The sequence below is a fragment of the Anopheles marshallii genome, chromosome 3, assembly GCF_943734725.1.
Source record: "Anopheles marshallii chromosome 3, idAnoMarsDA_429_01, whole genome shotgun sequence".
Lineage (NCBI taxonomy): Eukaryota > Metazoa > Arthropoda > Insecta > Diptera > Culicidae > Anopheles > Anopheles marshallii.
In genome coordinates, this window is record NC_071327.1 from 28,989,980 (window position 1) to 29,134,158 (window position 144,179).

General features: G+C 42.1%; 5 protein-coding genes across 5 annotated transcripts; 2 read left to right on the forward strand and 3 right to left on the reverse strand.

Annotated features, from left to right (window-relative positions):
- Positions 1-43,612: 43,612 nt before the first annotated feature.
- Positions 43,613-45,865, reverse strand: LOC128715175 (protein cup). The gene is given in 3 exon segments (XM_053810057.1): positions 43,613-44,999; positions 45,077-45,500; positions 45,754-45,865. Coding segments are annotated over 3 exon segments (1,923 nt in total).
- A 6,877-nt stretch (positions 45,866-52,742) lies between these two features.
- LOC128711599 (cytohesin-1) lies at positions 52,743-98,423 on the reverse strand. The gene is made up of 10 exons (XM_053806481.1): positions 98,348-98,423; positions 96,772-96,845; positions 60,527-60,659; positions 59,098-59,196; positions 55,218-55,317; positions 54,966-55,140; positions 53,532-53,618; positions 53,332-53,450; positions 53,140-53,251; positions 52,743-53,029 (listed from the first exon to the last, which is right to left on the reverse strand). Exons 1-10 carry the CDS (start codon positions 98,421-98,423, stop codon positions 52,775-52,777), a joined length of 1,230 nt encoding a protein of 409 aa, XP_053662456.1. The 3' UTR covers positions 52,743-52,774.
- An 836-nt stretch (positions 98,424-99,259) lies between these two features.
- LOC128715169 (SUN domain-containing protein 3) lies at positions 99,260-100,314 on the reverse strand. The gene is made up of 5 exons (XM_053810050.1): positions 100,183-100,314; positions 99,834-100,118; positions 99,609-99,770; positions 99,353-99,531; positions 99,260-99,287 (listed from the first exon to the last, which is right to left on the reverse strand). The coding sequence occupies exons 1-5, from the start codon at positions 100,312-100,314 to the stop codon at positions 99,260-99,262; spliced, it is 786 nt and encodes a 261-aa protein (XP_053666025.1).
- A 917-nt stretch (positions 100,315-101,231) lies between these two features.
- On the forward strand, positions 101,232-104,118 carry LOC128712451 (uncharacterized). Its single transcript, XM_053807344.1, has 6 exons — positions 101,232-101,511; positions 101,633-103,320; positions 103,388-103,459; positions 103,530-103,724; positions 103,793-103,928; positions 103,991-104,118. The coding sequence occupies exons 1-6, from the start codon at positions 101,232-101,234 to the stop codon at positions 104,116-104,118; spliced, it is 2,499 nt and encodes an 832-aa protein (XP_053663319.1).
- A 2,118-nt stretch (positions 104,119-106,236) lies between these two features.
- On the forward strand, positions 106,237-107,414 carry LOC128715182 (testis-specific serine/threonine-protein kinase 4-like). The gene is made up of 4 exons (XM_053810065.1): positions 106,237-106,374; positions 106,443-106,612; positions 106,734-107,175; positions 107,259-107,414. Exons 1-4 carry the CDS (start codon positions 106,237-106,239, stop codon positions 107,412-107,414), a joined length of 906 nt encoding a protein of 301 aa, XP_053666040.1.
- The last annotated feature ends 36,765 nt before the right edge of the window (positions 107,415-144,179 follow it).

Sequence of the window (144,179 nt, forward strand, 5' to 3'; positions counted from 1 at the left end):
AAAACATTTCCATAAAACTTTGATACTAATATTTGTTTAAAGTGAGTGACCATGTTCGACTGGAATAGAACATAGCTCATCATCACCTGTTGGGCAACTTCGCCAGAGTTAAATCAAATAAGAGTCCTCAACTCCACTTTGTTGTGCAAGGACGATCTCTACTGATGTTTGGATTACGACTCAGAGAGCTTTCTTGCACAAATGAGCTCAGATCGTGACACTTGCCGATGATCTTCTCTATCTATCAACCTCAGAGGCCAAACATTTAAAAGGCAGAAGATAACATCAGAATACATATTTTGAAATTAAAGACAACTACAACAAATTCACTGTAATATGTGTCACAACTGAATTAAATTGGTGTGATTTTTGCAATAAAAAGCTTTCATTCACTTCTACGTATCAGATGAATAAGCTTAAATTGCTCAAAATCTCAATAATCTCAATAAACAAACAAAACTTCGACCAGATATGCTTTATCTACAGTTCTGTTTCCTCTTTCAAAACATTAATTTTCTATTCTTTTGCTTTATTTTTATAAATTGCGCAGTCAAACCTTCAGCTTCAATGCTTGCCCATTGCTTTGATACGAATCGTTGTTAACCTTACAGGCGAAGGAAAAATGCTCATGACTCTGATCCATTGCTGAATGCATTTTAATTTCAATCATTGCCATATTCCGGCTGCAACTACATTCCACCAGCACGGATGATATTGCACGTTCGGTGCGTACGCGCTACAATCTTATACGTCTCGCGTGGCCGTGTGGTGCAATTTTCTGCACACATAATCGAGTTACAGCTCCGAGGTTCCAGTAACCTCGTTTTCTTCGTGCAACGTGCCGCTAAGAATCGGCGCTTTGGCCCGTCAGCTTCCGGTGGTTTGTGTGTGTGTTTTTTTTTTGCACACTCCCGCACGACCAAGCAGCATCTTCACGTACCGTGAGCGAGGACTGTACACGTGCATATATAGAGATATATTTATGAACCAAAATGCTGTATCTTTCCCAACACGGCGCTGGGGATGAATGGAACGAGACGTTCCCACACGTACATTGCGTGCCCTTCGGTGTTGAATGTTTTTCCTTCCTGCTTTCCCAGCATAGTGGCATAAGGTTGCTGGCTAAAGGTTCTACCACACGCGCTTTCCCTTCCTTATCCGCCCTCCGACAAGCTGCAGAACTCAATTTGGCCTTCCGCAATTTGCACAAAATTCAATTTGAAGCATAACGCCGCCGTTTTTTTTTTCCTCGAGCCCCGGTTCATTTTCGGCGCAAATCCCGATAGTGCAATTTAAGCAATAAATATTCGCTGGAATAGAGTTATCATGCCCGCGCAAGTGTGTACCATTGCGGGCAGTCCGTTTGCGTTACACGGTGCAACATCCTTCTTCCAGCCAGCATCGCCAATCAACCGGCTTGGGCCCTTCTTGAAGAAAAACAAGCGTGCTGCAATCCGAGTGCTCAGCTGCAACCGATGGCCCGAGGAAGCAGCTACAGGCTGAAAGGATGGGGGAAAAAAGTGTAAATAAATGAAGAAAAAATACCCAACAACCACATCCACAGCTGACGTAGGACGGTGGCGAACGTGGTCCTAGTTCGGTCCTGATTTACACCAGGTTCCCACCACAGTGGTTGATAGCAAAAGGCCCATTCCCACCATCACAGGGATGCATAGAGGGATGCCGACTGCGGACGATCGCGTATCTCCCAAGGGCAAACCGTCCTTCCCTTTAACCAACCCACCAACCAAGCCGTGCGAAACATTCACGGCCGTAAGATTATTACGTCGGTTCACCAATAAACTATGGCTAGGATTTTCCGTTTTTTAGACCACCGTACTATACGAATCATTTCCGAGGCTGGGTCCGCTGGGACATGCAAAACAAAACAAAAATACCCGAACGCAAGCCCAGCCTTATGACGCGACTGGCGCACAAAAAACACCCCTCCCTACGCAATGCTTGCGCACTGTCTCATTCCCATTGCCCACAATAATGTGTCTAAGCGAAGGCATTGGAAGGGAATGCGCATAAAAGTGAAAGTGAAAATTGAGCAACTTTATTCCCGGCGCAAATAGTAATACATACATATATATACCACAGTCGTAAGATGGGCAAAAACAATTTCGAAATGTCTTCGCAAAATGTACTAAGGTGAGTTCTTATTTTGTGCATTTTTGTTGTCTTTTTTGTGCACTTACGCAACCAAGCTTTTTGGATCGAATTCTTCAAACGTTTGCTTTTCTTGGTTCACTTTAGAAATGGTTTTTTTTTTCGTTTCGATGACAGAATCAAATGCTTTCTAGAGCTAATAGCCTACACGGTCGTATCCACCATAGCGCAAAGAACAGTTTTCTTTCCGAGTGTTTCTAGTGCCATATTTGCTCTGAAGTAATTATCGTAAAAAAGAAAAATGAGAAAACATCTCAATATAAGAAACTGATAAAGTCTATGTAAATACAAATAATTACATCAAAACATGAACCAGCTCACTGTTATAACGAATATAAAAAATAGTAAAAGTAAAACAAAAAGCTCTGAAACAAAAGATTAAAGTGGATGAAAGATACTCTACGTAAACGAAAACAGCAAAACATGGCAAAATTAACTAAATTATAAAAGAAACATAAGTATAAAATCATTCAATATACAATAAAAATACACAATTTACTTATTAATGGCAATTTAAAAAAAGAAAACTCTCAATCGATTGGCGAGATATGTAACAGTAAAAACGAAAATAAACGCATCATGTAACTTGTAAGATGTTGATGATGTAAAATTTAATTATTTAAATCAAAATCACACATAAGTAGATTTCCTTTGTTTCCGTTTAACTCAACATAGGTTAACAAACTAAAGGAAAAATAGATAACTTTTTCAGAAATGTTTATATTAACCACCGTATTGTTATGAAATTATAATTCATGAAGTATTAAACAACAGGTACGTAAACGCTATAGAGTAAACTCAACAAGTACAATATAGAAAAAAAGTAACACAATGATAAATAACAGAACAATCAGAAGAAAGACCCGAACAAGCAATAAAATCAAAAAGGAAAAAGGAAAATTCAGTAGTTTCCCTGTTTTTTCGTCATAAGTTTGAATAATATAAAGAAGAATAATGGAGTTAAAAAGTTCAATTTGTAACTCAACTTCAATAAATAAATATATATTCCAATTTCGTTTTGGCTTAAATATTTGTAAAATCCTTACACATTTTCACCAATCAAACATGATACTTTTCATCTTTTCGCATCACAAACCGCAAACCGTTTGGCTTATGTCCTGCCGATCAGGCAGAAAGCTATAAAAAAAAACTGAGCAAAACAAGAACGAATAACACACCCAGCAAACATTCGCCAGCCGAAACGACCGCGAATATTGTTGGACAAATTTTTATTTGCACATTCACATTTGGGCCGGGCTTTTTATTTCGCACTTTCAATTTCGCCGAAAAAGAGCGGTAAGTACGCGGCCGGGTCGCCACACGCCCGGAGTTGCCTCGTATTTAATAATTTTGGGATTATTTCCATAATAATGTCGTGCATTCCGCGATACTGTCGTCAGCACGATACTGCAAACCGATGGCATTTTACGGATGAAGGTTCGTTTTTTTTCTGTGATGATGGTTTCCTTTTTCCGAACGGCACCGGGGACGTTGGGACGCGGAAACGAGATTCTTTTTCTCCCGCAGGAATGCGTAAGCTTCCGTTGGGCCGGTAAGGTTGTTTTCTTATTCCCGGGGTTCCCCTTTGCTACACGTGCATATGTCTCCCTTGACGCCACGACGTGAAACGCTCGTACCTACACCGATCGAGGTGAAGATTCGTGTAACGAGAAAAAATGACTGTAATTGCGCGCGGGAGTGTTTTTCCACTTTTATTTACCGTTTTTTTCTTTTTGTAAAGGAGGGAAAATACACAGGTTCGCCTTCAAGATTCGGTGGCGATCACGGGACTGGTGAACGGAAGGGCACGGTTAATGCTCGAATTGTCGCCCCTCGTCTGTGTGTTTCGGCGCGTGTTTTCTCAAATGAAGTGGAAGGAAAACTGGCGTAACATTACTTGCTGCAGCGGCAATCGACAGCCAGTTTCAGGAGGACATTAGACCTTCGTGGGAAATTGATCACTGTGAGGACGCAGGGTTCTACCCACCGGTGGGACGGGTTTTTTTGCTTGCTTGGTGGGTTGGTTGAATGGTGTGTAATAAATGATTTCCTAATTTGTGGAAGATTACACCACTGTGGGCACGCAGCGGTATTGTGGGCGAAACGCTACACCGGCCCATTTTTCCTGCAGCTGATGAGTTCCCTGAAGAGATTTCTTCGTGACGCATGTACTGCTGAGCATTCTAATGAAAATGTAATAAAGAGCGGCAAAGCAGCCGTGGTGGAAAATTACACCGAAAGAAAACATTAAGAAACCGGTAATGGATAAGGATGGACACATTTTCCGATTGCCCTTTTGCGGCTCAATCGTGTGCGGCCTCGCAACCGGTTTTAATAAACATTTTTCGGATTTTCTTCCCCCTGCAGTTAATATGCCGCTTTACTCTTTTGCTCACACACCACATCCTACGATGATTCGGTTGCAGACAGGTCGGAAGAAATTAAAAATTTGTTTTGATTTCACAAAGCCCAACGCCGTTACACGACCCGTTGCTGTTATGAATACCAAATGTCACGTCCAACCACGCGTGAATGGTAAAACACACAACTTTGTCTGAAAATTCAGAAAGTGACAAAACATTCAACATCGTTGTCTACCCTCCCAACGGTCCAAATCTTCAGCGGATGTTGGCAGGTTCGGAGCGCCATCGTCTGAACGGCATTTAACGCTCTGCATCGTCACCGTCCACCGTCACGACCATTTGCTGTAAATTATTGACAGTTTACACTAATCCCGAGCAAATGAACACTAGTGGCAGCGTGTCGGGGATCGTTTTCAGTTTAGTAAGTTGTCGGGTGACGGGCTGATGTGTGGCAACACTGTGTGGCCTTAGAAAACTGTCTCGATATCTTAGTGGATTAGATGCAGCACACGCCCAGAGCCGGTACAATGGGATGGGAAAACTGTTTTAGTTGGTTGATTTTAAGTTCTTCATTATTATGTTCATATAAGTTCATCACAGCGCTAGTTAGAAAAGTATTGTAATTAATGTTTTTTTTTTCAATATATTTCTCTTGCTAAAATATAGCAGTTATAAAGTAATATCCATTTTAAACGATTAATTCTTTATTACATTGGATATTTCTTTGTTATAATGTAAATGGCATTAAATAACTGTTTTTTTTTCAAACAATTTCAAAATAGTTTGTAATTTTTTTTTGAAAGTTATCCTTTATTTTTTAAATTAAATTAAAAATCTATAACTTAACTGCAAATTCAACGTTTTCAACTTAAAACATATCCACATTGTTGTTATGTTTTAAAATGTATCGTATTATTCAAACAACCGAACGTTGCTCTTAACAACAAGTATGAACAACACACCACCACCGGCCGCAGCAGTAAATTATCTGCATCATTTTCTTTTCCCATGTTCCAACCCATCCCACCACTGCACACCAGTTAACCAGAAGAAAAATTATCCATCCTTAATCTCTATTCGCTGTGCCGCAGTGTGTTTACCGAACTTTCTCCGGAACACCGGAAAAACAAACCATTTTCTCGCACGCTGGCTCTTCGGTCGGGATCGGCACCGGAGAAGGTGTTGTAACTCATGACCACAGTGCACAACCGAAATGGTAAAGCTACTGTTCCACACGAGCGCGAACGCGTCGAACGGTTTTAAGAAATCTCGAAGACAACCCGAGGAGACAAATGAACACGATAAGTGTAATTAATTAGAATAATTATGTTTCCTTCTTAGTTTGCCACTGCCGTGCCGAAAACCGGTACGGAGCGTCGCTTCCCTTCCAAATGAGCCACTAAATTATGCTGTGTAAACATGTGTGTCTTGAGTGGAAAATGGGCGTGAGGGAGTGCAATATTTTCGTGCGTGCGTGTTGACGCGGGTTCTCGGTTTTCCAGTGACAGTCTGGAAGGATTTATTTTTAAACTCCCAAAATTGGTGAATGCCTTTATCCCCTTTTGGTTTTTTACTCCTCGATCCCCCCTTTGTATGGCTAGCACACGTGCCACCGTAGACCGTAAGGTAAGGTATGTTTAGAATGTGTGTGTGTGTTTGGGTTGGTTTTTTGTTTCCGAAACTTCCGAGAATGGCAATTAATTTTTAATTAATCTTCATCATCGATTATCTCCATCGGGTAAGGATAATACAAAAAAAGGACTTTTTTAGTAAAATGTTTGAGGCGTGTTGATAATTCTCTCGCAATAATATGATTAAAATTCTATTGCTTTTCATATAATTGACATTCGTTTGAAGTTATTTGAGGACATTTACATTAAAGGTCGTGGAACGAATCTATTCTGGAGCTCATAGTAAGTTTAGCTAATCATTTCATGCCCAACGGAACTTAAAGTAAAGCTGCAAAAAGAAAATAAAATCTAATCTTTAACATTAAGCACCAACAAATAAAAACAAATCATTCAAATGGTGAACAGAATCAAAATTTTAGAAAAAGGATGAAGATAGACATTGCAGTAGCAAAAGAACAACATAAATTATACCAAAACCAACAAGCCGTTAATAAAATAGAATGACGTAATGGCCATATGAAACGAAAATAAAAATAAAATGCTGTAGTAAATAAAACAGTTGAGAACTTTATATTTAAATAGGTTATGTTATTTCGGGTTAGTTAAATTAATAATTAATAAAGGTTATTTGCTTAAAGTGTAGTTGAATTAGACGAATTATCCATAATGATTTTTGTTATGAACAAGAATAAAGCCGTTTGGATAAGCAGAATAAACAACATTTTCCATTGTATTATTTGTTTTTTGATGAATTTGAGTTTTAGTTTTGAACAAAGTACTATAACTCATTTATTTCAGTGACTACTTCAAATTGTACTACATTTCAAATAACTAAATTCAGTAGAATTGTTCTCATCTCTGATTATAAACGCCAGAAATTTAGTTTTTCCATATTCATCTATATTATGATAAGCCAAATAATTTCCAGTCACAAATCACACTCCAAATGATATTTTTAGACCTATTATCAGACAAAACAAGCAAATCAAATTCGGAATCATAGGTACAGTTTATTAATCAAACACCGAGCGTACAAAACAGATTTCTATTAAATTCTGCGGAATAGAAGCGTATTGCAGATAATTAAAACAGGTATTTTTGAGAAAGAATTTGCGGAATTGAATTTTGAAATATTTGGAAAGGAGTACTAATGGAATTTTATCATATGCACATCAGCTTCGACGGTTTTGCATGGGTGTTGCGTTAGTAGATTGCTTTACAGCACACTGATTCGATTGAATATTAATTATCGAAAATATGTTCTCCCTGCTCTGCTGAGGATTAACACTATTCCACGCTTTCAGAACATATTTTGCATCCTAAATCAACATCACGAAACCGGACAGTGTTGATAGCAAGTAGTACCGCATACATTCTCCGCCTGTTATTACAGACTTTTGCAGATGTCGTGAACTTTTGCTAATCCATTTGAGCGTGCGAATTAAATTAAAACACCAAAAAACTTACTCCGCCACACGTTCCAGACTGACTGCCGTGCCACAAATCATCCCAATTAACGGGCTCGGGCGACGGCACGGTTCCTCGTGCCCCGGTGATCATTTCCGCCTCGAAAAGGGGCTTTTTAAAAAACTTTCGCACATTTTATTCACACCCCTTCCTTCGCATGCAGGAAAGATTTCTCCCGACGCGTTGCTTCTTCTGGAACCTAACGATGGGAGGGAAGAAGAACACACCGCGACATTGCGAATTCTGCTCATAAATCTGCAATCTCCATCCGATAGCATTCTTTCAGGTGCTGCAGTGCCGGTGAGTGTCGGCAGCAGAGCGTCGGTTCTGCATTTTAATTGAATGTACATTCTCCGCTTGTGCCACCAGCAGTACCTCCGACAACTAGCGCGGTGGCGCTTACCCGTCGCTCGCAGCGAAACTTTACCCCCTGGAAGTGCTGCAGGGCTCAGTGCACCGTTCACTTCCCATCCGGGCGAGCAAGGGCTGAGTGTGAAGCAAAAGGATGGGATGGACCAACCGTTTCTTCACGCATTCATTTTAAATCCATTCACATCGCGAACTTCCGCGCTAAAACACAAGTCAATGGGATGGTAGCGTGGTGCGTGGTGCGTGGTGCCGTCTTTCGACAACACTTCGACACGGATAGGTTTTTGTGCGGCGTTTCTTGTCTGCACGGTGTAAAATTTATTTATTAAAATAAATATTACTAATAGCTGCGATACTGCGCACTCAGCTACATTATCACGGATGGAAAGGACATAGAGTGGAAAATATGCTGAACTAGCACAGGTATGCAACCGAAACATTCTCAAAAGCATGTTGGTAACTAAAATAAGTGATGTTCTCTTAAGAAACAATCTCTCTCTACTTGATGTAATGGCCATGTAGGTCATGATAATTAGATATCATTCAACGTAAAGTTACATTTCAACAATATTATCTAAAGAGTACTGCCCATGTACTACAAAACCTTTTAGAATTGAACTATTACATTTTATTATTATCAATCTATTATATTCATACTTCGCAATTAAAACACTATAAATACGGCTATAAGACACGAAAGGACTGGAGTAAAAAATACCATTCTGTCTGTCAGTCCGTAACTTATCCAAATAATCGTAGCCAAAATAAGATTAGTAACAAGACACTGTATGCAAATTTTTACTGATTTTTTTTAATGATGACTACTACTTTTTAATGATTGGATACTTAGTAATACATAATAGTAGAGTCGGGAAACTCGTGTAATATAAAACTTTTCACTTATGAAACAGATGGTCTAATAGTCATAGATGCCCCTAAAACACGATACCCCTAAAACCCGTTTTCTTCTGGTTTTTACAATCTTCAACAAATAAAGAAAGGAAAAAAATAGAATCGCTGCAATGACAAACTCAAGAACAAACAAACTACACATACATAACACATAACAAATTAGATGTTCAAGGCTACGAAAGGCTGCTTACGTTGATAGATTGACACCGGACCTAACGCTTTAAGGCTGTTCTGAACATTCACGTAGACAAATTGAGATAAAACGATGGCAGTTAACGGAATCGACAGTTAGTACTAAAGAATAATCTAAAATCGACGATGCTCCAACGTGAGTAGCGTTTTACCAAGTATTAGGAACAGATCTCTCATAATTTATAAGAAGCCCATACCATTAATCTATTATTTCCTTTTTATGTTTCATATACTTGTACAAATTAATTACCTTATTTACAAAAATAAATGCAAGCAATTATTTTTGTAAACTCAAAATGGTTTCCTTTCCACGCAACTTTACCGAACGAACCCATAGTGTAACCTGTTGTCGACGCGCCAACCACCAATTGCCGGGCGTATCACAAACATGCGCGCCCCGGGGTATGAAATGTGCACCGGAAAAATTATTCAAAACAAACGCTGCCCGAAATCACGGCACACAGCGTCTTATTAGTCGCTGTGTGCGAGCGTATTTGCATAAGAATGGTTTTTACGCGCCCGCGACAAACGACACGTCGCGCCCTTGGTGTGGGAAGGGGACTTGCTGGGGCCAACAAAACGCTCAAGAAAATCCACCCCACACACACAAATTCATACACCAAAATAATCCAAACGATGATGACGGTGATGATGTCCTTTGTCTTAGTCGGTGGAATGATAAAGAGAGAGGAAAAAAACGAAAGTAAAAAACGAAACACACAACCATCGCTCCATCGTCATTCTCGATGTCATCGTCAACGTTGAAGGCAAGTACGTTTTACAGCAAAGGACATACGGCCAACTTTTCATAAATTACCCAATTCCACCCTACCCATCTCCTTGCCCTGGCCCTACCGGCGGTGGAGTTTCGACGTGCACGCAAAAGGTAGAAGAAGGATGTCCTCAAGGAGTTTTGCAGACGCATAGCGCCTGTGTCGCTTAACCGTCCCCAAGTCGCAAGACGCTTGTGGTTTTTATGCTGCTGTGAGTGAGAGTTTGTGTGCGATGGCGGATGAGCGGCAGATAGCCAGGGCAAATAGAATCCGACACTTGTCAAAACCAATGCCATTCACATGTTTAATTTATACAATTTTGAAATGCCATCTAGCCGGGCGCTCGTCTCTTCGTCGTTTTGTCCGCGCCCGTTCTATTGTTTAAACGTCGCCCGCGGTAGCATCCGGGTACTGCGACAGGGAGATGATGGTTTTATTTCCCGGAAAGCAAACATCTTACGACGTGAAAAAGCGAAAGTGGAATCGGAAACAGTGCCGACGGTAGACGGAAAAGAATGCAGCAAATAGTATGTACAATAAGGAACGTGCAAATGTTGTACCCAGTGGCAAGGTTTAAACAAGACACAGTTCCTTAATAAGCTGGTAACAATTAGTGCACATAATGTAGTAGCTTAGAACTTAGAAGTAGGTCGGCTTTTAATTAAGGAATCTTTCTTTCTTGATATTACTAGCCGTTTAGAACATTCCATTCCTTCATATTTAGTAGTCTTCAAAATGACCTATTTTAGTTCAGTCTTACTCGTAACGTCTCATACGTTACTGACTTGTATCCTGTGGGTTGAGGTGGTCATTATAATCCAAAATTTAATTATCATTAATTAATATAAACTTACAGATTAGATTCAAAATATGTTACAAAGCTAGATGAAGCCTAATTTCGTTTCGGAAAGGTCGAGTGACATGGTGTTGCCATCTTATCTACAATACAAATGCTTTTGATAAGGTTTTACCTTTGATGGTAATTGGTATGACATCGTTATGCTGCATTGTGCGACAGGAAATACCGGGAATACATTTATTTCTTCTAATTCCATACATTCATTATCATTCTGTTCAAAAAAGCACACCGTTCATTCACACCTCGATGGAGTTGGTGCTTTTCATCTTTTAACGTCCTTTGTGAGGGTTACCACATTCATACAACCGCACTCGCCACAACGACTATCTTTACGTATATTGCAATCTCGCTCTATCTCTAATATCTAACCATTTTCATTTCGCCTGATTGATGCAACACCTGATTCCAGGAAAATCAATGTGCATTCCTTCACCGCATTAAATTCAACAATAGATTATTTTACTAAGGTAGGTAAACCATTAACATACTTTTGAACATTTGGTATGCGCTTTATCTGTTTACCGGGATTTCCAACTAATGTGTTATCAGGCCAACAATTTCCCTCTATTCACGCAATAGAACCATACCAAAACCAACGTACAGAATAGGAGTAGGGAAAATCTGATCGTTCATCCATAAACCATTCAATAAATTCCTAATATGGTACACCACAAGGATAACTGATACATAACTTATCACAACTCTTATTGTGGGATTAGATCATTGTGTTGGTGACATTTTTTTCCTTACACAACAGGACCTATATCACATCCCTATCCATCCTCAAGTCAACGGAAGTCAGAAATGACAAGTCTAAAATCTCCTGAAGTTATATTCTTAATAAAACAAGATCGTTCATTGCAATGCTACATACTAATACAAACACTTAATTTGAGCTTTGAAACGATGTACATAAAAAGAACACCCGGTGAAAAAGCAAGCTATAGCCGATTTTATTATCATGACCTTCGACAGTCGCAGAAGAACAAGCCCAAAATGGTTTTACGCCGCATAATAACGTTTTGGGGTTCGGTCAAAGTGTTCCTATAAAATAAGTAACAACATAATTTCAACGAAATCAGCATCCTTACTTGAGTACGATTGAAAATGATGGTCTTTCGTTTGAATCGATTGATTTCGATGCGCCTTTATGAAATAGGGTACATTTTATGCCCACAATAAGTTAAATATAGTAAAGAACATTCTAATCTAAGTCAAGAGATTACCAAGAGTACTCATATTCTAAGTATGCAAAAAGTAGTATAAATAAGATATCAATGGCAAAAAAACTCATGCTAAATATTGAAAACTTAATTGTATACCTTAATGCTTTTTACAACGCAAAGCTTTATTATGACACGTTCAATAAAATATACAACATCTCCCCACAATATCGATGAGCTTTTTTCAATGCTCATTCCGTTACCTTGGCAACAAGTTGTAAATAATCGTTAAAACATATTTGTGCAAGCTCCACGTATAATGTGCACACTGTGCGAAATACGCTCGAAGATTGTTTGTCTGCAAACTACAACCAACCATTCAGTGACACATGAAGGCGACACTCTTGTGACAAACCAACCGAACTCCGACGCTAGCACGAGCTGCGCGTAATCCTTACGAGCCACACGTAACGCTTCAAAAGCGTCCCACATTGGACCTCCCATACGTACACACATATGGTGCAGCGTACCGTAACCGACGGCTGGCGCTGATGTCCTTTCCGGTCGGCACGGGGTGCGCTTCACGACCGAGAACGGTAGTCGGGCTCTGCCAATGGCTTCAAATTTGCTGTAGTAATAAATTTAAATTGGTTATGAATTTTTAACCTTCCACCTTCGTGTCCCGGGGATCCCGCGCGTGTGACAGCATGAGGAGCGGCACGCAAGCCGAATACGACGTGTTTCCGAGGTACGGCACCCTTCGGGTGGTGTGTCTCCCGGAGAACGGGCCAAAGTTTCTGAATCTGCAAGCATTCTGCTCGCGCGCATGACTTCATCAAAAACCCAGACCCCCGGTTGGCATTGGTGCCCACGTTCTACGGTTGCATGTTTGGCAGGAACGTATGGGTGACGATGGGTGACGATAGGGTGACGCAAGAATTTAGGTTCTTCTTTTTTTCTTGCAGTGCGCTTCTTTACCCAGCGTACCCTCTCTGCATAAAGCCAAAAAATCCTCGGGGGAAATTTTTAAGCGCATACCTTCACAATCTTTACATCCTCCCTTAAGTGTGTTGCTTTATAGACTTTTGCATTTTCAATTTCCTTCCCAGCCCAAAAAAGGGGTGAAAGCGACCGAGACCGAACCATACATGGGATGAGTCCCGCATCGCCCAGGAAGGAGTGCGGTTCCTTCGCTCGAGCCTCGGGAAAAAGGACACCGTGAAACGGATTCCAATAGGGAAAAAGCAACAAAAAAAACAGAACCAAAAATGTCACGGCTCACGATCGAACTTCCCTGTCCGGGTGTGTATTGAACGGAGAAAAAAGGAAGTATAAAGATGCACGATTTCTAAACGGGATTTTTTTTACAGTCCGGTACCTTTGAGCTTCCTAAGGAATGCACATCCTCCGTTACATGGTGGAACGGTTCGCTCTTTTACATTCCGCCCAAGGAATCTTCGCCTCTATTCCGTCCATCCGGTTTCGGTTGTACTTCCGGGTGAAGCTGGAGGGCATTCCAAAGTTAAAATACTATCCGAGGCCATTGTACTATGTTAGAAAGCGGAGAATTGGGCCCATCTCGTGCACCGGTGTTGCATATCCTTTATATGCTATGTTGTCAAGGTAGTCGCTGCAGCACGGACTATAGTTAAGTACATCAGGATTAATGCCTACAAGAATCAGTTGCCTGTAGCATATTTCTGTTTCAAATGGAGTTGTCGTGGATTGGAATAGTTTTGGAAGTGTACTACACACTCGACAATATTAGCCTATAGGGGTAAGAATAGAAAACCATAGCCTGTCTTGGAACAAACATACAATCGACTATTTAGAGTCAAATAGGATGAACTGTTCAGACAATTTCACAAAAAAAAATCATGTAATGTACTGCCTGAAGGAAAGAACAAGAGTAAAATGGTGTATGGACACATTGCGATTAATATTAGATTCATGAAACTTAATAACACCCAAGCAGAAACTTGAAGTTCCAGGTAAGCCCTCAGCAACTTTGAGAGATTCTTACTGACTCCAAAGTCATGAGGACTTTGCCATGCTCATGCTTACCTTTCATGATGTGCACTGCTAGAACGAAAACGTCTTTGCAGTTCTGAGAAATCGCCTGTTGATTGAACTTTACACAGCGAATTTGAACAACTGGTATACTATAACTCTTATGCTACTTCTTTTAATTGCTAAAGCTGGCTTGATTTCAGTGATGCGTTTTGCTTAATCCTAATCCTCTAGGTAGATTTACTTGCTAGGTAGAACTTGTGCTTCATTTCAGCGGTATCTCGATACAGCAAACGATCTCTCGCAGTAAGTAATAATTCATTAATATTGAAGAACATACATCCATTAAGATAATTCCGTGGTGTGGGTAAGGACATTAAGTAGTTCAGTATTCAGGACCTTCCTAGGCTGATCCGTGGGGTGAACACAAAGTGTTTAGCTAACTTTGGGACCGGAAATCTGTTGCTACATGTCCTATTTTGTATAATATTTTTCATATTTTACATTTTGTGTTATGTCCGGACAGTTATGATTGACTTTTGAACAATTTTTTAGCAAGTTTTTTTTTTACTTAGGAAGAAAATTTACTTTATTAAACATTCATAGCGCAATCACACTACTATTCTGCGCCCAATCTACATGTGGCGTAAAACTTCATCGCCGGTTTAGCTCCAGTTACAATCAAACATGTGCAGCATGTACATCAAAAGTTTGACATGAAAAAGAAACAAACAAACAAACCAATACAAACAAAACAAACAAACCACACCTTAATTTGACTCAATTCTAAGAAAAATTCGTCTAAAGCCCACATTTCCTTTCAATACAAACTCTTTCGGAAGTTCCGCCGGCTTTGCAATATCAAAGGGTACAATAGAGGAGAAAAAGAAACACACACACACATACCACTAACCCTGGGGACACAACATTCTCGTGTGTTCGGGTTGCGGTAGGAAAAATGCCACAACGTTCGACCGTCCTCGTGGATTGCTCGGTTTGGTGGAAAATAAAAATGTCACAAACTTTTCCGACGGTTCCGCCGACAGCAGCAAACCGACATTGGAAAGCCATCCATCCGAAATCCTCTTTTCATGGGTAGAATCGAAAAATGCCTTTACTTTAGATCACCTGACCTCGGAGTTTAGGCTTGCACGCGACTTGTACGGAGTATTTTGTTCTTCTTTTGATGATTTTTGTACACCTTTGTTCAACATTTTTCTCTTTCTGCGTGGAAAAGTTTATGCTTTGTTTTGTACATCCAACAATTTACATGAGTGAAATGCATGTTATATTTAAATATTATATGTAAGGTTTTACCAGTTATATGATGAATATGTACAAAAATCTTGGCAGAAATGAGACTTCCATAAAAATATTTTACCTTTTGAAAAAGTAATTATATAGAGCGCGAGTTATTTACCTATGAATTAACATAAAGATAGACGAAAACCTAATAAGTCCGTACTGCTTCAATTAAATGAGAATAAAGAATGAATAAAATGCAGGAATTAAAAACCAAAATATGGTATAAAAAAAGGGAAGTATGTTACGAAAATGTGATAAAGAACTTAGGCAGATATGATAACTAGTAAGATGGCAACATCTTCGTTATCAAAAATGAACTTCTCATCTGCCACATCCAAAATTTGCTTTGCCAAACCTTGCAACTGTTGAAGACATAATAAGCGCTATGAATATCAAACACATTTTCCTAAACACTGCACACGGAACACACACACAAACATGCCAGAGACTGCCAGGCCAGTACATTTACACAACAATTTTGTTAATATTTTCCAGCTCCATTGTTTCCATTGGTTTTTGCTCCGAATACCGGGGCATTGCTCCCTGCATGTGCATGACAACTTCAAAGAACGAGTGCAAATGATTTCGTTTGAAGTCGAAAAGGCTCTTAAATTTTGATTAAAATCTCCACATCAGCAAAACACAGGCAGTGCGAATGGTAGGTGGTAGGGTCTCGTCGACTCTTATCGGGTGCAGCCAAGAAAATGCTACCAAACATCATCTTCAAACACTATCACTTCCATCCGGCATACCTGTTAGTTCACAAGGTACGTACGGACGAGGATCGGTGCTGACCCGCTTTTGTTCACCGACTTGAAGGCTTGAAATAAGTGTATTACATTAGGGATCTACCATATCTGGACCGGATGGTCAGCAAAAGTCTATTACCGTACGGTATTGGTTCGATGCTGCGTTGCATCGGTCAAAGACACATCCGTTTCCTTCGACGAAGACTTCCCCAGTTGCTGCCACCCGGTCAACCAATACCCTTTTTTGTACATACTCACATTGGAGTAGCACTGCACAACAACAAAATATTAACAGTCTCGAGCCAATATTAGATAAGCAAGCATCATCAAGGCGGAAGCCTTTCTTTGCTGCTTGACTAAGCGACAGAATGGAGCCGCCCGGTACGGCACGGCACGACACGGCTCGTTTACGCCCTGGGCCTAAGTGTGATGTATGCTGGGCTATGGTTATTCAATTATTTTCTCTAAACACCTTGACCAAAAGGCTATCTCACTATCTTTTCTGCCTTATAAATGTGTGACGTGTGGTTGATAGAACAAACCAAAAGAGAGAAAAAAAATGTCCCCCACTCACATACAAACACACAAGCAAATTCCAAAGTGTCAGTTTTATGCAAATGACGCAAAGATAGATGACACCTAGAAATGTTTGCCGGGCGTACTTTCGTATTTGTGCTGGGAGCTAGGAAAAAAGGTGGATAACCAAGTGGTGGATAAGTATCAACCTACCGTTTGGAACCCCTTACGGAAAATGTTCACACTCGTCCTTTTGATAGCGGAGGTTGATTCGTAACGTGTGTGTGGTTGCAAGATTGACCTGAATTATGAATGCTTTAAGTGTGTGAAACAGCGTTTGCATTTGGATCATGCTAACTTTTTCATATTCAGTTAATTAATGGCTTTATAAGTTGTTTGTAGAAAACACATTTTATTTTTTCGGAATGTCTTTCCTTCACTCATTTTATATTGTTTTCTATTTGTTGATGGCGTTTTAATTATACTCTTTTTTTCACTGTTTGCTTTTCTTCAAGTCTTATATTCTTTTTTAGGACTTTTCTTACTTTTATATCGCTTTCTTGAACTCACATTATCTTGTTTGTTCCTGTTGCGTTTTCTTATTTGTCTGTTATATTAATTTTTACATGGCTTCTTCATTTTCCTTAATATTTCTGTACTTTTCTTTAATACATTTTTGTAATAAAAACATAGATGAAAATGTCTTACCAAATTTACCACTTTCCCATACGACACTGTGCGACAGCCCCATTCTACGTGGAACGATATGCAATTTTTCTACCACAACAAAACACATACACACAGTCGTCAAAGTCTCCCTACCACAGCACGACAAAATGGGAGGTGGTCTTTGAGTCGCCTTTGGCGATTGTTGGCGCATTGACACGGGCCTGTCCGCCTTTTGCGAATGGGGTCATGCTGTCATGCAATATTTATGTCGTTCGATGTTTGAAATTTGACAGCCAACGGAACCACGGATAAATAATCGATCTCATACGGGGACACTCTTTATTGTGGTAAAAACTGCGAGAGAAACAAAGCGAACTCGTTGTGGGGCGATGGGCAGGACGGTGCTGTGTATGGAATTTACCCCGTGAGGTATCTACCATTGTTGAGTTCCACCACGGTAGAGTAATGTAAAACCGAAAAATTTAATTCAATTTCCCTACACGGCTCTCACCGGTAGCGCGCTTCTTGTGCATCTGTCGACCCCGGCTCTAGGTGGATAGCGACCGCAGCACAAATGCACATACCTGGTTCGAATTCGAACAGGTATGCATGTATGTTTGCTTTCCAACTGCGTGTTGGATGCCGGAAAAGCGAGGAAAATTCACCAATTCGTGGTGGGTGATGAAGAGAAACGCACGCTGTCTGTCATTCGCAGACGAACATCATGTAATGGGATTTGCTTGATGCAGGGCCATGGGAGTGTATGGTATTATTATGGCGGCTTATGGAAAAAAACAGTGCGCCACATGAATATGTAATCAAATTTCCGATTGTGCTCGTGGAAAAAGATATATTTTTTTATTCTGAAAGAACAAACATTGTAGTGCAAAAAGCAGACTTGGCACCGCTAGTACTAAACAAACGCGCGTGAATAGATTGTTGATCTTCAATGTTTTTCAAACACGCGACAACATCAAATAAAGTGCATATAAAAGCATTCAACAAGTTGAGGTTGAGGATCGTATCAAGGCTACTAACATAGTATACTACATTGTTTTTGTAACTCTGATAAAAAAATAAACAGAATTGCGCACCAGAGATACGTTTAATTCTATAAATGCTGTTAAAGCATAAAACTTTTCAGTGTTATATTCCAAAGAAATTTTTTTTTCGAAAAAGGTGTTGTGGTTGCAATCACAACGCGTTTAGTATCAACAGAGTTTAGTATTAACACCCTATAGCGGTTGCTGTTGTAGGGTTTTGAGATCAGAATGATAGTGGAACTGTGGTATAGCAACCAATTGGAAGGCATTAATATAGCCGAAGAACGAGCTTGTTACGGCAAGCGTATCGGAAGCATACAAAATTTCCCATCGAGCAGACAGATCTTTCCATACTATATTTTTATTATTTTTTAATATATTTATATATTTTTATTCATATATTTCATCCAGTTTGCTCCCCTTTCTCAATTCCTTTATTCTGGTTATTCTGCGCTTATTTATCCTGTCCTGTTCCGCCAGTTCCCGCCAAAAACACGGAAAACCCAAAAACGTAACTAGACACCAAAAACAGAATTTCCAAAAGAACCGTCGAGACAGCACCATGATCCTCGCTGCGCTTAGCCAACGGGTACGAATCCTAATCCACAAACGCCTACACTCGTATTTAAGAGCATAAATGAGCCAAAAAAACGTCTATCTTCGAACTCAAACAAGATTTTTTAATCTAGCAACATCCGCAGAAATAGAGCTTTCATTTTTCGTAAATAAACTTACAATGATTTTATCAACAAATTGAACCGTCAAATCTAATGAAATGACTAGATTCATGGAGAGCATTGTGCCAGAAGGGATTCATATTAGGATCCAGGCTAATGGGCTAATACGATAAGTAGGCTTAAATAGTGCATGTTTACATTTCAATAAAAGAAATCAATTGTTATTTTGCACGCAAAAGCAAATTTCATTGTGTAATATCTTCCACGATTACTTTGTCCATTTTTATCTATACTGAACTGTTGAAATAAGAGACAACAATGCAGAACAGTAACTGCTTTCTTCATTTTATGTAGCAATTTTCCCGTACAGTACATTCCTGTCACTTAAAATCCTTTCTCCATACAGCGAAGGAAGACGACACACTACGCTCCATTTTGTTTTCACTGTCAAATGGAAAACCGATTTCCCTCTGTACGTCCCTCCTAGAAAATGACGAGACACACGATAAATCATCATTCCGACGGTGGAGCCAAATTTCAAAAAACCCCTTTTACACAATTTAACCACACGCCTTCCCACCAAAAGGGAAGTCTTTTCAGGATGCTTGCCTTTGCGTCGTCGTATCATCATGCAAAGGCCTATGAAAAAAAATTATAAAGCATACACAAGCTACCAGCACGAACCATCATCGTCTACCGGCACCGGAGAGTTGTCCCGTGTGTTGTGTTGCTTGTTAGGGAAATTAATTCAATTTTTCCAAATCGCAAAATATGTTTGCACCGCTATGGGCGCATGTCTATCATCTCTCTCTCTCTTTGTTGCACACTCCGCGCCCTCATCGTTTTGTCGAGGTTGTCACGTTGTCGCTGTAGATGTTCGGTAGTCCGTCATCCGCATACGCTGCAAGAACCCCATCCCAGTCCAGGACTGGCTGTAGTCCATTTGGAACTCCACCACCGGGCAGCTCACCTGAGCACGATATCACGAAGTCTGTCCCTACATGTCCATTGTTTTCCTTAGGCTCAGCAAAGCGCACCTAAACCTTTCCCGGACCATATCGCAGTGGATGATCCCGCTCTAATCTGACTGCGGGAAAGGAAATTTGAAACGCATTCCGGCTACGCCCGATTGGTGGTTACCAAATGGCAGACAGGATGACTTCGTTATCCTTCCCAATGAACAAGCCCGTCACCTACTCGGTAGAAACTTTTCCACCCATGCCTGGCCATCTCAACGTCGGTTTGGCTAGCGTGCTCTGGGAGTTTTTTTTTTCTCCTGTCACCGACTCCAACCAGGGTAAAAATCATCAACGCAGAGAATTGAGTTTTGCCCTCTGCCCACGGGGCAAACACCCTGTTATGGTCCGTAGGATACGTTTATACCTGCCGGACAGAGTCAATTGGATGGAAGGAAATTAGAATGTTTGCTGGAGGAAATTTTTAATCAAAGTATTTCGCCAAACTATGCCATTCATGCTCATGAGGGTCGGGGGAGAGGGATTCATCAGGAACAGTACGAAGGACTTTGGCCGTTAGGGAAGATTGTTGCTCGTTGTGAAGGGTCAAACTGGGATTGTGAGAATTCAAGAGCATAAAACAAGCCAAGGGGAGCATACCACCTGCTGTGCTGCTGCGGCAATTCGAAAGAGCCGAGGTTGGGAAAACATGAACATAATCAATCCACGATAGACGGCAGGATGACACGCCGATTGGTTAACAAGATGTGTACACAATGATGGTGGTAGCAGAATTTAAACCTTAATGGTGCTAACTTTTCTCCGTTTTCATACGTCAAAATATTAAACGCGTTGGTAGTGTGGAACGTGACCATCATGCTGTTGGAAGAGATTTTTGAAAAAGGCTGACATAATCGAAGACTGGAAGTTTCTAATCTATATAGTTCCAGTACTCACATACGCCTCTGAGGCATGGACTATGTCCAAGACTGACGTAAACATCTTAGCCGTGTTGGAGAGGAAGATTCTCAGAAGGATTTTTTGTCCCGTATGTGTGGAAGGACAATGGAGAAGCCGCTATAATAACAAGCTCTATGAGCTTTACGGCGAACTTACTGTTGTACAGCGGACCAGGATCCGGTGGGCTGGTCACGTCATGAGAATAACACCGGACGACCCAGCCCGTAAAATCCTTTTAGGTCGTCCACATGGACAGAAGAGGCGTGGTAGGCCCAAATTGAGATGGAGTGATGGCGTTTTGGCAGACGAAAGCGCTCGAAAGTGAGCGGTTTAGAGGACTCCTGCAACAGGCCAAGACCGCGCAGCGGTTGTAACGGCGAATAAGTAAGTAAGCAAAAAAGTTTCTAATGAATTTGAATATTTTTAATAGTTTTTAACGAAACAATAATTTCAAATAACACTATAACAATATTTATTTCAAAATTTACTAATACAAATTAATATTTCATGCTTTGTGTCCAAAGTCAGTAGTGGCATCCACATTGATAACAACATTGCTAGCCAAAAGTGAGACTATATATAACTAATATAGTCCCATTAATTACTTCTTAAATATGTGATTTTTTGGTTTTTTGCTTTAAGGTCTATGGAGGAATTGCTGTAATGAAGAGCTATATGAGTTGTGAGGTGAACTCGCTATCGTACAATGAATGCGTCTTGCCAATCTACGATGTGCTGGGCATGGCAATAGCCTGACAACGAACAACTCAGACTGTAAAGTGCATCCACCTGGAAACAGGAGGTCTGATAGGGCTTAAAGTAAGATGTGATGACGTAGTTGGGTATTCTAGTATGGACCGAACAAAGAATTGACAAACGACGGCTCAAAGTAAATAAGTGATTTGAAACTAATTGTTGAGCTCGAACTGTTTGATTGTAAATTTGTTTTGCTAAATTTTATCAATAACTCTATAAATTAAAAGGCAATATTAATATAGTTTGGATCATTAGACTGGAATACTACTTAAAATCTCGGACTGAAGCTCTTTTTGTTCAACATAAACATCCAAAATACAGCACAAACCACACATCCCTCTTGAGTTCCTCTGAAAAATAGTTCGCTCTTTTTGTTTACTGCCTCACAATACTTCCCATTACACTTTTATGAAACTGCGCAAAAATTAATAACACCATAGAACAAAACCCATTGTAATTGCATTCATGGAACATTTTTCAATCCTTCAATAAACATATCCATTCCACCGCAATGCACCGTGGTTCCACCATTCAGCACTATCCAGCACACCATACGTACAACCCAAACAAGCACACAACAAGCTTTTCTTCACGCCCTGTTCATTGCATGCATCCATTGTATGGTGACGCGCCGCACTGAAGCACCCGGTTCGGGTGCAGCGAATGAAAGCGCACCATTCAATCAAACGATCCAAAAGCCACAACAAATCGTTTTTCCCGCATCGTACCGCCGGCTACGGCATGGCACGGCTACAAAAGTGCAGCAAATCCGATCGGACGTGTAGCGAAGTGCCGCACGTAGAAAAGGTAAACACATCGTACGACAATGTGAGCCCGGCAACATCGAAGGCACGAAATGAGCAATCTTGAGCGCTGGAGCACACAACAAGTGCACATGGGCGAAGAAGCTGAAACTGATGGGAGGGAAAAATGTTTAAACACACCGAAACGACGACCTCACGTTACACTAAGGGAAGTATATTCTAGAACGGCCGAAGGAAAAGCTAACGTCGGAACAACGTGGGAAAGCAAATCCGTCCAACGTGGAGTAACTGACAGCGCACAATGGGGGGGGGGGGGGGGGGGGGGGGAGCGTTTTCTTTGCAGTTTGACTGCAAAAAGCGTGAATGGGTAAGCTTTCCACTAGCGTTAGTAGAGCACACGTAGAACGTCAACATAATAGACAGCCGTGTCCGTGAGCACGGGAATGACCAAACAGCATGGGGACAGAAAATTATCAAACAAAAAGTAATTAATTTCTGTCCCTTCAAACTCCCGCTTCTGTTTATTCATACCCTTTTACAGGTTTTCCCCGACACGCCAGGCCAGCGGGATGAATGACGATCAAAAGGTTTTCCTCGCGGCCGGAATAAAGATTGTGCGGCCATTTCCAATGATCCCAAGCCCGCACACTTTGGTGGGACAAACATCACGAAAGGTGAAGAAGGTTATTTTATTTCTCGTTCCGGCGCCGTCACTACCCAGCTGTGACCATGCCAAAGTCGATGGGAGTAAATATAATCATGCGAAGAGCTGTCATAACCATAAGGATGTTACGGCACCTGCTGGAAAGGAGAGTGAATTCGATCGCTTGAAAGTAAATTGAATTTGGCACTTGTTGCAGTTTAGTGTGGAGTGAAATATGTTTCAGCGCAAGGAAACTCATGCAATCACCTTTCTTTACATGCTGTTTGACGTTTTACCGACAGTGGCGTCGATAAGTTTCTTGATATTAGATTGAATTAGACATCATTGGATACCATTTTTATTAATGGTAATTCCACCACTTAAACACCTCAAATTCATATATGAAGAACTTCAAGTACCTTTTTAGATCTCAGAATTCAAATATCTCAAGCAAAGCTCTTAGTTCTCTTTTTTAAATAGCTTTACTAACCGTTATGAATGATCTCACTGAACAGAAGAGTATTTACTAAGACATCATAAATAACATCGTTCAGTACAAGTTTTAATTGTTTGTAGGATATCCTCTCTGATAACTTGAGAATAATTTCTAACACCTACACCACCGAACGATGATGCATCCCGGAAACTGCTAAATAATGCAACTTATCCTCATAACCGCCCCGTCTTGCGCTGATTAATTACTCTAAAGTCGTCCGTTTTCAGCACCACTCCGGGCAGCCAACCAAGGCATGATTCAATGCTGAATGTACACGCTCGTGTCGCCCACTGTGGTCAAATGTAGCGGCCACGACAACAGAAAACCCCGTTCGCCACACATACGCTGCGGTGGGCACATTTGTCTTTGAACTTTGCTCCTAATGAAGTGGTGCTTTCGGTGCCAATCCCTACGCCAATGTCAACGCAGCAAATTGACAATCATTGCTTTATATCATTTCTTCGCTCTTCATCCATTGCAATTAGCTTGGTGGAATTAAGATAAGCTTCAAGGGCCAGCCAACTTGGGATAGATTGTGGTTGAGAGCGCGAATGCAAAAGAAAGATACACATATTATCATTATCCAAGGATCGCACGGCGAACTCGTGGGCGGGTGAAATAAAATGTCCGAAACTGGCTAGGGAGAGAAGGTTCGCGGAAGTAATGTAAATTACAATTTGTATCTATCAACTACACTGCCGCTTCAGGACTCTCAACCGTAGTTACAAAAGAGCTTGCAATCATTGGGGAAACCGAAAGGGCGACTTAAACGATTTTTCCAACCAGAGAGAGAAAGAAACAGATGCTAACGAAAGCGATAACTGTAAAGTTGGTATGAAAATTAATAAAGTACCATCTTTATCATTGTCTTTAACTGAGCTTTGATAAACGGACCACGGAAAGAGAGTGTTATAATAATGGGTAAAAATGGGTAGTAGTATTTATTTAAAGATGATAGGAATTTTCCGACTGTTGCCACGTACAATGGACGCAAGTAAAATTGCATGAAAATTACAGGAATAAAAGTAAAATTGAAGCATTCTTAACAATGAGAAGAAAAAAGCTGCTAAAGCGAGAACTTTCCTATAAAGAAAACAACGATGTAATTGGTCTTAAGCTTTAGTCTGGAGCGCTAACCGCAGCTACATCTCTTCTCAGCACTTCTGCTAAACTTTTCGTGTCATATTTGTTATCTTTAAGAAAATTGAATGATAAAGTAAACTACAAAAATGAGATAAAATTAACCTCAAGTAATCCTAAAACTCTCTCTTATTTCTCAATTTCCTCCACGAGCTAGTCCACTTTAGACGACATCAAGTAGACACAAAACAGCAACTTCGAAAAAAAAAAATCACACTAGACAGAACGAAGAATGGTCCGGAACGTAGACATAAAGAAAGGCACGGCAACGGCAAAAAAAATGGCCACACAATTAACCGCAACAAAAAAAAAGAAACAACCTTCGTAGGGAAAGACGCGGTCGTCGAAGGACGCCATCCGAACGCAAAACTAGACACAGATGCGATCGGTAGAGTTTTAATCCCGGCCCCGGATTACTGCATTATTTATTAACAGCTACGGTGTCCTCTCGGTGCCGTCCCACAGGACACCCATTTGACGTGGTCGGGGCGTGGGACGATTCGATCCGACCCGTGAAGACAAGAAGTCGAAGAAGGGTCTCTGGCTCCAAAAAGCCCTCGCGTGCGAACAATGGTAGAAATGTACAGCCCGCTGGAACTCCCGCACAAGGATAATGCTGCGTCCTACAGACGATGAAAAAAAAACCCTCACAGAAAGCGGCAAAGGCAACGGAGAGGATCTCTTACCCCCGCATGGGTGGCATGGGAAAACATCCACCCTCAAGCCCAGGACCCGGACACCGACACCGAACCTAACCGCGGGGTATTCATTTTACCCGGCTTTATGGCTTTATTATCCCCACAAGTAACTTCGCGAATGTCATTGCACTTTATTAAAAAGAATCCGCCACGGATCGACGACCGCACGACAGGATCGGAATCCTATCCACCACCGCGGCCAAAAACCCATCAAAACCCCATGCCCGGGCCCGTGTCCCCGAGCCTCGATGCTTCATTACGGCTAATGGTGGATAATAGGGTCTCTAAAATATGTACACGGCCGCGGTGTGTACGCGCATACTCCATTCTGCCACACCAGAGAAGACCTGCCAAATGGTATGGGGCGTGCAGCAGCGGGCACTCTCTTGTCTTATCGATGGATGAGGGAAGCTTTGAGCGTCTCGCGAATCGTTATTCCGGACGGTTATCCTGTATCAGCATTTACAGCAGTATATGTGAATCCGATTCGAACCGGCAACAAAATATGAAACATTGGCGCTAGGGAGATCATTATTTATAATAAGGTAAACGGCACGGGTAAATATGTTTGACAATGAAATATCTATTATGTTTTTCCTTTCTGTTTTTACTCCACGGAATGATGCGAAACATAGAAGTACAATTTAAAAAAGGCTATACTGTCGATACATTTTTAATAAGTGGTAAAATGGTACTAATTGAACATAAGACTAATTAGAAAACGAATAAGAAGAAGGAATAAATCAATAAATAAAACAAGAACAGCACCGAAACAAGTGTAATAAAGGTAAAGTGAAAGATAAGAAATAAGGTTGTTAAAATAGCTCTTAAATTTAAAGTAGCAAACTGCAATATGTAAAATATTTAAAGAGAGAATGTTATGTTAAAAAATAGTAACAATTAATGTAATTGCTAGAGCATATGAAATAACTGCTCAAAAAGTCACATTGGATCAGAGAAATCAATGTTGCGCATTTCAGGACTGTCTTATTCTTTTTGTTGTTTTTTTTTTAATTTTATAAAGCTAGGTACAATTCTATTTCATATTTTCAAATGGTTAAAAAGTTATGAATATCCAGTACTTACGAAAAAAAAACAACTTAATTATACGTAAAAACGCAGTTTTCGAAATTGTAAATAAAAAGTTCCATCTGTTTCCTTCCACTGTTCAAGCCAACACACACCCAACAAACATAACCATTTCGCACATCTTGCACATACGAAGTAGATTCTTCACCATGCCCACACTCACACACACACACACACACACATAAGTATCACCTTCTCACGAGCGAAACATAAAAGTGTATCCTTTCCATTTCGTACCCACCGGAACTGAAATCGAAACAGCCGGGAAATAGGATGCCACCGCACGTAACATGGGAAAAGCGTGTAAAATCTGACTACTACCATCCCACCCAAACACCGAAACTGCAAGGGTTTTATGGCCAGCATACAGTGCAGCCAGCGAAAAAGCTTCCCCCCCACCTTTTTTTTGGGAAAATGCCGTTTTCGTGGTAATGTTTCGCGAGATGCCACGAAACGGCACGCCGGGTGCGCCCGTTATTATGCTGAGCCTGCCTTTCCCATACGTAACATTTTGTGGAATGACATCACACCATTCGACAGTGTATGCTGAAAGCGCGCGAAATAAAACCGCAGATGGTGTCGACACCGTTTCTATGGTGATGCTGGATGGAGCGAGAGAAAAAAAAACTGTATATGTATATCCAGCCCGCCTGAATACTAAATTCAAATTTGTACCAAATGTGTTCAAGTGTGTGTGTGTGTGCTTTTTAAAGGCATTGCAAAAAGATTCAATTTATTGATTTTACTGCACGTTGACCTTAATATGTTGGCTTGGTTGTTCGAAATATATAAGCACTTTGATTCTTCTTCCGCCAATATTAGTGGCACACGCAAGAATACAAGGCTTGCTGAGTCAAGGGAAATGAGCCTGGTTTTCGAGAGTTTATTTATCCATATTCTGTAAATTTAACTATTGTTTCAATAAAATAGTAGTGTTGACAATGTTTACAGAATAATACTTTCAAAATGCCTGGGTCTTGAATCATGATTACGGTGCAATTCTTATCTAGACCAATCCACTCACAGTAAGAAGTGGTCTAGCATGTTATTTCGCCAAAGTACAGGGCTTTCGGGTTCAAATAGAACATTTGGAACTATTTCCTTTTTCCAAAAGTTCGTAAAAGAAATAATAATACGACATACTCTTGTCAAGTGCTACTTAAGCTCGCAAAATTGAAGAAATGATTACTACTTACTTTTATGTTTTCTTTCGCGCCAAATAGGAGGACACTATACATGCACGAAAATGAATTACACGTGAACCGTTTACAACACACGTATTATAAAGTAATATATTCTATACCGAAATTCGACACCTTACAACATGCACACTCCCGCCTCTCAAACGTTCATCGCGGTCGCTTGTCCGAACCGAAGTGTCTGGCCGCGCGCGCCCGTACGCTGACCTCTCGCTGGCACCGGTGGATCGCACTTACACCATCGACCGCTGGCTGTTACCTGTCAGCGGTGAGTTACCGTGTCGGATCCACAGATGCGACATAGGGTGGTCCATAACATCTCCCCCTTTTAATTTGCAGGTTATACCCCTCGAGCCTACGCGGAAGTCTTCTAGTCCTAGAAGACCGGCGTGGTGATCCTACTGGTTGTTGTCGCCTTCTCGGAATGAGGGGTATCGGTCTGGGAGATGGTCCACTCGGTAAAGGTATTTCTTCAGTGCCTCCAGCAGGCACTAGCTGTTCGTCGTCGGGAGCACTTTCAATGAGAAAGTCTATGGGTAGCTGGTGGCGAGGCGCTAGTGTGGAAGACCGGCGAGTGGCGCTAGTATTTCGCTCCCTCAATTGGTTCAGGTGGCGGCGATGTAAACGACGATCCTCGGTCTCGATCTCGTATACCACGTTACCAATTGCACGTAGGACTTTTGCAGGAACCCATTTCCATGAGTTCCGCGTATACCACTTTGCGTAGACAAGATCACCTCCCTGGAAACTACGATCTCGTCTTACTGGTTCTGCTTCCGGTGTCAAAGGTGGTTTTAACAGCTCCATTGCTGTCCGGATCTTTCTTCCGAACATAGCCTCCGCTGGCGACCGATGCTTTTCCAACGCTGGGTTGGGGGTTGCTCGGTAAGTTTGCAGGAATATTTCAAGCGCTTCTGAACGGGATGCTCCTCCTTCTTCAATCTTCTTTACTGAACGCTTGAAAGTGTCGACGAAACGTTCGGCTTGCCCGTTGGATTGAGGATGAAATGGTGGACTGGTGACGTGTTGAATACCGCTGCTAGCACAATACTCCGCGAATGTGGTACTAACAAATTGCGGTCCGTTGTCACTTACGAGCGTTACCGGAGACCCGAACCTCGCGAATAGGTTTCGTAATATGGCGATTGTTGCCGATGAAGATGTGCTACTCGTCTTAATGACTTCTGGCCATTTGGTGTAGGCGTCCACTACTACTAAAAAATATTCGCCCTCAATCGGTCCTGCGTAGTCGACGTGTATTCGCTCCCATGGCTGTTTCGTAGTTGGCCAGGATACTGGTTTAGTGTGCGGTGGCGTTTTGGCGGCAACCGCACAAGCACTGCACGTTCTGACGCATTGTGCGATGTCCTCGTCCATCCCTGGCCAGTACACGTAGCTTCGGGCTAGTGCTTTCATCCGCTGCATTCCTGGGTGCCCCTCGTGCAGTTGCTTAAGACACCTTTGGCGCAATTTTGCGGGAATAACCACTCTCTCCCCGAACAAAATGCATCCACGTACTGTGGATAGCGCTTCGCTTCGATTGAAAAAGCGTGCCAAATCTTGGCCGTACGTTGTGTCTTGAGGCCAACCTTGCAGGATGTAGCGGTGAACTCGTCGCAGTACCGTATCAGCCCTAGTAGCGTTCGCAACGTCTCTAAAATTAAGAGGGAATGCATTTATTGACTGTATGGCAATGTAACTTACGTCCTTTTCGAGTTCAGTGCTGGCTACGATGTATTCCGGATCCGGCTTCGCATGCTCGCTTATCAACCTCGACAGTAGATCCGCGTTTCCAAACTTTGTCGAGGGAACATATTCGATGCTGAAGTCGTACAGCTGCAAGGACAGCGCAAAACGTTGCAGTCTGTTAGCTGTGTAGACCGGTATGCCTTTTTTGGATCCGAATATCCGTAGCAACGGACGATGATCTGTCTGCAGACGAAAATGCCGACCGTACAGCATTTTGTGAAACTTCTTCACCGCAAAAATGATGGCAAGGCCTTCGCGATCGATTTGGCTGTAGTTGTTTTCCGCTTTCGTGAGTGCCCTCGATGCGTGCTGAACAACCTTTAACGAGCCATCTGCGAATTTGTGGCTGATCGTGGCGCCAAGTCCCACCGCTGATGCATCTGCAGATACTACGATTTCGGCGTTTGGATCGTAATGTGTTAGGAGCAGATCCGATGATAGTATCTCCTTGAAATGCTTGAAAGCGCGTTCGCATTCGCGAGTCCAGATAAAACTGGTTTCGTTCTTTAAAAGAACATCGAGAGGGTATCTAAGGTCGCGCATTTTCGGAACGAATCTACCATAGTAATTTACTGCGCCTAAGAAAGACCGGACTTCGCTTACGTTAGTTGGCGCTGGTAGTTTTAGGATCGCTTCGATCTTTGCAGGGTTTGGCCTGAGTCCACGACAATCGACGATGAAACCTAAATATTCGATTTGGTGCGTTTTGAATGCACACTTTTCCGCACGGATTGTAAATCCGTAATCGCGTATTCTGTGGAAAAGGTTAAGAAGGTTTTCGTCGTGCTCGCTTTCCGTTTTACCACCAACGATTACGTCATCCATGTAGCCGGATGTTCCTCGTAACCCTGCGAGCATTGTGTCGATTAGTTGCTGAAATGCGGCCGGTGCTATTTTGATACCCGGTGGTAGGCGATTGTAGTGGTACAGTCCACGATGTGTGTTGATGGTTAAGAGGGGACGGTATTTAGCATCAATTTCGACCTGTAAAAACGCGTCCGAAAGGTCGATTTTGCTAAAAAATTTACATTGAGCCAGCTTTGCGAATATATCATCTGGGAGCGGTAAAGGGTATTCGTAAGACTGGAGAGCCGAATTCAATCCTGTCGAGTAGTCTCCGCAAATCCTAATACTACCGTTCCCTTTTCTTACGACGACAATGGGCGCTGCCCAATCGGAATAATCGACTGGCGTGATGACGTTAAGTGCCTCTAACCGATCAAGCTCTTTTTCAACTGTTGTTTGCATGGCATAAGCTACTGGGCGCTTGGGACAAAAGGTCGGACGTACGTTTTCTTTTACTTGCAGCTTGATACTCGCCTTGGTGCATAATCCGGTGCCGTTGAAAACAGTCGGAAATCTGCTCTCCCATTTCGCAGATTCACACTCGACTCGATTGCAGAACTGGTCCATTGGCAAAGTTCCTAGCGAAAAAATGTCGACAAAATCGGCCCCCAGAAGCTGTAGATTAGAGGGAACAACTCGAATCGTTGCGGATTTTGTCACACCGTTGATCGTGACTTTCGCCTCAAACTCGCCATCCAGCTGAAGGCGTGTACCGGATGCTGTCTTCGCATGCACTTTTGCTGTCGTTAGAGGCGGCATGCCTAGCTGCTTCCACGTTTTCCTTCTGACTATTGTGATGTCCGATCCCGTATCGAGTTGCAAACTAGCTGATTTGTTACCTATTTGAATGTTTACAAATTTGCGCTTATGAATGTTACGAACATTCACTACCACTACACGTGTCGCCGTCGAAGTGCGCTTGTGAGATCGGATGAACTTCTTTTTTCGGCCTGACGAGCTGCAATGACCCTCGCGATGGCCAAATCTCCCACAATCCTGGCACTTGTGAGAGCCGTACGTACACTCTCTCACCCAATGGGAATCGCCGCATAACCAGCACGGTCTCGGTGGCTTCGATGCCGGTGAACTTCGGTCGGGATGTCGCTGGTTAGTACGCTCGTTTTTCTGAGCGCTGCGCTGCTTATTCTCGCTCTGCAATGCAAGAACTTTTTCTTCCTTCCCAGTGGCGAACATTGTACTTACTACCTTTAAGCCTGTTAACCGTTGGCCTTCGGTGGATAGCTGCTCCAGCGTGAGATCCGGCCGATCCTCAATTCGTGCTAGGAGCCTTGTTCGGACGTCGTTATCCACTTCCTCTCTTAACCCGCAAACAAACATTAAGCATTTGAACTGGTCCTCCGTCATACTAGCGAACTGAAAATCGTTGCAGGCACGATTTACTCTACAAGCGAACGGAAGCAGATCTTCGTTTCGCTCTTTCGCTGTTTGGAGGCACTTGTATCGCTTACTACTAAGCGATTCTACGGTTCCGAATAGCTTCTTTAGTTTGCTTACCGTCTCGTCGAACGTGAGGTCGCGGGGCAGGCAGGGAAGAATGAAGTTTGCGTACCGCGCGTGTTCCGCTGTACCCAATTTGCGAGTGAGCAGGCGGATTTTCGCTGAATCATCGAGCCGGGAAGCGTCTTGTACGAACAGATCCTCGAAGCGCGAGTACCACGCTTGAAATGTGGCACCGGATTCTGCGTCGTACCGAAACTCGCTTATGCTTCCCGATAGGGCGTCCATGATCAGCTCGGGATCCCGTGGCGCTAGTGACTGTTGCTGGGCGGGGGGCTGGGGTGTCGTGTGGTGCTGCTGCTGCATCAACTGAGCCATCATCTGCTGCTGTTGAGCTGCTTGTTGCTGCTGCTGTTGCATTTGCTGCTGCATTACTTGCAGCATTTGGTACAGTAACCCGAATTCAGGACTCTGCGTTACCGGTCCTGACTGGAGTGACGCTACGCCTTGATGCTGCGACGGCTGTTGCTGGGTCGATGCATTTTGCGATGGTGGAGGTACGCGTTGTGAGAAAGCCGCGTTCAAAATGCTTGCACCATTCTGCGACAACCGACGCTGTTCGTCTGTCTCTGGATTTTCGCCGGGACTATACATTTATTTTGCGGTATCTTTGACGGAATTGTCTAGGATTTAAATAGGAAGCACTTCACACGCGAGAAAAAAAACTTTTTTTTTTCAACACTTATAGTTCCTATTTTAAATTTCGTTTTCCTCGTCGCCACTTTTATGTTTTCTTTCGCGCCAAATAGGAGGACACTATACATGCACGAAAATGAATTACACGTGAACCGTTTACAACACACGTATTATAAAGTAATATATTCTATACCGAAATTCGACACCTTACAACATGCACACTCCCGCCTCTCAAACGTTCATCGCGGTCGCTTGTCCGAACCGAAGTGTCTGGCCGCGCGCGCCCGTACGCTGACCTCTCGCTGGCACCGGTGGATCGCACTTACACCATCGACCGCTGGCTGTTACCTGTCAGCGGTGAGTTACCGTGTCGGATCCACAGATGCGACATAGGGTGGTCCATAACACTTACGACTCCGCGATGTTCGCTTTTCGCTTCACCAAACGGAAGTGACGTCTATCTTTATTCCTTCAGGTTGGTACATAATTTGCTTTGACATTTACGCTGGCCAGTGGCTTGACCAAGATGTTTACATGTTCTTAAAAAAAACCCTGACAATATAGTCAGTAAACCATCGTTTGACAGACATTATGATCCAGATGTTCGTGATGCTTTTGAGCTAACGTTATCTACACTACTAGCTAATACTCTGCTATAATACTCTGCTATAATTAAACGGACTTCGGTTTCAAATGGAGAGTGGCTGTCATTTCTGGATTCTTGTCAAGTTGAACTGAAACGTGTTCAGGTAAATGTAGAATGTACAAAGTTTTTTCAACATATAAGTCAACCGTTTCGGGAAGCTTTGAATCTGGGTGACTTGCGAAAGCTTTGTACAGATTCGATCAAATTAGAACTCAACTTGCGATGAATCTCAAAGAAGAATCTCAACTTTCTCAATTCGACTGTAACCCCCGGTAGATAAAAATTTAAATATGAATTTAGGCATTGAACATTACTAAAAGCCAACTAATGTCAATAAAACTGGCTTATTCATTTATTTAGTATACTCTTTCCCCAAGTAGAATGACACTTTCCCAGCAATTTATTTCGATGCAATCTTGAAGAAAGAAGCAAAAGCACAAAACTACTCCAATAAAACCGGCCATCTAATCCACTGTCGCAACTTACAGGACCGAAACAATCCCGAGCCCGGTCCAAGAAAAATCTTCATTATATTTTCCCCGTAAAAGCATAATGAGCCATAAAAGTGGAAGCAAAACCGGACCCCAGGAAACGAGTTCCGATCGTTACGGGTCCGATTGTCTCCCCTTTTTTGCCTGTATATTCTTTTTTGTTGTTGTTGCTACCGCTGATGGCCGTTTTCCTGTGCGGTGTTGTGTCTGTACACATTTTAATAAAATGCAATCCATCTAGATGAAGCCCTTACTTACACGGTAAGCCAGCGATATGTCCTTTTACACACCGGGAACACCTGGCCACCGTCATTAGACGTGCGCCCCGGTACAAGGCGATGGTGGCTTGGGCTGTGTTCGAACGACACGCTGTGTAACGACAACGGCGATATCAGGTGGTGGTTTAGAACGAGCGAAATATATTGCACTTTTCGCATCCTGCTACCACTGAAGGCAATTTTATTTCATTACTCTATTATTTTATCGATTGAAGGAGAAAACGCGGCAAGGCAAGGGGCCGCACAAGGGCATATAGTTTGAAGTTCTTTTTTTACAAAACCTCAACTAGTTTACCAGCTCTGGAAAGGAATGTTTTTTCACACTGGTATATTAATAAACGGAATAACTTACATTGTCCGATGGTGTGTGGAATGTTTGCACCCATAAGCTAATAACAACCAGGCTTAGGAAAGTGATTGGCAGAGGCAGCAAAGAGTAAAGGACGAGTGTGTTAACATCATGCCATAACCCTAGCCATACCATCCCAAAAGCATCCCATCATCGTAAATGGGACATATTTGGGGTTTATCCGCATGCACTTGCCCATTCGATGGTCCCTCCCAGGTATGGTGGGTGAAACGGTCAGCAAGGGAGAGAGAAATAAAAGAAATACCATTTCACACATTCAAATCCCCAAACCGAAACCGAAAGTCCCGGTGCGCAGGTGAATACGACTCCCTCCACATAACTGTGCATGTGTTCCTGCCTTCGGTCAATAAATACATGTTCGTCCTGTGTCGATAGTCGACCCAACTTTACGTCCCCAAACACTGCCCCAGAAACAGCATCTCTCAAGAGTCACATAAATCCCACCAATGTTGGCTATTGGAACGAACGCTACAAACACCCTTCTGTTCTTCGGCGTTATAATGACACAATACGCACACCGTACCGTTGTAGTACCGTGTGCGGTGGGGATTTATGAAACCGGATATCACACCATCATACGGCCAACATCAACGTGCGTAATGTGTGCCCTTGGTGGGTTGGCAAAACATCGACATCGGATCGGAAACTTTCGGCGATGGCGATGCTAAAACAGTTACTGCCACCGAATACTGCCCGCAGGCTTCTCTGTGGACACCCTGCAATGTGCGCTGAAGGACAGCATCGTCTTAAGATGGTTTAGAGTGTCGTCAGGTTTGCAGCCCAAAACGCACCGTGCGCAATTTATAATAATTTATTATTTTAATATCATTTATTACTCATCCCGGCTTCTTGGAACTTGGGTGTTTGTGGAATTCCGCTCGAGGTACTAAGAGCAGGGATATTGATTTTTGTTTGCTGTTCCTTAAGGTAAGATTCATTTCGTCTTATGAATTGAAGGGTTTCAACTATGAAAGTACAATTCCAACGTAATAAACCTGTGACTGTGCTTTTACTAATTTATTTTTATTTATTGTAATTAAAAAAAACAGGAACTTGTTAAACATAAAACTAAAAGAAATATAAATAAAACAAAAAACTCTAATTTCTAATAAACAGATAAATAATGCCCAAATTACAACATAAAGACCATGGATAAATGGAAAAAAATATACAATGTAACAAAAAAAACAAATTCTAAACAATTTATTATTAAAGTGAAATATATAACTGCACAAAAGGTGAAGAAATGAATGAAGAATTAAAAGAACTCTATCTCCGTTAAGAGAAAACTTGGAGTCCATTGAAGTCATTGTAGTGAATCCAGTGTTCGATCCGAATAAGATATAGTAATGGCTTCAGTTAAAAGATTTAAAATACAATAAATCAATCTATTTTCTCTATAAAAAGTTGATAAATAACGATAAAGGAGAAAAGAAATCACCACAATAAATGCAAGTGAAGATATAATTTAAAAACAATGCAATAGACTTAAACAGCTTTGGGAATGTCATAAAAATATTTCAACTATAAGAACCTTTATCAATGAACATGCCAACACAAGGAAAAAAAGGAACGGCGCGTGTCAATTTCAATGAAAAGAAAAGCCATACTGCCCCAATGCAAAATGGAATTTTAAGCCCAATCCAAACGGTGCCCCGAAGTGGCCGAAACAGTAGAAATTTCCATCAGCCAAGGGATTTTGCACGGACACGGCCCGAATTGTGCAGGTGGCCAATATTGTCCGTGAGAGCCTAAATCCCTTAACGTGCAGCAACACCAGGGAAAAGGAAAAAAAAACACAAAAATTGTACCATCAAAAAAGTAGATGAAAAAATTCTATGAGAGCCGAAAATGACCAATTCCGTTTCGAAAAATCCTCCGTTACAAGTGGATCAATGGAACGAAAAATCTAAATCCATCACAATCCGTAACCAAATAAAACTGTAAAATTGAAAACCAGCACCGGAACTGGGACCGATAGATCACATCATGCTTGAGATTGTGTTTTAAGCGGACTAGCTTAACCACAAATGTTATACAAACTTTCACCGGGAACGAACTGTTTTTCTTCGCCCTAAACGAATCTCGGTGCAGTGCTATTGATCCTCGTCTTGCCATTTCACCCATGGTGTGCAATGTTTACTCACGAATCCTTCCAACTGCTGTCGATAATGTTTTGCTTGCGAACTACCACTGGCCATATGAAATCCGGACGAATTCGAGTCCGGTTATGTTTCCCCCTCGTGGACCGTTTTCCAAACAGCTACACGAAGGATCATATTATTCTGTGAGGTTTCTTGCCCAAAACCATCATCCGTTTTGGCCACCATTCCACCTTCTTCCTCAGCCCTGAATCTGATGCAGCATTCGATCGTTTTGCTCATCAAACATATCTGTGAGTGTTGTTCGGAATACCATATTCGGTATGCCCTTCCGTAGTGGCCGCGCGTTGTTTAGTAATCCGTAGGGTGCATGTGTTGTTTTTTTTTTATTAATCACCAGCAATTTTTGTTTTGCTTAGGGAGGAACGCATTCTGCCCCATTTTGCCTGACGGGTACCACTAGGGAGTAGGGCACTGGCAGCAAGCAGCACCCCTTTCATTTTCGGGACATCCATTTTTCGAAGCACCCATAATCCTTGCTTGTTCGTAATGGGCATTGGATTTCCTGCGTGCAGGCCCGGACGTTTGCCTTCCGGGATTTTAACAATCCTTCAGGGCGGATCGGGAAAATATGACCTCCCGTGTATGCCGCTCCTCAGTGTCTGTCATAATTAATGTTGATGAGAGTCATAGGTACCGGTTACCCATTCGGCAAGACTGCTTCGGAGAGACATTGGAGATGCTTTTTACGAGGGTTTTTTTTTTATTCCAACCCCTAACTGATTCCTCTTGCCTGAAGGGCTGTTCGATATCTGACTAAATATTTACATTTTCTGGTCCAGGGATAGGTCATCCAACACGGCACAACTGCATCAACCCATCGTACACGGCCCACAATATGCTCATTTGCTTTAGGAAACATTACTGTTAGTAAATGATGATAAAAAGCGCGTAGTTATCCGGATCAAGTGCATCTGTTTTCCAAGAAGGAAATAAAAAACCATTAGTTATTAACCATGTCAACATTTGAACCCTTGTCAGACGAAAACTGTAATTGAATTTTAGCCATGGCCGAACTTGGCGGTGTAATTTGGGGATAGTTGTGGAAAGATTTTCAAACATCACCCTTCAGAAAATCAAGAACTCCTTTTCCAGTTCAGGTCTTTTATGCGAAATTAATCTTCGAATTGTAAACATAAACTTCGGACAAGTGGTGTGATGTGTCTCCGTAGTCTTAAGTGTTAAAAACCCACAAATGCATTAATCATCCACGTTTATCGATTTAATGAGGATGAGAAAGGGATGATTTATTGCTAAATACATAGGTATTTTAGAGAAAATATGTCGTTTAATTTAGGATTTTTTGGTAATTAAGGCGCCGACGCCGCTATTGGGCAAATATCGTTCAACTCTTTTAGCCACTTGTGTGTGATTGATTGATCGGTGCCTTACAATGCAATGAGCTTAGAATTCTACTTGATAACTCATAATAAGAACTCTCAAATGTGACTTCTTGAACTGAGATCTTTAGAATTAAGCTGGACAAGCATACCAAGATTGGAAAAAATAACAACGTCCAGCAACTCGTGCCAAATGATACTCTTCATTGGTTTGGTGACTCTGCTGTATAACAAATGTCAATTTAGCCAGAGATATGATCAGATATATTCATCATTGCATTTTAAATGTCATCTAAACGTAGCACGTGTCTCTCTGACGACAGCATTGAAGTTAAAAAATGGACACAAGGGCGTCGAAATTGTTCCACTCGAAACTCCTGTCATGATGGTGATGAGGGTGAGGCTACATAGAACATTACACTAGCCTCAGTGGCCGTTCATATCGTTAGGAAAGATCATGAGACTGTTCGTGTGCGTTATGACAGCGGAGGTGTAGTACTAATTCCAAGCTGAAATTTCAATTATAAATTTTCTAGAAAATAAAATATTAAAAATTAAATTCCTAGCTAAAATTAAATATTGCTGTGGATGTGTCAACCAGAATAACTATCCTGCTTCCAGTTGCAAAATTTGAGCCCAGATCTGGTTTTTGCGTCATGTATTATGAGCTATTTCTATAAAGAGAGGAGAGAAGCTATTTTTGAATTGTACTTCAACATTAAGCAACAGAAATAATCACTTTTTCCGTTAAAACTCTTGTCAATAATTTGTTTCGAAAAATACAGCTTATCGATTGAGGAAAAAAGGAAAAAAACCCCTCAAATATGAACAAAGTTCCCATGCTATTGATACACACAAAAAAATATTATAGTCGAAAAAAAAATTACCCCTCCGCTATGCTTATAACAACAGACTCATAAGCCAATGCACGTAACCTTGCATCCGTATACACCACCGTGCTTCCCTTTTTTACCATTTTTGGGAATTAATGCGAATAACAATGCGTATGTTACCAAGGGTAAACCCACACTGCGTTGCAAAATGTTTAATAAGTTTACATGTCATTAAATTAGCGTACTGCAGCTGTTGATGGCCTATCCAATTTCAGATATTTGCTCTTATTCTGGCATCGGCAACTTGTGCACGGCTCATGCATTAGGGACGATATGTTGATCCAATTACAAAGATTCCTTTTCTATGGGATGCAGGGACAGCTTTCCTGCGACATTAGTGGTTGTTACATATATAGCAACTAGAATTTGGAAAAATTGTTTGAATATTATAAAGTTCTTAGGGCTTGTGTCACTTATGCAAGGTAAATTTCGATCATGGAGCAATATTATTATTAATACATCATGTAAAGGAGGATTTAACAAACTTGAAAAATGTTTACATAACAACTGAGCTATGGTAAAATCTTTGTTTCATAGGAAAATTGATTGATATTCGCTAATGAACATATTGTGTTGCCAATTTTAATATATCATAATTAGGATACATGTTACAAAACGCTTCAACAATGTTTAACACGCGTTTCAAACATCCCTTAAAAGCTTTCGATGCTTTTTCAACGGAAGAATAAAAACCATGGACAAGAGGGTTTCCCATGTTTCCGTTCACTGTTGAGAAGTGATCTATTCCTGACAGCCATTGTTATCCGTGCATTATTATTCCACTGCAACGAAGCAACCCTTCCTCGATTTTGCAATGAAGAGTTCGCCGGATTTTCCCTAATTGAACCACACACACACACACACGCACACAACAGTGAACCCGAGACAAATTCTTAAATTCTCTCGAGTTGTTTCAAGTGCGTCTGCACGTGCGATACGTACACTGTTCCCGTGTTTGGCACTTACCAGTTGCAGTTCGATTCTCCCGATGGGCTGACGGTGCGCGCTTCGGAGTGATGCTGTTTTGACAGTTGATCATGCGTTAAGTATGCGCCGAACGGCAAAAATGAGATGAAAATTGCCGACGGCTGCTGAGAAATGTGGTTGAACATCAGGGCAGATGTTGATTGCACACGTGCACACTGGAAGAACAGTGCGGTTGACGCGCTAGATACAGGATATGTTGAGCGCTAAGGTTGAAGTGATATTTGAACGTTTTCCTGCCCGATGGGTATAAAAGCCCTTTCTTTGCCGTTTTGTGTGTTTACCTAAGGGTTGTTGAACGTTATTGAAATGTTACGAAGGAAAACTGGTAAATCGGAATAGAGACGTTTTTCCGCCAATCAACACGATTAGAAGGTTGTTGAAAAGACTCTTGGTTATCTAGTGATGTATGTCTTGTATGGTTAATTCGAACATGTCCATTATTAAGCTAAATAACCATTCAGCAAGATCTTATATATCCGCAAGAACTCTGACATTCAATAGGTAGAACAGGAGATATAGGATTGACTCGTCCACAATTACAATTTACTTATATTTGTTAGTATATACGGAACTTAACATGTAACATGTAGTATATACGGAATACATGATCTTACATCACTTTACACAGCATTGTACAAGGCGAATGACCTTTTGGAATAGGACTCACATGCGTAAGTTTGTCCTCTGGTATTAAACTAACAAGGATGTAGCTGTATCACAATTTAACATTTGCATTTTCTGTCCACTACAAGTGGGAAATATTCAGAATTAATAAATTTGCTTATACATTTATCTACATTGTATGGCGGAAAAAATACTTAGCTGTATGTTCCTGACATCAAAATTACACAACAATCATCAAAAATATTTTTAAAAAATGATTGCTGTAAAGCCGTTTTCTCCACAATCATGTGTCAAATACAGCCACTTAAACAGCCCAATAAATATCATTCCGCCTGGGCTCATTCGTCCGTACGGTATTGACCTATTTATCTTGCCTACCCAAAACGCATCAGGGCAGATTCACACAATTCAATAATGCGCGCGTCCTCAACCGAAAAACGACGATCTCATCCGGATAAATGCTTTATCAAAAAGCTAAGCACACTCAAGGCAACAACACACATCGATACTCGAAAGCTTCGCCCAACACACGCAAGACACAAAATTGGCAAATGAAAATTCAAACAGGGGGTCAACATTCACCACCACCCCCCCCCCCCCCCCCTGGTGCACGACAGTTGAAATCATCAGCGGTCATCATAAATAGCACACGACGGCACTGGGGCTCTGCCTTACGAGACAGATCTCTTGTGAAATACCACCATTTCCACACACCGGATGTCAGATCGATGGGGGTTTCTCATCGATAGCTGGTGTGTCGAAACGAAACCTCCGATAAGCTGCTTCCGGTTGCCCGGAATGGGGAGGGCAGGTTCCTCTTGGCTCGATCTACATATGCCGAGGGCAATTGGGATGTTCGAACCGGTGTCCAAACTAACCGGGGGACCAGCGGCACATCGGTGCCGAATAACATCATGTCAAATCGTTTCCCTGCCATTCGAAAAAGGATGCCACTAGCCGCCGTCAATTTCGGCAATGCGCCTACAACCGACAAGAGCCGCAATTCGTTGAACTCGGAGTGCCGAAAAGTCAGCAGCAAGCAAGAGCACCCAAAACATACGCGGTGTACCGAGCGCCACTATCGCCTCGAGGGGGAAACAGTTGGTGCTGAAAATCAACGCCAACGAGGACGAAAACAACCGTGCACACACACGCACACACCTGTCCGGGGGCCGCTGCTATTCCTTCATCCGGTCTGTTGTGCGACTAAAAAAAAAAAGAAAAGGTACGAACACAAAAGCGCCCGCAAATAATTGAAACTCACCACGCTCCGAACTCCCCGATCTTCCAACCGGACCGGCAACAAAGTGCAGATATGCAGCTCTGCAACAAAATTTGCCTACAATAGTGCACAAACAGCGTGTCGTGGTTGTGGTGCGGGTGGTTGAGTAGTTTCTGCCACCGCCGTGTATCAAATCCTAACCGGAAACACCGCACCTGCACACAATACGAACACGCACACATTGTTTGGACCGTCGCCATTTGATGAAACTCATAACCCCACGATCACAACCAAACAAACAAACAAACCAAATGATCAAAGCAAGCGTTAAATCGCAATCCTAACCAACAACCAAACATGATCTCCCCCACCCCGCAATCTAACTGGACTCGCGAATATGCTGCAATGTGCCAAAAGTGTGTCACATTTATCCGCATGCAAAAACTCCACCTTCCGGCCAAAAATGGAGAGCGAATATGTGAGCTTTTAATACAAAATTCAAGTGAAACAGCTTAGAGAATAGGGAACTTTAACCAAATATAATACAGAAAGCGAACCCTTGACATTGTGCTTTTACAATCAAAAGTGAGGTGAAGAGAATCAGAATAATATTTAAGAATATCCGTTTTGTTACAAGATTCTTCATTTAGAGTTCCTCACTCTGAAAGCCGTAATTCGTAATTGAGTGAGAATTTTTCTTAAGGGGATCCTCAGCTTGAGACAGCGTATATTCCGGATAGATGCACTGGAACACAACGGTGTCTTCGTGCAAAGTGTGTCTTCAGCGTGGAGTATTCCGTTACAAGTTACCCAAAACAACGATCCATCCAGACTCCTTTATTGCAATCCCGCCGCTTGCCTGTACCTGCAAATATTAGTAAAAGCTAGCAGATCCCAATCCTACGTAAGTTCACTGTTTACATCATCCGCATGATTAGCAAACAAAAATGCTGTGACTGATGCAGATGTTCTTAAATGTTCACTTTTTTCATTATTTCGCAATCGTCTATTAATAACAAGCTAAAACTTCCTTTTTTTTCTTTTCTGGATAAATTAACACACAAAACACCCATCATAGTAAACGCGCACAAATAATCATTTTTATTAGAAATTGAAAGAAAAAAATCCATCCACCTGTGCCTAACGAACCGAAACCATACACAAACACTTTCGATTATTTCAAATATGTTGCTCCAACCGAAAACTTCCGAACCGGTGTGCAGTGATCCTCAATCCTCAACACAATTACAATTTTAGCTAACATTGTCTAAATGATCAAAGCGGAAAAAACGGTACAAAGTACTGCGTTTCTTGTTGCTTTTTGCATCGAAAAACAATCAAACATGGAAAAATTGCTTTACAGTTATGGAAAGTTTTGTTGATAGAGTAAATAAACAACCTATCAGCAGAAAGTTGGGACGTAAAATTTGTTCCATATTCTAGCCTCTTTCGAACTGACACTTTCCGTGATGAAGGAATAAACGAGAGTTATATTAACAAATTACGGTCTAACGAGAAGCGGTTTGCCCTCACCGATCGTATAAACGTATACGAACCTTGGTTGCTCTTGGCTGAACTTTGCTTTCGTGGTACATAAAGTTGAAAAATAATACATTAAAATATTGCACCGTGAATATTGCACGGAAAATCGGCCCTCATTGGCGTCTCGTGTATCCACACATTGTACCGGAAACATAACTGCAGCGAACTGTCTATCGGCGGCTCTATTAACACAAAACATTGAACTTTCAAACAAGCAACAGAAGACCAGCTGTTTCCAACTGTTTCTGGTAATTGTAACACCAATGAAACATATGGCTGCAGTGTCGCATTGCAAAAACTATTCACCTGACCGTTATGATCGTCTATGATGCTACCCAGGCACCTACCAACGCTTGGTGAATTAAGGTTCCCTTTTTAACTGTATATAACAAATTGTTTTAAACATCTAACATATTTTTTGCTAAGTTTCCTATTACCAAAAATACACATAACACAAAGAGACAGGCAGCAGTATAGAGTGTGCGAAGTAGTGCTTTATAAAATGAAAGGAGGAATTCAACTATCGATAATTAAATCACACAGCATCTGTCTTCAGAAGAATGCGCGCGTATGTGTGTGGGTGGATAGGGTGGAATTAGGATATCATAATTCCAAAATGAAGCATGAAAGTAGTATAAAATCAAATGCAAAATCTTTCGATTGGGTCCATTATCTTGCAAGCGATTAGGGCCTATACAAGCAAACCGCTATACATATCCGTGAGTGCTCAGTGTGTGTTAGTAGCGTCTGTTTGTAGGTCTCATTTGGCCACGATTGCTTCCAGCAAACAGAGAACCTCGTCCAACCGAACCCGGTTCATTTCTACCATCCACACCAACTTGCTGCTGTCCATTACCGGCCAAAGCGGACAGACTGCGCTGTACGTTGGGGCAGATCGACTGAATAAGCTGCTGTACAGCCGGTATCGGTTCCTGACCGTTCTGCTGCTGCTGCTGCTGCTCCAACAAGTACCGGCTCTGTTCAGCGATCTTCTTACGCAACAGTGCCTGCTTCATGATCGATTGCGTGTGTTGCTGCAGTTCAGCCTGCGTTGGGATGCGCTGATTTTGCTGTCCACCGGCAAAGTTAGCCGAAGCGGCCGCCGTTGCATTCTCGAGCGAACATTTCTTTAGCAACATTTGGCGGAGCGTTTCCGTCTCTTGACAGTTTTGGAGTAGCTGCAGCAAATACTGTTGCTGATGCTGTTGATAATTGCGTTGGTTCTGGGCGGCCAACATTTCCAACAGCCGCTGGAAGGATTTTGTGTCACCGGCGGACGGTGTTGTGGAAGTTGTTGCGGTACCGGTGGATCCACCGGGGAAGAACGATTCAACACCGGCAGGAGGATGCTGAAGAGATGACATAGACAAACGTCCCGAACCGGCCTGCCGGTGCTGATGTGGCTGCGACGAATTGCTGTAGTGATGGGTGTTCCGATCGAGTGCGAAACGGACGTGATGTTGCTGCTGGTGCTGCTGGGTGTAATGATGCTGATAATGATGTCCTCCTCCAGTAGAGTTCGGCCCAGGAACAACCCCACCCCGATGGTAGTACTTGCTGAACCGCGAACTAGCCGAATCTCCCGAATCGCCCAGAATCGAATCAAACTTCATAAGTTCCTCAAAATTGGAAACGTTCACACCACCACCGGATGATCCGGAGCAGCCTACCCCGTTCCCCGATAGCTTCCTTCCATGTCCGCTGTTATTGTTCATGTCCTTCGTCGGAGTGCTGCGAGCCGGTGGTGGAGAACCATTGTTTGAAGTGGACACACTCTCGCCATCACCAGCACCACCCGAAATGTCATGCCTATTGCCACCACCATGCTTTGGATGCACATGTTCGTAGTGTAGCAGCTCGTCGAAGAAGACGCCACGCTGTTTTCCGCACACCGGTGATGTCTTTAACGATTCCACCACCGTACGGCTCACGTCCTCATCGAAACCGCGCAACTCAATCGTATCCAGGCGGGAAGTTGGACCAGCGACTACCCACTCCGGTTCCTCCTCGATGATCGTATCGTGGAGGCGCAACGCACCATTATGTCCGCACGGGTCGCTTGAATTGTAGCTCTTTACGATCACGTGATGGTTCCGGTTGCTAAACTCATGATTACGTCGAAATCTGATGGTCGGGAACGGAAGATAAATATCAATGGGTAGTGGAATTTCGCAATTTTTCGCACCGAGAATTTGGCTTACCTTGGCGGATTGAAGCCATTGTCGCGTTGACGATCGTTCGGTTTGCGACCGTACGCACCACCACCACCACCACCAAGAAGGCCTAGCTCCTCATCGCCACCGCTCACCCGGCGTACCCGGTCCTGGGTGAAACCGGTGCGGCTCCAGATCGGATACTGTGCCGTGCGCGGATCGTCGATTGCGGCCGGGCGTCGATGGGAGAACGGGCTCTTTCTGAGGGCCAGCAAATGGGCGACCGTGTAGCGGATCACGCTCGCGGCGGCAGCGACGTTGAAGGAACAAGAAGCCCTCAGGGACGACGGATGCGGTTTTGGTGTCGCCGTCGTCGATGCGTTCGTCGTGGTTAAATCCTCTTCGTTTAGTACGATGGCCGGCAAACCGCAGCTCAGTATAGCCGGATCCAACTCTTCGAGCGATGTCATATCTATGAGAACCAAAATCACACAACACGCCAGCAAGTGGAAAGATGAAACTATGCTAGCAAAATGGCGGCACCAGAGGTAATGAGGTGGCAGATTCTTCATACTTACGCAATAATACCACATACAAAATTAATCGCAGCAGGCCATAAATCCAAATACACACCACTACAGTTATACCAGTACGGTAAGGACACACACACACACACAAACGCATACCCAAATTGCATACAGGACAAACAAAAAATACGCTACAACCTGCTGGCACAGCACACTAACCTGATTCGATAAGCAGCTCCGAACAATTTTCATATTGTTCACCGTGCCGCAACGACATAGTCGTCGTGTCCGAATTGACGAATTTCATCATACCCGTATTCCACTCGGTTCTCTCCTACTTCTTAAAGCAGCAAGTACGACTTGCAATGCAACTTGATTTGCAGAGAAATATCCACCGGCGTAGAAAATAACACTACTACTGCTGCACACAAATGCACGCGAAAGGTAGAGGTACTGTGCTTACGCGAACACTGGGTTCAACGAACTCTGCTCTCTTATCGACAAGATGGCAACGAACAGGTGTGGTTCTTGCCAATTTGTCTTCTTACTTCCGAATATAATAATTTGTAACAGTTTAAAATCGTTAGCGCGCTGATGAGAAATAACGTGCCAAATAGGATGATCCCAAATGAAAAAAAGGATGCACCAGTTAAGTAAACGAAACTAGCACGCGTCGTGTGTACGTGCAAATCTTTTGCGATAAAACTGCAATCTTCACTCGTGTGTGTTGGTTAACACTATAGCGCTTTTTCGGGGGGCGTGCAAAAACGGCAATTAAATTATTAACGGGGGGAAAACACTTTACAGCACTATGACGCGGATTAAAGGATTGCTACTACTACGCGAGCGCTAACTCGGAACTTAAACACAACTTTAAAGTATTCGGCTTCTTTAGGAAAGGTTTGTTTTCTAAAATTTGAGACACTCGAGGTCTGCCGACACGATCATCTGTTTTACTTGGAATGATCTTACCTTACGAGCTGATGTGCGTTCGAGGAGGAAAGAGGAACGTGTTCCGCATCGTGAGTGCGGAACTAATCCGTTCCGACCATCCTTTTCAGCTTCGATCCGATCCAAATTTGAATTGGTACTAGTTGACGGTTAAATTGAATTTTATTCACGAGCTCGTTACTTCGGTGAATTATTTATATATTTACAATACTTTTTAAAGGTTTATTTCATTGGATAGACATGGAGTTGAAATATTTACGGACAATATTAAGCCACTCGATGGGTAAATGTCAAATCGACCCTATCAGACGGATACGAAGAGGCGCACCATGTAAATCTCGTATGTACAAATCGCTCATACAAATGTCCATTTATTTTAATACTCACCTTACGCAAACTACTCCATTTAATGTACCACAATGATATGAAAAGAATGTTTTACCTATTCGAAATGCTCATTTATATTGTCTTTATTTGTTTACTTATCACAATGTGTTTTGGCCCCACAATTTCACAGCTGGAGGCTAGAGCGGCATCAGATGATAATCGTTGACGGTCGTACGCTGACGTTGGAGTGTTTTACGTTTGGCGCAGAACAGCCCGCAGCTGAACCACTCGAGAAATGTAGCGAACGAGTCTAGAAATGGGGTAAATTAACATGTTTAACCTTTCCACTAGAATCGAACACTTCGCGGTTACGGACGAACTGGAAAGCAAAAGCGTGCCAATTTAATTGCTTATTTTTCTGATGCAATGAAATTGTGTTGAATAGCAAGATGACCAATTTATACAAATAGATAGGTTGAAAATAAAAGCAAATTAATAGTAATTCACCGCCTTTGTTAGTAGTGATATTTTGACAAAACACTCAGAACATAAAACATTTTCAAAATTCATCAAATAACCACACGTTGTCATTAGCAACAGAGCTAAACATGTGGCCCTGGAAGTTTCCATCAGCAAACCCTCCTAGATGTGCATCAGCTGGAACGAATTAGCTGCTGAAACAATAATCGCATTACAGCATCCATAGCAACAGGTGAATCTGTGCTTTGTGCAGTGTTGTCAAACACAAACAAGGATATGAGTTTGTTAAATAATTCGTTAAATTGCCTTACTCAACACACACACACACAGAAGCGAATCCGATCCGTTTTGACCGTTAGCACCGGATAATGATGTTAGAGATTTAACTGTGATACTGGGTGATACAATCAACAGGCACACAAAACAAGGTTTTCGATATTCGAGTATTCGCTGTAAAACCACAACTGCGTTTATCATATTTTCCACACGTTCAGCTCACTTCAGCTTTAGTACAATATTATGGAACTGCTGCGCTACTACTGGTCCTGAACTGGGCACATTCTTGAGTATTTCGTAAGTGTAATCCCGTTTTGATTATGATGGCAGTAATGCGTAATGGAAAATTAATATATTAATATATAATATATTTAATATATCGCCAATTACCACGATTTCTTTCACCCTGATTAGCAACCAATTTCCAATTTGGTAAATGATTTTGTAATTAACGTGCAGAATTGCCTAGCTTCCTAAACCTTCCTAGCATGCAAACAGAATGAAACGTTATAGCTAAAATATTTTTAAAACATTTTGTTCATTCTTCAAACTTACAATCACAAACTATATCCTATTTAATGGGATTTTCTATTTTGTTGGGTGACGCTGTTCAATTAATAATTCTTACTTTTTACTACTTTCGTTGCTTCTTTTCTTGTGTTTCAAACTTTCTTTTGTTCAATCCTTGCTTTCTGTTCCATGTTTTCTTTCTGTTACTATAAGGAACTTTCTATTATCAACAACTTTTCACACATAAAACCAACTTATTCCTCATTATTAGATCTAAATTTCTCATCCTAAAATACTTTAACCCTTTAAAATTAGGATGGTTTCTAATGTTTCTGCAAAATATACTAATGTAATAAAATTTATATTGCGTTTTCTTGATTGTAAATGAAAGTTTTTATATATTTAACCATAAAATTGTTCCTAAAACTTTGTTTTCGTCACACTTTCATTATCTAAAAATTCCCAAAGAATAATATTTTACACTCAAAGCACAATCACAATTAATTTACTGAAAGTTCATCCCAAAGTTCGGAAATGGGATAGAGGCTCAACTTTTTAATCGGTTGCACATGCACAATCACATAATTTACAATGATAAAATAATGCTTACGGTTCCCTCCTTTCCTATGATTTACGCTGTGACACTAATTGTACACCAAAAAACTAACCTCACGGTGGAAAACGAACCCATGAAACTGAATGCTAAGCGAATGTTACAAACAATCATGAACCGAGCAGCACCGAACTGGGTCAATATCGGGGCCAAACGCAACACGTTCCCTTGTGAATGCTGGTCAAACAGGGACACATTTGATTGTCCGCTCTAAGTGGGGGGGTTTGGAAAGGATAAATCAAACTGAATGCCACAGCAGTTAGTGCAGCAAACAAGAATGGTGGTGGTCTCCATCAGTGGAAAATAAATATTTTCGAAAAATAAAATAGTAAAATGAATGTTTAAATGTGAAACAGACACACGGCGTGGAGTGCGTTTTGGAAAAACGGAGATAAAAAAGAGGCATAATACCCACCCCCTGATGCATCTGCAGCGCCGATGCAACGAGGGACATTAAACACAAGCAACAAAAAACACGAGCCAACTTCATCAGTAACGATCCACTTCCGAACGGTGCGAATATCCCCAGTATCCGGACTCGATTTCGATTTCCCAACACCGGACCAGACGATAGAGGGCCGATATTTGCGAAAATCGAATACACCAAACCAGATGAAAATCAATTTAAATTGAATTAATTCATATTGCACCACACACGTGTGCCCGCCTTTCAGTGCAACTTGTTTCACTCAGGGCATCCCGGGAGATCGTGGGAGACGGTTTTAAATATCATTTTAATTGTGCCACGGGCAGAGCAACAAGAATGTCCGTACTACGAAGCGAGGCTCAAAAAATTTTGCCCGTCCAACGGGTGTCTCAGTTGTCTTTCGGCATTCGGGAGTGGAAGAATTTTATTTCTTCATTATAGTTTTTCGACTAAAAAATAACAGCAGGACGTCATCAGACGTCGCATTTGCCATTGCCATTCGGTCCATCGACGGGTGCCAGTGCAATCGTTGCAGTTCTGCACGGTAGCAACACAACCCGGTGGTAACTATCTGGGATTAGAGTGTGTGTGTGTGTGTTTCCCGTTTGTTAGCCATTATTTATGCTCTTTTTTATTATCGAATTTCAATCATCATTATCGAATCGATCGTAAGGGGGGAAAGGCCTCCTATTCATTATCGTATTATTCGATTTTTCTCTGCTCGTTACGATCCGGCCCCGGGGTGGCACTCGGTGGAATGTTTCCAATTTCCATTCTCTGACGTGTGAAATGATTTTTGGAGGAACGTTTCCACCCACAAACAGGGTCCCCACTTTTCAGGACCGTTCTCCCTCAGGCAATGTGATCGATCCTTGTCTTATCAGTGTCCGTTTGCAAATTAACTTTTATGCGATACAGTACGCATCAAATTAAAAACATTCCCGCCAACACAAACTGGCTCGGGGCCGGAACCGGAAACACTACTGCTCGATGGCAATGCGTACGCGTTAAAGCTAGGTTGTTTGGTAGGACCCGTCAAAATTAAACCCGTTCAATCAATCGTTCTTTCCTTTGGTCATATGCACCGGTCTAATTATCCACCGAACGGACCGCGATGCAACACACACGAAAGGCATGTTGCAACAACTGTTTGAAAAAATAAAAATACAACACGCGCGATTCACATTCTTCATCACACTTCTTCATGTTTAACCAATAATTCAGTACCGCATTACAACTACATGCTATAAATTTATCCTACAACACACGGACCTGTTCCCGAAGTTCTCCATTCTCCAACAGTTCCAATCCTGGCTTGATGTTTTTTTTATGGCCCTACAGCATTGATATATATATATGTTTGGGGTGTTTTTTTCTCTCTCTTTTGGCTTTTACTCTTTACAATAATGCTCGACAACGATGCATGTGTCGAATTGAGTTGGTTGAGTTTACATGAGTTAATAGTTACGGGAGGGCCTCTTACCAATAAGACGAGGCATATATGTATACCGCTGCATTACAAAATCGGCCGATGGGATGGGATTTTTATTTGAGATGCTTTCTTTTGTACGCGATGCAGACACTCGGCGGGGTTTTGGGGAAGATTGGACTTCGATGGAGTTGGTAAGCAATTCGGCAAACAAATGAGCCAGCGCAATAAATCCGGGACCACCACGACCATCCGGTGCATCGCCATGGCGTTTGTGGATGACATTTCTAAAACTAAACGTTCCCGTATAGTACAGCATGGGTTTGAGTTGTTTAAATGAGAGCCACACCTGGTAGACGATGATACTGTGTCATATGTCTTGCGATATAGTCTACGATTGGTTCTGAGGAGAAGCGCCTTTTGCGAGCATTATTATTCGTTTTTATACATGCAATAGTATGTCTGTGTTCACTTCATCACTTATACGGGTATGCGTTTGCTATATGCTAATATCATTGAGGATTTTTTGCCATGAAGACTATATCTGACTTGCTTTGGGTTATGTGGACAAGGGACTCTTGCGTAATAAATGTGTAACGTGTAAAGTAAATTTTAGTCTATTAGCGCAACTGTTGACAAACTAAAGAAAAGAACTGGCCCGTCAGGGTTTTTGGGAAATACGCAAAAAAACCAATTCTAGAGCATTTTACGATAAAATATACAATTGGAGTAACCGAACGCAACACAACAAAGCTCGAGTAAAAATGTAATGTGGGTCGATAAATCTGGTACTGACTTAAACCCCGAAAACACGCACATCTAATAACTGCTAACCGAACTACCTGGCTGATATTTACAACTATGTGAGTGTGTTTGTTTTTCTCGACGCTATTGTTTCTATTGCCCCAAAAAAACGTTACATTTTCACTAGGTTTCTATCGTTTTTTCCCACCACTCTCTTCACACGCTATTATCATCATGATCACAGTTACGATCCACCGCCGGATCACTGTCGCGTTCGCACTAGTTCAGTTTTATATTCCTGCATTTAACTATACAATTCAACACACCGTGCAGCCTCTTCTTCTCTTACAGCCCTACAGGATGGGGTTGAGAACGGAGAACACACAATGGAAGCTAACTGGACAGCTAACCGAAAATACTGTCCAAAAACACAAGTTAAAAACATTCCGCAAACACACAGAAACGGAGCAAAATCATCCGTTCTGTAGTGCGCGACAGGAAGGAAGATAGTTGTTATTATTGTGTAGTAATTGTTACCCCCTCGCTAACAGAAACCCAACGGCAAATTGACAATTAAACTAAGCTCTGACATTACTTAAACATATCAACTGCACATTACTTTGATTAACTAACATTCCACTAACTAACCTAACCTTTGAACAAACGAACGAACGAACAAACAAACAAACACGTACGATCATTTTCTTAGTTCTTGGCCCACGATTGTTACACGGTTTCGATAAGCTTCCGGCACGATCAACACTGGGATGGGCACGGAACATTTACACACAGGCAGGCACACGCACGCAATACACAGGCAGGCAAAAAAAGAACCGTGGTTATTTACCGCACAAAACACAATCAGCAAAAAACAGAAACTCGACTAAATGATGCTGCTTTCTAGCGTCGTGTAAGCGTTTCAGGCGTTACGGTGCGTTATTAGAGACGAAAAGCACGATGATTCAAATGCAGCGCCAATCGGGTGATACATTTGAATGGATGTCACGCGCATTGCTGAATGTGGCTTTATGTAGGGGAAACATTTTTCTTTTTCTCACTTAAAATGTATAGCCTAATGGTTTGATGTTTTTGTTTTAGCACATTTACATTTGAATTTATAATAAAAATGTTTACATCTTTCACGGTTCCTTCATCATTCGATCTACCAGCAGCCTTGTTTAATGTTTCGTTTTTTTTTGTTTTTGGTAGTTTAGCGATTGTTTTTAAAATGTTATGCTTATTCCTCACAGATTTTGTCTTTTCGTTCAACTTTTGTTCTATTTTCATAATGGAACTGTGGCTGATGAGAACATTTTTTTGTTGCTCTTATGTTTCGTTTGTTTATATGCACGGTTTCCTTTGAATGTGTATGCATGGCGCTATTTGTTGTTTTGTTTGTTTTTGGGGTGCCAAATTTTGTTGTAGATTTTTAGTTTTAGTTCTTCAAACAGGACAGCGCTAACTAACTTTTTGCCAGGGCTTTCTTTTTCCTTTGTACTAGAATGTCGTGGAACGGATTGTGGCTGATCGACTGGTTTAGGCGGCTGATCCACTCCTGCTGTTCCTCCTCGGTTGCGGCAGACATTCGGTAGACGGTGTGCTTACCTTCTACCACCTTGCCCTCACTGTCGGTTTTGCATGCCTTGATGATGTCCGCGCCGCCACTAGCGTGCAGCTCGAAGCAGTGCGGTTTACTACGGTCCGTTACCTCACGCACCTATCATAGAAAGGACGAGAAGGTGGAAATAACCAAGAGTATGAAAACATTTTGTAAAAAAAAAAGAATTTTCTTTTTAATGATAGCCGCAGACACGATTGGACACATACCGCAATGTTTTCCAGAGGAATGATCCCTCTCGGTTCCTTGTCGGTGGTGTACTCGAAGTAGTAAAGACAGTTATCGTTCAGGATGAACCATCTTCGTTTCCACGATTTATATCTGCAAACAGAGACGAACCCGGCAAAGTACAATTAAACCTCAGTTGATTGTTCATGTGTTTTCCGTTGGTATTCACTTACCTTCCACCCTGCTTCCATAGCCATCCTTCTTTGTCCGGATTGAAAAAGGTATGCATCAGATCATTACCATCGTCCTGAGGTATTTTAAACGGTTCGGCCCGTATCGACTCATACAGGGACTGTGAAAAGATGGACAGCAATGAAAGAAGAACCAACGTTACCGCTATTGCACAAAATGATCGATCATTTAATCTACTAACCTCCAACAGTTCGCGCGGCAAATCGCCCCCATTGTTGATACCACGGTTCATCGAAATGAACTGTTCAACCGTAGGCTTCTCTTTGACCTGGAAGTGAATAAAACCAAATGAAAAATGTACCATGAAAGTTAAATTTCATACAACGACTCATTTAATTCACGGATCAGGCGGCCGTAAGTATGCATTTGAAATGGGGGATGCACTCGGAGAACGATACACACGCATTCCACATACGCACATGGTATTTCTAGCAAAATCTGTATCTGCGGCACGGTGACCAACATCAAAGAGTTCAAAGTCCCATTTGAAGTGGAAACCACCTTCTAACCGAATGCTTTATATATCGCTTTTCCCCGGTCACGCTTACCGTCCAATAGCAACGTGTTTAGTGATTCAGGATGCAATCGACCGATGATACCGTTGATTAGCTTACGACTGCGATTGACAAACTCATTGAGCAATGATGTTGTAATTTAGCTAAGCGTGTTATGTCGATTCCTGAATCGGAAGCTGTAACATTCATTTCGGGAAAAAGGGCCATAGTTGGCGTTCGTTTGATGTTGCTCCAATTGGCTTGAAAGTTCATTGCACGCCACCATTAACGTACCCGTATGGGGTTTTAATCAGTTCCAGAATCGGCAGATTGGAAACAATTACCAACCAACCAAACGCACCGTTACAGAGGCATCCGAGTGCAGTAGGTCAGGTGGTGATGCATTTTAACCCATAATCGAAAGATATGTTGATCAGGATATTGGGTTATCCGTATATTTTTTTTAATTTGTTTGCAAACCTCCAATATAAAACAAACTGTCCTCGACCTGGTGGTGGCGATAAACCACTCAACCATTCTTTCGAACTAGTGATCCATTGCCGTGCATAGGAATTGGTAGTAATTTACGTGTCGACAAGTCGTGGACTACGTTAATAAGCCAGCGTGAAATGTAACATTAAATTTAAATGCGTGCAAAAGGATGCCACTCGGAGGGGAGAAAAATGGGACCGAATCCTAATCGTACCATCCTGATGCACCTAACGTGTGCACCAATGCGCGGACGTGAGTGCATAATTGTGCAAGCGGCTGTACATAATGCCATATTTTCCATTCCACCAACCAAACAAAACGCTCCTGAGCTTGCTTTGTTCCCTTGGTCGTGTCCAACCCGAACCACAAAGAACACTCTCAGCAAAAGGGGTTATCATCGTTTATACTGGGACCGAACGGTCCCATTGCTGGGATATGATAATTAAATTCCGACCCGTTGTTACATAAACCTTGTTCTCTTTCTGGTGGGTGATGCATTTCACACCTGCAGTAATGGTTGGGGATAAACTTTGGAAAACGCTATTGATCGTATCGGAGAATATGTTACTGCAAAGTGCGCTGCCACATTTTTCCGTCCGATCCTGTTCCGTTATGATCCCACCACCTACCGATGGATTGTGCAGCGATGTGTTGAGCATAATGATGGCAAAACTCAACACGTAGCACGTGTCCGTGTTGGTGAAGATGTCTGGATTGAGCTGACAGTATCGCTGGGCGAAGCATTCCATCATGCGATCGATCTTCTGCGCCTCGCCGGGCAGTCTGAATGACCAGAGGAATTGTCTAAAACGGTAAGGAGATATAATAAAAACGTAAGTGAAAATGATGCTTTCATCAATTGTTTGCTACTGCGAACTCACCTTAAAGCTTGCACCAGTATAAGATTCGTAAAATCGTGTAACTCTACAAAGGCCTTCAGTACTTGCTCGTTGAAATCATTCTTTTCACCCAAATAATCACCTGAAAATAGCAAACGGATATTCATATTAGTAGTACACAATTCTGGGGAAAGTATAACCAAAAGCATTATGTCGGATAGCGGATCGATGTTAATACATTATAATGTGTTCCTGTTTTCCAATATATAAAGCCAAGCTTTATGTACAGATGTTTTTTTTTTATGAACGCTTAAATTTATTGCCACCATAAGAATGATTTAAAATGGTAACTATTCAAGCTTCCCGTACTGAGGTGCGTGGTTGATAGCCATTTTATCCTTTCCCCCACTGTTCTCTCTTACTAGAGCCGATCGTTCATATCGTCACCGGGGAGGAAAATTATCACATTCGCGAAAATAAATTTATTTTCCCGTATAATTTAACTTCTCACACGGATTCGTCACGATTCCACCAACCGTTGGTTTCATGGTTTCGTACAGGAATTCGTGAATCGGTACCACATGACGAAGCAGCACCATTTTAAACCCCGGTCCAATCGCGCCTGCGACCCAACACACACACACACACACAACAGATACATTTGCAATGTGCCAAAATAACAAACTACCATTCAGTGACCGCAAACAACCATCACACGTGGTGGGATGCATCTCTCCGCTTTCTCCCCGACGCGGAAGGTGCACCGCGACTGCACACGAATTGAAATGCGGAAGCACCAATTTGTCGCTCCCTCCCTCGATCAAACGCTGCTTACTGTCCACCTTAAACATCTTTCAATCATCGCTCACAGTATGATTGCTCAGTGGAGCGGAATTGCCGGGATACGCAGTGGTAAGGAGAACATTCGGAACCACAGAATCCGGCACCACAACCACCGAACACGTGTGGGGTGTGAAGCGGAAGGTACAGGAGCACGAGGGAACCGCGCACTCTACAACACCATTTACACACGAAACCATTCGGTTGATTGTGCAACAATATAAAGAAAACAAAAACCAGTGCCGGTAAAACAATTGGACACTGTTTTAATCGCATTTTATCAACACGATATTAATTATTTTTGTTTATTTTTATGAACGCTACCATTATCTGTATGCGGGGCCGTTGTTTGATGGCGATAGGTACAACAGGGAGAGAGTGAGAGAAAAACAAACGAACACCACAACGGGCACACGTGAGTAAAATAACATTGCGCGGTTATTATTAATTACTCATCCCTTTGACCCACTGTGTGTATATATGCTGGAAGGAGAAAGTCATTCCCCGCAAAAAATAGATAAATAAAGCTGCGCGTCCATCAATCTCCCGCCGGGCGCTAACGGCGGTTGATGATACGTGGTTTATCATTGCCCGGCAGACACACCGTACTGTGTGTAATAATCGAAATCCTGCGTACCAGCAGTTATCTGTTTTAAAACATTTTTAGGTTATTGCATGTGTGGATGCAGATAATCTGGGCATTACAAAATATGTACTGAGAATAGCGATCATATGAGTTCCCTGCTAAACTAATGGTTAATCAATCTATGTTTTGGCCTTCCTGGTTATTTAATTATGCACAGACGGAATTTGATAATGTTTACTATTAATCGGTAGCTACCCCCTACGGACACATCCTAGAAACTCCAGCCGTCCATGTGAAGTAGCTGTAAATCGTAAGGCACTTCGTGTTTGTTAAATATATTCTCTACGGCATTCATAATGCATTATCCTTTGAGGAATATCGTTAGAACATCGAGCAGACCATTCTGTCATAACACGGTATACGTGACCATTAATCAAAGAATCATCACATTAATCATCTACAGAATCTAAAGATGACGATCGAACCGATCGATCGGAAAGTAATCTTTTTATTCTTCTGGAGGTTGAAGCATTCGGGCAAACAATGAAGAAGTACCTGGACAAACAGGACTTTGTTTTGAAAAACAGATTAAGTCATGATCAACCGTACCTGCATATTAAGATATTACGTAGAAGGAAAAGTTGATAGTGCTCAGGAAAATGGCGTTCAGGTTTGGTTCGACTAAAAGCGATGTCGGGGTTTGGGTTATAAGATAATGAGCCTTACTTGATGCAAGAAGCCTAAAACTTGGGTGTCTTGACTCACAAAATTGACACGAATATAAGAAAATATAAGAACTTTTGAATAGAAGTCGCCCATTAGGCAAAAAAAAATCACTGGAGGTGATTTGTAGATAGACTCTTCTCTTCCTACAATCTCTGCCAATAGTTTTGAACGCAAAACGGAGTGCCAGATCATTCCTTCTTTATTGATAGTTTAACATTCTTCCTATCGACTAGATACGACTCTCAATATTGAAGAACACTCAAATTCATAATTGAGTACATTGCGTTTGAGAGGAAGGACCCTTTCGTTGAAACAAACACTTCCTGCTGTTTGCAATGTGATGGTAGTATAGTTTTTGGGTAATACAATCCGTGCGGCCCTATACATACTGAGTTTTAATTAATATCCCATTAAACTGTAAACTAGACGCGGCAATCGATTATAATCGAATGTTGCAACCATTCCACAACTAGTGAAGCAAAAGTACGTCAGGGAAGAAGGCAGGTGCAAACAGTGCGCGATAAATCTTCTCTTACCATCAAACTTTACTAAAAAATCATTACCGTATGAAATAAGTACTGGCACCTCACGAAGTATCCCCGCGATCGCAAATGTCAGTGAAGGAATGATTATTTCGAAACAAAAAGAAAATAAATTACAAAAAAACAAACCCATCCACTTATACATGCCCTTCGCAATGCGAGCACATAATTTGTGAATTAAATTTTAACAATTGATGCGCGTCTCGTAATTCATCCGGGGGTCAGGAGCATTTCGATGTTTGCAGAGTGGAGTGGTGGCGGTAACACCCCAATGGAGGCGACGTAAACACGTTCGGGAGCAAATTGAAAAAGGCAATTATTTTATCTGAGCTCATCATCAGTAAGCTTACACCCGTCGGGTTTCGTTAACCCGCTTGCCGACCTTTCGCCATAGTGCACCGAAAAGAGTGCAGTATATGCTGTAATACTGCTGCACAGGGAATGAATCCACCGATAGGATCGGTATGAATCCAATTCGTAAAAACACACTTGTTCCATCTTTTCCTCCAATACCGTCCCTCATGTCCTTTCTGCCATTGGATGGACATGTATATCGATTACAAGGATCGTCGATTAATTGTATACACGTGGGGGATGTGTCACTGCAATTCACCTCCCTCTGGAGGGATGCAAAAGCCCATTTGACATTAGCTCGGTAATGAATAAAATACCGCTCAACATATCTACCGGGATATGGCATATATTTTTTTTTGTGTACATTCCATCCTCATCAGCGTGTCCGGCAATGGGTGGTAGTCGCAAAAATGGAAGATAGGGAAAAAATAGCATTAAATTGCATTCGTTGCGATTAACGAGTTACACACTGGCTATAAAGTTCGTTCACTTCCCGGGCAACCGTACCAAAATAGGGAGGAAACAGAAATATATTTATACACCAGGTCCATAAACATATCCTGCCACACGTGAGAAAGCAACACATATACGTGTGTGCATATGCAATGCCTGGCCACTAACCCGCCAGCACCCGATTACTCCTTTCCAAGCGGTGCTTCGAATAAATCCTTCAAATTTATGGCGATCGTCGTGTCGCGTCGAATTCACGTTGGAGCGTTCAATTTGGAGAGTATCGCAGGACTATCGTCCCGCACACACGCGCCCCGCAGTAGTATGAATTATTTATCGTCTCGGTGTTTTGCAGATGGTGCGCTGTTTGATGAATGATTGCTAGCATTCGATTCTGTTGCCTAAAAAAACCGCTGTAACGTACCGATTGCCGTTTTGTTGAGACCTTCTCCTTTGTACAGGAACTGCGCCACATCCTGGGGATCTGTCCTTAGAAGCTGGTTTTCATATAAAAATTCTATTCCTGTAAAATAAAGAGAAAAATAGAAAAAATTGTTAGTAAAATGTGAAGTTGAGCTAAGAAGTTAAATCATAATATTGTAACAAACAAACAACCTTATATATATCGAACAAGCATGTTTGATCTTTGTTCGTTAAAAAAATCATCTTAAAAGATGGCGTCAGACGCACTTCATGTTTTAAACAGGAATTGGTTTGACTGAAACCGGTATACCCAACTAATTCAATACTACAACGGCACCATCGACGTCTTCCCACTTGAAAGCGATATGCAGTGGGGGCGAATGGACGCATGATGGATGACTTTTTAATTTTAAAAACCACTTCAGACCTGCCTTGCGAAGACATGAACCCGACTGGACACATTGGTTCTTCAAGGCCGTTCGCTGCGAAACATTCTGGCACGGGACTAGTTGTCCTAACCACTTCTCGTACAACATGACCGCACGGAAACTCTTGCCCTACCGTGCGCGGGAATCGATCCCAACGTATCGATGGCGTTCGCTCGTGCCGTCATACAAGCTTAATTGCACCCATTAGAGAGCAACAGGTTTTGCCGTGCCTTGTTGAAGCGGGACCGAGGGTCCATCGTTGATCCAATCGAACGGATGCGGACAATTTAATTAAACGAATAAAGACAATCATTCATCGGTGTTGTGCTCTGCTTCTTGCCGGGGTTCCTGTCCGGAAGTACCCTGGGAAGTGGTGTACGGTTGGAGAAACGATTTATTCAACTTTCTGAAGGATTGGCGGGGGTGGAACTTCAACGCCTGGTGGTACGTGCCCTAAGCAATCACATATCTCACCCGCTACAGCAGGGGGTGAAGATACAATAGTCGGTTATTAATGCTAGGGAGTTGTTTCACGCCGAGGGAAATGTTTCGCTGTACGCATGGAAAAGAGCAAGAGTTGCGCTGATGGTACACTTAATTGTTTCGTAATTGGAAATGGAAGATGATATTGGTTTAATAATGACATATTTATGGTATGCCGCGTTCGTTAGAGTTAGAGTTCCAGTTCAAACACATTCAAAATTATTGGGCAACAACTAAACTATCGCAAGTTTAGTTGTCCATACTAATATCTTTTCTAGAATAGTAAATAAGAAAAAACTTTGTAACAAATTTCTAACTAACCATACCTTCAAAACTTTGAAACGTTATTGGAAAAAAAATGTCCACCAAAACCAAAGTCCAACAGCAATTGCTACAAGCACGTAGGTTTCCAGCTTTCATTACCGCAAATCTTTTCCCCAGGCCCAGGAAAAGCTTTGTTTCGCTGTGGCGCTTCTGCACAGATTCAAAAAAAAATCCCTCAAAGTTTCCCATTCGTACCTTTCTTTGGATCCATGTTGAACTTTTTCCGCCCGAGCGCCATCTGTTTGTCTTTGTTGGAATGTTTGTTCTCCTCCTTGCTTTCGTGGGATTTCATCTCCGACTCGACCTCGTTCAGCTCATCGTTGATTTGCTGCAGCGAGAATTGAAATACGAAAAAGCGTTGCATTAGATGAGGAAATTATTGGCCAAAAATTCTAGACAAATGTAAGCATGGTTTAGCTAAAACTATTACATTGGGAGCGTCATTGTTGATGGGCGGGCATTACCAGTTCTATAAGAATTACCTTACGATTCGGCTGTGAACAGCTTCTCTGGTAGACTAGATTACTCTTGTTTTTACAGTTGTTGCACATCCGTAACACTTTGGTAATGGGTAGCGTCGTGGCCGGCGGTGATCCCAACAGCGAAGACCTTGGTACGGCTACGGCTGATGACGCTGGAGGAGGTTGATGCGGATAGTTGCGATTGAACAGATCGGCACTATCGTCAATGAAGTCGAAGTTGCTGTCGTCCAGTATGCTAAACTGGTGCAGCTCAGCCTGTGCCGACTCTTTCAACCGTTGCTGTTCATTGTTGTTCGGTTCCCCGGCCGGTTCCGACGACGGTGGTAATCGTGGCGGGGGTGGCAATGCTGGACCATTTTCCACCCCGCCACCATTCTCAAGGGCGTTCAGGAAGTTACGCTTACTTTCCTCGACCAGCTGCCGCAGGTCAAGGTTGCTGTTCAGTAGCTCACCATTGTCGCTGAAGATCAGCCCGACGCGGTACGTACGCTGCCGGTTCAGTACGGTCGTTTTCGTGACCGTCGTGACCGTTTTCGCACCGTACACAACTTGCTCCTTCCGGCGCCGCAAGCTGTTCGTCGCGAATGGCTGCACGCCGGTGGCAGCGCCCTCTGCCGGGGAAGTTAAGGAACTTAAGGCAAGATTGCTATCGGATGAGGCCGATTCTAGCAGCGTATCGTTCCGATGTCGTGCGACGGTCGTCGTGATGGTGGCGGTCGTTGAGATGCTACCGGTCGTTTCCGGCGGTTCGAACACCTGCACATACTCGCACGTACAACCGGACGTTGGACGCCCGATGGAGGAACTGCTGGTGGACACTGCCTCGTCCAGTCGGCCGTTGCCAAACAGTGCTGGGCCTCCGTTCGCTGTGGCGGACGGCAAATCGACACAGCTCTTCTGCAACGGTTTGTCCGGCTCGAGGATGGCTTTTTTCGGCTTCGGTTGACGCCGAAGCGACCAGAACCAGTTGGTGGGACCCTTCTTCACGTCGGTTCCGCTACCGCCGGTAGCGCTCGGTGGCATCGAGGAGAACATTTTGCGGGGGCCACTGTAACTGTGGTTGATCAACGATCGATGAGGCACTTGTTGGCTCGGGAACGGGTGGTACACTAAAACACTAAATAACACGCTATCTTTCCTGGACGCTTCTGATGGGATTTGCCTGACGAACGGGCGGCAAAATCTCGATCTCTCTCTTTCTCTCTCTCTCTCTCTCTCTCTCTTTGTGTGTTTGTATGGCAATGAACTGGCTGGCTCTAGCAGTACTTCACGTCCGAATCACATCTGACGGTCGCACACGATAGCCCGGCGACCGGGGACCGTGGCCAACTTCACGGCTGAACAGTCACTAACCGGCACGAGCAAACGCTTTGTCCTTTCACTTGGAGTTTTCATTTGATTTTTAACAGTTCTTTTGGATTCGGAGAGTGAATGTCATGAACACTTAATGCACATTTAGAGGTATTAGAGTTTTCTTCAATTAAAACGGCGCTGCAAGTAAAACATTTGACGGGTTTGTTAAGCGATCTTATGTCGATTTCATTCACTATTAAAGCAACAGCAGCAGCAGCGATAACTGCAAAGTTGTCTAAATAAACCGGCGAATTAATCAGTTCACATCAGTTTCGATCAGTGTAAATTTGGAGCAATCGTGCGGGACTAGCTTAAGCCAAAACCTTACATTACCGAAGCCCTCATTAATCCCACTGTACTTCAGATGATTGGAAAGCCCAAAACATTTGGCCCAGATCGGTACGCCTCACGCCCAACAAAAATCAACCGCCAAGCCAAGTCGAATGCTCTCCCCCCGTAGCACCAATCAAACAATTTTCCACATCAAACCGTGGAGGAAAAATGGAGAGTGAAAATTTGTTCGATCCACCAATTGAAGGGTTTTGATTTGTGTTTTTTACCGACACGTCAGTCATTTCATACCGTTGCATTCAGACGCACACATTGGCAGACTGCCAGCCATTGACATAGAGCTGCACGATTCCGTACGGTCCGTGATTTGCACGCACGCAAAAGTGCAGTGGCGCACATTACACGCGTTTTGTTGATGGCGATGGCAATTATTCGCCAGCTTTGCGGTGGTAAGTAGATTGGAAGTAGCATCGATCGTGGTGGCACAATTAAGTCACCCCAATAGCACGAATCGCAGGGACGATTGATAGAAGCAATAGTATATGGTGTTCCGATTTGTTTATTGAAGTCAAGGAAATAATTGGGCTCCAATTTGGGGCAAACTTTATTTAACTATTTTAAAAACATATCATATTCCTCACTAAAAGAACGTTTATAGTGAATAGCGGTCACAAGACCATATGAAATAAGTGATCGTGTTTTCCAGCATGTGTCAAGGGCAATACTCTCTGCGTCATTCGACTAATAAAGCACTACACTCAATAAAATAACCAACCACTTGAGCGGTAAATTTAACGCTACTTAACGCTACTCCCATTCGGCTGAACCAAGCATTTCTGCCCGTCGTCGAGGTGCCGCCACCGGGCTGAACCAAACCGCTTTTCAGTGTAAATCTAATAAACTTTGTGCAAACTGGCTCTATTTACGGTAGGTTCCTTTGAGCCAAGGAAGACGCTGGGTGAATTGATGATTGCGCAAATGGTGTGTGCCATAAATTTGGCTTCATCTCTCTAAGCATACTACTCCTGCTTAACTCGCACACTTCGCCTCAAAATGCGGAAGGCCACACCGAGGGAACAGCTGCAAAATATTCCACTGCCGACGCTTATGATCCCCCCGATGATGACGCGACGCGTGGATTAAGTGCAATGACAACCACCGATATTTTTGCTCGTGTGTCATGTGTCAAGGGGTGCTACAAACGGATAGCACCAATCGACCACCAGAGATCCACACATCATGCGTTGAAGGTGGCACTGCTCGTTCGCCACCGTCATCTAAAATCTATCATCTTTTTCCCCGGGGCGGCGCTGGTTCCAAAAGGGCAACATCCGAGGGTCGTCGACGAGAGATTTAATTCAATTTATACCAATCATCACCCTGCTGTCGGTCCGGCCGGACAATGAACAGCTTTCCGTTGACGTTGGATTATGGCGGGTTTAAGTAACGGATCCACACGCTGGCCAAACAAAATGTTGTCAATGCTGCGAAATGTCGTCGATTTGTGGCTCTCGGACAAAGGCTCGTGCACGTGCCGCGCGGAAAGAAAAAGCAAGCGATTCATGCGAGCGGGACCAATAAGTAGCCAATTTGTATTGTGTTGTCATTGTTCAATTGGTGTGTCATAATAAAGGAAATATTGTTGATATAATTGTCGGTTCATTTACGATAAATTGAAACCGCACAATATTTTACCTTAAAAGAGGAATTATAAAATTAAGCCTAAATTGAAATAGTGTATCGTGTGTTATATTGAATTAGTACCAAATATGCATTTCATTGTCGATATAGTTAACAAAATTGATTTTCAATTTAAAAAAACACACCTATTTGCGATCAATAATACCGCGCCCATCCCTCTCCAAGAGGCGAATGTGTTAATCCCACCTGGGACAGTTGTCAGAATGAAAAGGACGAACCAAATTCCGCCGACCCGGTAATTGAATAAATTATGTGCAGTAAAAATTAATTTTACGAATTATGAATTATTAATCCGATAAATATCGGGCCTGCTTCCGTGGTGGGAAACACTCTCTCTCTCTCTCTCTCTCTCTCTCTCTCTCTCTCTTCTACCGCGATCGCGGAGGTGTCGGAGAGCTTTCGAATAAATTTATCGAATGGCGGTTCATATTCCACTTTAATAATAGCAACAAAACAAAAAGCATGAAAGAAACACGATTGACCAATTGCCCAATCGAGTATTATGGTGATGATGATATGGTGCATTCGGTGCAAAGGAATAAAATGCAATGCCCAGTGTTGCATCAACAAGTGCAAGTACCGGTGGTCACAAGGGAGTACAAGAATGGAACAATGTTTTCATCGGTTGGTTTATAATGCAGAACAAAGCAGAACCTGAGCAAAGACTTTTTTTTGCACATTTTCACAACCATGCGTCTCCATTTAGTACCCAAACGTTACAAAGTGGTTGACGAAATTTGTGCTGGAAATTTGAGTTGGACGTTCCTTTAAACATTTACACACATACTGCCAATTTTGGTTCCATTTTAAACGCATTCATTCCTCCGGACTTACAATTAATTAATTCAACAATGCGTCCACACATCAATCCTTCGAGTTTTGCCGATTCCCATCCGGGAATGAAAGAAAAGGAATAAAAATTGAACACTGTAAAATTAATGCCGCTTGTCATGACCTGGTCAAGCATCGTCGTCACCAAGGAGAAAGAAATTCCCAGCGCTGATGGCACAAATGGCAATACAAATTAATGATAAATGTGATCCACCAAAAAAAAAGAGGGACAACTGACAAACGCGGCAAGTATAAAATATATTAATTTATCGCTCATCGCTCGATGATATTTGCTTTCATTGCCTTTCGGTTGATTACAGGCCTCAGCGTGGGCATAATAACAACACATAGCATTCTGCCTATCGGAAAATTCCGAAGGAGATATTAAAAAAAAACACGACAATATATTAATTGTACAGTAATTTGGGGTATGCTGGTAAAAACACCTTTTTTAAACACTGGCACCACCGTTGGGAATTTTATTTCATCTCGTACAGTGCGCACATTCCTTCACATTGCAAGAATTTGCCTCGTACATACTCTTATGACTCGGGAATGCACATGTTGTAATCGAACAAAGCCGGTTCCATATTATTCGCACAACCGTATACCGACCCCGATAGGTTGCTGTGGAGAACTAACATTTAATATTTCATCAATAATTTACGGACAAAATACATCCAAGGAAAAAATTCATCGAATTTTCATTACAACATTGCAAAAGAAGTTGCTGACGTAAAAAAAGCTTAGGCCTTAAACAAATAGCTCCACAGCTTGCGTGTTATTTCACGGTAGTTTCATTCAAAACGAGGATAAGCTTATCCTGTCATATGAAATGAGATTTTGTATTTCGGGAGGATTTTCCAACCAAAACTCACGGTACCGTTCGTTCTAACTCAATTTACGGATTCTACTCCCTAATCAATTGAGTTCCAAATCCCTTCCGAAGCCAAGTAATTCTTCTCTTGAAAGCTACTGCCTGCTCAACGTTGGTGATGGCAAACAAAGTCAGCATTTCTAAAATTGGGACCGGTGGGGTGTCCTCCTTTTTAGACGAGAGAACTACTTCTGCAAGATTTTCTTTCTTCCCACCGATCGATCTATCCAATTCGGTAGAATACAGCACAGTAGTAAATGGTTCTACAATAACCTTTTAAGAATCTATCTTTCAGGCAAAATCTTTGCAGCGGTTTGCTTAGCCTAAAAGCATCGCCTCTTAACTACACGCAGGCTTTCAAATGTATCCCGTAATGTCCCCCCCACTGGGAAAACAGCTAGACCATTCTTCTACTGCCGTTTGGTTGCTTTACAGCTTCATTAAAGCGGCCCTGCAGTTGAAGGCCCATTAATTTATAGCCCAAAATTTTCCCAACGCCCACAGACCCACACACTCTCGGCCACAACCGTTATTCGGCACTCGTTCGGGGGCTTCCCAACAAGGGGTTTTTGTTGACGGTGAAGATGAAAATTATCCAACGCGGCAAAGTAAGTTGTTTTCCGTGTTTCACGTTGCGACAGTGACACCAAGACTGTGTGCGGCGTGGTATGGAAATGAAGGACAATATATCTTACGCTGGTCTCGTTTACGACTCCAGCGTTTAGGGGAAATCATCGAAAAAAAAGCGTTTTGTGTTTTAATAAAGCTTTCGTAAGTGCTTAAACAATAAAGCCAAAGAATGGTATTGCTTAAAGTTGATAAATCTCGCTGGGGACAGCATAATTGAGGAATTTTCCCAAACGAATAGATGTTTTTTTCGAATCAACGGAACATTTACAGAGAGTAAAAAAAATCGAATACACGTGAAACATTTCCCCAAAAAGTCATAGAAGATTGCGATAACTATATTTCATTCTTATCGATCGTCGATTAAATGACTCCATTCATTCCTATCATCTCCATCAATAATATTCGACAAAAGAGAACGTCAAATGAAAATTCAATTTAGAAACACCTACCATCCTAGACGGCTTTTTTGTGGCCATTTTTTTCCTAATGTTGGGTTTTGTGTTTTCTCGGCACGGAAAAACAATACTTATAAATTTCCAATCGACACCACCAGGTGGCTATCTCATACACACACACACATACACAATCGCTATCGGATTCGGCCTCCGGTTGACGAACGCCAAATCGACCAGAAACGTCACCCCACCCAAAAAATGACAATCATCCATCGATGAAACAACTTTCCTTCTGTGCCGCCAATGCCATTAAAGAGAGCCATTCGAACCTACCGAATAAACGAAACGATACGATGGCAAAAGGCCGCGAAAAACGAGAAAATCTAACAGCAAACATAAATAACATGTGTTTCAGCGGTAAGGCGGTAAACAGTGGAAGAAAAAACGTTACAGAAACAGAAAGTCAGCCTCAATAGAAATAAAAACCCACAGCAAAAAAAAAAACAAAAGAAAAGGAAACAACAGATATGAGTAGCGGCAGCCGAAAGGAAAATGAGTTTCCATTTTGGAAGCGCAACACACCCAACGGATGAATTCGGATGTGTTGCCGCCACATCTATCTACGAATGCGCTGCTGCTGGCTAATGGCCAAAACAAACCGTGTGTAAATAATGCTATTTTGCTCTAGTTCAATGTCACTGCACGATCGGAAGAGAGATGGGAAAAACCCCCTCGAAAACGGCCTCAAGTGCCGAAAGTGACAAAATATGACAACGCACAACACGCGTTATGCTTTCGCCACCCGAACGGTTCTACTTTTAGTGTTTCTTAGTGTGTTCACGGGCCAACAAGGGCGGGGTTGATACCGCTTGTCTCTAGACATTGGAGAGGAAAATTCGAATGTCGTTTGACTTGCAACTATAAATCTTCCGGTAGCTAAAACATGCCGAGACCTAGGCCACAGAGAATTGGTATGGTTTATGTCTGTAAATAAATTAAGACAGTAACATCGAGTTCGCCCCACTTTCCTAAGCTTGCAAAGTCAGTTTTATTTTGCGGTTTACTCCTGGGGGGCAGACAATGCCCCCAAGTATACAGACAATCCAATAGTTTCCCGTACGCTCCATAGTTCCTCTATTCTACTAAAGTTCTAAATATTTGATCGACTACAGAATATCAGCTGCCTGGATGGACCCAACACACCTCCACAGGATGTGATTGGATTTTTGGAGCTTATTATTGTTGGACTAGTGTAAACATTGTGTCTGCTGCTTCGACCACCTCCTGCGTGCTTTCAAGTCAAGTTACGCCCGCATAAATGTTTTCGCCGACACTCCGCCAACACCTCCCAGCATGGGGCGAAACCAACGCCCGTAGCTAGTAGCATTGGCAGTATTGATTGGGAATCATAAATTGTCGAAAATCGATCGACACCAATCGGGTGGTTGGTTTATGTTTATGCAAGGTGGAAATGGAAGCGATGCTTATTATGTCGTGCTGTGTTGTACGGCGAGTAGCGACTTTAACTTTGAGAACATTAAGAGAAAATATTGAGCACAACTAAAAGAACTTTAAGCCACGGACATTAGTTTATCTGCCTCTCTTTGATCGTGTTCGATTATTTATTATAATGTAAACTGTTTTGTAATCATAGTTTTCAACAAACAGTTCAAGTTCATGGTTATACTGCAACAACACCTCATCTCTCGACAACCTTAGCAAAGCGAACGAAAGAAACGTTGCTCCTCCAAGCCATTTTCCGAACCCACGGCTACAAAAACACGCACGCTAAAAATCAATCAACCGTACGAGAAAATCGTCCTCGGAATCGCCTTCGTTTTATGATCCCTTTCCAAGCAGTTCAATCTAAAATTCAATGCGAAACAGGAACTCGATTACAAACTATTTGTTCATGTTCCGCTCGGCTGGTAAGCAGACGAGGACATTATGCTAAAACAACATCGATACCAGCAGGAAGAGAGAGAGAGAGAGAGAGAACTGTAAAATTGCAAACACGCACCCTCCCCGTTAGGTGGAAGGGCAATATGACGTGACCAATATGTTTGTGTGTGGGGACCCCGTTACCCCGAGCGACTGGGTCAATACTGGAACAAACAGCTCCAATCAAAATCAGCGCGCCAAAGGGAAGAATGAAACTTCGTACCAGACACGCAAATGCAGTGGAGGTCCAATTTGAAGCGGGGTACTACTGTAGGGGCCCAAAACACACCCCTGAACGGTATAAACAGTTTTTTTTTGTTTGGGGGGCAGCTACGTAACTAAGCTGCATAATAGACAATAGATGGAGCAAGTAGTAAAAGGGGTCGTCGGTCTGGACCCGGTGTCCCATAGTTTGCGTGCGAGCGTGTCTGAGAGTGCGTATCAATTGAGCACAAGGTCACCCCGAACGGCAGCTATTGTGAAGGGGAGAAGAACAAGCGGTTCAGATTTGTTTGCCACTGTGCCACGCATGACTGTGATGGACGAGTTGTGCATGATCGGTGCGATAGCATTCATTCGTCAAGCATCATTATCACACTTCGAACAGCATGCATATATCGAGTGGACTGAGAGACTTGCTATATCTTGGGGGAAACATATGCTACGATGATAAAGACTTAAAATAACCTCTTTTAATTAATAACAAATCGATATTTCGCTCATGGAACAACAAAATAACGAGAAAGGTATACAGTAAATAATGCAGGGAAGTCTTTTTGTTTAAGTTTGAACCTTTTTACTATAAAACCAATGTAGATCAATCAAAACAATGTGGAATCGAATCCGGTATTCCATGTCTGGAGACGAGGACAGAGTACAATAAGTCATTAAATCCGATCCAATCTCAAATCCGAGGTGGAATCTAGAACCAAGGTTTGAAATTGGAGTTGAGTCTGGAGTCAAACAGAGTTAAATTTGCAATCGAACAAGGGGTTGAATCCGGAGATCAATGTGAAGTCGAATAAGGAATTGAGTCTGAAGTCTTATTCAAAGTCGACTCTGCTTTCAAAACTACCTCACACACAACTGGCTTGGCTACGAAAAACCGTGAATTTTCCCTTCGCTAATTATAAACCGGAAACGCTAACGAGCAAATAAAATTTGATCATTTTTTTCCTTTCTATCACCATACAAATCCGTACTACCAAAATTCAAGAGCATCAGCTAATGGCTCATCTTCTGCTTCCCCTATCGCAAAACAAATAGAACCATTCAAATGGAACATCTCTCCTTCGGTCTTGTTATCGCTAAATTAAAGAAGCAATAATAACAAAAAATCACCTTCAGCTCGCTGCTCGGCACCACCCCAACATTCACAAAACGTTGAACTCGAAAGTGAAGGAAATGACCTCGCGCCGTCGCGGGGTGGCATCATAAATTAACGCGAACATTTTTTTTCCAACCCTTCCTTGTCTCCACACCACCCAAATACCCCGAGGTTGCTTCCGTCCCGATGTCGTCCGGCTGGACGACGAGCAGAAATAACCTCGCTACACATAATGGGGGCCCTCCCCATCCATGCTCGATTCGAGGGCGGAACAAAATGCATCGGTTGTCGCGCCATTCGTTCGGTATGCGTACACTTCTCCCTCTCTCTCTATCCACACACGTATGATGAGGTTTTGTCCTATCCTGGTGCATGTTACGGTTTTGATTAGCAGAAAACATACATACGATCGTCCACCGACAGTGGCTATACGTGGCGTGAATGAGCAAACGGGTGCAAGATAGGCGCAACATAGCCGTGTGGCACCGGGTGACTCGTTCGCTAATAAATAGCCGATCGGTGCATATTTGCATACGCGGAACATTCTTGCCGTCCTTCTGGCTGGACGCAGATTGCGCAGAAAGGTAAAGCTTGCACCGGACGGCAAGGTTCATCACTCCCTTCGTACGATCGTTCGAGGACGGCCAGCACCTGGGTGAGGGTGGTACACGGGGTGGGCAAATATATGATCGGTCGTTGTCATTCTTACGAGTGCGGCACTTCGGGACCAGATTCATGAGCAGGGTCTGGAGACGATTCGCGAGAGCTCAAGAATAAATAAACAGTGCAGGAAGGTCGGACAGCCTCGTTTCACTGCTCGGTGTGCAATGGAAAGGTGTCACTTTTGGTAGCGGTGAATTTGTGTTGAAGATTTAGACACAAAGATTCGAATGATTTATAACTTAAGCCTGACGGGAAACAGTCAGATTGCATGAGATTTACATGTTATTTTTGTTTGTTTTGGTTCCTGGGGAGGTTCCTTTCTGTTTCCTATTCTTCTTAGACCAATGATCTGTTAAGATCATGCTGTTACAGGCACAGTATACATATTGGAGACATTGTTTCAGGACATGGAGTTCAGATGACACCACCGTTCCAAGATCTTCGGTGTATTAGACCAAGCAACGACGTTCTACTCCATGGAACCTTCGTTTTTTTTAGTGATTATATGCAATTAAACAAACTTAATAGTAACAAATAGATATGAAAAATACAAAAACATTGAAGTGATGTTTCGTCTAAAGATGAAGAATTCTTCATGTTTATAATCTTCATGGTTTTAATCGTCTTCATCTTCATGTTTTTAATCAAGCAACAACATCGATACACATTCCCACAGATAAACCACATGTCACACATTCGCACTGAATTGGAATCGACGACAGCACTCTACATTAATCGAATAAAGCGACAGCACATTAACGATCTAAAGAACCCACGTTTTGTCTCGCAATACTTCGCCCTGCACCTCGAGCGGAACTCCCATAATTAACACTTTCGGGGCTCTCTCTCTTTCTACTCCAGACGACAATGAAATACACAAACAACATCATGTGAAATCAATTAAACACGATCAAGATCACTCGCAAGATGCTTCCAGATGAACACGATCTGCCGAAAATGCGACCGGAGTTTTGGGGGAAACAAGATACGCATGAGAAATTCACTTCTGTTCCACACCCCAGGGCGCAAACATTTGCTCAGCCGATATTTAGACCGACGAGCGCAAGTGTCTTGACTGGGAATTAGCGCCAACGCCTGCGACGGCGACGTCAATGTTGCAATGATGATGGTGTGTGAACAAATGATGACGCAGACGGCGGACCCTCTGTCTCGCCTCGACCGCTCAAGATCGTGTCACCATCGTGCTGCGTGCGACTCTATCATTACCGGTTTTATTACAATCCGTTTCGTACTGGAGTCAACAAAACAGCAGCACGATTGCTATCACTTGAATTGCGATGACTCATTGCCACTCGCTGCGTTGGCTCCCTCTGGTGAAGCTTCGGATATTCATTTTGCATCGTCATTCCGCGGGCCTCGAGAGCTATCGGGTACGTTTTATCGTTCCGTTTCTTAATCACCCACCGCGCTTGAGCACGTAGAAACATGCAATCTGAACAAAGAAGATGCTAAATGGAACAACACATTAAAGCAACACCTTGTGCTAACTAAGCGCGATGGCCTTGCCCTAGCCGATCGAGCCTTGTTGAGCCGTCTTCTGCGGATCAGGATGCCAAGATCAGTTCTGCCCGAGATGCCCTTCAAAAGCCGAGACGGGGGCAGAGGCGCTGTTCTCTGTTCTGTCAAGGTCCTAAAAATAGGACCACAAAAATACACCCATCCATCGGTCTGCACCTCATGGCTGGGAAGCCGAGTTGTCGTTAGTGCGTTTTTTTTTATTTTATATTACTTTTCTTGCTTCCATATTTGTTGTCACTCTGTTGTTTGTGACACCGGCAGACAAGAATGACAAGGATGTGTCTTCTTTGCGCATAAAGAATTCGTCCACTTGGGCCGGTTTTAACAATTATGCTTTAACCACACGTTCGTCCACACACTCCGAATCGGTTTCCGTGTGGTTAATCATCGTTGCACTATCGAATAACACGAACAAGTCCTAGGCCAGGGCCCTTCCCACGAAAGATGTGCGCGATTTTTTCAGTATGTGACGCAGCTAATAATTTGAGCTGCTCGCGTTCTATTTATGACGACTTAAATCAGCTTTATCGTGCCCCACACACCATGGCAACGGCGGCAAACGGAAGCACACCCCATAACAAACTGATCGCGTAATCGCGCGCTAGATGCGAATTTTCTCAACCTACTAAACGATCTTTTTCGAACCCCTTTTTTACTCACTGCCACCGCTCGGTTTGCGTTCGTAGGAAGATCATTTTACATGTTTTCCTTTTTTATTCACACCAAAATGGTGACATTTTAAATAAAGAACCTGGCGCTCGGTACTGATGGCGAGTGCCACTGTTGCCAAGCCAAAAGACGCAGACGCACCCTTATCGGACCCGGTGGGTGAAAGCGAAATTTATACATCAGCACTCGACGAATGGTTGTTCCGGCCGCAAAGGTAGCATGGTGAGTTAAAATTACACATTAATTACGTGAACTTCACCTCCTCAAAACTACAATTCTTGGCCAAAGAAAAAATGTTAACAATGTGACCCTTATAAAATACCAATGTTGAATAATTTAATCTCGGTTCGGGTTTAGCACACACTTTTTGTTTCACAAAAATCACTTTGAATTTGCTGCGGCCGAGATTAAAAAAAAAACATCCAATTTATAGACACAAAAGAACCCGGCAAAAGGTAGCGACAAATATCGTCGTACAGGATTTTCCCGAGACATACTCCATTGTCTCGACGCTGCACAAAATGGTGGGAATTTGGGTTCTAATGGCAAATCAGCAAATTTGTTGACGTCGTGACCATTTTATGTCTGGGATTTTTTTTTTCGCATAAGAAATTCGAAACAAAGCGGGGGCAAATAATTGACCGCTTTGGGTTAATGTTTGGGAACAGGATAAATAACTGAACTGCTGACTGCTGGTGCATAATCTCTGGTACTTATATTGTTAATAGTTTATTAGATCAATTTGCAAGTTCTTCCGCTACCTCACATACGGTTTATTAAAAGTGTCAAGTAAACTCAAAGTTTGAATGTGCTGTTGCACACAAAGCTTCACTAAAAAAAAGAAGCAAAACACTACTAAGACAGGCTACCATGTTGCAATCGTGCAACAAGTTTGGAAAGGAAATTACATCGATAAAACCTCACTCCACCTTCAAGAGAGTTGCGCTCCCGCACATCAAGGTTTGTTTATCATTTCCGGTTGACTCTGCTGTCCCGTTTCGCCCACCACGAGTAGGTAAACGAACGAACAAAACGCGCTCGTTCAAATAATGCTTGTTAAAACCGTGCGTGAAAAAAAAGAAAAAGGGCATCCCTTTTTTGCAGAGGGAGCACAACGGTACGCTCTCCTTTGCCCGCGTGCTTGCCATGCGATGTTTGTTTATACTAACCCAAAACTCGATTCACGACCCGTCCAACATACACGCTTGCGGCCAGACCAATCTGTTCGTTCTAAACCGGAGCAACAAGCTGTTGCATCATAAACTAACATCCTTCATCCTGGGGTGTAATAATTGTGGTTTATGGTTGAAAAATATAGTTCACAAAAGGGAAAAACACGACACTCTTCTAAACAACGCGCCTAATGTCATTGAAAGGGCGCAAAAGAACTCCATCAGATGGTAGTAAAAAAAAGAATTTGATCAAGGCAACTCCATCCACAAATGGGAAAGCGGACGAGGATCAACCGGAAATTCAACCGGAAGTCGCAGACAACGAGCATATTGTCGGCAAAAGCGAAAGTAATACCAGACACGCAATAAATGCAGTTATTGGTACGCATTTTGCATTCAATTCATGCGACGATTCTTCGTCATGCGGTTATGCTCGGTCAGTGAATTGAAGTGCAGCTGATAAGCGTAGCTTTGCTGGCGGCTTCTTTTGATGAAGGGAGGACGTTCCAGTCAATCAATGACTCAGGACAGATCGGTCATTTGCAGCAGTTACTACTAGCGTTAATAAATAAACAAACTGTCCGTTTGTTGTTGGACCGTTCGGTGGAACTTTGTTCGAATAGCTTTATTTATTTGCAAGAACCTAATCGATCGTGTTTGATTTCTTCATTAAAGTACTAAGCTTATAAAACTAACACATGCATCATTTGCGTCAAGCAAGCTGATTATGAAAGGCAGCTACAAAAAATGATCGATTATTTGTTTTAGTTAGTGAAAGCACGATCGGGCGAATCTCTCTACGCAGATTATGTCATTCGAACATTCACGTCCAGATTTACATACGGCAGGATACGCGATACAAACCCCCAAAGATCAGATGATCAGTCGCGCTTCATAGTGCATCGGAAACATCCTCATCCCGCATCAAATGTCAAAACCGCTCGACCGTGGAGACATGGAAATTCATATTTTCCACCCACCTATCGCATGGTTCGGTAACAAACCTCGACCGCGGGCAACGCGATCTCATCTTGTAAATCATATTACCCACCGACCATCGTTCCTTTCACATATGATCGACCGAAAAATTCACGCACCGGAGAACAAACCAGCCGCTCTTGTCGTGTGGTTTCGTGATGTCTATTCTTAGGTGTAGCTCTTGAATAGGAATATATTTTGCGCATCGGCATCCACAAGCCCCCCCGCAACATGGTGGCGGAGAAGGCCACTCAATCAGCATCCTTCCGTCGTTATGGTCCAGCGGCACCCGGCAAACTGTACCAGCCACCTACAGTTCCAGTAACAAACAAACGCAAAATCCAACCCAAGCGTGACGTCACTCTACTGTGAAGAATCACCGGCTATTACGTATGGTTATGGGACGCGATCAGGATGATGAGTCTGCTCGCTTTAACAAGTGACCAAACGGAGGGGAAAAAGAATTATGCAGAATCCCAACCAAACGGAAATAATAATGAATATATTCTTGTGCCTCTAGCCGGGCGCGCTTATTATCTCATCACATCTTCTCCAACTGCCCCCAAATGCGATGAAGACGATGCGGCAAGGGAGTAAACTAGCAGACAAAGCGAGTTAAACGGCGATGATATCATCATCTCTCATACACAACTGCAAAATGGCACACGCGAGAGACAAACACCAAACAAAAAAAAATGCTAAACGAATCGAAACCTTTCTCATCCTCCTCCACACTCCAATATGGCCAGCATGGTACGAGAATTTGTGCGTGTGGGAGATTTTTTTTGGCTCTGTTTTGGTGTCATGTTGGTAGAAAGCGACTAAGGATGAGGCCAAGGTTGGACGGGGCAGCAGACTGGTTCCCATCTGGCCCCTGGTTGCCCCTGGTGGTGTCCATGGGAAAAATAACGACGTCAAAGTTGATGATGATGATGGTGATGGTGATGGTTTATAGCACATCCAATAACATTTTTCCACTGGTTAGCAATTGAGTGATATAATGCAGGGGACATCAAGGGAAAACACGGAAATATGGGTATTAAAAAAAAAACTTTGCCTAATCGTCTGGACATAACGGAGAGCGACAACGAAGAATTCTTCACAATATATGGCTACCCCTCCAAGGAGACGTAATAGGATTTTCGCTTTCTGTTCTCACAAAACCCCCACCGAAAAACAGAAGCCCTTGCAAGAAGGGATAATAAGGTTTATTGAGGACCAGCAACTCTTTTCTCGTATCTCTTATCGTCAGTAAACTTTCGGCGGCGAAAGAAGGGATAACATGGTTTGCATTTCTTCGTGGAACGATCCCTTATCTGCGTCGCGGTTCTGCCTTCAGGGCAACACATTATGGCACGTGCTCCACCGACACACATTCATAAAAGGCAACCTGGCACCAGCCAACAAAAAACAGGATAACTACGACAAGATCAACGCACAGACCTCTTTCTAGCCGGAGGAGGCAAACAAAAAAAGAGCACGAAACACAAAACCAAACATCTACCGATTAAGCTGGAGCACAATTTGTCAGGAAGTCCACGCACCAGAACACCACCATCCCCGGGAGCGAATCGAAATCGAAAGCGATAAAATCGAATCCCTCAGTAGCGCTGGGGAGTTGAAAAGTTTTATGTCTTCTTCTGTGGCTTTGCCAGTGTTCCCCTGGGATGAATGTGTTGTGACACTCACACACATTTTCGACAGCTTCCGCCAAATAGAACTGGGTCAAACATGGCATGGCACAAATTTGCAACGATCGGTCTCGTTACATCTTCTGCCGTTTACCGTAGTGGGAAGGCAAGAAGTCCTTTATTGATTATATCCTGCAGCAGGAACAGATGGATCACTGTCCGTACGTTTCGAAGAAATCCGATGCCGGAAGTGAGCCCATAAAAATTGGGGAGAACGTTGATGGGATTACGATCGCACACTCCCGAGGTGAACAGATTTCGATTGAAAAGTGAGCCCTACAACGGTGGTGTTGTGGTGTGTATGGTAGTACGCATAAATAAAACTGTTTATAATAAATCGGATGTTTAAGTGTTTCTGGGAGAATCCTCTCAGAGCCAGCGAAAATAAAGAAAACCACACCCTTCGCCCGAGTTTGTTTGTAAGCGATCGTAGACGAAGGGTTAAAAAACAGATTATCTTCCTGAAGGTTATTGTTCGGAAATCATACCCTCGCTCTTTTTCGGGGTCGTAAAGATAAACAGTTCTATAAATACTTGTACATCACAAGCTAATTATAATATTTGTTCGGTGGTCTTTAACCTTTCCTTCACCTTAAGAGACGCTTCCCGTGGCAGCCCATTTGTGGATCGATTCATCCTTCGGCAAGAACGCAACACATCAAACATTTCCGCTCGAGAATTAACGGATTAACCTGAATCCATCACAAACGGGCACATTCCGCGTTATCGGTGGATCGTGGTATCGTGCTGCCTGTGTGCCTTTATGCACAGCAAAGCAGGAAATCGAATAATCTACGATTCAAATGTGACCTATTGGTGGTACTTCTACAACTTCAGCGAGAGAGAGAAAGAGATCCCTTCCCACATATCCCTTTTTCGGGACGGTAGTAAATTAAGGTACAACTTCATTTCTAGCGAACGTTACGTTGGTTTGCTGGTGTACCTTTCTATTTGATTAATTAGCAAGATGAAGCACGGAAAAGTTCATAAATGAAAGGTAACAAACGACACCGGTGGCCGGTGGGGAGAGAAATGTTTGGAATATTACCAAATAGCTTTCTGGTTTCCGGCGTCAGTTGATAAATGGCTTCGGCCGGTGGGAAGAGTGAAAATTTGTAAGGGATAGAGCAATGGAATTTGTGAGTACAACAATTATACTCATGCTGCGGACTATAGGAAGCTTTGTAGTATATTAAATTATATTTTGTATTTGTATTTTTAAGGGATTTATGTTTATCAAATCAATAAATCTTGCCGTGCTCTGATAACATTAGTTTTCTGAAAGATCTTTATAATTTTGCTTAAATTGTTATGGTAGTTTTTGGCAAATATCTAAAGTTGTAGACGATGTAATGCCGATTTTCAGGCTCTAAAGACTTTAAAAAATTTAAAACTACCGGACAATGAACAGTCACAGGCCTTTTCTAAACAAATAACATACAGCTGCATCTCCAATAATGTTTTCTAAGAACAAGCTCAAGATCAAGCACATGAAACGTCAGCAAAAAAAATCGTTGACATGCCGTCCTGTCACTGTGATTCATCAACTCTACTAAAAAAAAACCTCATGAAAACATAACAACTTCCAACGAACACTTAAAACAAACATTTTAAAACTCGAAACTACAAAGCTCCCCTGTAACGACGGTTACATGGCACCCCATACGTATACATGTATGTAAATATGTGCTTTAGCAAACGCTCAATTGACGTACTGGGGGGTGGGGAGGTCCCGCGCACTTCAGCTGGGCAGAAGCAATCAATTATTATTGCCGCCTGTCACTCTCCCGTTAGGTGTTCGTGTTGTGCAAATTTAGCACGCGCTTTACGTCACAATGCCGACCACCGATCACCGTTTCGTTGCAGCTGCAGTATGATTCTTTTGTTTGCTTTTTTATTTATTTCTGTCACAGTGAGGAAAAGAAAAAAAAAGAAAACTGATAAACGACACGGTTTGCTCGCTCGGAAAACTGCTGACCAAGGCGAGCGGGAGCGTTAGTGAACTGGGCCAAGTTGATCTAGAAGAACACTTCACCCATGGTATGGCACAGAAAGCTTCTGGGTGCCAGATGGTGCTGCCTGGCCCAAAAAGGGATGACAACGGGAGAAGTTATCTGAGAGCAAACAAACCGGACCGGAAAGGGACACACCAAGCAGCAAAGAAGCCATCCTTCGATAACGACGTTCCTTCGCCGGATACACATCATGTGTGTGTGTGTGTGCGGTGGCTATACGGCGAACGAAAATCGATGAGCAGACATATTTTATTGGCCTGGTGGCTTTCTTTTTTTTTGCTTGCGTGGAAGTTCGACCAACGGTGGGAAGAAAAAGCACAGCAGCACCACTCGGAAAGCCGGACTCACTCTCTGTTTATGATAATTTATGCAAGAACAGCAACGCACAAATCGAATCAGGACAGGGTACCAAGGTAGAGACAGAGAGTGAGAGAGAGAGAGTATCATGCAGAATGTATATCTTATGTACAGACTCGTACAACAAACGAAACATGATTTCGGTGCCACAACACACCGTCCGCAACAGCATCATCTCTTTAACCTCAGCCATTACCTCGAGGTAAGCCATTTTCGGTGTCGTTTGGTGATGGGAGCGGCACTCAAACTAAATCCTAAAAAAGAACACCCCTAAATGCTCTTTATGGCACTACTGCTTTAGTTCAATGAACCGAAAACATAGCGGAAAGGAAGTCAGCGGAAGTCTCGCAGGTAAGGGAACCCGCTGGTACGGGCCTGTGTTTGCTCTGCTTTAATTCCTCTTCAATCCCGGTGACGCCTGATCCTGTGAGACGACAGAGACATGACAAGTCTTCAATGGAGTGAAGTGTCCCATCAATATTCATCGAAACCGCACCGAGAGTGTCGTCCCGTTTGGACCGAAGAATGTCAAGCCCATGGTAGTGTCGATGCAAACTCCAAAGGGAAAGGAAAATATTAAGCGCACCGTATCCGAGTATTCTGGATTGTGTTGTTCTCACCACTCACAGATCGTGCGGATTTAATAAAGATATCCCACTGCATCCAGCATTCCACCACTTGAGGGCGGGTGGATGATCACACCGTAAATAAGACACCGAGCGGCACGCCTTAAACAAACTAATTTCCACCGTCGGCATTAATAGTTTTCTTTCCCCGTTCGGGGACGATGCGGACGAGTGTCTTGCGGGAATGCGAAAAGCGAATTCCTACAGCGAACGCTCCGGCGCAGTGTTGCAGGGCGGTGTGAGACATTCCTGTTCTTCCGTGCTTAACATCACCCGCATACGAGCACGCTGTAGCGGACAAATGGCAACCAGGCGAGCTCCGGTGGATGTCAGTGAGTAAGCGAACGACATCTTGTCCCGTATGCTACACACATATGCTCCTTCTCCTTGGTACCGCTGGATAGACGCTTTCTTTTGTCCATGTCGATTCGGTATTTTGTTTGCCTCCATTGATATGCCAACCGACAGACGGAAGAGCTGTATTCTTACACGCTGACGGCTCCGTGTTCCCTTTTTTTGTAGAAATTCTTACGAAAACCTTACGACATAAAAAAGAGCGGCCAATAATGCAGTGACCTTCTCGGAAGCAAACCCCCAAAACATACACAGTTTCACGCAACTAGATATACCATTTCACGCGTGCCAGGAATCCTTGCCGCCTCGGAGAATCGTTCGTTCGTTCCGTGAAACGTTCCTGTTTAGCATATTTTTAAATCCAGTTGCCGGGTCTTCCTTTTTCAACCTTCATCGGGTTGTGTACCGCTCAACGGTACGATAGAGATTGAAGCAATTGAAGTGTCCGTAACGCAGTAACGATTGGGTGAACCGTAGTTAGCATAGAGCATTAAAACATGTTAAGCATTCCACGCCATTTCCCGTGCGCCAGAGCAAAGTGGGCACATAGCAGAGTTGAGAACGCAAGAAACAACAACAGTTAGTTGAAGAAGTTGATATCGAATCAGTGAACAGAACCCCGAAAGGGTTTCTCGTGGTGCTATTTATGAACGCTGCAATGCTACTTCCGGCGCATTCCGGCCAGGGTATCCTGGACAAACTAAAGTTTATAATTATTTTAATGTATGCGCTAACGAAAAAAAGGAGTTTTCTCTCGCTCATGTAAATTCATGTACCACTTGGGTACGACTGTTGTGGAATTTAAACTAGACAACATAATTAAAGAAGTTTAGTTTAGTGTTCTTTTTTCTTCAAATGCGAAGAGAGCTCCAACGGGAATGGGTAAGCTCGATCCAATTGACAGCAGAACTTCGGGACAAGTCATTTTTACTAGTCCATTTCCGTTATATTACAGTATTTTTATCGTATTGTAGTTAAAGAATACACCTTTTACATATATGTTATGCAGTATGAACTCCAAAACACTTTAGAACAAAACACAATTTTTGGAAGATGTTCGACCCGTAAAAAAACCTGATAAAATCCTGATGGCCAGAACCATACTTTGAGCTAGTTTTTTTTTTGTTTTGTTGTTTCAAGGCTTATCTGCTTACAGCTCCCCATACAAAGGACAAGCCAATGAAAGCAACTGTCCCAAGCTCGACAAATGTCAAAACAAACCATTTAGCTAGCTGGTCTGAACTAGATTAGGCCATGTTTGCCGTGTGCGAAAAATGTAAGCAAAAAATTTTAACAAAAACAACTAAAAAAAGATTATGTTAATAATCAGAGTTAAATTTTGTTTCAAATGAATTGAATTTAAAGTTAAATTTCTAAACTTTAATCGATTTTTCTAAAATTGTAATTCCGCAGAAATGTGTCATTTTTTATGTCGAAATGCTAAGTCCTTAACGAATATGGACCAGGATTATTTGACAGATACAGACTAAAAGCTTAAGCTTTCTATCTTATAGTATGATCTGCCCCAATACTAATTTTAAGCTATAAATTATGGTTGTTGTATAGTCTTTTATACGTGAGACATATAATAAATTATTAACCAATAGACGGCAGTTTCAGGAGCGAAATTTAAAAATCGATTATCTCAAAGTGTGTAGACATAAACACAACGAACTGCACCACAAGCGACAGGTGGCAGATTAAGCTGTTTTCCTAACGATCAGCATAAGGCGTTTCATGTCCTGTATCATTTTACGGTATTAATCATGCCCTTTACGGTCCACCCGGTTCCGTAGTCCGGGTTCAATGAACCGGCACAGGTAGCAACATAAGAACTTGAACACCGACACCACCTGATAGCTCGTTTCAATTTCGTTATCTTCGTTGCGCCGCTTCTGCCCTCCGTGTTGTACGCTAGAAGCCCTAACCGACACTTTCGATGCAATCCGAAATGCATCCGTATGCAAGGTTCGTAGTGCTTCGGTAAGCGATATCAGGCAGCACGTTGCGCGAGTGCAAACACAAGCACTTTAATGAAATTTCTTGACCGATGCTTTCTTTCGCGAATGCAAATTGCGATGTACTGTGGTGTCGTGTGTCATATTAATTTTCCACTGAAGCGGGTGCACAATCGTCCACGCGGCTGGGAAGTGTCAGCAGCAGAAAGCTTCTCTTCTCTGCGTGTCAATCAAATTGAGAAAGCTCTTCATTTATATTTTCTACATCAAGATACTTTCACCACTTTTGCCTGTCATCGCTAACAATCGCTTGCGAATAAACAAAGTGAAAAGAACATCTAAACCGATGTGGAATTCCTACACCCGAGTGGTAACATCATCAGTGATGGAATAGCTGTCCTGCGTTCACTGTTCATATTTGCCATTCAACCCATAATCGAATAGAAACATGTATAAATATGATGTAATTCTATTTAAAATACGAAGATATCTGCGGTAACGATCGGGCGTAACATGGACGATGATCATTACTAGTCGTTGGTCATATACAGTGTGTAACGTAACTATATAAACACCCGCATCATCATAATCTGAAAATACTACGTACGATAACAAGAAATTGATCAAACTTGAAGAGAAAAATATTAAATATATTCTAGCTTTTACGATGGAGCTTCTATGATGTCCTAAGATTAGAAAACTCACTTGAGCGATCAAAGTCCAATGGGGGCATAAGAATATGTGAGGCCGGAAAACGGCATAACAAATATATCAATTCTATTCTTGTAATACAATTTAATTAATCTATAAAAAAATCTCTATGTGGTTAGACAACAAGAAAGAGTTTATTACTAATTTTACGATTTTAGCAAGTAACAAGCATAATTTTGGATTGATCACAGAGAAAAAATACTGACTGTTGTAAAAATATGTTAAAAAGATGGAAAATATACCCAGAAGCAGAAGGAAAGGTATGTTTACCATGCAATCATTTACTTTATTAATTATTATATAATTTTTCTAGAACATTAATTTTGTGTATCGCTTCAAACAGTTGATTAATTTTGGAAAAATCAAATTATTTGTATAATTATGTACATGCACTGTACTAATTCCTCAATTTTATCAACCCATGCCAATCTTGTCACACTCATGGAGTTTGCTTTTTCTTGTTTACAAGCTTCTTTTGCTACCGTATGAAAAAACAAAAAAGATTGTTTTATTCGAAGGTGTTTTAGGAAACGTGAAAAAGATAATGTTTAAAACAACATACAACAACTTCACACTTTGCACCCATGCGAACCTTCTTCAGAGAACAGTGCAAACTTATCTAATCTCGACGCGAATGTGCGACACCCGCTATCTCTACGCAAGTTCACTATCACACAAAGCAACGTTGCCAATCTTATATGCATTCCTTCGATGATAAACAACCACCGCGAGGCGTGATAAGAAAGTCGCAACGACTAATGCTAAAATATAACCTTACATCCCCGAAACACAGACTGACAGGAAAAAATTAACGAAGCGGTCTAGTAGAGCTGGTGACATGCACACCTATCCAATCCATCTGCTCATCGCCACCGGCAGGGGTGGTTTCACTTTCGGAACGACAGCAAAGTCATTAAAAATATGTCTCATTACCATAATGAACAACACCTAGAAAGCATCACAAGGATCTCTCATAGAAAGCTTCGTGTGAAGTAAGTGAGGAGTGAAAAAGCATGCAATAACATACGCAACCGTTACTAACATTCATTCGGCGTATGTGTTTTTGAAATATTTATTTTGCTACTGTTATTTCTTCCATCTGCAGGAAGCAAAAATCCTCAGCAAACTTTCTTCCCGGTTGAAGAACCGAGCAGAGTTCCAACAAGGCGTTTCAGTATGGGCGTGGGAGTTCTTTTTCCCCGGCAAATCACCCGGCGCAAGCCAGGAAGAACTAATAAACTAAACGAACAACAGCCGGCCCCCGCCCGAGTGTCCCTGATAAGATCTGGTTCTGGAAATGGTCCGTCGACCCAGAGTGTGCCATAAGCCAAGCATAACAGGAAGTTCTTCTAACAACCTAGTTTGTTCTTTTTTTTCACCCATTTTCTCACATTCTTATCACTAGAACTGTGCCCGAGCACATAAGTCGACGCACACGAGAACCCTTCTTTTTTTTTGCGGATCGTAAATCTTCTTCCGCGTCAACGCAGTCTGCCTCCACTGGAATATCGCAGCCAGGAGTTGCGCTTTTTTTTACCACGAGAAGAAACTATATCGGCGGTAGAAAGTGGCCCAAAAAACAAAAAATGGGCAAACGTGTGAAAAATTGTGATGATGCTCGTAATATCATTGAAGCGTACGCGCACAAACCGATCCGTGTTTGGCCGATGAAATAAAGGCCTCCGCAAGCTTGTTACTTACACTATTGCAACAACAACAAAAAGCCCCCCCAATGCAAGCACGTCATTTCGTTTGCGAAAACGTGCGGTGCGTTTCCTAATGTGTTGCTATCAAAACAAAGAAAAACTCGCGGCTACCAGTTGGCCAAAGCGGGTTGTTTTGTGTTGTGCACTTTAGCATCACACCCCGAACCAAATGTTAGATTGCCAGGGCGAAATGTACACAACTGTAGCACAACGCACGGTTGCGAGCGTTTTAGAGTTCTGTCCTAATCTTTGCTGCTTCGGCGTAAACAAACAAATCGCCTGGCATGATTCATGCCACAAGCGCCTTTTCTGGTGACGAATCGGTGTTACACATGTTATCAAAAACTTTGTCTAGTATGTGGCGAAAAAGCTTTAGAATCTATCGTAAAAACGTATTTTTCCCCTGATGCTCATCTTGTACATGGGATGAAAGAGAAGCCTTTTAGACGGACCAAACAAATTGTGATTGAATTTTGGAAGGTTCCACACTCCCGCCCTCCTCTAAAGAGGATCACCGACACTCGATTCCAAAATAAATCGATCGTATGATGATAGATTGCTGGAAAGCTTTTTAGCTGGGGAAAAAGCTTTACCGTCTCACATAACTCTCATGTTAGGCTGTTCGACCCACATCGAACGTTCGAAACGAACTCTGTTTGATGCGTTCCACTCACATTCAGAATGTTTGCTCTCTAATGGAAAAGAAACAAAACAAAAACACACCATTTTTCACTGGTCTATCAGTACTGCTGCTGGTGGTTTAGTGATAGCAACGAAATTCGATTTGGAGCTCCAGAACTTCCTAAACCTCTGTTTCCCAGCTGCAATACACTTGTGCAAATAGAATCCAACAATCCACTACACATTCCAAAAGCACGACGGCTGTTGGAATGATTTGGTACATCCTCTCTGGAACATTCATGCCATTCTGGGCCTTATCATCGTTGCACAAAGCCGCGCAAAGTGATCGGTTCGGTATATGCGCGACTTGCGAGTTGTACACACACTTGCAGGCAATGACTCACCCGCGAGTTCGCGTTAATAGTATGCTCATGTTCTTTTTGCCCTTCGTTTGTTCACTCTGACGGAGTACGGGGGTCGTTATGGTCATTACCGTTGCTACCGTGTATTATACACCGAACGATAGGGAAGTAACGTTGCTATTTTGTCGTGCGAAATGTACTCGCTCGGTAAAAGGAATGGGAATTAGAAGTGAATTCTGTGGCCGGCCTAATGTAACCGCGTACGATCAAATTCTGTTTTCGATTACAGACATTCACGAACCTCCTCCGCCCACATGAGACACATATTTTGGTGTGCCCGCGGTGCCATATGCGGGTGTGCTGGTGAACGAGCGACTTTCACCAAACCCACAGACACTGTGTTTGGAACATTCTAAGCATTCGGTTGGCAGCTGAGAATGAAGGTGAAAAAAGCACACTAGGTGTGAGGAAATCCTGTTCATTTAAACGTTCAATACAACAAATAATTATTCATCTAAATTTCTATAAACCTTGGCATGATTTTTTTTAGATAATTCTGATACTGCGATCACTTAACGTTAAGAATTAATCAAAACTGTAGCTCAGAAACTGGCAGTGCCTTAGAACTCAACATAAGTCTCAATTATGGTTTTAAAGTTATGTCACACACTGTAATTAAAACAAAACAGAAGAAACCGTGGTTGACCCTTGAGGTTATTAATTCTTGCTTCAAATTGGTTACTCTCCACTTAATCTTAATAAGGCAAATGTAAAACATTTAGATTCTTATAAGTTCTCGCGGATTGAATAACCGTTCTTCTGTATTTAAATTTCCCAGAAATCTACGATCGTGCGGTTACGCATACAGCTAGCGCACAACGCAGCAAAATTAAACCGCTCAATTCCGCCACACATTGCTAAATTTCTCAGAAACTTCCCACTCAACAAGCGAACACAACAACGGGAGATGACGGTTACCGCAAACGCTTTATCATCGGTAAAGGCCACGCGGTTTTTAACGCTCCAAAATGGTGATACGCGACAGAGAAGATAATCGACATGGTCATGTGAGTCATGTGTGCTGCAATGTGATGTAAATAGTGCCACAAAAATTGGGACCAATTCCGTTCCCGGGGGGTTCTTTTTTTTATTCTGCTTCGGTCAAAACATTATTCGCCACAGGTAGGTGGTATCCGAAGGGAATTAAGGATTGGAACTCTTGTTGCAAAAAACAAAGTATAAAAGCAAACACCAAAGTTGGCGCGCATTAATTTCCTCCCTTCGCGTGAGAGCAAAGTTTGGTCCGCCAAATTCGTTGTTGATTAATTAATCGAAACCACCAAGACAAAAATGAACTTCAGATGAAGTTCCAGATGGAAGACGGAGGGGCGAAATAATGGATAAAATTGGCAGAAAAAACACACGGGCGGTGGGACAATACGTCGTTTGTGTGGCTTCCTTCCGTTCCACGAGACTGATCACGTCCGCAGGGCAGAGAGTGCCCGGAATTGAATGCTTTAATTTGATATTCTCATCCTGATATTGCTTTACTCGTCCGTAATGCTGGTAGTGTGTTATTGCTGCTGCTGCTGCTGTCGCTGCTATTTTTCTATTGCACCCGCGTTACACTTCTATTAGGTTTGATTTGCCTCGCCGCTGCGAGACATCTTGTCACAGCACAAACACACATCTCGTCATATCACACTTGTGGGGTTGCTGTGCCACCCAGCACAACACACGATCTCATTTTTCCCTCGTGATCGATCGCCCCGAGGTGCAATTGGCAGGGAAAACGAAATCGCCAACGGGTGGTTGGTGCAGCAACTGCAACGACATGCATTTGTCGTTAGTGGTGGCCAATAGTAATAACAGACAGAGACATTCGTTTCGTGGCACTAACTCACACACGCGCGCAAAAAAACTGATCGCAAATCGCAAACGCTACGGCTCGATAGTAATTAGACACTTGGAGAGGCAGCACACCAAACACAAAAACGGCTTCCTTGCCGATTGCAAATTGCCCTGCTTTAGTTGGGTTGTATTGCACTTTGCTAAACATCGCGAACAGCGGCCTGATTGCCTCCCACTAACACTAAAACAACCCCAAAAAAGGACATTCCATGCGCTCCACGGGGGCGCTATTTCACAACCATCGACGCAAGTGGCTCTGAGGAATGCGTTTTTGTGTCGAGTGGATTCCACCGAGTGGATTGCGGAATATAGAATGGCACTTCACATGTCGCTCGTTACAATATCTGCTTAAACAGTCTTTATTTTCTTTTGCCCATGACTGTAACCAGATGCAGGGTTTGAATGATCGTTACACGATCGCGTATTTGTTTTAGGAAGATTTAAAACATTTTTACAAAACTTTAAACATCAACACAACACTAGTTCGTAACTTTAACATAACACTGTTTTGCAACATACTGACACCCTTTGCTTCCCCCAGTGGACACTTACGAATCTGGCTCACGGTTTCGTGCACTTTCAACACAACAACAACACACTAGCGGAAACGCTACCAGATGCAAATATATTGGCCGACAAAATACGCACACCGTATGTTTCTGTCAATCACCAGCAACAACAACCACGACCCGGGGCCCGGAAGAAAACAAATCAGTATAGCGGCATTCGCGGACGTCGCGCTGCTGCTGGCATTTGCCTTGCGCCCGGCTACGAAACTCCGACCAAACTGACGAGCGGGTGAGCGTACGACCGTAGCGAGCGCGTTGGAACTGTGTAGAGCAAAAACATAGGGAGACACAAACTCAACACGCGAGGGAACACAACACAACACGGCACAAATAAAAAACCCCACAGCGCACACGACAAGAAGAGAATAACAAACTCACCCACCAACCCCGGCCTTCATCTTTGGACCGGCCGTAAGCGACGCAATAGCAGAAGAAATAGCGAAAAAAAAAACAGAAACACACAAATACACTCAACACAGCGAAGAAATAGCGCGTTGCACACACTTGAAGAAAAGTGTGTAAAGACGGTTGGGATTTAAAGGGTTCGTGTGGCATTTCGAACGGCGTTTTTAGGAGCTTTAAAAATTTGTGTTATTTTAGAGGAAAAGGAAAGAACTTCAAACACGAATCGAACTAATAAATTACAACAGTGGATAACTTAAGTATTTAAATAAGTTATTCAATTACTTGTATAAAGGACCTGTTTGTTAAAATAAACTATTTTTATATTGTAGCCGGTTAGTTAAGTAAGTTAGTAGGTTCAAAATAAACACGCGAAACTACTCTAAACTAATAGAGATCGCTAAATCCACTGTTGAGCGAACACTCTCCACATCTTATAGTGGTAACCGTTTTAGCAACAGTGATTGCAATAAAGTGGTTAACGATAAGTGCTCAACAAACCACTGAATAGGGTAAATTAGAATTGAGCTATTGAGAAGAAAGCAAAATATGAAAATCCTAAACATGATTATCTTCAAACATCCAAGAAAGTTATAGATTATCTTACTGACACATACACAAAATCACACATAAAATGCATATGCATGTGTTTGCAAAATTCTAAAAAACGGCACAACAGAAAAAAAAATGCATACAGTCTAACAAAACGCTCTGAAAATGATAATCATTGCAGTTAATGAGTAAAACGTAATTCGTACCAGTTTTTCTTTTTAATCCTTCACCCAAAATAAAACACATAATTTCAAAACACTAGCGCTCATGGGCAAAGGCAACGATTTTAAAAAGCGATTGCTTTGTATTTTTATTTTCACATTGCTTGTAGCTCATTTTTTCGGGGGAAGGTAAGCGAACCCTGTAAGAAATATCAGGAGCGTATAAAGATGAGAGCGAAACATGTGAAGCGAGCGAGTGGCTCAAGCTGAATATGAATGAATGAGCCGGGCTTAAGTGTGTGTTAGAAAAGTAGGGGAAAAACTCACCCCTATTCTAAGCAAGTATGCGAGCAAGAATGTACGTAGTACGCACAGGCTGTGGTCACAGCGAATAAAAAAATAATGTTTTGATTGACGTTAATAAATAAACACTTCATGTTTTTGTACACATTTTGTAAAATTGTAGAGAAAAAATAATATTCAAACTAAAAAGCATTGAAGTTTAGAATAAGATTATTTTTAAAGATACATTTTATTACGAAAAAATAACTTCCACTTTACTTAAAACTGTAGTGTAATGATCATGAAACATTTAATTCACTTGTTTACCTTTAGTTGGCAATCCTTTTGCGAGCAAAACTTTGCTTTTGGAGCTTTGTTGTTCTCTAAAAGGTAAAAATCAAATCGTTTTTCAAAGCTGAGTCAAGCTATTTTTTCCTATTTTACCTAAGATGGCAGCTTAATTTAAATACCAACTGTAAGCCAATAAAATCAAATCAGGTGGGATTTAAAAAAAAACAAACTTCAAAGAAAGCGGAAATAAATACATCCGCAATGCCCGGTTATCGGTATAATCTCCATGTACTTATCAATGCTACACCAACCATTGCCGGATAATCGAATGTTTGTTCTATAAACAGAAGCTAAACCTCCATTTACATTAGATATATTAGACTGCGGCCACAAAAACCAACTTCCCCGACGATACATACAGCACAGGTTCAACGAACAATCGCCATCATTTCGTCCGTGTGCTTTAGCGGTTGCCTGGATACGACACCGCGCGATGACGATGACGATGATTATGATCGGAAGGGTGGCACGTGAATTGACTTTAAATGAACTTCCACACAACAGCAGCAGAAATACGCGTCACAATCTCTGCCTATATACTATTAAAGGGTACACCTTTAATATTACAGCACATCGGCGCCTGAATAGGAGGCAACAAAAAAATGTCCCTAGTGCAAATTTCTAGCGCCTCAAAGCTTACGCCGTGTGTCACCGTTCCATTCTCCATAGCAATCCCACGGCGTTTTGTGCAGAATTTATACAGCCTTCTTAACGACGCTTATGCAGGGACGTATGTGGCACGGTAAACATAATCGTTACGCACCACAACAAAACAGGATTTCGTCATCGATCGGGAAGGTTTAATGTGATAGGGAATTTTTACGAGCAAAGTGGATATTTGATGACGTTCGCCCGTTCGATACTATCTGTCGTACGCACCGTAACCGCACGGACACAAACACCGAACGTTATCACTGTTTGTCAACCGGGAAGAATCTTTCCATATCACTAACGTACGCCAATGATATCGCGAAACTTACACGTGGAGTTTATAACCGCAGGGGTGTCAAACTTTTTGTAAAGTGTGTTAGTCACTATCAGAATTTACAGCAGTCTTTTTCTCCTTTTTCTACTCATATATACACTATTCTTCACTTTGATAAGTCACTATATAGAACATTCAGAACTGTTTTTAATTAGCAGTGCTATTTTTAAGGACTTTAACAACACTTTTATAACAAGAGTTCAAAAAAGAGTTAAGAATCAAAACTAACTTTAAGCTGTTGTTTGAAGTTTTTTTGTTTGTTTTCCAATAAATCACTACTTTCTTGTACTGAAGCCTTCAAAACTCACACAAATCTATGAACTTGCTCGTGTAACTTTTGGACAAACATGAAAACAACACACCGACGCTACACCACGTGTTTCTTTGCAAAACTTTAATCAAGACGTTCACCGCCCGACATCATCCTGGCTGCACCATTTCCCATTTACTAGTTCTTCACAGGGCCACACCGCCGTAGAAAAACCTCGCAAGATCCTTAGCTTTTTTGCGCCCGAAAGTATTCCCCTCCAATGGCGATGCGGAGTATGCCCGGGATGAAAATCCTTGCTTGATCCCGCGGCATCATCGGGGTGTTGGCCGTGGCCACGGAGCGACAGAGAAGCTACGCACTCTCGTGTGATCGACCTCCGGAGAGTGGCAATGTTTTGGTGGCATTTGGTGAGAAACAACAAAAACGTGAAGCCGGAAAGCTGGCCAGAATCAACACAAACCAAACGAAGGCCAAAAGGTTATGTTGCGGGGTACGTTTATAAAGAAGATGTCCAAGTAACATAAACCATATAGTTAATATCGCGCACAAGGACGAGCTGGGATTCTTCATCACTTTTGAGCACGTTGCACACTTGAAGAAATGCGGAAAACTGTTTCCTTTTTTCCCTTTCCGTATGATTTTACTCCAGCAACGGTAGAAGAAGCAAGGGAAAGCTTCCGGAGAAGCACCGTCATCATCATCGTCATCCCTCCATCGATCGAAAAGTCCAACGAACCCCCGAACAACCATGCGAATGGGCGGGAAAAGCTTACGTACTACTACTACACTAAACCGCACGACGAACGGGGGACGGATATCGGTGGACGGCCGGAAGCTAAAAGGCAATTGGCCGGAAGGCATGCAGCATAACGATGCCGGAAGCGCCTGGTTCTTCCTTATGAGCACGAAATCGTACGATTGCGGCAAAGAAAAGAGAGCTGTAGATCGTGGAATTGTTGTGAGAACTTTTTTTCTACAACCCCATCCTGGCGTCCATTGTCAAGCTTCTTCCCTTGCAGGCAAGGAGAGCCTGGAAGCGGTTTGATTATTTTAGCGCTAAACAAACTGCTTTCCCCTGTGTGAGAAAATGGGAGCAACTCTCGGGAAGAGCGCAACGTCCTTTGATCCTACGAGCAGTAAATAGGTATAACACACAACATAACACGGGATAGCGACTCCCGAGGACATGCCGATTAAGCTTTGAAGCTTTGAAGCAGCCGATTCGTGCAGGAGTGTTTTGTTTGTTTTGGTGACGGGAATAAAAGCTCCGGATGCCGGATCGGACGCTGGATTTGGGTATGTATTGTGTTGGTATGCCGGCAATGTACATGGATGCCGGTAAATGATGTCTTAGCGTAAACACGTGAAATGGAATCCTCTTGAAATATCTCGTACAAACTGGAAAAACATAGCTTATTCTGCAATAAGGAGGTAATATATTCGAACTTCACGAGATACTCCGTTCGAAAGTTACCCGCTGAAGAGCTAAGCAGCGCTCCGTGCAAGGACTACAAACTTCAAACGATTATCTGAAAACCGTATTTTCAAAGTTTTCTGAACAACATAACTTTTAAAACGGTTCGTCCAATTTGTGCAAAGTTTAAAATCCTTAAATTTGAACAATTTTTTCTGTCATTGCACCTAATCTACTAGAAAATTTGCTTTTTGGCTAAATGCAGTTATTTTTAATATTATTCTACGTTAAATGACAGATATTTTATCGGAGATCGTGGAAAACATACTTCTTCCTTATTTAGTTATTATTTAATTATTTTCCTTATTTTCCTTATTTACCCGTAGCCCCGGCCCGGATGGGATTTTCGACCGGTCCTGTCGTGTGAAGACTGGCTTCACTATAGGGTTCTTACATCGTTGTCTCTATAACGTCAACCGATCAGTAAGTGCCACGCTGAAACTGATGTAGAGCCAAAGGAAGTTTGGAATACCCCAAAAAAAATATTTATTAAAAAAAACACATTAAAAAAAACATTAAAAAGGACTGTAAATTACCAAAAAAGATGTTAAGAGTACTAACAATGAACAATAAACAATGATTGTGATGGAATCTCAGTTTAAATCCCACTTCAAGTAACAATTAGACGGTAGAAAACGGAATCAAGATACAAAAACCAAAAATGATTTATGCTTTTAAATGAAACTGATGACACACAAAGAATGAACAGAAACGTAAATAACAGAATAATAAAATCAAATATAAATTTACAAATTAAAAAAAAGTATAAATCATGAAATAAAACCTGTTAGATGAATGTAATAAATTTCAAACATCGTCTTAGTCGAAAATAACTTCAAACATATATAGAAAACCATGCAAATCATTAAGATTCAAAGCTCATTATCCATCAACGCATTATTGCGATGAATTACCTCTTGAAAATAAATATTAAAAGAAGCAAACGATCGAAAAAACTTTATCCACCACGAGCGAACTAGACACGCCTAATAGATGCAAGTGAATAATGGCAAAGAGAAAATCTCAACAGCTTCGGCGAGAGCAAAACGATTTAAACCATGCAAAAACGAATAAAAAAACCACAACAACGAAACAATTTTCTAGGAGTGATAGAGATCCAAACGTGTCTTGCCAATGAGGAAAAAGCTTTTCACGTGGTGCATTAATGCAATCAATCCGTTCGCCAAGTGGGTACTCTGCTCCGTTCGTAAGGGTTCGCGAGAGTTCAGACGAACATTACCTTCCCTCGATAGCTACGCAAAACGAAACCCTACCTTCGCCAACAACGAACGACGGGTGGAAAGTTCTTCCAATTCCATCACACAACAAAGAGACAAAACGAATTCGTGCAGGGATGATTATGCGCCCTTGCTATGAGATCGTATCCTGTAAGTGGACAACCTTTTTACTCTTATCATTTATACATCGAATGGGGATATGATATAAAGACCTTTGTGGACGTTTCCTTGCAAGTGATGCTTGCGAATGAAGATTTTAATCGATCGAGCCAACTGCCAACGAGTAGGGATGCACCGTATTTGGCTTTAACCTCTAGTGTTCTGCTTGATGAATCTTATAAGAAGAGTCTTTCGAATGAATCTTCAGTAAGGAGTCATCCCAATCATGATTCGACTCCCAAAATATTATTGAATCGTGAAGGATTAATTAATTTTCAAAAATCTTTTATTCTTCAAAATATTTTTATTCAAAGTAAATGATTAAGTTTAAAAATACCTTGAGATTCAAGAATCTGAATTCAGATTCAGTAAAAGCGAAAGGTTCAGCTTTAATACTGAATTTAGCGTAGAATGAAATAAAAATCCTGACGACTACATCAGCCATTTCCTGCGGGTTATTGGTGCAGGAACCAACCTGATTAAAGCACATTAAGTAAATGTGTCCCACTTTTTTTCATCTTTACTTCCCGAAACCGCACCTTATGTTTACATGCAAACACGAGGGAGAAAATTTTATTAATCCTCTGCCTATAAAATAAGGACCAAATTATCCTTAACGGTCCCGCTGTTACCAGGTGGCAGTGAAAACGCACTCAAAAAACAGAATCAAAACACATTCGCACCGTAACAGCACGAAACGCATGCTTTTGTGGCATTAGATATTCACTTGTTTTCCGGCATTAAACATATTTAACAAGAGAATTAAGTAATAAAAACGGCCCTAACGAGTTCTTTCGGAGGGTGTACATGGCTTCTCAAAGTGTGTCACCGTGTGTTCTGTAATAAACTTGAATTATACATTTTACAATGAGATATTAAGGTGAACAACAAATCTAAGTAAAACTTACGCATTTTATGATTACTAAATCAAACATATTTTTTAAAAAACAAATGTCTTTCTATCTTTCACACAGCACTTTCATCCAAAAATCCTTGAGAATGTACCTCACCAATCTATTATCCGCAATCCGAAAACAACAAAAAACCATTGCGGAACACCACCATTGCGACTTTACTCGTGAATGCCACCCTGGTGTCGGTTGTTATCGATTGCGAATACGCTGTTCCAGCTCCAATGGGCTAACCAGGGTGCCAAAAAAGCTGAACCCAAAAAGAAGACGTTCGCTATTTTCATTCATCCCCCCAAGGTCACCAATGTCGGAAAATGTGTCCGCATTTTTGTTTGCGAATCTCGCCCATTATCCTTGTTCTAGTTAGAATAATTTGGCCAATTATATCGGGAAGGTCATGTATTTTGGCGATCAAGGAAAGCATTTGTTTGTTCCAGTCTCGTTTTGCTATTATTCCCAGAGAGGATGGTCAAAAGATAGCGGTGGACAGATAGAGTAGACAAAATGAGCTCATGTTGGTTTCAACTTCAATAATACCACAACAAGATAAAGGAGGGGGGGGGGCAACAAACCGCGATAACAATAATCATGGTGGATAACCATCATGATGCGCGTCAAAATAACACCCTCCCAAGGGAATCAAACCGTAAGAGTCTAACGGGGAGGAAAGGCAGCCCTATTGTTGATTAGCCATTTCCCAAAATAACGGGGTAAGACCTATAACAGATTAGCCTACATCGTTCCTTCCTTCATGCTTCTTCGAACCTCCGTCTGTCTTTCTTCATGCTATCCACAATACTTAATACCACCATGACCCGGAATCCCAAAATCAAATCCATTGTGAAGGCTTCCTCAAAGTGTACGCTGAAATTTGGGCTTGGCCGTACGCCGTTGCTATCATCGGGAAAAACAAATTCGCGTGTCCTTACCGTACTGAGACAGAGAATTGGAATGCCAGTATGATACCATAACCACAACAGTGGAGAAGGAAGCAACAACAAAAAAAAGCATTAGAACCTATTAGAACGTCAACACGACAAAAGGACGGCGTCAAAAGGTCACCGAAATTCAACGGTTTGGCAAATCGTGGCAAATCAGCCGGTTCTGTCCACACCGTTTGTTGGTGTGTTGCGCTCCCCAGCTAAGGGAGTGTTTGCGAACATTAGCTTTATGAGCAGGCCTACCGATTTCGGACGGATCTAGGATCGAGGCTCCAGCGATACCGTCTCCAGTTAGCGATTGGACGAGCAGGAAGACGACCACAACTGTGTGTTATTGGCAGTGCTACTGTGTGCCACGAATTCGACCAGTTTTTGGATTGAAATTAGCAAATTCCAGGTAAGAGAAAGTATTGCTTAAGTGTTGCAAATGACACATTTAAACCACGTGTACGATGAATCATACCGATGAATCTGTGGCATCTTCTACAATGAGAGAGAAAACAGAAATCATCACGGCGCGTTCAATCGATGACTCAACGACGTCACGGTGTCGGGATCTTCCAAGGAATTCTAACTGACTTCTCAGGGTTACAAGTGAATGGTGGCTTATATTTTTATGCAGATTGCATTGCCGATTTTGTGTGCGTCCTTATTAATCGTGCATATCATCATTCGCCTCTTATTCAATCCGGTTCACGACTTCCTTCCCGAGGTGTTACTTCTTGTTCGTCAGCGTATGTTACGTCGGTGATGTCATTATGGACTTAACTTGACTTCGATTTCAAGGCATCTGGATTTGTGTTTAACTGTTTTCCATTGCATTTAATGTAGCTTCTCGTCTCTGATACTACTTGTAACACTGTGTTATTATGCATTTCCAAAACTTTTGAATGATTCTCACACTTTTTTTACACGGCTCAACATCAACAATGACGCCAAATGTTTAGATCCTAAAAGAACACAATCTTACAGCTTAAACTCACCTGTATCTCGAGTAATATCTCCTGTTTCTTTCTCCGCAGCTCTATTAATAGTTTTTGCTGCTCTGGTGTTAGCTCTAAAATGATAAGCAAAGTACAAAAGATTAGCTGTTAGTATAACTGAATATTTGTGCAGGGTGCAACAATGCATTACAATTACGTCTTGCTTAATCCAATGCACAATACACACACAAACACACGCGCTGTTCGTTGATGTAAAATTAGAACTTCAATCCCGCCCAATCTATGCCCCGGATAAACGTAACCGGTACAACGCTCGACGGTCAATTTCACTCTAAACGAACTCTTTCCGCTATGGGCACGGTTTGGCGGCATGATATAGCTTTCTTACCGCATGCCCGAGACGATAGTGCACCGTTGCACTGAGATTCCGAGTGTTTAGCATTCGCTCTTCTCGTCGACATTGGAGACACAGACACGCAGTTCTTTCCAATTGTCCGGTTAGTACCACTCATTACCTAGATGGCCCATTTTCTTCTTCACTGCAGAAGGAAGGGATGGGGACAGCTGGAAAGTTCGGGTACTTGAAATAGCTTCCGATGATTCCCGTTAGCTGCCGGTTCCAGTGCAAAGTATCGAATCCGATTGGTTGGAACTAACTTCTATTTTCGGTAATCCATCGAACGTGCGCACCCCGTACCGTAATCCAGTGTACCGGATACCCTTGGTGTTGTATTTACGGACGCGTGTGTGTGGGGACGCGTGTGTGTGGGGACGCATGTTTTCGTGAGTTACCGGAAAATGTAAAGAAAACATTGCGCAAGCAAACATAAACATTTCGGAGGGGTCCATTCGCCGGCAGATGATGAAGGTGAAGGCGAACCATTAACTTCAAGGAAAGTTGGATTTGCCGGATGATATTGTCGACGGATCCAAAACAGGTGTACGGAATACTGGATGGAATAATTAATGGTGCACATTCATTGATTGTTGATACTAATAATGTTTTTACAAGCAAAACCTGTTATGCCAATGCGTATGTTTTCAATATGTTTGACTTCTGAAGTTCTCAAATGTCAAAAATACATATCTCTCGGTAGTCATGGTAACTTGCGTCCAGCTTGCTTTGAGACTATAATATTCTTATTATGGAACATCAGGGTATAATGTTTGCTTTTTGAACCTAATTCTAATAGGATAACCCCGTTGGACATTTGTTAGCACCCCTGTCAGTCGCGAGTATGGAAAGGTTAGCAAAAAAAAAAGTGAAACGCCTGCTGGCTACGTAACAGACATACTTTGCAATGTCGGTCGCAAGGTAAGCAGGCTGACCCGCACGTTATGCCTCGTCGCATAGGCGTCCGGCGGGCAATTACGCTCACGTTAATTACGGGGCATTGTACGAGCCCATGGGGCGGCGGTATTGGTCTGTTTCTGCACAACCCTTACTGGGGGGGTTATAATAACAGACACCAACCGCGCCACGAACTAATGCTAACGGAGGCTGAGTAGCAAACAACAGTGAACCTAAAAAACTGGGAAAAGGGTGGCAAAGCAACCCTCAAGATGCAAGAAGGGCCTGCGGTGTCATTAGGTACCTATCGAGGTCGCAACATACCTGGCAGTGGGAAGTTTTCTGTGTGCTGCGAAATGTTTGACATCGTTGCGTACGAGCTTTCCATTGTGTTGACCATAGTTCTCTCCGTTGTTGTTGTCGTCGTTGTCGCGGATGCGCTTTTCCGAATTTTCCAACAAACTCAAATGAATCATGCACGCGCGTATTACCGCACCAATTTTCGCAACACACTGCACTACTTATCAATCTTTTATGGTGCACACCGCATCACAGTTTCACGAAAAACCAACCGAAAACAGGATACAACAATCAATTAGGCAGCAGACGATTTTCGCGTAAAGATGCTTGGGGTACGGGAACAATAACACAGCCACCTCAAAAGGCGTTTACGACGCGGGACGGGATTTTCCAAACTTCCATAACACGCTCAGCCGTGAATCTGCTAAGAACCCCCAACCTTGCTAGCCTATGTGAAATGCCCCGATAATTAACTACAGAAACGTTAACTCACGTAAACACTTGGCACAGAATTTCTCGTCGCGTCTTTATTGTAGCTATTTTTTTATAAATACATTTTGCTACAAAACATTCATGCTTTAACGAAGCGAAACGTCAAAACGCGTATTTCAACGAAAATGTCAATGTTTTAACGAAACCTTGTTTGGGGGTTACACTGTGGGATGATTTTCGGTCATATCTTAACGGTTTTTTTTTTATTAAAAAAAATAAGAAAGGATTCAGCACAAATAATAAAAGCTTCAATAAATTTATCCTCCAGGTCATTCAAGTTCTCCACAAAGAGATCTTTCGATATTCAAACTAATAGAATCACAGGAAAATAGTATCGAAAATAATTTCCCAAAGACGAGATTTTAAATGCAAGATTAAAAATCTTGCAAACTATCTGTCTTTCCTGACACTACCGGGGATTTACCCACATCGGAAGAGTTGTTACTATTCTGGTGTTCCGTGAATACGAATCCTGCAAATATAATACATAATATCCATTATGTTACGAACGACCTGCATATGAGAATGTCCGTTTACCGGTAGATGCAAGTAAATTTTTCACCGTGGTTGGAGTGGATGTCAATCCGTACGAAACTTATGCTGGGCATGCCGTGCTCTAAATTGAACTCAAACGTTTCCAAAAACGTTGTCGCGTAATCGAAGGTGAATGTACCGAAATAGATGTCCTTTCCCATGTTGCTTGGCTTGTTTGTACCCTTAAGATGGAGGTCATAACGGTTTTAACATTTCAAAATCAATGTTTGAAATGTTTCTAATTAATATAACTACTTACCCAAACAGAAAATTCTTTTAATGCGCTGTAGACATCCACGTTGCTGGGTAATGATGTCTTCGGGATGTGTTCTATCGTTATGGCATTCAAGTGTACGCTCTTTACCAGCTTCAAAACTATTGTTCCAGAACTTCCTTCCAAGGCATAGCAAGTACCACAATCCTTTAAAAAAAACATGACTGAAACATTAAACACATATTTCGCAGGATGTAATTTATACGCCACCTGTATGATGCACTGCATTTGATGATAGTTGTCGTACACAGACGATATCATATTTCGCATTCTACTAAAGATTGAGCTTCGATGACGTGATGTTGTATCTGCCGACAAAACCTCTCCACCAAACATACGAGCCGCATAATCAGTCGGTCCAAGTTTATCAAAGTTCAGCTGTTCCAGGAGAGATATTCTTTCCTGGAGAACTTCCATTTCTTTAAAACATTGGACATTTCTTTCGCTATACGTGTCAGTTATCTTGTGAAGTTCTATATCTTTGATCTGTTCCGGCTGCTACAACATAGGGGCAAGTTTTGGTAAAGTGTAATGATAAAATTTTCTCATTCTCACTTACCTTTTCAATAACCGCGATCCGATCGTGCAGTTGTTCGTAGTTTTCAGTGACATAAACCTGGAACACGGTAAAACTTGCCAACAGAACGCACAGTATATAAACGGCTAAATTCTTTTGGTGAGTTTCAGGCATTTTGGAGAAAATCCGTACTTCTATTTTCCAAAAAAGCACAGCTTACTGAGAATTGATACACCGTCTTTCAACAAACCCCAAAACAACTCCCATCGAATAATCTCCCTGTAGAGAGCGCTTGCATCGGCAAAGAGCACACGACGAAAACTGGATCTGTCAATGTGACGTTAGGAACAAAACAAAGAAAAAATACGATCGGAAAGAGAAAGAACAACAATACATTTCGTCGCAAACATTTTCGCTTGCGGCGCACGGTGATCAGCAAATTGCATTTCTTGTGAACCACCCGAAGATATCCGCTGTTTCTCCCTCAACTCTAGCTGCCTGCGTCATTTGGCCAATCGGTACGAAAACGCGGCGCAAATCCGGATGACGACATTCGTCAAGAAACAAACAGTGCACAGGTGCGTGTGAGCACACATCAATCGAAGTAGCAGTACCATCTGAATCGGTTTGCGTGCGCGATTTGTGGAGTGAATGGCTGGTTCACTGTTGCATTCGCCACCCGGTGTAACGTACACGGCCGGAAGAAACAATTGTCGTGAGTGGAAACATCCGTAAATCAAGTCGAGAGAATTTAATTTCCAACGTCCCAGCAACACACCGCAACTTGTCCGTGTCCCTCGCGGCTAACCCACTCTTGTGTGCTGCAACCGCACACGGGAGGCCGTGCAGAGGTAGAAACGCGTAGTTTATGTTTTCTAAAATAAACAATATTACATCATACATACTTGATACAAACAAGCGAATAGGACGGTGCTCCCGGTAAGGTGGTGGCACTCTGATGCCAGTACTCACCGCCGTAAATAGCGTTCTTTGTTGTCGTAAAGTGTGATTCGCTCCGTCCCCCGAAAGCCCCCTTCGGGGATTGGGCCGAAGGGTCACCGGCGCTCACCACTGCTTCCCGTTATCCGGCAATGGATAGCAATAAAAACAAGGAGTGCTGTTACAGCAACGGTGGCGGTGGGCTTACCGTAGTCATTGGTACGGACTGTATCGCCAAGGCAGTGTCTGCTGCAAAGTACCAGAATCAGTTCAACAACAACAACCTTATCGAACAGGAAAACCTGATGCCACCGGTGCATGATCGAGTGTCCGGCATGGTGCAGGACGACAGCTCGCCCTCCACGTTGCCCCAGCAGAATGGCGTAGCGTCAAATGAATCGCCGGTGAAAGATAAAGTTCTTGCGGAAAATGGTAAGAAAAGCTAATAGAGATCATTTCCGAACTAAAAACAAATGCATATTGTTATGATACGCCATGAGTTGCTTGTACATTTAACTTAATTTCAATTTTTATTTCTTGCTTCAACTTTTAGGATCTTCCCGTCATTTCGCATCCGTTTTTAATCAATCATCCTCATCCGTCTCTGCTGGCAGTGAAACTCCATCGGAACGATTGCTTCCGAACCTGCAATCATCCGTGAACTTCTTTATTACGGGCACTAACAACGTTACTAATTTTAACCCTACCACTAACGGGACAGGCGCGGACCATCTCCGAGCTCCTGGACAGGGGAGCAACGGTTACGTCCCACCGACTGTAGATCCTGCCTCTAATGGTACGGAAGAACCTCATGACAATGTATCAAGTCAAGTAGATGCGGAAGTACCCAAATTTAATGCCCGTGAAGACTCTAGTCCACCGGATGAAGGTGATTTTTCGGACAACAATTCGCTCGGCAACCTATCGTACGTGAGCGAGAATGGTCTCATTGAGGAAATCATTCTACTACCGAATAACGCTTACTCCGATGATGATAATGCTTCCACGTCGGATGACTGTATCTATGCGTACCGTGGTGGAGAACCGGACGGTGCTGCTGGGCAGCTGTTAGACCTGCAGGGTGATTTACCACCGGACGACGAAACGGATTTCCTCGAGATGGATTTCGACCCGGAACCTAGCTCGGAGATGGAAAATTTTAACAGGCAGTCGGATTTTATGCTCGGTTTGGACAATGATAAGTTTGCTGGCGTAGCGAGGGCTGCAGACGGACAGGATAATGCAGGGAATGGACCGCGTTTGTCACCCATCGTTGCACGGTCCCCTACGGTGCCGCAACACAATTTAATACACCAAGAATCGGGTCCATTTCCGATGGAAAACGAAGCTACATCACAGAAAGGAAATGAAACGGGTTTACATCGTGTACCGGAATCAAACGACACACGATCACAACTATCAGCTCCGGTACAAACGCTTGCTTCGCTGGTGGAAGAGTCTAAAGCGGTAGCTACTGTACACGATCAACGGGAGCTTAATGTTGGCGCCATGGATAGTTTTGTACCAAGCGTAAATCGACTGGAAGCTCAAAAAACCGGTGCCATTCCAAAAAATGTTCCTATTCTGATGGAACGTTCTACGCCGACCGAACGAGAAGGTTTGCCCAACTCAAAGAACCTTCGACTAGAGCTTAGCTTACAAACGGATGACTCGGGTTTGGTCGACACATCGCACCGCTACCAGCAATGTTCTCCCTTTTATTACAAATCTGCAGAGTTTGGTGTTAGCAAACGTTCGAAGGGAGTATTGGAAGCGTCCGGAGATGAAGAAACGCACTGTTTGGACTGTGCAGAACAAGAGTTCCTGATGCGGACGAAGCAAGATCCTACCAGGCAGAGGTTTTGTAACGTTTGCAATGCAACGAAACAGGAAGCTAAAGGACGATCGTTGGCAAACGGTGCTGTGCGATCATATGCACGAGATAGTACAGGGCGTGTCGAACCGCAAGGCTTTTTCTCGCAAGGATCGGACCGAGAACTGCCAAAAGAAGACGATGAGACGGCGGTGGATGAGCTGTTGGATCTTCGTGCCGAACAGATCGTATATGATACGTTGCATAAAATCAACACACTCAAGGAAATGCCACCGACCGGCGGGCAGGCGCGTGTTAATCGTTATCAAAGCAAGGGCAACGTGCCGAAGGTGTCAGAACAGCACGAAGCCGCCAAAACAAACATTGGCTGGTATGATCAACAAGTTCCGCGTGTCGGTACTAAAAAGGTAACTGGAATTGTCTATTTGCAATATTATTATTTTGTTAATTTTATTGTATTTATTCTCTTTTCAGATGCAGGAAGAGGAGCAGAGCGTAACGATATACACGTTTAACTGCAGCCTATTGACAATAATGGAATCATTGGTAAGAGAGGATACAATATTTGTGGACTCACTTTTTGGAACAGTACTTTACCGATCGATTCTTCTCGTAGACATGTTTTGGCCTTACACCGAATCAGGAAGTGCTTCGGCAGTACTTTTACGACCAGTACGAAGTCGACACGTCCAAGATGACCATACCGCAGTATCTGCTTCACATGTCCAAGCGCGACTGCAACTACAAGAAACTGATCGACGCCATCAAATCAAGCTGTGATGATGAACTGTTGGATATACAATACTACCCGGTTAGTAGCGAGTTACAATTTTTTTATTAGTCTACGGTGCTTATTAACGTTGTGAAACCGTTTTTCAGCTTCACCCTTTCTCGGACATGCCAGAAACAGTGGAAATTTGCTCCAGTGAGATTGCAAAACGATGGACCGCTAACACTAACTTGCGACAAATTATTCACTTTAAGCACAAACACTTTCACACGCTAAATGTTCTTGGTAAGTGTTCACAGAGTTATATGTCCATAGGTCTTATTATAATGAATATATTCATTCTGTAGGTAAAATAGTGAACATTCTTCGGCAGCCTTCACGTGGTCGGCACACAAACCACATGATCAGTATACCACAGTACTACAAGAGCGGAATTATCAAGATCCGGCGGATAGGCGTTTGGAGTGCGGATTAGTCGCAAAAACCCACTATAGCTAGTCAGCAGTTGCTGCAGGAATTAAAACAAACGCTCATCCCCACTAGGTCAATAAGCCAGTGATTTTGTTAAGGAACACACACCCAATCCCCTATTATTCACATATGTTCCGAAGGCACCGAAAGAGAGGACAGCGGCCGCCAGATGTATTATTGTATGTTGGCAGGACAGACACTCCACAGACATCGGTTTAGATAAGTTTGTATTTGTTGTTTACGCTTACGCGAGAACGGATGAAGGCGATGCGTGATTTTGCTCTGCCTATCGTCGCCGGTTCGTCGATCGCTTGATGCGGTTTTAATTAGTACTGGATTGTGCAGATATGCATCAAAGGGTACATTTGTACATATTAGATAGAAACCTATTTATTCTACGGTACACGCGCGCTAGCTTGCTGCAAAACAATGTGAAATATCCAGCCCCAGGAAACCATAGGACCACCAGAATGTGAAAAGTTAATACGCCGCTTTCTTAACTCGGGTTCGAACTATACTCCTGTTTTCGTACATTATCCATAATTCGGATAGGCCATAAAATATTATTTCTTACTTTATTTTTTTTTACGAAAGGAATACCCCACACCTTTTAAAGCAAAGGAAACAACTATACTGTGATGCAGCTTTAGTTATGTATTTTCGGTTTGTTCTGTGCTCCTATTCTACTGGGAGTTAGTTGGAAAAGAAATACGTCTTTTGTAAGAGCTTCCTTTTAACGTGTCCTAGTGCGGTAAACCGAAAGGAGATTTATTCAGTGCGCCTACAAGAACCCCAACAAATTGTCTCATGCCCAAAAGCAAGTCCTGTCATCAGTAAATACTAACAGAAAGCCAGCGGCACTACTCTACACCAATGCTTTAAAAAGACACGTAACACCACCCTCACGGTTATCCAGTATGCTACACTGCAAAACTTCTGCATACCTCCTATTAGTCAACAATGAACCAATAATGGAAACGGATTGGGCAGGAAGGGCTAGAAACAATATCCCGTTTTTGATCGTATTATATACATTATACACGCGCGCGTATCATTTACACGAGTATGGTTGGATGGCAATGGCCAAAAACCATCGAACGTTTTCGGGGAGAAACAGCTTAGCACACACACACGCATCCTTTGTACACGCGTAAGGTTGGTCCCTTTCTAGTTTTCAAACTGTGAGGCCAATATCTCACGCCTGGTGTGATCATGTGAAGATCATTCGAAAAATGATAATAACAATAAAACAAATCAATACAAAATCGATTATACGTGTTTAAAAGGGGGCTAGAATAGATGAGAAACAAACTGAACCTTTGGCCGAAGCTTCCGCTGCACTAAAACACAGATACGCAAAAGGACGTTTATTCACAGACCGGTTTGGACAGTGAAGAGTTGGGTAAACATAATTTTGGCCTGCCGCAGGAATCCTCTAATCTGTTCAAAGCTGTGCGCCGTCGGTTGACAATCTAATATCCCGGTCTTGCTTGCGGACACATCCACGCCATCACGCTACGATGTTATTAGTCAATCAGAGTCTGGCGGGGAGACATCTCGTCATTGCAGTGGCTTCTCTACTGGCCTTACATACTTACGGGGCCAGAAATCCTTCAGAGCATCTTACTCTCGAACGCGGCAGAGAAGGTTTCGGCAGTTCTGCACAAAGTCATATGGCTCAAAGACGTATGTAAACATTGCAACTATAAAACCTAAATTAGTCCTCAGAATCGTACCCTGATCCGACATCAGAAAAATAAAAACATAAACCACGTGAAATACTTTTTCAATAAAATCGTAAACAAAAATTGCGTCCAGCTTTCTTTATCCAACGACAAGCATCCTTGCCACACTTTTTCATTTCGCACACAATCAAAGTAGTCCATGGAGTGCAATTTCGCCTAAACACAAAACAAAAAAATCAACTAATCTTTGACAGCTCGTGTTGTCATTTCACAGTTTCTGTTTGGCAAGAAGGGAGGGATCTCCAAATTGTTCTTTTTAGTCGCTGGCGCAGTTAAAACAGCGTTTTAAAATAAAAAGCGTGTAAAAATAGTAATATTCATCCCAAAATCGTTACATCAAAACCTCTGCCAAGCCTGCGTGTTTAAAAAGTGATAAAATGGTTGAAACGCAGGCGCGCCTGGATCAGGCACTACAGGAAGCTCAACCACGCACGTCCGATCCGGCAAACACACTTGCAAAGAGTGGCTACATCGTGGGAGAAACAATTGGCCAAGGATCGTTTGCAGTCGTAAAGGTAGTGGCGTATGTTCCTATCCCATTAGCGGTATTACAGAACAATGTTTGACATTTCTTCTATTGCAGAAAGCGTACTGGCCGAGGCGAAATAAAACGGTGGCTATAAAAATTATGTCTAAAGCACAATTAAAGGAGCAGGTTCTGAACAAATATGTGCAACGCGAGCTGGATGCAATACGTTCCTTAAGGCATGAACATATAATCAATTTTTACGAAATAATAGAAACCAATATGAGGTAAGCACTACGGGATGAGATGACGAACTGTTATTCTTATGGTAATGCTAAACAAATTTTAATCACAAAAATCCCACACCTTGTTCTTCCTTCATTTGGTTTCCCGTGTTGCTGCTAGCAGGATTTATATAGTTATGCAATATGCCGAAAATGGATCACTTCTGCAGTTGGTACGCATGAAAACCAAACTTACGGAAGCGAGAGTACGTCGGTACTACCGACAATTGATCGATGCCATCCATTACATGCACTCGCGCTTTATTGCCCATCGGGACATCAAGCTGGACAACATTGTGCTTGACAAAAATGATCAGGTAAAATTGGTCGATTTCGGATTTTCCTGTCGGGTGCGGCATGACGGCAACGATCAATCCAGCTTAGTCCAACCGTACTTATCAGAATCCTGCTGCGGCAGTTACGCATATGCCAGCCCGGAGATACTGTACTTCACAAAGCACGATCCCATACCGACCGACATTTGGGCGTCCGGCGTTGTGGTATACGCGCTATTATATGGACAGCTGCCGTTCTCTAACGTCAAAGATGCAAAAATTATGCGAGAGGTATGGATAATTAACTTTAAAAACTATGTTTAATTTAAAGGAGCTATAATCAATGAGCTTAAACCGTTCTACCTTTACTGTAGATTATAGGCAGAGGCGTAAAGTTTCCTTCGACAGTAAAGGTCACCGATGAGGCGAAATTGTTACTGAAGCAAATTTTTGTCCCAGTAGCGCAACGTATACCAGTTGAGATCATTAAACGATCGCTATGGTTTCATTTGGAACTGACCGAAGAATAACTGTGCGAGAATGTGAAACAAAAAAAAATAGATTAAAAAAAAACTTAGGATAAACACGGTTCCTATTATTATTTGTCGCTAGCTGATTAGCTGTAACTTCACAAACGTTGGTACAAAGCAATCTTTAACTGATACGCGATCTTTTATGGGTCAAATAAAAGATAATAAATTATTTGTGGGAAAATGAAAACCTTGACCTTGTTTTTTTTTTGGCATGCATCTTTTGCAGAAAATGGCACGCCCTTCTTCCGTCGGTAATGGGAAACTTGAATCACAAAAACGTACACATCACCCTCCAGGGAGTCGAAGGTGATGGAATGTAATTGCTCTGGCAGCCAACCGGTACCGTTTTGATGGCCTGGCGGGAGATATTAACGCGCGAATAATGGAATTATTCATGAACAAACTTTAGCGAAACACGGAACAGGGATGGTATGGACTTGCAACACTTTATTTATAGTGTCAACATGTAATGTTGCTTGCCCGGAAAGTAATCTTTCACGGTAAACATACAGTAATGGATAAACCAAGTGCAGCTGATGGATAAGCCTTAAGTATGCTTTAGTAAGTATTCCTTATCGATAGCCCGTAGACCAGCTATTCTATCATTAACATTTGAAATTGAACATTTCTTTACACTAAGGAAGGATAAAAATATATTCGTTGTCACAATTATATAATCTATAAAAGTAAAAATAGTCACTCGTTGTTGTGCATCGAGATATTTGAGCAATAATCGAGAAATTGTCGAGTTGTATAATATATTTTTCTTCGCTCATTAGCATCTTTGAAAATGAAAATACTTTGCTAAGGTCTTTCGGAAAACTTACAAATTTTCGTTTAAATGATTTGAGAGTTCAATTTTTGGATTGTGTACAAATGTTGTAAGACGTACGAAATATCGTTTTGCCCAAAACCATATAAATCTTTATAATTTATTCATATAACGATTAGAAATGATCAAAATGTCTGTTTTTCAAATAGAATTCGAGACTAATTTACGAAAATTGTCAACCCTTCTTTCTCCAGAACTTATAGGTTACCGTTGTTTTGTCGTGTACTGTATGTTCCGGAGTATGTACGTGAGCGCTGGTTGATGCAGGTCATTGGCAATGGTACTTATTTTACATTTGAATGATACAAGGACGTGGTGCAAGGACAGTTTTTCCTTCCCTATAAAGGCGCTACATTTTTTTTATTGGTAAGAAAAACATATGTAACATTACTAATGTAGTACATCTGACTATATAATCGTTTCCTTTCTTCCTTTGCACTGCTCTGTGAAACAGAATTTAATAATTGTACATCGAGTTTTATTTAAATTCCAACTGATTTATTGCACAACGAAGGACAAACAGTGCAAAACCATTATTGCCGATTCTCCTAAAGCTGAACCTTGCTGCCCTCCAACATATTGCTCAATAAATTGGTTAAAGTGAACCGGATCTAAATGGATCAAATGCATCATTCGTTTATCCAGTGTCCGCGGGAACCGCTGTCCGCTGCTACACTTTACCTACTTTGTACCAGCGACCAGAGCCGTACACGGTGAGAATGTCCCTGGACCGCGAAAGCACTTTTCCCATCCGTCTTTGCCGTTCAATTTCGAGCTCGTGATTTACAGTCGACAATATTCTGCGGCCAACTACTGGTCCGTGTATTGAGCATTTTTTTTTAGCGTCCCTGTCATGCCTTACGTCTGAAAGATAGTACTACGGGATTTGCTGAAAACCGAATGGAACGGCGGAAAAGAACGAGTGCCCGTTGTGTGTGAGTGTAGGTGGAACATAAATCTTGCCCGGTGATAAGTTGACTTTCACGTTCCGATCCGTTTGGCATCGGGTGACTTTCGAAACGTTTGGTACTATGTGGCGCGCGCGATCCGGGTGCAAAACGGACATACCGGATTCGGATTTGTTTCTGTTGCCCATGGCATGGGTCGGCTCAATCTGCGGTGTCCGGTTGCACAAGTTCGATGTCAAAGTTGCTCCGACTTTGTGTTAGCCTTTTGTAGTCCCTGCCGGAACTACGGGAATGTGGGTTGGGGTCGGTGTGTATTTTCAGCGTGAACTAGCAACTACTGCACTGCCGCACGGGTTACGGGTCAGCGGAGAGGTCAATCAAAAAGTCGTCCGTACGTCAGCGTCTTCCTCGCCGGTTCGGGTTGAATGTTGACATAAATGTTCCGTGCAATGGAAAGTTCACCTGATGGTGGTCAGCCAATGGACGGTTTTAGCAACAGTTTTCTGCTCCTTGCTGATGCAAACCCGCACCAACGGTACGTAACGGAAGCCGTAGAAAAAGAATGGTAACTCCGGTTGAGGCATTCATCTCGCCACCGGTTTGTTGGATTGATTTGCTAAACATCTCAACCACACAGAGTATGAGCGAGCGGAATAGTTTAAACATAGTGTACTCCCCGTGAGCGTTGTTTCACTTGGACAAATTTAAAATCTATTAAACAACGACGCACCGAACGGGTTGTGTTAGTGTGTGGAGCAATTCTTTGTGTTAATAAACCGCTGTTAACGTTTCGAAATGTTTTCGACAGGACCATCTATCATTGAAATAGAACATTTTATCGTCTGCTTGATCTGAACAGCGATTTAAATTTTTTCTGCCCTTGTCCGTGTTGTAAATATTTATTATGAAATTTCTAGATTAGATCTAGATTATAAGAAGAAGAGTTATTGCTGTTAAATTAGTGATGACGTAAAGGGAGTCCCTTTAAGGGACTTGCCTCTATGCTTCATTTTTCTCTGCGGACCTGACCACCCTAGTTTAAAGTTCTTTAGAGCACACAGGAGAGACATTCGAGCTCTTAATATAAATTACAGACGCAAAATATTCCACCATCGCAAAATATTGATCTGAATATATTGAGAAGTAGTTTAAGACGAAAATCCTATGTTACTATGTATGTACGAAATTCTTAGCACTTCTACAACGAGTAAACCACACTTGTTTGATAGTTTATCTCCGCTTTAGTGTACTCTTACTCTTAGAATGTTTATGTTTCAAGCTGAACACATCCTTCAGAAGTTTACCTCACAAGTAGCAAGGAGATTAGATGCAAACACGTGGTAAACTTGTGAGCTTACGAATCACTTCGACCGTCACTGCTAACCTATCAAAACCCATTAATGGCACGTGCCGCAAATGCACCGTTGAAATTCCACACCATAAATCGTACAATTATCGAACTGCTGTACACTGTTCAAAAGTGGTTTGCTCGTTTCCGGCATCGGTAAACAGAGATGTTTCCCGGTATCGGAAACCACCAGCATCTTCGCGTTCGATCGGTGAATGCCGGTCCCTGCGTAAACATGGCATTCAAGAAGTATTTAATTAAGTATAGCACTTAGCACTGCTGTCGGCCGCTGGTAAATAAATGGGGTAGCCCGTGCCAGAGCCCGAAGAATCTTCCCTCGTACGCTCGTACCGTATGCGAACGGGACGATCGTATGCAGATCGCTGGAATGATCAGTACCTCCGGGGAAAGTTATTTTCTTCGTTTGGGAAAAAGGTCATCTTACGGTGGGTGAAAAATGCTCCTTTCGCCGTGCGTCTTCGCGCTTGCCGGCAGCAATGTAAACATCACTGGTGCGAGCCTATTAATGACTGCCGCGGGTCACGGCATTGCGTATGGCCGTGTGTTGTTGCTTTGGTTATGTGGAAGGCGCAGCACCGGCACCCGTCAATCGCCGGGTAGATTTTGAATTTATTTTCCTGCCAGTCTGTGTGTATTTCTCGAGTGGTCTCCGGGCTGCGTCTCCCGCAGAAGTGTGCGTCGGAGTGGGCTCAGACTACGGTTAGACATTGCTAGTTGGTTAACAAATTATCACATCTTAAGATGGAACGCGAAGAGCAATTTACAGTATTTTAATGAGCTATCTGTTGACGGTGTTAGCTTTTTCACTAGAAGGTATTGACGTTGTGGGGATATATTTGAGTTTAACTGTTATTAAATCTTCTATTATTGGAGATGGAGTTGAAAGGTTTGGGGAGTTTTTCAATGAGTTCAATGTTAAACTCTGAAAGTTTACCAATACTTTTCATACTCCATGCCATGCTCATGCTCATGGTTATGCTCCAAGTAATGTTCTTACCACTAAATATAAAGAATGTTAAAAAAGTGTGGGTGACTAGTTGTAAAATACTCGACAAGTTCAATGTCGTTTCATAAATTGTGTCACAATCATTGTTCTAGGATTATCTGAAGATTTTATCGACTGTTGAGTTGTATTTCACACATTTTTACTGCCAAGCTGCGCATCCAAGGGCGTCGAATCACAAACAAGTCCATTATATCTGTCTGGTGAAGTTGGGTATGTGAAGCCGTTACATATCATAACAACATGTTAAATGAACCAACAATGGCGGTTATCATGTATGAAAATTCGATTTGTTTATGCCCTAAACATATCAATAGAGAAAGTAATAAAAGAAACATTTCAATAAAAGTTAATGAATCGTCCATAGTTCTTTATTTTTAAAGAACTGCTGATGCAGTTTAAAGAGAAAAAAACCTTTTTGTTTTTGTGAAAAAGAATATTTTTAATGGCGGTTTTTTACATTGTAATGAAATTTAGATCAACACAACATTACTAAAACAGGTTATTTGCACTCAGGTCACTCAACATTTTCCCATCATTTCCGCGAAATGTAATGGCCGGTACAAGCGTGTTTTGTGTAAATATTAACTTGCACATTTCCGAGCAGCTTGTAGTCCTTATCGCCGGACTTAATCCTCCGTAGCGCGAAAGCAAATTAATCCTTCCTGATTCTTTACCCATTTATGCCGGCAGTAAATTAGCGGACGGCAGCAGCAACATCGTAACACGCAACATCATTTTACAGCGTTACAAAACATCAGCACCACCGAAACCCGAATTACTGCAATCCGCCCCATTTTGGTGTTGTAAAAATTATAAACAAATAAACCGGCCCCAAAAATCGGTTTTATGAATTTACGGTTTCCAGCAATAATTTTCCCGCCCGCCTAGTATGTTTCGTTTTTTTTCCCAAGAAAAATAACACACCGTTCAGGCGTGAGTTTCGGGTCATATATTTCCAGCTTTCCAGCTTCGCGCGTACCGATTTGTGAGAAGGCGAGGGGGCAAAACATGATGAAACAAAACAAAAAGCAAACTCTCATTCGAAAACTGAAAAGCGCGACCGTGTACCGCATCATCAGGTTCCGGGTCTCTGGGGAGAGAATCGGCCGAACCGCCATAAAGGAACCGCCACCAATAAATTTAAACTGTTTAAAACCGTCTAAAGTAGCAGATGTTTACGACTTTTTTCCCCGCCAGCTATGATGAAGTCGCTAGAACCACTTAAAGTGGCAGCGAAAGGTGTTGTTTTTTTTTTGTCTTGTGTCTTTACCAAGTGCCTCGTTTTAACACTGTTGCACACAAATGGGGAGATTGTTCGCCGTTTTTACACCGGAAGATGCATATATTTTCACATTTATTTCCACCCCACACAGTTCTTAGTACACTTTAATCATAAACGGGTACGGGATGGGGGTAATATTAATTGGTTGTTCGCGACAGATCTTAGGTCACTTGGGATGCCCTCTTCTTAGTATTGGAAAACTGGTCCAAGGTGGCGGTGAGAAAATTGGATTTTTTTTTTGTTAGTACACTGACAGATGCGCTTCTAATTGTCAATTTTATGACAATTGTAAATTGGAAAAAAATTAAAACCATTCCGACCATCCCAGACAACACGATTCGCCATAAATCTGAATCGTGTCTGCCTGCTCCACCGAGGCAATTTCCATTTAGAACTTCCGGTTCTGATTGTCCCCCTGGAAGTCAATGTTGCCCTCTTTTAGTGACCTATTCACCATTATTGGAAGTATTCTACGGATATTGGCAGTTGTGTAGTACCCAATTCTGATTCGTTTCATACCAACAAAACATCATCCATTCCTTCATCCAAAGCGAAGCTCTCTCTACATTTAGACACCACACACACATTCGCCCGTGACAAATGTACTACCTATTAAATTGATATTTCGAAGCGATATTTCCGTAAAAAATGGTATCCCATTGTTGTTGACATAAATTGTGCGGTAGCAGAAGCTAGTGCGACAACGAGAATAGCCATAAATGTCACCGGCATTTGTCTCGCGGCCACGGCATTGCCCGGGAATCGTTTGGCAGCTCGTCAACTAAACGCGCTGCGGTTTTCGTTTGGTGCGTTCCGGGCACGTGTTCGAGGAGCAGGATCGACGTGCGTGTGTTAACGGCAGTGGTGTCGTCATTTTTAAAGTGAAGCAGGTTTTTTTCCCTTTTCACTCTCTCCCTGCTTTCTTTCCGATAGGCTATTATTCACTACCACAAACCCTCGAGTGTTCTGACATGTTCCGGCAGGTTGGATATTTGTCAAAATCACCTCCATTTCGGCTAGTATGTTCCTGCTGGAAACGGTGTACACGCAAACGATCCGCCTAATCGAAATCTTCAAGTGCTTGTGGTTGTGTGTGGGTGCGGGAAAAATGCGTGACACGTTGGAAACTACTTAAGAAATCGGAAAAATATGCCCAAATTGAGAGACGTACAGGTGAACATGGGTACACCATTGTTAGTGGCGATAACATGTCAAAGGTGAAGAATGATCTCTCACTTCAAAGCTAGTTAAACCATGAAATTGGAAAATATTTTCCAAAATTGTTTTATCTTCTTATCTTCTGATTCACTTACTTATCGTTCGTATGTGGTTTTGTAGACATTGTCACTTGTCCTGATGCACAAATAAAGTCGTTATAAGAAATGTATCGAATTCTTCGCGTGTTTAAATGTTTTCTTGTGGGTTTCCAACGAATTATTTCTTCCAACAAATTAAAATTGTAGTTATGGAGATCATTGACCGGTCTTCTTTGGAAAGGACCGGAGATTGACCGGAGTTATGGGTAAATAAAGTCAAAGAAAGCCAGAAATGACAGGCCTAGACCTATTGAGGCTGCTGTGCCGATATAGAAGAATGAAAGTTATTCATTGGATTCCTCAAATTCATGTAAAGTTCAAGATTCCTGAAAATTTTATAAAGAAAAAAAAACTGGCTGGCTGACGATCACAGTGCTATTTTATTTAAAAATCCAAGTCAACTTATAGAATTGAGATCGAATTCTCACTTCATATACTACAACTAGGGGATATCTTTAAAATATACGAATTGTCTTGTTCAACTGCTTGATAGTTGTAAAAATTTATTAGTTCCCACATAAACGACGAAATTTAGAAAACCTAAGATTAATTGTTTTTTTGGCTTTGTTTCAGATTACATATTGTTTTTCATGAATGTATCGTAACATAAAAACGTTATTTTCTCCAAAATAAATTACGTTGTTTACTAATAAGAAATAGTTATCGTTCTTGTGTTTCTTGTTAATTTCATACTTTACTTTAACATTACGCCCTCAGTTCGTCGTTCAAATGTAATTGTAGTTAAAATAATACTGATTTCTACATTGTTGTGCAATCATTTCAAATTATTCAAGCTGTAATGAACTGTCGAAATGTACATAAAACATCCTTCGGTTCCCGACTTCTGTTGAGCTCTTCAATCAGTTTAACATCTTTTTTTTTGTGTGCCATCCGATACTGTTTTTCATTGAACCGTATCCTATTTTGGATCGGTGGCAGAACAAAAACAATTCAATCATCATATCCGTCCGCGCGGCTCGGTGTCGATCCCTCACACTCCCACGCATCGATCAAGAAGATTGTTTTACGTTCCGGTACTGAAGGTGCAGGGGACGAAGCTGCAGGGCGTAGCAGCAAAGGAAGGAATGGGTTTTGTGTGGGTTGCCCGCAGACTTTTTGATACGACACGGCATAATGGTCTCGAAAATCTGTTGATTTAGGACACCTCCTGTCGGGATCGGTTTTAGGTGTGGTTTCGCAGTTATTCTCGACCCGATGTAACTGTTTGATAAAGGGAAATGATTAAAGAGCGAAAGAGTGAGAGAGAAAGAGTATGTCAGAAAAGCAGAAAAAAGTGTAAAAACGTTGGAAAAACAACTTCAAACACGTCCATCATCAGAATGGACACTTTCTGCCCGGTTAATACCGTTTGCATCGATTGACCTTTTGCGGTATCGAATGATTTATTGTGGGCTGGAAGGAAAACAACAAAATCAGAAAAAAGCGAACATTTAATTTCTGATGACATATTTCTGGATGTTTCCAGCAAGCGCAAACACAACGACAGCACTAAAAACCGGAAACCATTGATGGTCAAAGGCGTTTTTGGAAGGATGTTCAAATATTCGCAATTTTGTTGCGCAATGTAGGGTAATTCAATTCGTTCCTAGCTGCACAACATTTGTAACAATTCACACACTAAAGATAACAAAACAAAATTTCACACACTCGTTCGTCACAACAGATGATCAGAAAAATGAATAATCCAATTAATATTACCTCGAATCATTATTTTTTGCCCGATTCATTATGCTGCTCCGAGATCGCGCATGACCCGCCCGAAGGAAGGAAGTTTGTTTGATTTGTTTCGGTTCGTCGCCGGTTCAATTTGCCACAAATGGCTCTAGCGACCTGTGCTGACAAATGATCGCTTGAGGGGGAATTTTTTCCTATTTTTGGATACCCTCCCGCAATGCTTTCGCAAGAAAGTTGTTCCATTCTCCAGGGTTGTTTCATGGAAAGGAATTTTCAAGGGCAGTGTACATTTGGATGCGCAAAAGGTAAAAGCAGCATAATATCTGAAAAATCATTACATAGCTATTTTTAGCATACTTATATCGTTGCTTTTCGCATGAAAATTCACAATCATTAATCGATTCTTTAATATGATGAAGAGCGTTTTTAGATCACCATGGAAGCAAATACAGGTGTCACATGTTAGCGGAAACCTGATCGAACGTTTATGAAGCCAAACAAACAATACAGATGAAAGTGTTCAGAAATCAGCTGTTTTGCTGCTATACCACACATGCTGCTGCAAAATCTGCAAACTTTTCTTATTTGACTTTTCTGCTTCAATTAAACACATCCAGGTAATTGGTGCTCAGAAAATGAAAAATAAATAGCAGACATTTACCGGAAAATGCTAGCTGCTAAAATGCGAAATCTTGTTGCTATAACAGTGATTGATAAAAAAGTTCAACATTGTGGATGGAATATGTGTAATATATTATTTTTTTGTAAATTCTATTAATAAGACAAGCATATATATCTCTCTATCTCTATCTCTCTTTCTCTCTCTCTCTCTCTTCAATCAATATTATCATTATTATATTATGCATATGTAATTTTTATTACATTATAACTTCAAGAGTATGTTTGAAGACAATTTTCTCCAAAAACTCCAGTAGGTACATTGGTAGCGGCGCCGGTATTTACACGACAGGAACGGTACAAAATCGCATCCGAACCAATCCCCCATACGTAGTAAACCAGAAATGGCAGGCATAGACCTCTTGCAGACTCTGATGGCCTTAACAAAAAATTGTTTGGACGTTGTCAATGTTAATGACTATAAACTTATGCATATGTTTAATCTAACGTTTTCCAGTTACAATTAATAATTTGTGCATTGGGCAACTTTTCCGACCGCATATCGACGGACATGATAGCATAAAATCAATATTTTTGACATTAAGTTTAAAGCATTTGCAAACGTATTATCATCGTACGTAGATTTTTTTCACTACGTTCTTAAACCAAGCAAAAAAAATACATCACTGCGAACAACTAATCAGGCTTGTGGATCCAGGAAGCATACAATGAAAAGCCAATTTCTAGGAAACAAGTGGGAAAAAAGGTGTGGAAAAAATAAATTTTGAGTATACTGAACTTTGCAATGCTGCACCATATTCATACATTAATAATGCTTTCTTTTATACGCAACGAGCGCATTAATTTGTTAAGCTTCATTTTGTGCGTTATTGTAATCAGCCTTGACTGTCTGTCGCTTACCGAAAACGTGATTGCTTAGATTGATTTGGTAACCTTTCTTGGAAAGCTCGTCACCGGCTTGAAACTACCACGAACAAGCATTAACGCAACGCAAACGAACCAGCTTCTCCAACTGGTTCCCAAAGTGAATTAGCTCGTAATGCGAATTAATGCAAAAGTTATGCGCAAGAAAGTCGTTCAGCACTCACCGACGCTAATGGGAAACTTTTTCGCGCAAAATAACTGGCGACGAGCGAAGGAATAACAAACAACACAACGGAGAAAATGAAAAGAAACGCAAATGAAGATGAAAGTAAAAGCGTCATATTTTTGGCTGCACATGCTTATCGTTTGTTTCGCACAGAACGACCAACTGCTCGTCGGGCGAAAGTTTGTTTCTCGCCATCTCTTGTAACGAGCCGGCACCGGCAGCAATTACATATTGCAGGTCCTCCGTTGGGCAGCAAACGCAACAGACGCGACAAGACAAATAGCCGAATTATGAGCTATACGTATCAAACTTCAAGCCAAACAAATGAAAAACCGGCTGGTGGAAACAGACGTTGGGTGTTATATGCACCAAACAACAACAACAAAAAAGACATCCTTCCCACCCGTGTTTTTGTTCTGCTGTCCTGCGAAAAGCCACGGCACGACAGTATCGATTGCAGATTATTTTGTTTGTGCACCAATCGCACCGGGTAGCATAAATCGATACGCGCGGTACCATTTGTGTTTTGGATGAAAGTTTTGTAAAGCCAATTAAATTAACCCCCCGCCAAGGATGGAAAGAGCCCGCCCGATTCAATGGCTTTCCAGCGGGTGGTGTAGTATTTTGGTTTTTGGTTTTTGTTTTGCTTTCTTCAACTCACAATACCTTCGCAATACGACACTTTAACGCTCATACCTAAGCGATCCTTAGTGGCGGAATAGGACGACTTTAGGCAGATATACGGTGACGGTGTGTAGAGCTTCTTCTTCGGGCATTCCTCGGATATCCAATTTTATCTACCCTCCACAGAGGGAAAAGGTGGGCACGCGTATGCCAAGACGGGAAGGTATCAAACTTTAATGACATTATTGCAAACAGATCGTGCAAGCGGATCGTTCTCGCGGTGGTATCGTTTGATATCGAATGTCGAGCGGTGAAGTTGATAGCATAAAAAGATGACAGAATCAGATTTAATACGATAGGTAATGGTGTAGATAGGCAGTGTGCTGGGAAATTCCCGGAAAAAGTAATGATACATACAATCGGTACAAATAATGGGAGCCATCGAACAAGGATGTCGTAGGTGGTAGTTTAAAGGATGATGTGCGAATGCAGCGCTAAAGAAGCACTATTGCAGCTCTTATCCAGCGCTGTTGCTGTCTTGTTTCTATTGCGCTATTCTTCTTCATTTCTTCTTGCACCATACTCTTATTCGGTTTCTTTTGGTTGTTCTTCTTCTTCTTCTTTTTTATTTTTTCTCCTTCTTCATTTTATTTTTCACTGCATCTTTATTATTCATATTTTTCTTTTGATACTTCCATTTCTGTGTTTTGTGATCCAAAATTCATAATATACCATATAGACGTCGTAACACTCAAAAGGCCGTTAGAATTACACCGCCTATAAGTAAGCAATTTAAGTCCTGACAGTTCAGCAATTCGAGACCTTTCATGCGATCGAACCAAAGTTTTCTAAGTGCCATCTGAATTAAAGGATCTCCCCAAGTAAAATTATGCAAATCAGTACACCCAAATAAAGTTGTTGTTTAAATTGCAATCAAAACATATTATTTGTTGCTAACGTCAGCTAAACAGCAATACATCATACTGTACAAACACAACGCAAATACCTCGATAAACAACACTATCAAGATCGCACCTGTTTTTGCCCGTTTTGTATCGAGGGGGAAAAGGTCATCTTTCCTGTGCACAGAAATCAAAAAGGCCACTAGCAACGTGCCACCGTTGCCGTAACCTCTGCCTGACCGAGCAACAGGAAGTACATTTCCATCTTTTTTACCTAAATAATTAACAGGCACAAATTTCCACCGATCCCTTCGTGAGGCCAGTTAAACCTTCCGCGAATTTGTGAAGCGCCAGCAGGAAATTGGGTTGCCTTTTGATTGTTCCCGAGGGGTTTTGTGTTGAGTTTGGGGGGGGGGGGGGGTTGACAACATGATGTAGAAACATGGTGACCATCGGTGTTTTTTGCCTATACTACTTTCGAGAAGTGAGCTATCATCTTTTCCTAGGAACATGTTTCGGAATCTATGATTAGCATGGAGTTGGATGGGAGTTTCGTTTTTAGTTTTTACTGCAAAAAAAACATGCTGCCAGTTTGAATTTGACATCAACTGTGGTCAGATTTTAAGCGTTAGAATTAAGCGTTAAAAACATCGAATCCAAAATATGGTAAACGCGTTTTTCATGACACTAAACAACACAGGTTTTCACGTTCCTATCAGAATGGCAATGTTCAAAAATGCTTTAAAAACATTCAGCCACACCTCAGGCAGCTCAAATTCCTCAACCATCCTTGGCTTATGCTGAGAATTTAAAGGACAGTTGGTAAGCGAAAGCGAAAGTGTACGGTTTTTTACGTCGAAACAGCTGGCATCTTGGCTTGGTTTGTCGTCCTGCTATACTCTACAGGACAACATGCGCCACCACACATACACACAGAATTCTTTTTAGTTTGTTTTCATCTTCAGCTTCCCACCGGAAATTAATAATTCATGAGCTGAGGCCCTGTTTTTGGCGTGAGCCGGCTACACGCGGTGATCAAGAGCCGGTTCGTCGTCCGGGTGCCAAGCATCGGGGGCCCTCCCGGAAGTCAGCGCTCGTTTCCCGAGCCGGGGTTCGGGGTTTGTTTGTTTTATTCTGTCCAAAAACATGCCACAATCCGGGGATGTCCCATCCACGCGCTGCACGGAGAAGGTGATAAGGATGTAGAGAGGCAAAGAAAAAAGAAGCAATAGTTGTTCTTGGAAGAGGACAGCGAAAAATGCCATCCCATCCTTTCGTACCCTGCATCCGGTGTGGGGTCGGAAGTGAACGTTTTGCAGCAGAGGGAGGCTCGGATAAGGATGTCCGTTCATCCAACCGTCGTATTGTCGGGAGTCAGTTTAATGGCCGTTTAAATGCTATGGTGTTGCTTGTAATTTTGGGCATCAACCTCTCCCGCATGTTCGGACCAATTGCCCTACCCAGAAGCACAACCCTGCGGGAAGAGGTCTACCGAGCGGTTGTATTTCGACCGCCTTCGACAAGCGGCACTGCTGCGACTGCTTGGTTGCCAAGGAAACCGTTCCCAGGCGGAGATTGATTTGGTTGATTTGATTTAACGGGCCGGTCTGACCGAAAAGTAACCGAAACAAAATAACGTTCCTTCGGAGGCCCTCAAAGCCCTTAGCGCACATAGAAAAACCACATCGGGGCCATCGGGGTCGGTGTCTCGTAATGGAGGACTGTTTGCTTTGGGATTCCGGCATAGGCTCGAATGCGCGCAATTGTCAGTGTTTCGTGGTTCGTGTTTTCTTTCCTCCAGTGCTGTGTTGGGTTGAGGCACATTTAAAATTCATACGATTGCTACCGTACACCGTGGTGGCACGTGGTGAAACACGGGGCAGAGGAAATAACTGGAATATGGTTTTGGTTTGTGGTAAGTGTACTTTAAAAATACGAATGGAAGGGAGTTTGTCGATGCTGTATTGAAATAATTTATTATGAAGGTTTAACATTTTATGCAACACGACAAGTGTATGTAGGGGAAGTTGTATAATTTAGTTAAAATCTTTTTTTTTCCTTTAGATTAAATTTTTCTACAAGATTACGAAGACATTTATCATTAACTCGATTAATTTCTACAAACTCTTCTATTTCACTTTACTGTCCAGATTAATAGAATAAAGCTACTTTAAACATGCTTTAACGATTATATATTGATTCATTAGTGATTGTTCAGAGATAGTAGCGATTATGTAAAAAATGAAGCTTTTTACCACATTTTTTATCATCACAAGAGAGTTTAAATAATGAGAGTTGGACACTTTGACACATGAAGAATGTAATAATTGATAAATGTTTCAAGGCATAAGATAGACTCAAAGCGAAGTTACAGACGAACGAAAGAGCTCGTCTCCTTACCGAAACGCACATTTTGATTGTTCATAAGCTGCATTTGATTTTTGATTGTCATCTTCACAACAGTTGCGATAACTTTTAAAGATTATTTGTTAAAATGCGTTTCTTTGTGCTTAAATTCTAATTAAACGTCGGCTGATCTGATTTGTATTTTCTTATATCGAATGTTGAAGTATTGAATTCCAATGATTTCTGACGAAATGCCAATAACAACTTATAGATGATTTTTCTCAAAGTTGATTTAAGACTTCATTTTCGATTTTTTTTTTACAAATCTTTAATAATAATGACATAACAGAAAATTTAATTAAAAAATACTCTTTCATTCATCCTTTTCTCTCTATTAATAAATATATTCACTGTTTATGAGTTATATTTTCTGAATCTCATGAATATCTTCATCCTTTTAATAAATGTTGATTGTGACGGTTACATTAGCATCTCGCAACTAAAATTCGTTAACATCGTTCAAATATTCCCCTAGGTGCGATGTTATTTTGCCCACTCCGGTTTTATTTTCGAATAAAATATCCTTTTCCCACTATCCAGCATAAAGAGAGGGGTTCTTTTGAATCTGAATCACCCCGACAAAACCATGCTGACCATATCCATCCCGTTGCTGGTGAACTTCTTTCGTTAAGATTGTTTCGTGCCGGAGATAAACGATTGGAATTTAAAAATATTAAGACATCCCAATCAACACAGACATGAGTGCAGGGAAATCTAGGAGCAAGCCCTCATGAAGTATTGGGAATAGATTGATTGAAAGCAGTTCCCTCATCAATTCCGTGTGAATGATGCGAAGGGCTGTAGTTTTTCCCCACGCTGGATCGGGGAATTCGGTTGCGTTGCGTAGTGCGCATGAGCAAAGATCCGTGTGTTCATCCGTGTACGTACACAAACCGCTCGGGTTAAGGGCAAATACAAGGTGGATAAGGGGTGGGAAATGGTGTACGGTTCTACTGGTGGTGTCCCGCATCATAACCATAGGTTGAGCGTGTACCGTCGATCCGTGTGCCAGTCGGTGGATGGCTTCGGTGCGGGAAACATCGACTGAAAACATTTCCGACCATTTCAACGCTTGTAAGCGAGAGTTTTTAACAGCGCTGCATACGACAAACACGTTCGCCACGTGGATTATTGAGTGTTGTTTTTGTGGGATGCGCTTTTTCCTTTTTCCGACAAGTGCAATCCGGTACAGTGTAAGAAGTGCAGTGTGCAGCGAGAAAGCCCGATTAAAGGCTGCACCGCACAGTGTGTCGCCGCATTGAGTGAAGTAATTATGCTTATGATTTCTTTTCCGAGCTGCTTCTCGTACGTGACCGAAAGACCGTCAAGGGATGAGGGGATTAGAGAGATAAATCGGTTACATACGAGCAGTGGACTCCGGAGTTTGTGTGATCCATTCGATTCGTTCCGGGCGGAATGACAGCGGAAGCTGAAATGATCGTGTCCCTCGCGTAAGAACATCAGCGGAACAGCGGAAGGAAACATAATTTTTCACCGCTCGCACAACCCTTCCCCATCACAGCTGAGATGCTAATGTCTTCAGACGGGCGGACCGAAGTGGCCTTACCGTCGTACTACCGTTCTCAACTGCTGCAATCCATCACTCACGCGCTTCGCCGGAGCAAGTGGTAGCAGTCATGGGGATTAGGAGGAAGAACTCGCGGGAAAAGCGGCAACAAGAAAACGAAAAGGGTTTGAAAACAGGCGGGCAAAACGATGTACAAAAGTTTGATCATGGAAAACTCGTACCCATCGTTCGATCGTAGTAACCCTCGCTGCTGTATGGAAGAAACGGCACATGTGTTTCACCAGTGTGTTGCGTGTTTGCGTGTGATTGCGTCTAGAGAGTGTCAAATGGGAAAAGATATTACGGCACCAAAAGGCAGAGCCCGGTGAGCGGCTAACCCGTTCCCAGAGCGTGGCAACAGTTGGGTGACAAATTGGGAAAATTAAGATACTTTCTTCTGCTTCTTCAAGTTACAGTGGTGGGTGTCGAGAGTTATCGGGGGGGAGGGGAAAGGTACGCCGCCTGGGATTAATGTCACTGGAGAGATTTTGGAAGTATCTCGTCTAAGTAGGCTGTTTTGCATGAAATCTGTCCGTCGGTTCTGTAACCCGCTTGGTGTGCACGGCCAAGGTGTGCGCGGAAGCGGAAGAGCGCGAAGTGCGGCGAAAGAAGTCTGGAAGCATCTTGAGAACTTCGTCTTTTTCGGGAAGGGCGATTGAGGTGATTTGAGTGAAAAGGGCACTAGAGGGTATGCCAAGTTTATTAATAATCCCGGCACGATACAGTGTCGTCTGCGCCGCAGTAGCGTTGGTGCGTGCTTTGAAACAAAATATGACAACCACTGTTGTTGTTTGTACCTGCAAGTGTGTCGAAAAAAACACGTGTCGGTTTCGGCGCCATCGGTTGTGTGGAAGAAATTGTGCAATCAAGAGTCCTGTGTTTTAAATGCCTCGGGTCGTTTTCGTTTTTCTTGTTTGTTTCAGTATTTTAACTTCTAGACAAAAGCCTGATTCAGTGTAGTGTTGTTTACCATCGATTGTAACCTTGCCGTCAGAGACCGGGTGAAAAAGACCGGAACGTGAGTGAGTGGATTATGGTTATGAAACACCGTGTGGTGTGCTGGAATAACGATAGTTTTGACGAACGCATTAAATGAAGTGTTGAATGAGGTGTAAAAGAAGTGCTGTGTGAGCTGAGCGATTGATCGGTGCTAGGAGGAGAGCTTGAAATTTGTGCTTCTACTCGGAATGGTAAGCTTTTTAACATATTTAGAGTTTTTTCCTTTATTTCATTCTTTAGTTGAACAAATAGTATTCGATCGATTTGGTTTATCGATAAAAAACAAAATAGATTTCAATATTTGTTTTACATTTTTTGTGACCTTGACAGCGGAATACGGACAAAAAATCTGTCATTTGTATCTGAGCAATGATAATGAAGTCCAGACTGTAATAAATTGTTCACAGAACCGCATTTGACAATACGTTCTCAGATATGGTCGACTTCAGATGACACTACCGCATAACAGATTCCATCTTGTCCAGGCCAATTACGTCGACTCCAAGAGTAACGAGGCAGCCATTTGTTTTATATAAACTTATTGCTGATTATTGTTGCTACGTAGCATTTTCACTCATGTTAAACATATTGAATTCATTAGCGAAAATATGATGAAAATATGACGCAAGACAGCTAAAAATAAACACTTTTACCAAACCGGCATTCTTGGGAACAATACCTTTGAAGGCGTTCCAAATTTCACCTATCTTAGGTCAAAGGTCAGCGCCGACAACAACATCGATGTTGCGATTTGGCCAAGGGTGCTGGCTGAGCAAATATCTTCATTCAAAACAGCTGCCTGCGACAGTTGAGGCTCAAATACACACATTCGCCTCTGAGGCATGAATTTTGTTCAAAATAGGTGAAAATTTCTTAGTCGTGTTCGTAAGAAAAATGCTCAGAAAAACTACAATTGTGGAGCCGTTACGATGAAGATCTCTATGAGTAGTACATTAAACTCACTATCTTTCCCTATCACTAAAGTTCCGAGTGGTCAGAGCTCGTGTAAAAGCTGTACTACTGTTCGTCAGTACCAATCGCTATAATAATCTTCTTGTTTCTTGTTTAATTCATAAACCGTTGGCGGCCCTTAACTGATTACTGTCTTAAATCATCCTGAGAATTTTTATTTAGACATCAGAGGTTCTTACTTCACCGAAAGCATAATCTCTGGCAAAAAACTAAAACTTACCAGTAAATAGTTTTGATTTCCAACACAACATGCAGTTTGAAATGTATGAAATACTCATCTAGCGAAATTCTGCGACTCATTAAATGTAACTAAACAATAGCAACAAGTGTTCGTAAATCGTTCGTAGTTAATAAACCAAAACATCCATCCATTAAATATTCATGCAATTTACACCCGTTCGCACAGTTTCTCATTAATCCATTACGCGTACGGCTAATAAATTTAATAGCTGCATCATCAGCACCGATAATGCAGACAAACGCTTTGTCAAATGCAAATTACCACCCACAAAATTACCACCGCCACAGCCACATCATTTCATCGATCGGTTTCAAGATAACAGTATTAAGCATCCACAATACCGAGTAGATTGGGCGGAATCGGATCGAACCCTGCCGGTCATCAGAAGAACGTTTCGGGTGGGATACGCGTACCGGATAAGGCATGGACGGCCCAAAGCAAATGGTTCGGATTAGCATTTTGGTAATTAAATTCCCGTTTAGCATACCGCTTTGCGCAGATAATTCCTCACCAGCACGCAAGCAGAAACATTCCTTGAGCGATGCCGGGAAACGTGTTGCATCGGTGGGTGGGAGCGTTCGTTTAGATCGTTCCTTCCTTCAGAGCAGAGCCAGAAAAGGAAACATGCCTTTCTTTGATGTGCTGGAAGGTGTTTGTTTTTTGGCATTGTTTTCAGCCAAATTGAACACGCATGAATGACAAATGCGGATGGCTATTAATAACCGCGCTACCGTACCGGTTGCATTGGCGAAGCATTGCATTGCTGTGGAGGTGTGTGCAATGCAGCGGAAGATGTTTGCTGGGTGTTTTTAACGTGCGTCCCTAATCGCTGCTGCCTGATTGCCGGATGTATAATGCTACAATCTGTGTTCAGTGAGCACAAAATGCAATGAGGCAATCGAGTTGAAAATGATAGTGCGTTGTTTATACCGTCTAAAAATAATAATTTTGAATTCATATCACAGTCCAGTAAACCCGTCCAGTTCCAGGTGGGGTTTTAGAGCGCATGCAAATTAATTTCTACCTGATAGGAGCTGCTTTTCGGTAAAATTGAATGCATGTTTGTTTATCGAGCATCTTTGTCGACCTGTCAAGCCGAATCGCTTGTTGATGCATGATAGCACAACAAATCGAACCACAAACGAACGACAAAAAAAATACAGCAAACTCCTGAGTGTGCTTATGATGAACAAGGTATGAAAAATGCGTCATTGCCGGAAAGCGTCGTACGGGTGGAGTGGTTGCGATATGAATTATGCATACGAGAGCTTAATTTATGAGAGTGGTAGATTGTTTCTTGCTCCCAATCTACCATGTCGAGGATGAAGTTGATTATTTAATGGAGTTTTGAAAATAGATTGCTCGTGTTATGGGGAACGGGTAAGCTTTAATAGTTTGCAACAGTGTACGGTGTGCAAGTTTCGATACGGTTTTATCGCCGCTAGCGATAAAAGCGTCTGAAATGTTGTGATGAGCTGAACACTATTTATGCATAAACGCTGCCATATTTGAAGTACACTTATGTTATTCTATACGTTAAGAGGATTATTTATGCAATATTACTGCGAGAGTGTTAAGCATGCTTGACGATAAATATTACACTATTATTACAATGAATATATTTTGCATCTTCGAATTTATTCAAAAGCGCATCCGTTTTACAACGTGCACATGCCTCATATATTAAACGGTTATTTGTATCCTTTTTAGTTCCTTTTTGTGTTTGTTTACCTATTCATCTGTTTATCTATTAAATTATTTATCTACTATCTATTCAATTATTTATCTATCTTTTATCTATTTAACCATTCATCGCTTATTGATTTGATTGAACTCTTCTTATTTCATCTTTGTTACGTTATGTTGTTAATGTCATTTTATGTTTTACATTTTTATCATTTTCCTTATTTTTATTCGAAATATCGTAAATTGTAACACATCTTGCATTTGTATTATTTCTTACGCGAATAATTTTAATGATAATAGATAGTTGCAACATAATTGGCAAGAAACTTTTATTTTATTTATTTTGTTTTTTTAACAGATACAGATAAATTGGCCAGTAAATGGGTTACAGTAATAAAAAGGTCAACCCTCAATAACATAACAGCTGCCTTCTAAATTCCATTTTGAACAGAGGTTGATCAAGAAGATTAATTCTTGCTTCGTGAAAATTAAGTTTCCATCCCATTGGTTCATTGATCGATCCTTTGATGGATGCTTGACTGTACCTCGACAACTGCCAATCGAACGCTCGTATCGCAATGTCCACACCATGATTTATGCAGCAGAACCGTCAAACACGTTACCATTAATTTGGAATCTATTGGCAAATGTTTGCCACCAGCCTGTGTGCAAAATCACAAACACACGCCGCTAACGTCGCTTATCGGAAAACGAACGATCCCGTTACTTCGTAACACCAATGCAGGAGATTTCACGCTCCATACGGCGCGTATATTTGTGTATTCCCGCACATAAACTATTGATTTAGAAGGGACGCTAATGAATGAGTAATTGGCTAACTTTTCGGAAACATGTCGCGTATCTCCGCGTGTGCGTCCCGAGGCCGTTGTCGAATGTGCGGCGGTGACATTTGAAAATGTGGCAGAATAATTAGCGCACTTTCGGTTACCTTAATGCTGCGGGATGTTGACCCACGCGGGATGCGATTTCTGCCACCGTTCTGGCAACCATGAATGAGCTATTTTCCCGGGAGACCATTATCTTTAAGACAGTAGTGCATTAAATCCTGCCATCCTGGCGATGCGTTAAGTGGCCGCTGTTCATGAAAATTCATGGTTCCATTTGGGAACGGACGGGAAACTTTGTGGTGCGATACGTGAGGTCGCTACATAAGCAATTACCGCCGTACATCGCCGCAGAGCTAATGTAACCATTCGTCGTTGAGAAGCTTAAGATGTATGAGAAAATACGTGACAGAAACCTTCCCTCAGCAGACAGGCTGAATCGTCTCAATCGTATTGGATAACTATGTTAGTGAATCGATCAGCACGAATTTATCGACCTTCCTTCGGATCACACCGGTGACTAGAAAGTTAAAAATGCTCCATGGATGGGGGATCGAAGCATCGAAGGACATGTCACTAATTTTAGATCTAATTCCGAACTTAACCTACACACCACCACTGATTGTGACAGTCATCAAACTCGTCATCAAATACGTCAGTACTTGTCTCTATTGTGATCCTTTTGTAGTTCAGACATCCGTTTTCGGTTTAAAGCGTTTAGTTTCAACCACGCGATCGATTTGTGTCTATAGATAGTGTAACATTTAGCTTTGTCTGTATCTGTAAACTTTAAATAATGAACAGCATAAATTATTCATTCCCCTAAGTCTCGGGCTAAGTCAAGGCAGTGAAACGCGCCGCAGGGTTTTCTGTGAAACATTAACAGAAGACTATAATTATGGAACACTGAACGCAATTCTAGAAATACATTTGAGAATGTCCACATTTGATATGGGTGACAGCGTGTTCTACGTAATGGTTCCAGCACAGTTTGGATTGATGTGCGAAAACATTCTGCTACTTGCGGGCATTGCGATAGTTCCGGGAATGTGAAAGGTTCGACGAATTTTCGTAGATTTGGTCATAGACGTGGGTGTGCAGAAATTTGATTGGCAGGATTGATGAGCTTGGGAAGCGACAAAGGTGTACGGGCTATTCTCTTGTATTGCGGTGTGTTGGCAGACAGGGCTGCTGGTAGGGCGTACGTTTCGTCATGCGGGTTGCGATTCGTTGTTTTCCCTTATTCACCGTTGATTGATCAGACGTTTGGAGTGATCCGATTATTGTTAAGTGACGGGTGAGCCGAAGCAATAGTCAACGTTTTGCGAAAAGTTCAGTGACAATTTTGTTTTTTCATATGTACGTGAGCGCAGATCGAAAAGGGCACAAGTTTTCGAAACAAAGTGAAATATTCATAAGCTTTAGATGGCATCGGGCCCTCACACGATGATCATTGGTTTGTTACTTGTCCAAGTATTTTTTCAATTGATTGTAGTTAGAATTGGTATATTCACTGACATCATTGGGTGGGTTTTTATGCAACAATGAGGAGAGTCAAAACGGACGGACCCATCAAACACGCGTAGTGCGCAAGATACGAAATATTCTAATAAAACTTCTACTACTACTGACATCATTGGGTATTATTTTTCTTTTCCCCTGACATGGCGAACACTTTGATACTGAAAAGAAGAATATTATTTTGCTGATCAATGAGAAAATCTTCGTTGAGTTGTGACCGAACTAAGTTACCAAGTGGTTGATGCGTTTTATCAGTCTCACTATCATAACTTTGATATCTACGTTAGTTGCGTGGATGGGGCTGGTTCTTTTCCTTAAAAATTTCATGGACAGTTATTAAATACAAGCAATAAAATTCACATCTTAAAAGCTGATCACTAAACTAAGTAACGTCATGTAAAGAAATGTTTTAGTACAATTAAACATAACTTTCATCGTAGTGCGTTTGAAACATGAAATCCTTCTAAGCTAAATCCCCTATCTTACTAAAATAGTTTTATTTACATACGTGGTATGTATCATCGTGATTGTCATACGTTACTGTTAACACATTCATCTAATGGGATTATATTTTCATCTTTTCACACACCTTACATCCCAAAGCATGTTGTCCAACGATGTACTTTTAACCCACAGTGTATGTTCTTCTCCTTGGTTTCGGCTTTCGGTTTCTCCTTGGTTCTTCCTTGGTTCCCTTGGATTCATGTATCATTTGATTGCAAAAATTTGTTCACTGCATTCGCATGAATGTATTAGCATTTGAACGTGTTGCTACCACAGCGCTCTGTAATGCGAATTCTATTTCGTACGAATATTTTGATTGCCTAATTTCAAATGCAGAATCAGCTGATGGAAACAACATTCGGTAAGTTCACAAAGAAATGCAAATCGATTAAAAGGAATTGAAACGCAATAAACATGTAAATATTCAGTAAAGAAACGTGCATCGGTTGGAACATTTTGCCTTAACCTTACATTCCCTTTACATAAATTAACCCTACTGCACCATTTTCCCCTAAACAGTGAAACCCCTCCCCACGAAGAAAGCATAATACGATGAAAAAACACCGAAACCATTCCGCATACGAGGGTCCATTTTGAAAGTGAAGTTCCTTTTGATGCCGTACCGTTAGCACTTTGTTGCATGATTCTTTTTTTTCGTTTTACACCATCCAAAAAAAAAAGGAAGCGACTTTCATCCGGTAGAACCCAGGAAAAGTGTTTGATAAAATTGTATTGTCCCGGTTTGGCCGGTCACCGGTTCGGGCGTGATCACAACTCGCTTCCGGTACCTTTTCAGGGAACCTTCCGACTCGTTCAACAATGTAAAATCAATTGAAATATTCGGTTCTTTTTCTTGCATATGCGAAAACACACATATTTGCCAATCCGGGTACGATACCGCAAGTGAAGTGAACCGAGCGAGTGTGGTGCGAATTGTAATGGCCGCTATAAAATGGGTCGTAAAAAAGCTCATCCAAGCGCTTGTCCGTCCATGTACGGCGATCGTCTGCCCGAAGAGATGCGGAACAGTTCCAATACGATAGTAGATCGTGCACGGGGTTGTGCGTCCGGTAGGTGTACGAATGTGTGCGTGTAGCTGTGTGAGTACTGCACTTTTGACACGATTGGAAAGTGTGGGCACATTCCGTGCCCGCAGCATTTAGGGCTAGTTTCTTTTTCTTTGCTTTCCAAATTGAAGGACATTTCCAAATTGAAGCACAATATTCATGAGCTTTACAGTGGAGTAGCAGTAAAAAAAGGGCATCATGCAATTGATGTTTGAAGTGCGAACGATTCAGCAAAGCTGTGGACAGAAAGAGGATAAACTGTTGGAGAGCAATGTCGGAATCCGGTTTGCGAAACTGACATCGCAAAAATGGACGCAATAAACAGCACACAACCAAAGGTTAGACAGACTGAATTGTAAAAGCAAAACAGCTTCAAAACAAAGCAAGAACCAAATAAAAAAAAAACACACACACACACACATTTACACAAATCGAAACCAACCAAACCCATCTTCATGGTGGTACGGTAGCGCAAACGAGCTCATGAAAAATACAACGAGCAAAACGGTCCCAAAAGGGGTCGCACGTAATACGATTCCGATCCGAGACGATGCGTTCGGGGAAGGTTGAAAAAAAAGGGTTCCGGGACTTTTTTTCTCTGGGGGCAATCGATGGGTTGCGTTGCGTGCATCAAGCTCGAAGTTGTTTCGTGATAACCCTGGACGGGGCTGGGCATGAGCTGGTGGGCCGTATTTTATTCCACCATTAAGACAAGGATGATCCGTAAATGAGCAACACAAACAAAAGCGTGGGTCAGCTCGAATAAGCTAACGGCGAACAGACTCGGTCTTCGGTCCATCCCCGAGCCGGTACAGGGGGACTTCGCTGCTCGTATTGTTGTTTACTTGGGTCAGTTTAGTTGTTGTGTTGAAGATTTGTGAAAGAGTCCACGGATGATGAACATTTCAAATTCACTCACCCGGGTTCTGGATGACAGGCAGATTTAATGTGAATCAGCCTACGAACTTCGGTTGAGACGGCAAGATAATCAAATAACTGTATGGTGTTTGTAATGCGGAATGGTTTTCAAAATAAATTATATAATAGTTTTTAAGTTAACGTAGTTGCTAAGGCGACGAATACATCTGCAACATATTGCAACAAAACGGCGTTGTGATGTAGATCGAAGTGATCTTATTAGTGTTGACAGATTAGGAACTTCAAGTTGCTGAGACAGACTTAATTCGGATCGGATCGAACCGGAGATGGGGTTCGATTTGATTAGGAGTAGATTAGAACTCGAGTTGATTCGAATTTATTGGTGTGCATCTTTTTTTTTACCGTCGAATCTTAATCATTTTAATGTTTTTCAAGTTTGTGATGGTGTTTTGAACTCCATACTTAATATTCTTTTCATTGATTATTCATCGTTAATCGACAATGGCTTAATTATACATTTAATATTATATATATTGGTAGTACATCGAAACTGTTGGAACTTCTTACAAGTTGGGATCGGGAATGAAAATATAATCTCAAAAATTTGTCAAAAACTCGTCTGAGGTTAGTTGAAGTAAAAGCATTGACACGCTTTTGTAGACGAATGCTCGTTCTCAGTTTCCCATCTATGTTGTCGTCGATATATTTCTTCCGACATTTTTTATTTTGATAAGAAATTATGCTTGTTTTTTAATCACCAGTAAAAAAAAACATTTGATACTATTTCTTTTTTAATTTTTCGGCTTTGAAAAACAAAATCAACTTGACGAGAATTGTGCCAACCGGGAATTAGGCTCACAGAGAACCTCGACTGCGTAGGAGTCACGCACCCGGACGAACGTTCGCAAATATTGAAAGAACCAAAGATTGGGAAGCAATCAAGCCGCTAGAACCAGGAACGTGTACTTCACGCCATTCATCTACCGCCGTCTGTCTTATTTTTGGTGTATCGTCGTTTCAAAAGATATTTCCAATTCGTTGGAGCACGAGACTTCTCTGTTCACAGTCCCACCGGGTAGTATTATTTTTTTTGCTTTGCACGCTTTTGTAAATACTTTCCCATTTCATGCAACAGTCTCGTTTGATCTGATCATTTTCAACGGGACGAGAGGCGTATGTAGCGTCGCTGGGCTAAATGCAAAGTGTTGCCGAAATCCCAGACCCAATCCCGATCTTGCCGATACGGACGGAGCGCACGGAACGTACGGAACGAAGGGCATGACTGTCCAAGATGCTGCACGATATGGTGAAATCGAGAAAATATGGAAAATTTCATTCCCATCAAATCGTTTGTTAATCGGATTAGCTTGTTTTCCGACAGATCGATTTCGTTTGCATACTTTTCCATCAACGCGCGCGTTGGGCAAGTGCCTCCTGTAACGTCGCGGAATGCCGATCCGCTTGTCAATGCACCCGAGACCATAAGTTGGCTTTTGCGGTGCGGTATGGGTATGGAGTTGCAGAAAATTGGGAAAACTTTGCCAAGGAAACGCTTCATTGGGGGTTCACTGTGGTGAGTGGCACGCGAAGCGTTTGCTGTTGCTAATTCTCGGAAGGATATTTTGACGATGGCACCCGATTTGTATTTCAAGATTTGATGATTAAAAGTCTGGCCGTTGATTGCATTACTGATTAAGTTGAATGTCGTGAAACCCTTTTTTGGACGCGATGAATCTGAGGGCGATGAGTGCTTTTGTGATAGTCTAAGTTTAGACATCGCATCAAAAGTAAATGATGAATTTATTCAGCAATCGGAGCAAGAACACGGAGGAAATTTTGCGGAGAAAGCTGTGAAAGTATCGCTTTTTGTTCCTTCTTTTGAAAAAAAAACTTTTTCAGAAAAATGTGATAGATTCCGTTTTAATTAGAAGTACTCATTTATAGGAGCTACAATTTAATTCGAATTCCACGGGATAGTTAATTTCAATGTTGTATATTCTTTAACACTTTTTCTTCACAATTGCTGTGTGCATACATTTTATTTTTGGTAATATTACTAGATTTTTTTATTTTTTTTTCTCGGAAATAACGAATGAATTTCTGAATCCGGAAGGATTTCTCGCGGTTGATAGAGAAGATTGTGGTTAACAGTGTATGTAACAACATTTTAGTTTAGAACTGCTGATGTAATCACTGTTCAATTTGTAAAATAAGGCGTGATTAAGGAAGTTATTTTTTACTCAACTCCATCAACTGAAGCACAAGTTTTACCAAGTGAAATTATCGATAAACTTGATCCAACGTTCTGCTTCGCGCTCGAACGAACTGCAACGGGGCATTCTGTTTTATCGCAATTTGACGACAGCAATCGTGCAAAACTTTCGTGTGCGCGCCGGAATGCGGAACCTTTGCCAAGAAAGAAGGCAGGGTACCGTCAAGCAATCTTTGTCAGCTAGGTAGTTCTGATTAAATCATCCGTTTATCGCGAGGTTCAATGCACAACCCGGTTCCTATCGTCGCTTTGATATTGCTGCACGAAGGTACCCGTTCACTCGTTTGCTCGGGTGAAAGCTTCCATCGGTACTGTTTCGCACAAGATAGACGAGCTGTGTTTCTTCCATTTTTTTTCCTTCATTAAACCTTTTTCCCATTGCTTCCCAAACGCTTGGGATGCTGTTGCTGGGAAAATGGTTCCACATCGCTGGCGTAACGAAGCAATCTTCGTACAGCAGCTGATAGATTATGCTCATTTATCAATCAAGGTTGTGCGGAAGGATGGATATTGTACCATACCATACGCTACCCTTGCGTACCCGGGCGAATGTCCGAGCGAATGGCAAAGTTTAATCGTTCACGGGCAAAGGTCCGCAGCAGTTGGATGGAGCCTAGTGTCCCGTCTTACGGTTACGCTGCTTAGGAGGCAGTGAGGCAGCAAACGATTTTCTGGATTAGTATCAAGACCCGTCAAAGCGGATTGTAACGACCGAATTTTATCCCACCCGTATACACCATCGGAACGTTATCGGAAACCCTTCACTTCACCCGAAGCTCTTCGGAACAATCCAATTAACACCTTCGACGGGGCGTAGGCTAGTATTTTTGCGCCTTGTTGTGTCGGGCATCGGGAAGAACTACCGCTGCAAGTGGTTTTGAATATTAGAGCCCGTTAACGGCGTTTTCACGTTCCATTTCCTTCGCTAGTTAGAGGGTTCAATATACGGTTTACTGCGTCAGCTTATCGGTTTGGTGAAGTGCAATGGGCCATTTAAATTAAAGGGGAAAAACTTTCTCAAAATCCGATAGTAACGGGCAGTGGTAGTAAAAGTATTTTTTTTTTCCTTCCAGTAGCATCAGCTTCATAGAATAAGTAGAAATCCCGCGAACCGTTCCAGCTCGTTTGATTCAGCTACTTTAGTTTTTATTCATGCACTTAATTTCCTCACTTAAACATTGTTGGAAAGCGCAAAAAAAAAAAACGAACACCCTTCTACCGCAAGTTTGCCTTTGATAATACAACACCACCTTGAACCACTTTGGGCGAAACATTGTTATCGATGACGTAGGAGCTTTCTCACATTGTATGGAGCCTTCTACTTTTCCAGTGCTTATAATTTTTCCCAACACCAACTTGTAGCTACCACCGCTACGGAGAAACCCGCTAAATGCCCAACACGTTTACGCTTATGGTACAGATTGACCCGCTGTCAGGAGCACACTGGTACGAGCGAATGGATGGATGGCGTTTGGTCCAAGAAGGTGAACCCCGTTAAATGGTTCGATACATTTTTATGAGCTCCACACGAACCGAACTCGGCTACCAACGACCGGTCCACTTAAGCTGTCCAGCAGCTAAATTGCTTCCGTTCGTTTAATTTCTCGCCTGCTTTATGGCGTCGAATTGGTAACGGACAGTACTGGGAAAGGTTTTCCACTGTACGGTGCATAAAATGTTCCAGAATGTCATAAATTCATCGCCAGCGGGAAGACGCTTTGGTATGTTCTTAAAATAAATTGCACTCTGTCCGCAGCCAGAATTGCGCTCGGTAGTAGGCAGAAGTGTATGTGATGAAATAATCATCATAATTGATGGCTTATTGATCGATTCTGATGAATAAGTTCAGCGAATATTATATATTATTTTATGCTGAAGATTAGTACAATTATGTACATTTACATTTTTTTTTCGTTTTCATTTCTGTAACATAGGATGCAATGATCATATTCCAATCATCATATGAAAAATTTATAGCACAGTGTGTAAAATTCCACAACTCCTACTCTTTTTCTCCCTCAATAGTTACCCATAAGTCCTACTTATTATTCTGCCCTTTATTGGAAAGGTTCTCGGTAACACTTTAAGTATTTCAGCAGGAATTTACAATCACTAACCAAATACTTCAAAGCAAATGTAGCATAAATGTACGGAAAAGGAAGCCTCGTTGGTGTGAAGCAGATGGCAGTGCGCTGTTTTCATAGCAGCAGGAATGGGAACACTAATACCCATCAAGCACCACCAAAACCAAGGTACGGATTTGCAAGGTAATACCGTCGCGGTCAATTAACCTACATCATACAGCCCCTAGTGCTGCGGTTAACCAAAAAACCTCATCCGATCTTTCCTCGAGTCCGTGAGCAACAGATGCGAGATCCAAGTGTGCTACGCTTTCATCACAATGCTTGCCAACCAGCCGGCACTGGATGGACGGGGAATAGTCGCACGGAAAGCAGTATCGAACCACGACCGGCACATGGTAGCGCTCGGTAACGTTAGCAACAGCATCCGTTGGGTACCAATTATTGCTCCTATAGCTTCACTTCTTGGAAGAAGTCGTATCGAAAAAAAGGGGTTTGCTTCCCAGGTGAGCTGTAAGAACAGCCCCGGAGACGAAAAAGGGCGGGAAAAGATCAAAGATGTCCGCGTGCTGTTGAACAGACACACAGCAGCAAGCGTCCGGAAGCGCTGCTAGATAAAATGCAATACAAGCCGGCTTTGGGACGAGATCCGTACTGGCGATACCGACCGGCAAGATGCCAATCACAACCGGTACGGTTGATGCTGTGCAGGGCCTCTGCGTGAGGTTTGAAAAAGGGGTAGAAAATCTTGAAATACGAATCCTCCGCCAGTGGTGGGACAAGCCGAAACAGGTGTAATATTGAACTTTTCATATTTCCTTGCCAACGATTTGCCGATTTCTTTATGCGGGTTTATTTTTCAAACGACCCTTCATGTTCGATGCCACACGCTAACACTTTATGTTGTCTTATTCAGGAATGGAAATAGGACACTGAACCCTCCGTTCGTCGTATTTCATGCAATTTGTACTTTCTTGCCTTTCAAAGTGATGGTTAAAAATATTCAACCCAAGCCAATGGTTTATTTTTTCCGGTGCCATAATGGAGTATTCGCAGACAGTGCTCTGTCGGTACGCTAACCCGAATGGCAATGCCTCCTGCCAGTTACCCGTGCAGATCAGCAAGCGCTAGTAAAAGGGTAGTAATTCGATTGCAAACATTTTGCGAACCGGAGAGAAGCGCAAAGTGGATGGTCTTTGCGTAGAGCTGAAACAGATATTAAACATCGCAGAAAGTCGTATTGGTACGGTGAACGGAAATATAAATTATTCACCGCATTGGTTAACAGGTGAACGATGGGAAAAGAATTCGGATCGGAGTGTTGAAATGGTCCGTAATGGTTCTATTTATGGCGCATGCTGCGTAGAGGTACGTTTGTACATAATTCTAAATAACCATGAAATGTGATTACTAACCTTTAAAAATATCAACCTAACTCATTTGATATTTTATTTGATTTATTATTTCGATGGAGACGCCTAGTATCTCATAAATTTGCGCTACAAGCACTCTAAATATTCGAGCTGGAAACACTTAATTCAATTCAAAATGATGGTCTTAAGTAAATAATGGTTGTGGCATTTTCCAATGCACAGTTATTAAAAGTTACAAGCAAGCAAGAGACGGTCACAATTGAAATAAAAGCAACCAAAAAATACAATTTCAATTGTCATCTTTTCATGACGATTTTTTTGTAGTATTTTTAGTAATGTAATCCGGTACGGTTGTGACTGGAAATGGGTTTAAAATTATAAAGAAATCTTGTGCGTGTGGGTAGAAAGGATCTTTCCACGACAATGCTACAACACCATTGTTGAGTCGAAAAGGATTCACGACTCAGAGTTGGTGTGCTTCGGTGAGTTCGGGTTTGCTTTATAACGTTCCTGTCTGTCAAATCGCAATGAGAAAGCATACAGAACCATTATGTATATAATGGAGCCACGAAGGAAAAGCAATCGAAACGTGCGACAAACTGCATGTTTGTTGTTCGAGAAGGCCAAAAAAATGGTCATGTCACGTACCACAGCCGTCCCGGATGCGGCAAACAATGGCAGCACCATAACTGCGGTTACCGACCGACCTGGCTAGGTTTAAAAACTTTCGCCTCACCTTGCATTCGTTCTTCGTCGTAAAAACCGATCCATTCCGATTCCGTTGCCGGCATGGTACGGTTTATTTTACTTGATTTCAGCACCGGTACGATGGACTGTGTTTTGGGTGGGTAGGCTATTATTTGTTGTTATTCTTTATGGCCACCGGTGCCCCAAACGGTGGATGGCAATCAAATCACGTTTGGTTGTGCTGTTCCGGCAGACTTGGTGGTTCGGTCACACCATAGTCAGGCGCACTTTCGGTCTAAAGATCTACTCTACTCAACGCGTTATGCTTCGACTGGAGGTGAATGGCCCTAAATGTTGCTAAAAGCTTACCGAAAGTGGTGGGAACCAGTACGAGAATTGCAAAACAAGAGCAGAGCGCTGGCAGAACGATACAGCTCGCCATGCGAACTTTTGCCAGCGTGTAATTTGACTGGGAATCAGTTATTGGTTAGTCGATTGTTGTTTGCTTTCGTCTGACCAAATTTTCTTCCCGGTTCGATGACGTGTAAAGTGTACTGTTTACTTCTCCCGACTCAACTGTAGGAGAGCCCCATAGTAGTCGATACCGTCAGTAGTGCTACTGATGCCGATGAAACTTTTCCTCGCTGTTCTACGCTAGCCATCGTGTTCCGGCCAAACTTTCTGCCATTTCCTGTTCGGTTCGATCGACGAAAACTGAAATTGAAACGAACGACAGGTGAGGTAGTAAGCGCGTGTGGATTGGTGGAGAGCCCGGAGAAACTGGTCCGGTTTGATGAATTGTTGCAAGATGCGACGAACGTGATACATTTTGCGAGACGAAAAGCGAGATTCAATTTGGGATTGCAAGTTTGGAAATTAAATTAGTTTTCCAGGTCGAACCGGAATCGAAATATCATGTCATGCAGTGCCGTTGTAATGTTTGCTCGGTAAGCGAATTGGAAATAGTTTATATTGCTGTGAGATTTAAAATGGTCGTTCCGCGTAGGTTGGTACGGTACGTAAGGATATTTCGGTATGATTTCTTGTTGGTGTTTCGCTTTGGAATTAAATTCAACTGCGGATGAGATAGCACTTTGCCCTTTATTAACTTTCATCGGTATTTGTGCTTGTGGTATGCTACTTAGTTTAGCAGCTTAAATGGCTAGAACAATCATAACAACATTCCGCAACGTGTGGCATATCGGTAGGCTTCCCAGATGTGGTTACCCATCCCATTGCGCTACTTTTCCCGAAGGTACTTTTCGTAAGTTTTGTTCCGTTACGTACTCCAGCCTGGACTCATCTCGCTCTGGAACGGAAGGATAAGCGATGTAGTTTTGGCGAACGATTTACAAAGTTACATCCGGAAAAGGGATTCCAGGTCTGGTTCTCATGTGTTTTTCATGCTACGGATTCCAAACGGGAAAGGATTCCTACCGGCTAGCAAAATGTGCGAGCATGTGTTGGAAGATCTAGGGAAGAGAAGGAGGAAACTTTTTGTTGCGAGATGTAAACTGAGTGTTTGCTAACAATGCTCGTAAGTTGGCATGGCTCATAATGAGTCATAAGCAGTAGAATGGGAGCACGATGGCCAGCTAAACAACAAACAACAACATACAGCTATATTTGAACATAATCCCCATAGCTCGTTTGTGGAATATATCGTGCTTCTCTGCACGTACGTATTTGTGTTTGGTTTGTCAGATGAATGTTTTGCTTGTCCTAAACGTAAGTGAACACTTTTTAGCATGTATTGAACAAATATTTGAATGCACTCAATTTTTTGTTTAATTTAATAATTTTCAATTATTTGCAGTTTGAAAAAATTGTGAATGTGTTAAATTGAATTGATTCTTCTCTGTTTATTCTCAGACTTCTCATGTCATATGGACATCTCACGTTTTCCCAGGAGGTCGACATTTTGTTGGAGGAATTTGACTTTGCAACGCAAATCTTTTCTTTTCATTTGAGTTACAGTAACTAAAATAGTCAAATAGAGTCAAAAGAAATTAAAAGTTTAAAAGAGAAACATCCGTTACAAAATCACTACCAATAGTTAACAGTTTATATATAAGATTTAATTCGAAAATTTCTGTAAGTAAATTTCTCTTTAGCGTTTAGTAAAAGTGTACGCCACTTATGGACAAGTTTGTGGGATCTCATGGGACCTAAACAACCAATGAACTCAAACATCTCTTGGTTGTATTGGTTATGTAAATTCCAATGAATAAAAGGAATGTAGCAATTTTTTCAAATATTACCAGAAGTTATGGAGGAAAAACACTCGAATTCTGTACATATAATTATGGTGTTTAACTGAAAAACCTTCCAACGCAAATTAGCTTATCAGTTTTTTTTATCCGTTTGTAAATTGATATTCTTATCACCAAACTGTTCATTTGTGCATCGAACCGATACTACCTTTCGACGCCCCTCTCCAGAAAGCATTCAACGGCGACCCGCCGAATGCGGTGTGATCCGCTTATTGAGCATGTTAATGCTAATATTAATAACCGTTGATCATTGATTGTTGTTGCTACAGCGAAGGTACACGCGAACAGTGGCATGCAAACCATCTCCCGACCCGTCGCCAACTAATTACCGTGCTCGTCAATGTTTAATTAGATCAACATTCCACGTTGCCCCGGTCAGGATTACCGTTCGCATGCTCACTTGTGGCCTTGCATGAATAATTCGGCGCATGATAACACAGACAGGAGCGCACAGTGCGCCATCATGCCGTCGCACTTGGAACAGGGTGATTGAGTTAAGAAATGATCCACTTGAAGCATTAACGTACGGTCTAGCTCTGCAGGAGTGTGACACACGAGCCAGACCATATGATACCGGCAATTGGATATGACTGACGGCAAAGTGGCCGGAACAACCTTTCGAGGGAGGTCATGGTGGTCTCTGTGGTAAAATATTTATGAAAATATATAACCCAAACATTCCACCTCGGTAATGCGTTCCGATGTTGTGCCCGGGAGGATGGAAGGGGTTGTTTGGCTCTTTCTTTTCGGTCGGCTAGCTTTGCTGAGGAAGCTGAGGAGTCGGTGGCAAACAGGAAGGTCAGAAAGATTGCCCGCACAGTAAAGGAGTAAAAGGGCGACCGTGGGTTCGCGGACGGGCCGTGTACATCAACATACCGTGCATACAGTTTACCAACATGCCTACATTGCCTAATGACATGTTCCGTCGTCCAGGCCGAAAAGGCACGTACTGTCGCATAAAATATGTCACCTTCAAGATGCCGGTCGGCTAAACGTCCTTTCGGGCGATGGTTTATGTTGTTTGTGCTTCGGTTGGTGGAGTGCTACCTTTCCACCATTGCGCTTACCACTCCCTGGCCTGGCATGAAGCGGATGCCTGAAAATACCGCTACCAATTGTTTGAACGAGCAACGACGTACCCATGGTGAATGGACCCAAAAATGGTGGCCCACGAACTGGGCACGGACCAACACGGATGGAGTCGCGTACGAAGCAAAAAACGATTTATGACCAAAGTCACGATCGCAGACCGACGCTGTTCGACGTGGGCAGAAATTGTGTATGGGTGGGTGCGAGTGATTTTTGTGATTTAATGGCCCACCGGCATGAGATGATCGTTTCGGTGAAATATATATATGTATATAAATACATACATATGGACGCCAAATTATCGGATGGCAATGGTTTGGACGTGGCCGGGATGGAGTGGCTTTGAGTGGCTCAACATTTTGATTTGATGTGATTTACCGCTTGTTGCTGCGGCCAACGGATAACGGTTGTTGGGAGGGTAGAAAACAACATCGAAGGTCCCTAAAGTTTATGACTCGCAAGCAAACAATTACCGGACTGGAGCGAACCGATGCTGTTTGCAAGGAAAATCACCATTCTGCCAGATGAGTGCCCATTCGAACGTAATCGCTACAATGCGTAACCGGGGGAACATTTATGAGTTTTAATTTCTTTGTATTTATTCCGTTATGGTGTGTTCAGTGTGTGGAATATTACGCTCTGCCAAAAATACTGTTTTCCCATAACACGTTTCAAGATACATTCTGCACATTATGAGTTTCTCGTAGAGTACAAGTTTAAAGCATTATTTGAAATAAAATTTTCACGAGTTTGTAAATGCTTAACTTTGCTAATTTAACAATAAACATAAACTATTTGTAAATTGTTGAATTGTCTTAGCAACAAGTAATATTTCTTTCATTTAAATTATTTATTGTCATAATTACTTTTTGGTAAAATATTGCAATATTATTTGGTTTTAAATCTTCTGTTTTATTTTAAACGGTTCCACGTACCGTGCTAATCATGAATTGTAGGCGAGAAAAGATGAACTTATACTTTTGGTCGGAAGTTTTCCAGTAGTAATGGGGGTTTCACCTCCACAGATCCGTTGCTAAGCCTAATATTGAAAAATAAAACATGTAAGAAAACACAACACTCTTTGTCGAGAACAATGAAGGACGTACCGTACCTTCCCGCACTGGATTCCGTTGTCGGGATACCATCCCTTCCTCGGCTGGCCGTCAATTTCCGGATCTGGCCCGTCACCGGGGGGAAAAACCTTCCCGTGAGGCGAATTGGTGCCGCTTCAGATTTTATGCCCTCATTTTGCAAGCATCTCTCTTATCTTGCTAATCAATCGTCGGTGCGAAATGAAACAGACACCGTCGGTCGAATGAATGGTTGAATAAGATGAGGTGAGATGGGAAGTGTCGGTGGAGAGCGACCGGAGGTTTGTTTAGGAATGGTACATGGGTCGGCAACACGAACGCTGACGTGGTGTCATAAAAACCACAAAAGAAGGAAAGCATAAACTTTTCGGTCCGGTGCTGAGAAAGCAGACGTTCCGGGAGTGAAGTCGACCTGTTTTTTACGGCTCACATTCCAAGAGCTGCAGGACGCCAATGATGGCTTCCTCTGTATGGACGGGAGGTTGTGTGGGAAAAAAGGCAAGAGAGGGATATGTGTTATGTTTGAAAGCGCTGAAAAAAGGAAAAAAACGGCATTGCTAGGAGCTTTAGGGAAGATTATTTTTCCCACCACAAATCCACGCACCCGGCGGTAACGGTGCGTTGCCGTTAATATAACTCCGGAAGGAGTTAACAACTAGCGGCAGCAAACCAAAAAAAAAAACAGGAAAAATAAAAGAAAAGCTCATCAGGCCCAGCAACGTGAGTGGATTGGATGCATTCTTTGGGAGCTTCCTGGTGCACAAATTTGTTTTTTTTTTTGCTCCCGGCACGGTACGGTACGGTTTGCTGTGCAGTAAATCATCCTCTACGGAGGTTTATTGGCCTATGCTGAACTACATCAGCATCACTTTTTCTTTCCTTACCGGTTATCGACCATGATACAGTTCGATGATTCATGCAGGCCATGAATTTGTGCAGGGATAAACATTTGCACAAGGACACTTTCGAATGGGGCAAGCGTTGTAAATTTTATTGATTATGCGATTAATCATGTCCCGGGAAAGTTGCCCCGAATCCCGAGCATCAGGTCAGGTACTGAAGAAATATGGATCAAATTAAACCTCCCAAAAAAAGGTTTACATCGTGCTTTTGCGTGTGACCCGCTGGGAGTTGTACCTGCCCTCACCACCACCACAACATCGTTAGCCATAAACTGACCCGCCCGGCAAACTTGGCTACTTGGCGAGGCAAAACTTGGCACCACAAAGTCATTGCTGCCTGCAGAAAGCATGCGGGCATCGTATGAAAAATTAACGAGATTTTAATAGCATTTTATGGTGGCGCTTTTCTTTCGCTGCAGGAATTTCATAAAGTTTTCCTTACAGGCGTTTTTGTTGCTATCTTTGGATGTTTTTAGTTAGCTCTTTCTCACTTTTCCTTTCACTTTGATACATCATCATGCGTGAACATTTGGTGCATGGTCCGGTCCGGCAGCACTCGGGTTGTGCTTGTTGATTGGGTAAACTTTCTTCTCAAATTTCATTACGCCAAATTCCAGACGAGTTTACTTTCCGGTACTGTCTGA

Coding starts and splice junctions, on each gene's coding strand:
- LOC128711599 (XM_053806481.1), bottom strand. CDS start 98,423: ATGGTCAACACAATGGAAAGCTCGTACGCAACGATGTCAAACATTTCG. Junction 55,318..59,097: donor TCTCAACAAAACGGCAATCG/GTACGTTACAGC, acceptor TGCTATTTTCAG/GTGATTATTTGGGTGAAAAG. Junction 55,141..55,217: donor ATACTGGTGCAAGCTTTAAG/GTGAGTTCGCAG, acceptor TTACCGTTTTAG/ACAATTCCTCTGGTCATTCA.
- LOC128715169 (XM_053810050.1), bottom strand. CDS start 100,314: ATGCCTGAAACTCACCAAAAGAATTTAGCCGTTTATATACTGTGCGTT. Junction 100,119..100,182: donor GGATCGCGGTTATTGAAAAG/GTAAGTGAGAAT, acceptor ATGTTGTAGCAG/CCGGAACAGATCAAAGATAT. Junction 99,288..99,352: donor AAATTTACTTGCATCTACCG/GTAAACGGACAT, acceptor TTATATTTGCAG/GATTCGTATTCACGGAACAC.
- LOC128712451 (XM_053807344.1), top strand. CDS start 101,232: ATGGATAGCAATAAAAACAAGGAGTGCTGTTACAGCAACGGTGGCGGT. Junction 101,512..101,632: donor TAAAGTTCTTGCGGAAAATG/GTAAGAAAAGCT, acceptor TTCAACTTTTAG/GATCTTCCCGTCATTTCGCA. Junction 103,321..103,387: donor CGCGTGTCGGTACTAAAAAG/GTAACTGGAATT, acceptor TTCTCTTTTCAG/ATGCAGGAAGAGGAGCAGAG.
- LOC128715182 (XM_053810065.1), top strand. CDS start 106,237: ATGGTTGAAACGCAGGCGCGCCTGGATCAGGCACTACAGGAAGCTCAA. Junction 106,375..106,442: donor GATCGTTTGCAGTCGTAAAG/GTAGTGGCGTAT, acceptor CTTCTATTGCAG/AAAGCGTACTGGCCGAGGCG. Junction 106,613..106,733: donor ATAATAGAAACCAATATGAG/GTAAGCACTACG, acceptor TGCTGCTAGCAG/GATTTATATAGTTATGCAAT.